This window comes from Uloborus diversus, chromosome 10, assembly GCF_026930045.1.
Source record: "Uloborus diversus isolate 005 chromosome 10, Udiv.v.3.1, whole genome shotgun sequence".
Classification (NCBI taxonomy): domain Eukaryota; kingdom Metazoa; phylum Arthropoda; class Arachnida; order Araneae; family Uloboridae; genus Uloborus; species Uloborus diversus.
In genome coordinates, this window is record NC_072740.1 from 107,790,450 (window position 1) to 107,928,569 (window position 138,120).

At 33.4% G+C, this 138,120-nt stretch overlaps 2 protein-coding genes across 2 annotated transcripts; both read right to left on the bottom strand.

Annotated features, from left to right (window-relative positions):
• Window positions 1–34,765: 34,765 nt before the first annotated feature.
• On the bottom strand, window positions 34,766–65,380 carry LOC129231318 (actin-interacting protein 1-like). The gene is made up of 16 exons (XM_054865608.1): window positions 65,318–65,380; window positions 60,216–60,337; window positions 59,744–59,834; window positions 56,096–56,243; window positions 52,779–52,959; window positions 51,585–51,662; window positions 51,432–51,506; window positions 49,942–50,033; window positions 49,716–49,857; window positions 49,554–49,635; window positions 48,682–48,835; window positions 48,063–48,147; window positions 45,634–45,744; window positions 40,915–41,082; window positions 36,057–36,207; window positions 34,766–35,362 (listed from the first exon to the last, which is right to left on the bottom strand). Exons 1-16 carry the CDS (start codon window positions 65,331–65,333, stop codon window positions 35,256–35,258), a joined length of 1,803 nt encoding a protein of 600 aa, XP_054721583.1. The 5' UTR covers window positions 65,334–65,380; the 3' UTR covers window positions 34,766–35,255.
• A 19,352-nt stretch (window positions 65,381–84,732) lies between these two features.
• Window positions 84,733–121,449, bottom strand: LOC129231236 (mitotic spindle assembly checkpoint protein MAD2B-like). Its single transcript, XM_054865507.1, has 7 exons — window positions 121,234–121,449; window positions 118,339–118,511; window positions 104,262–104,380; window positions 96,513–96,592; window positions 94,325–94,414; window positions 93,948–94,012; window positions 84,733–88,470 (listed from the first exon to the last, which is right to left on the bottom strand). Exons 1-6 carry the CDS (start codon window positions 121,351–121,353, stop codon window positions 93,986–93,988), a joined length of 609 nt encoding a protein of 202 aa, XP_054721482.1. The 5' UTR covers window positions 121,354–121,449; the 3' UTR covers window positions 84,733–88,470; window positions 93,948–93,985.
• Between the last annotated feature and the right edge of the window lie 16,671 nt (window positions 121,450–138,120).

Below are 138,120 nucleotides of genomic sequence, written 5' to 3' on the forward strand. Positions count from 1 at the left end.
ATTACCCCTCTATAGCTGACATGCCGTGAGATTGACCAGCATGACGGAAAATTCGAATTTTGAGGTATGCCAAATAATTTGGGGTTCATTTCGAAAAAAAAGTGAGTTTATGAATGAAAAGACATTTGGCAAAAGCCGAATACCGATTTGTTTGCCCTGTTTTGATGCATTTATGTGTACAACTATGCAATCTATTTTAAGTTTGATTTGAATTAAACGCAGTTGTACTAAACTGGTTTTGCATAATGATAGGAAAACGTTTTGGTGACATGTTATTTGAAATTTAGTTGTTTTTAAATTTTGAAAACATTGATTTTAAGTTTAATTGTATTTAAAACTATAAATTAATCAATTACGTAAGTTTCTAAAGCCTTTTTAAAATTATATAAAAAGTACGGTTTAAATTTTAAAAAATCTTATTTAAATCAAAAAATTCCATTTTTTTTCCAAACAAATCACTATTTTTTTACACCCTGATCATTTATATTATGTTCCAAAACTGACACTATAGGTTTATGGCAACTAAAACAGGATATAAACAATTTTGATTCGAATCAATTTAAATACAGTGGTAGTAAAATATTAAAAAAAATTCATCACCCGCGAAATCCAAATATTTTTAGCATTTATAAGTAATTATGAAATATTTAACGTTTCTTGCATCATATAACACGGATTGGCATCGGTACATGACGCAAGCTACAACGTTAGATTGCAAAAATCTTCTAACTGTATAAAAAAAACAGTTGAACGTTCGACGCATTCATTTACGATCTGCACTTATGAGTTGCAGTATGTCGAAATACGTTTAACTTACACCACAAAGGAAGAGTGTTGCCGTTGCATTGGACAAAGAAGGATTGTCGTCACGTTCCATAGCAAAAAGAATAAACTGTTCGCAATCGACTGTTGTTCGACTACTGAATAAGCTAAAGAGCACCGAAAACACATTACGAAAGAGTGGCAGTGGTCGTCCACGAATATCTAATGCAGCGCAGGACAGGTATTTGTTACGACTTAGTCTTCGGAACAGACAATCATCTTCCACAGACCTTAGAACAGCATGGAAAAACGAATCGGGTGTTAACGCATCCATGCATCCACATCTACTATACAAAAACGACTGTGTGGTGCGGGTTTGGTGGTACGTCGACCACGAAAGAAGCCATTGTTGACCAAAAAATTAGGAAACAGCGTCTATAGACTCTCACCAAGGGTGGACTGTCGATCAATGGAAATCAGTTGTGTTTTCGGACGAGTCCAAATTCAATCTGCATGGGTCCAACGGACAGCACACAGACGCAGTAAAGGAGAGGAATATCATCCCGACTGCATTCAAGACACAGTCAAGCATCCCGTATCCCAGATGATTTGGGGATGTATTTCTGATCAAGGAGTTGGTGGGCTTCACTTTGTGCAAGGAACAGTAAACACTCAGGTGTATATTGGCATTTTGGAGGAGAAATTGCTTCCTACTATCCTGGATCACTTTACTTCAGTTCCAAACGTCATTTTCCAGGATGATTCTGCTCCGTGTCATAGGGCAAAACTGGTAAGTAACAGTTTAAAAATCTTTATCCTGCTATTAGACTTAAATTGACATGGGGTTAAGTTTTTTTTTTTCCTCTAAACTCACACGCAGGTTCAGAAATGGAAAAATGAGCATGAGATCATCAGTTTGCCTTGGCCCGGAAACAGCCCCGATCTAAATCCGATCGAAAATTGTTGGAATAGAATGGGTATAGAAGTGATGAAACATAAGCAATAATTCCTGTCTGGTACCATGAACTCAGTAAAGAATACATTCAATCACTCATCCGTTCAATGCCCCGTAGATGTCAAGCTGTCATTAAAGCTAGAGGCGGACCAACAAAATATTAGGTTATATTTTATGGTGTTCAAACATTTCCATGTTAATTTTGTTTATTTTTGAACAATTTTTGAACGGAAAGAGTTACAATAAAAACCTCTACTTACTTTTTCGTCGTCCACTTGGCAACGTGGATGCAATTCACATTGTACTTATTACAGTTTTGGCCCTGTATTTCCATAAATAAAGTAAACAATTATCGGATTCCTGCTGTTAAATGTTAATTTCATAAGTTTTGCAGAATTTCACATACATTCATAGTTAATCGGTCTACCAAAACTTCTCACATATCCCATTTTTGCGAAAATGCGAGGGTGATGCAATTTTTTTTACCAGCACTGCATCTTATAAAGACTACATCAATTGTAGTTTTATTTCTCGTTGTGCTAAGATTGCGATCATTGGACATTGTTAAATTAAATTATCTGTTTAAAAATTCAATTAGTGGTTAATTTTTATCATCTGCAAAGTGTATGTTGAAGACCCCACTCAAAATCATTCGCAAATCATCTAAGGAAGTAATGTAGAAGTGTCTTTAGGATAAATAAAAACATTTTCATTCAAAAATTCTTGTATTGCGTTTATAGACTTAGTCGGTGAAATATAAACAGCAACCTTTACAATTAGCTGTCCATTTTCAGAGCGGCAACGGCAAACACATATCTCACCGATATCAGAAACATTGTTTTTTTCCAATCTCGAAAAATACCCATGGCACCTAAAGAAGTTTTCACTTCAAAAATATTATTTAAGCTGAAACATGTTATCTTCTGAAGAAGAAATGCAATGCCCCGAGTGAAGTTCAGACTCTCGATCGTCACGGTTGCCGACTCAAATTCAAATCATGAGACTGACGAGCTGCCGACTGCCCTACGGAGGCGTATTTCCCAACGAAAACAGCGCACGTAAAGGAGCTGAGCGAAGCTACGCATGCGCTGTATTCCAAATGTCGGTGAGGTGACGGTGTCGTGAAATGAATGGTTTTTCCCCACCTCGAAAATGCTCAACGCGCCTAAAGAAGTTTTCACTTAAAAAAAAAAAACACTCGTCCGTATTCGAAGACTATTGACAAATTTTTTTGTTACTTCATTATCCCGAAATGACACAGTTTTAGCAGTAAAACTGTATTTGGTGGATCCAGTTAAACCTAGTCAAAACGAAGCATTTCAAACGTTGCCAAAATTACCACCAAATAATAAATAACTTGTAGTGTACAATTCAGTAGTAAATGATCACGCATGCTATAGCGAGAGTTTCATTGTTGGTGACGTCAAAGGGTTAGTCGATTAGTGATTTTGGCTATCATTTATATATCGTCGCCTCAGAACAGCAGTAAGATATCTTAGTGTTATTTCTGGGATCAGATATCTTAAAGCTGCTCTAAGGCGACGATATATGAGGATTTGTAAAAGTGTTGTGTTTTTTTTTTTTTTTTTATGCTGAATATAAAGAATTTGAAGGCTTCCTGGGAGCTTTTCGGAAATGTTGAGTTTTGATGAAGCATTTTTTTTCTATGCATGATATCAATCTTAATGTTAGCGTAAAGCTTTTGACTAATCTTTTGAAAAATATTTCATTTTATTTTGTGTTGGCGTATTTTTCATTTCTATTCATGTTTTCGAAATTCTGCACTAATTCCGTGAAACTATGTGTTATGCTTAAGTAATACTATCCATTTATATATATATATATATATATATATATATATATATATATATATATATATATATATATATATATATATATATATATATATATATATATATATATATATATATATATATATATATATATGTTTCAAAAGAAATAGTTAAAAGCTTCACATGGAAATTTAAATCGGTTTTATGCATAAAAATTGTTATAGTAAGAAACTTGGTATCATTTCAAAAATACGTCAAAAGTCAACATGACAATAAAGCTCCCAGTAAATCTTCAAATTTATTTATATTCAATGTTTAGAAAGTTGGTTTTAAAAGCTTAGTGATCTTACATTTTCCTTTCCAGCAGGTCTACAAATGTGAAGTAACTGGTTTTAGTTTTACTTGTCGCGTGGAAGGTTACTAATGACATTAACTTATGAATTTCACCTCCTCAGCTGGTTTGATGAGCAACTTAGATGTTTCCTTCTCGCCCATAAATACTGTCCTATGGGGTGAATGAAAAAAGATTTTTTTTAAAGACTAAATTTTGATGTAAATTACACTTTTGTGTGTATTTTATGTAAATTCAAAGCATTATTTAATATTTTGTAGGGTTTTACTTTTTAATTGATTTCAGATTGTATTTGGAAGATCATGGGGGTTGCATGCGATCTCTGGGCGCAGATTGAACACTGCTAGTGTAGAACTTCTTTAATTGCTAAACTGATTAAATCTATTGCGGTTATCTACATATATCTATCTTACTTATATCAACCTGATGGGGAAATAAAAGGGGTGTTTTCTTTTACCCCCTAGTCTCTAGGCAAAAAGGAAACATGATATCAATCGCTAACAAATAGTCAAAAAGCCTTAACTTTTCACACGCAGTTACTCTGATAACGTGTACACTAAAAAAAAAAAATTACCAACGTTCCTGGAAAGTAATGGGTAGTTAATAGCCTAACTTTCTCGCAGTAATATATCTGGCAAACACAGTAACGTTTCCCGCTAAAAGTCAGTAACGTTCCTGAAATTTACCTGAAATCTTTCTGAAGAATTCAGAAACTTTCCCAATAAAAGTCAGTCACGGTTTCGGAATCAGAAATCCTTCAAAAAATAAAAATAATAATAAAAGTGCTCCTAAAGCATTTTGCCAAATATGGCCAAAGCTTATTCAGAAAACTACTTCATCAATCCCTTCATTGAAGACTGACATGTCAGCACAAACGGAGGGTGAGGTCTTGGTGCCGGTCCCAACACTTGCGCAGTTCCTCAACGACAAGCTGCAGCTGGATAAACCGGAGGCTCCATCTTTTGCATCGGTTGCTTCGCGACCCTCTCATACGACTCTGGTTTACCCTACTGGCCCACAGGAGGGTACGTCCAACCAGCTGAGGGAGCTGGTACAGTCCGAATTTGATCCGTCAAGGAACGGAGTCAAGATAACACGAGTTCGCCTCGTAGCAAAAGGCGGAATAGCCATTGACGTACCATCTCACACTGACTCGCAGGCTTTGCAACAACGCTTGACGACAGCACCTGGTCTCAGTGGAAAAATTTCAGTTCGTGAACCAAAAAGAAGGCTCCCACGAGTTATTTTGTACGGGGTTCCGTCGGAGTTGGATGGACCAGATCTCCAGGACGAACTAAATAGATCATTTGACCTGCAAGGGCAGGAAATCTGCCCCAAATTCAAACTTACTGGTAGAAAGGGCACAACCAACTGGGTCCTCCAGTGCTCTCCGGAAGCCTTTAATACAATCACATCAGCACGTAGCTTTAACATAGCGTGGAGAGTCATAGGCATAAGAGAGTTCCTGGGGGTAAGACGTTGTTATGCTTACCAGGGATTCGGTCACACTGCCGCAAATTGCAGGAGCAAATGCATTAATTGCAGCTATTGCTCAGAAGAACACGATAGCAAAGTCTGTGAGGCCACTGGTGCATACTGCATTAATTGTCATAATTCCAACAATAGAGTTGGCACGAGCTATTACACAAACCACCCGGCAAATGATGCCGGATGCCCCTGTTATTTGGATATTGTGGAAAAAATTCGATCACAGACAAACTATGAGTGATCAGCACACCTTACATTCTTCAGCATCACAAATTTCAGCAACCTATCCTGTCCCTGCATCCAACCAACAAAACCCCACAATCCTATGTTTTAATCTTAGGGACTTTTCCCTCTCTCCACCTAATTTATGTACACAGATTAAATTTTCCAAAATAAAGATCGTGCAAATTAATCTACAGAGGGCAGCAGCTGCTAACTTGCTACTTCCCAATCTGCAAGAAGAACATGGTATTCATGCTTTTATTGTCCAGGAACCCTACACAATAAATAAAGTTTCTGCTAACATTCCAACTTCATGGGGCCAGCTTACTTCTTCGAGCGGCAGAGCTGCCATTTTTATCCCATCAGACCACCTAAAAATCATATCTGCATTTAAATCTTTCGACCTCGTGGCGGTCAAGGTTTCTACGGATGCCACGCCCCTGATTTTAGTCTCCGCCTATTCCTCCCCCGCAGAACCAATAGAAGAACTACTTACAGACCTTCAAAATTTTATCACAGCAACCATCCCGGCCCCTACACTTATAGGCGGTGACTTCAACGCCCACTCCAGGGCCTTTGGGTATCCTAGGGACGAGGCGCGGGGCGAGGCGGTTCTGAACATGGCCGCTACTCTAAATTTAAATTTCCTTAATTCTCCTAACTCCCAACCTACCTTTCTCACAACGAATGGCAAGGGATGGCCATATCTTTCCTTCAGCAGGAACATCAACGTAAATATTAATTGGTCTGTGAGCGACCAAATCTCGGCAAGCGACCACCGCTATATTTTCATCACTATTGACAGCTCTTTTGGCAATTCTCGCTTTGTCAGGTATAAGACGTTTTACAACACAGCTTCATTTCAAAAATTGATTAAAGTTAAAATTCCCCCCTTTCTTTCATTGCTGCCATCCCTCGCCACCGTTGACGAGATTGATAGGTTTTACACAGCCCTAACAACAGCAATTCAAAACTGCGCGGATATCACATTTAAGAAAAAGAAATTTGCAACACCATCGCCTTCAAACTGGTGGCACGCAGGTTTAACCTCACTTAAGAACTGCGCTTATGCAGCAAGGAGAAGATTTCAAAGAAATAGAGGTTCACCCATGGAGGGCTCATATGCAACAACATATAAGAGGGCGATGGCTAAATGCAAACGTGCCATCAGAGCTTCCAAACGCAATTCATGGAGAGATTTCTGCACTCGCAGTCAAAAGGCTTTCAACAAACCATACAAAGTTTGTTTTGGAAAGACCTTTTCCCCCACATTTATTCAAGAACACGACCCTTCTGCTGAAAATGACGACACCTTCGCTCAAAAAATACTCAAACATTTCTACCCCCCGGATCAGCCGGGCCCCGCTGGGGCTCCCTCAGTGCCACCAAATAACTTTGCACATTTTACACAACATGAGGTTGACCAAGCGGTGCGAATGCTCCCCCGCAAAAAAGCCCCTGGGAAGGACGGTCTAGATGTTGTTATTTGGACTGCCTTCCACAAAATCTTCAAAAACTTCATTAGGGATTTTTTCAATATATGTGTTAAATTCGGTTATTTCTCCCCTCGGTCTAAAAGAGGGAGTCCTCATCCTGTTTCTCAAAGCGGGTAAAGACCCTGCACAACTCTCCTCATTTCACCCTATTATCCTCCTTCCGGTCCTTTCGAAAATCTTCGAGAAACTCCTGCTTTTCCGCCTTCAAAGTCACCTAGCATTAAAAAATCTCCACCATCCCTACCAATTCGGCTTCGTTCCCAGACGCTCTGTAGACCATGCTCTAGCGTCTCTTCTTTCTAAAATCAATGAAGGGATCGAGAGAGGTGACCAGATGGTACTGATCTCCTTGGACATTGTCGCAGCTTTCGACAATCTGCCATGGAATAAGATCACGTACTATCTCTCTGAATCCCAATGCGACGAGGGAACCCTCAACGCTTATCGTAGCTTCCTCTCGCAAAGGAGAGTTTTCATTCAAACAAGTACAGGGTCTTGTTCAATCCCGCAGACTAAGGGCTGTCCGCAGGGCTCCTGCAGTGGACCCGAGCTCTGGAACTTGGTGGTAGCTTCTCTCCTAAGAGTTTCATGGCCGGTCCACACTCATGTGCAGGCCTTTGCGGACGACATTGCACTCTTGGTCACTACTCGTCGCACTCACGATCTTCAAAATTTTGCCCGCCAATCGCTCGCCTTGGTTGACACATGGCTTAAAGATCACGGTCTTCAGGCATCTAAGGCAAAAACAGCTTACATGCACTTCAAGGTGCCGAGGGATCTTAAACGACCACCAACTCTCCTGATGGGAGACTTCTATCTGATTAAGAAACCCAGCATTAAATACCTCGGGGTGGTTATCGACAACCGCCTTAGATGGACCGCCCACCTCGATCATTTAAAAACTAAATCTCTTGCATTGCATAGTAAGTTCCAAAGACTAGCGGGGGGTGACTGGGGCACCAAGATCAAACATAGATGGCTACTATATAGGGCGGTTGTCGAATCCTCCCTTCTTCACGCTTCGGGCATCTGGGGGAGAAGCCTGGGGGTTCGGCAGTACCGGATGCTTCATTCTCTCCAACGGCGTTTCCTCCTAACGGTGACGGGGGCCTATTCGACAACGTCTCACTTTGCTCTTTATACCTTAGCCGGTGTACCCCCAATTGAACTAACAATCCGCCAAACGATTTGGCAATCCAAAATACACATAGACAGAAAACCAATCACATTGGACGGCGTCGAATATTCCCCCGAGCTGTTCGAGAGGGATGCTGGCAAATGGTTTTCGGCCTCCCCCCACCAAATTGACCCACTCGGAAATGCACACCCTGAGGAACTTCATCCAGACTTACTTTGCAACAGAATCTATACTGATGGATCCAAGACACCGCGGGGGGTTGGATCTGGTCTTGTTGTTTTTAAGGGAACTTCTGTTGCCTATACGTTGTCTGTACGACTTCGGGAACACAACACGGTTTTTCAAGCGGAGCTTTTGGCAATTAAGGATGCGATCCTTTACTCACAAGGTTTACCACAATGCTCCTTCCAAATTTTTTCTGATAGTCTGTCGGCAATCTTGGCCATAAAATGTATATTTCATCGAAATTCCTTGGTTCAGTCAATCCAATCTCAAATCCTAACATCTCATAAGAACTTCGAAATTTACTGGATCAAGGGTCATTCTCAAAATTATGGGAATGACGAAGCCGACAGACTCGCTAAATTGGCAGCTGACACACAAACCCTCCCGGAAAGAGCGGATGTTCCTTTTCCAAAGTCTCACCTTAAAAATCTGTTTAGGCACCAGCTCAGAATGGATTGGCAGTACCGTTGGGACAACGCGGAGACGGGCCGCGTGATACACGAGTTGTTTCCCACAATTAGGCCCTCTCCTCGAGTCTCACACCGCTGCCATACCGTTCTGGCGACTGGCCACGGGCCGTTCCCATCATATTTGCACCGGTTCAACATTATAGATTCCCCTAATTGTGCATGCGGGGAGGAGGGCACAGCTCAGCACTATGTTTTTAACTGCCCCTTAACAAGTAGTTTTCACATACGCAGACCGCCCTCAATCTCTAAAAATCAACGTCTTCTGCAAGCATTATCAATCCCACGTCTTACAGGGCTCCTTAACAGCATATTCCAAACCCTCTCTTCAGAGGGCTACCTCTATCAAAGCGCTGAATAGACTCATCTCATAGATTCATCTTAATCTTCGCTTTTCACTTGATTATAGTGCTGGTGTCAATCGCTCTCCTACCGTACCTTCCCAACCATCAACTGCCCATCACATTCCCCCTGTAGTAACCGTGTCTTTCGGTCTTTTTAATGTTTTCCCGGTATTGTTGGACTTTTCTCACTGACCGTTTTATAGCTTTATTATTATTATTGTATAATTGCATATTGTTTATTGTTCTGCATCATGCAGCATTATTCAGCACCGCTTGTAACTTTATTATACTCGTACTTACAGTCGTTTCAAATTATAGCATCTGTAACTTTTATTATGCTTCGATATTCATAGTGTCTGTGTCTACTACTACTAAACTACTTTGTAAGCTGTTCATTTTTAAAATTCCACTCCCTATTCATCATCGTAATATAAACATAAGTTTGTATGTAACGACGACGTCGTCAGCCCTGTACCCAACAATTCCCCAAACTATGTTCCAGATGCCAGTGTTGGGCATTAATCAACTAAATCCTCTATCGACTAAAGTAATCTGACTCCCATTTAGTTCAGACTAATATTTTAAAAATTTAATTCAATTGCAGACGAAGATTAACGTTAGTTTAAACTAACTCGTTAGTTGACTAAAAAAACTAATTTAGTTCAGATTGATTTAGTTCAGATTAAAGTAATCAGATTGAATTTAGTCAAACTAATTTAATCAGATTGATTTAGTCAACTAAAGTAATCAGATTAAATTTCGTCAGATTAAAATTTATACTAAATCTAATCAGATTGAAATAAATCTACACTGTTAAAACTACAGATTGCGTTTGGATTCTTTAAGGGGTTCCTTTCTCTTCTCCCCCCCCCCCAATAAATATTAAGAAGCTCCTAATGTGTTACGGGGGGGACATTGGGGGTTGGGGGGCTGCCCCCCTTACCGATTTAAGACCTTAAAAAATCAATAATTTTTAAAAACACCCCCTTTGGACTGACGCAGTTTGCGACATGACCCACACTACCCCCCCCCCCCCCATTTGGTACACAATACTGCTTTTGGTCTTATCTTTATCTTCTTTATCTTTACTAATGATAAAGCTGAAAGTCTCTCTGTCGGGAGGATGTCTGTAGGATGTCTGGATCTCTGTGACGCGCATAGCGCCTAGACCGTTCGGCCGATTTTCATGAAATTTGGCACAAAGTTAGTTTGTAGCATGGAGGTGTGCACCTCGAAGAGATTTTTCGAAAATTCGATTTTATAAATTTTCTATTAAAATGTTAAGCCCTTTACACATAATCTTTACTAATAATAAAGCTGAAATTCTCTCTGTCCGGAGGATGTCTGGATGTCTGGATCTCTGTGACGCGCATAGCGCCTAGACCGTTCGGCCGATTTTCATGAAATTTGGCACAAAGTTAGTTTGTAGCATGGAGGTGTGCACCTCGAAGCGATTTTTCGAAAATTCGATTTTATAAATTTTCTATTAAAATGTTAAGCCCTTTACACATAATCGTTACGAATAATAAAGCTGAAAGTCTCTTTGTCTGGAGGATGTCTGGATGTCTGAATCTCTGTGACGCGCATAGCGCTTAGACTGTTCGGCCGATTTTCATGAAATTTGGCAAAGTTAGTTTGTATCATGGGGGTGTGCACCTCGAAGCGATTTTTCGAAAATTCGATGTGGTTCTTTTTCTATTCCGATTTTAGGAACAAAATTATCATAAGATGGACGAGATTACCATAACGTGGAACCATAAAATGGGCATAAGTCAATTGGCGATAAAATTCATCATACATTATTTGTAAATATACAGGCGGACCAAAAGACCTTTTAATTTTCTATTACGGGCAAAGCCGTGCGGGTACCACTAGTACTGGAATAAAGGCTTGATTTTTTTCATATCCAGATAGCCGATGCCTATTCCCTATTGCAGTTACTTATATGAGGGGATGCCCCCTCTCAAAAAGAAATTCACTCCACTCAAATTATGGGGGGTGGTTAAAAACGCGAAAATTTTCCAAAAACAAACCTTAAAATTTTGAAGTCTGCGCCACCCGCCCCACTACACCCCCCCCCCCCCCGTAGGCCACACCGCTTCTGATCTTATTCGAATAAAATGCTTGATTTTTTTTATCCAGATGGCCGATGCTTGTTCTGTTTCAAAGTAACTTATTTAAGGGGATACCCCCCTTAGATTGAACCCCCCTCAAATTACGGGGGAAGGGGGCTCCCCCAAAAATAACATAAGTACAATTTTTTTTCAAAAACAAGCGCTAAAAATTTTAAGTTTGAACCAACCTCTCCACTGACCACGCCCCCCCCCCCATTGACCACACTGCTTCTGATCTTATTGGAAAAAAGTGCTTGAATTTTTTTTATCCAGACGGCTTATGCATGTTCTCTTTCAGAGTAACTTGCGTAAGGGGATACACCCTTTTAAATAGAAACCCCCGCAAATTACGGGGGGTTCCCCCCACCCCCAAAAAACTCATTAAAACACGAAAATTTTTAAAAAACAAACCTTAAAAATTCGAAGTTTGCGCACCCCGCCACACTACCCCCCCCCCCCCCCCCGGAGGTCACACTGCTTCTGATCTTATTAGAATAAAATGTTTGAATTTTTTTTATCCAGATGGCCAATGCCTGTTCTGTTTTAGAGTAACTTAAGTAAGGAGATACCTCTCTTAAATAGAAACTGCCCTCAAGTTATGGGGGGTGGGGGATTCTCCCCCCCAAAACATTGTAAACGCTAAAATTTTTCAAAAACAAGCCCTAAAAATTTTACGCCACCCACTATAGTGACCACGCCCCCCCCCCCCGGAGACCACACTGCTTCTGGTTTTATTGGAATAAAATGCTTGAATTTTTTAAATCCAGATGGCTGATGCATGGTCTGTTTCTGAGTAACTTACGTAAGGGGATACCCCTCCTTAAATAAGAAAGTCCCTCATATTCTGGGGAGCTCCCCCACCTTCAAAAACCTATTAAAAACACGAAAATTTTTCAAAAAAAAACCTTTCAAATTTGAAGTGGCGCCACGGACCCCATTAGTCTGGATCACCGGATAATCCGGCTCGATCGATTTGACCGATTTCCCTTTACATTTAAAGAGCGATCGTCAAAATTCCATAATTATTATTTATTTAACCCTCTCACGGGCAAGATCGTGTTATGTCGTTGATTGAGTTCCCTTTTCTTCGCAATGCAACTTTGAATCAATTTGTTTTACTCGATAGCGAAAAAATTGAACTGTCACAGGAGAAGATTACAGACTTTGTAGACATGTTTACTGTTTATTTGTAATTCTATGTGTTTCCTTTTAAGTTGATTTTCAGTGAGTATGTTTTATTTTGTTTTGTTTTTTTCATTCTCCGGATTTTTGATATTCCGGAATGGGTCGGATTCCAATTAATTCGAATTGTGGAGGTTCTACTGTAATGCCCCCCCCCCCCCAAAAAAAGAAAAAAAAATCAAAAAGATTATTACATTTTCTCATGGTTTCGATACTTTTTTTGTATTTTTCAAGCAAACGTTCAAAATATTCCCCGCGGTGTGGGGGGGGGAGCGGGTCCTGACCTTCATGACCCCTCTTTGTATCTGCAATTGACATACACTTGGACATAAAAAAATACATCTGTACACCAATATACTCGGGATAACAAGTTACACTTATATACTCGTATATAAGGGGGATACTTATATACTCGTATATAAACGTATTTACTTGTGTTTGCACGTACTTTGATGTACATACACATGGCAAATATAAAATTAGTGTGTAAACGTATATACTCCGATTAACACGTTTACGCAAATACTCGTATATACACGTACTTACTCGTAGATACACGCATTAACTCGTGTATGCATCATAAATATGTATTTTAACTTACAAATACAAATGTACGTCTGTATACGAGTATACTCGGGTTAAACATGTATCTACACGCATATTCTCGTCTGTACACGTACATACTCGAAAATACAAGTATTTTTTCTTATATGCACGCATGAATATATATATACACGTTTAAAAGCTAATTTACCTCTGTACACGAGTACACTTGGGGTAACACGTATCTATACGCATATTCTCGTGTGTACAAGTACACACTCGTATATACACGTATTTACTCGTGCAAAAATGCATAAATATGCATATACGCGTAGAAATACAAATGTACCATTGTACAGGAGTATACTCAGATTAAACACGTATCTATACGTCTTTTCTCGTGTGGAATCGCACTTACTCGTTTGTACACGTATTTTCTCGTATATGCATGCATAAATATGTATATAAACGTTTAAATACAAATTTACCTTTGTACGCGAGTTTAGTCGGGTTAACACGTATCCATACACAAATTCTAGTATGTACACGAACATACTCGTATATACAAGTATTTACTCGTGTTTGCACACATAAATAAGTATACAGGATGTATCAGTACAGCGTTTACATACTTTCAGGGCAGATACAGTGCACCTAGACGCGATAGTGACGACACAAAGCGTAAGACAGGGCACGATTAAGAGGAGAAAACATGTTTATTATTTTTAATACAGCAAAAATACTGGTAAGATTTGTCTGGTGCATACAACAGATGTTGCTACGTAAACCGAAGCATCAGATGACGGTGCATGCGCACACGTGGTTTTTTGTTCCACCAGGAAGTCCGGGACCCGCCCGGTATTTTTGCTAAATTTCGATATTACAGGCGGGGTCGTAATTTCGAACACCTTCTTTGATGATGATCGTTGGCCCCCTAATTTTCTTTTTCCTTAGTTTTTTGCTGTACTAAAGATTCTGAACATGTTCTCTTCTCTTATTCGTGTTTTGTCTTTTTGGTGATTGGTGTTGTCACTACCGCGCCAGGAAAGTGTTTCCGACCATGCATTGCTATGTGTTTCCCCTCGTCTAGGTGTACTCTATCTGCCCTGAAAATCTGTAAACGCTGTACTGATAAACATTGTGTACACTTAGAAGTTTGAATATAAATCCGTGCACTAATAGACTCGGGAAATACGTATTTATACGTAAAATTTCGTGTTTACACTTACGAACTCGTATATACACGTATTTACTTCTGTTTGCACGTAGAGATACAAAATTCCTGTAGACACGAATATACTCAGGTTAACACGTACAGCTCCGTATATACACGTACACACTCGTATATACACGTACTTACTCGTATATACACGTACTTACTCGTATATACACGTACTAACTCGTGTATGCACGCATAAATATGTATTTTAACCAAAAATACAAATGTACCTCTCTACTCGAGTATACTCGTGTTAAACACGTATCTATACGCATATTCTTGTGTGTGCACGTACATACTCGTATATACTTGTATTTTCTCATGTATGCACGCATAAAAATGTATATGCGATCTTAAATACAAATGTACCTCTACACACGAGTATACTCGGTGTAACATTTATCTATACGCATATTCTCGTGTAAATACAACGACCTCTACACACGAGTATACTCGGTGTAACATTTATCTATATGCATATACTCGTGTGAATACTTACATACTCGTATTCTCTTATATGCACGCATAAATATGTATATACAAAGCAAATTTCTCCGTACACGAGTATATTCGGGGTAACAAGTATCTATACACATATTCTCTCGTGTGTTCACGTACATACTCGTTTATGCACGCATTTATTTATGTATAAACGCACAAATATGCATATACACATAGAAATACAAATGTACCATTGTACACGAGTATACTCGGGCTAAAAAAAAACCTAGACATATATTCTTGCTTGTACACGAACTTACTCGAATATACACGTATTTTCTCGAATCTGCATGCATAAATATGTATATATACGTTTAAATACAAATTTACCTCTGTTCACGAGTATACTCGGATTAACACGTATCCATACGTATATTCCTTTGTGTACACGTATATACTCGTGTAAACATGTATTTACTCGTGTATGCACAAATAAATTTGTACATACACTTAGAAATTAAACATATCTCCGTGCACGAATATACTCGGGATAACACGTATTTATACGCATAAACTCGTGTTTACAAATATGTATCGTATATACACATATTTACTTGTGTTCACACGTACTTGTAGGTATATACACGTAGAAGTACAAAATTCCTGTATACAGGAATATCGTCAAGTCAACACGTATATACACGTATATGCACAAAAATCCTCGTATATACACGTACTTACTCGTATATACACGTATAACTCGTGTATGCACGCATAAATATGTATTTTAACGAAAAAATAAATTTACCTCTGTACACGAGTATACTCGGGTTAAACACGTATCTATACGCATATTCTCGTGCGTACATGAACTTACTCGTATATACTTGTCTTTTCTCGTATATGCACGCATAAAACTGCATGTACTAGATAAAATACGAATTCACCTCTGTGCACGAGTATACTCGGGTTAACGCGTATCTATATGCATATTCTCGTGTGTACTCGAACATACTTGTATATACACGTAGTTTCTCGTATATGCACGCTTAAATATGTATATAAACGTAGAAATACAAATGTACCTCTTTACACGAGTATACTCGGGGTAACACATATCTATACGCATATTCTCATGTGTACACGTATATACACGTATCTTCGCTTGTGTGCACGCATAAATATGTATATACACAATTAAAAGCAAATTTATCTCTGTACACGAGTATACTCGGGGTAACACGTAATTCTACGCATAATCGTGTGTACACGTACATGCTCGTATATACATGTATTTACTCGTTTATAAACGCATAAATATGCACATACACGTAGAAATACAAATGTGAAATGTTACACGAGTATACTCGGGTTAAACACGTATCTATAATCGTAAATATCTATATCGTAAATACAAATGTGAAATGTTACACGAGTATACTCGGGTTAAACACGTATCTATAATCCTATTATCATGTGTGCACGTTCTTACTCGTATATACACGTATTTTCTCGTATATGCCTGCATAGATATGTATATACACGTTTAAATAGAAATTTACCTCTGTACACGAGTATACTCGGGTTAACACGTATCTATATGCATATTCTCGTGTGTACTCGAACATACTTGTATATACACGTACTTTCTCGTATATGCACGCTTAAATATGTGTATAAACGTAGAAATACAAATGTACTTCTTTACACGAGTATACTCGGGGTAACACATATCTATACGCATATTCTCATGTGTACACATATATACACGTATCTTCGCTTGTGTGCACGCATAAATATGTATATACACAATTAAAAGCAAATTTACTTCTGTACACGAGTATACTCGGGGTAACACGTATCTATACGCATAATCGTGTGTACACGTACATACTCGTATATACACGTATTTACTCGTTTATAAACGCATAAATATGCACATACACGTAGAAATACAAATGAGCCATGTTACACGAGTATACTCGGGTTAAACACGTATCTATAAGCCTATTATAATGTGTGTACATACTTACTCGTATATACACGTGTTTTCTCGTATATGCCTGCATAAATATGTATATACACGTTTAAATAGAAATTTACCTTTGTACACGAGTATACTCGGGTTAACACGTATCTATATGCATATTCTCGTGTGTACTCAAACATACTTGTATATACACGTACTTTCTCGTATATGCACGCTTAAATATGTATATAAACGAAGAAATACAAATGTACCTCTTTACACGAGTATACTCGGGGTAACACATATCTATACGCATATTCTCATGTGTACACGTATATACACGTATCTTCGCTTGTGTGCACGCATAAATATGTATATACACAATTAAAAGCAAATTTACCTCTGTACACGAGTATACTCGGGGTAACACGTAAATATACGCATAATCGTGTGTACACGTACATACTCGTATATACACGTATTTACTCGTTTATAAACGCATAAATATGCACATACACGTAGAAATACAAATGAGCCATGTTACACGAGTATACTCGGGTTAAACACGTATCTATAAGCCTATTATAATGTGTGTACATACTTACTCGTATATACACGTATTTTCTCGTATATGCCTGCATAAATATGTATATACACGTTTAAATAGAAATTTACCTTTGTACACGAGTATACTCGGGTTAACACGTATCTATATGCATATTCTCGTGTGTACTCGAACATACTTGTATATACACGTACTTTCTCGTATATGCACGCTTAAATATGTGTATAAACGTAGAAATACAAATGTACCTCTTTACACGAGTATACTCGGGGTAACACATATCTATACGCATATTCTCATGTGTACACGTATATACACGTATCTTCGCTTGTGTGCACGCATAAATATGTATATACACAATTAAAAGCAAATTTACCTCTGTACACGAGTATACTCGGGGTAACACGTATCTATACGCATAATCGTGTGTACACGTACATACTCGTATATACACGTATTTACTCGTTTATAAACGCATAAATATGCACATACACGTAGAAATACAAATGTGCCATGTTACACGAGTATACTCGGGGTAACACATATCTATACGCATATTCTCATGTGTACACGTATATACACGTATCTTCGCTTGTGTGCACGCATAAATATGTATATACACAATTAAAAGCAAATTTACCTCTGTACACGAGTATACTCGGGGTAACACGTATCTCTACGCATAATCGTGTGTACACGTACATACTCGTATATACACGTTTTTACTCGTTTATAAACTCATAAATATGCACATACACGTAGAAATACAAATGTGAAATGTTACACGAGTATACTCGGGTTAAACACGTATCTATAAGCCTATTATCATGTGTGCACGTACTTACTCGTATATACACGTATTTTCACGTATATGCCTGCATAAATATGTATATACACGTTTAAATAGAAATGTACCTATTTACACGAGTAAATTCGGGGTAACACATATCTATGAGCATATTCTCGTGTGTGCACGAACATACTTGTATATACACGTACTTTCTCGTATATGCACACTTAAATATGTATATAAACGTAGAAATACAAATGTACCTCTTTACACGAGTATACTCGGGGTAACACATATCTATACGCATATTCTCATGTGTACACGTATATACACGTATCTTCGCTTGTGTGCACGCATAAATATGTATATACACAATTAAAAGCAAATTTACCTCTGTACACGAGTATACTCGGGGTAACACGTATCTCTACGCATAATCGTGTGTACACGTACATACTCGTATATACACGTATTTACTCGTTTATAAACGCATAAATATGCACATACACGTAGAAATACAAATGTGCCATCTTACACGTGTATACTCGGGTTAAACACGTATCTATAAGCCTATTCTCGTGTGTGCACGTACTTACTCGTATATACACGTATTTTCTCGTATATGCCTGCATAAATATGTATATACACGTTTAAATAGAAATGTACCTATTTACACGAGTAAATTCGGGGTAACACATATCTATGAGCATATTCTCGTGTGTGCACGAACATACTTGTATATACACGTACTTTCTCGTATACTCACGCTGGAATGTGACGTAGTAATACAAATGTACCATTTTACACGAGTATACTCGGGGTAACACGCATCTAGACGCATATTCTTATGTGTACACGTACATACTCTTATATACACGTACATACTCGTATATACACGTATTTACTGGTGTATGCACACATAAATATGTATATTTACTTAAAATTTCAAATATACCTCCGTACACGAACATACGCGGGATAACACGTTTATATACGTATATACCCGCACGTAGTCGTATGTACACGCATTAACTCGTGTATGCTTGCATAAATATATATATACACGTAGAAATACAAATGTGCCTCTGTTCATGTGATATTTATATTTTACGAATGTAATCTGAATTAAAAAAGTAATCAAATCAATTTGATTACTTTTAATGGGATTACTTTTAGTCTGACTAAATTCAATCTGATTAATTTAATCTGAACTAAATCAATCTGAACTAAATTAGTTTTTTTAGTCAACTAACGAGTTAGTTTAAACTAACGTTAATCTTCGTCTGCAATTGAATTAAATTTTTAAAATATTAGTCTGAACTAAATGGGAGTCAGATTACTTTAGTCAACTAATCAATCAATTACAAATTTAGTTGATTTTTTTAGTTGATGCCCAACACTGCCAGATGCAGTGCAGTGTGAAAGGTTCCTTAGCTAACCCACCTGTGTTACGTACATCCACAGTGTATCCCTTTCAATTCTTATACATATGCCTTTCTCTTCTCACTAACCACCACAACATAAACAAATGTACGCCTGTAACGGCGATTCGCTAGCTCGGTACAATTCTAACTATTTATATCATTATCTGTCACGATCGCCCATTTCCGGGCATTTTACTTTTTACACACGTTTGCCACGGCGCTGAAATGACAACTTCACCAGCATTCCACATCCGAAATCACTCCTTATCACATTTGAATGCTGCTTGGTGGTGGACGGCCGTGGCATTTATTGGTTTTATACTGTATTACTTTTATAACTTGTATATACTTACGCATTCACAGTTTTAGTGCATTATGTATTACTATACAACACTACTCACGACGTAATAATCAAATGTACTTTTGTAACGGCGAACTCGCCTGCTATGTACCCATCGACTACTCTACTATCCTCTCAGCATCATGTTTTATAGCATGGTTTTTTCGAATTGTTTTGTGCTTCTATGTCTGTTTGTCAATATGTACTGTAATTGTCTGTGATCTTGTTTGTTTGTATGTGTGTGCATTGTTATATGTATATGTTGAATGTTTAAAATAAAGCTCCAGGGGTCCTAAACTGGTTAAATCACTTAGTGATAGGTACAGTGGGCCCCCGGAGAGTGAAGTGAAGCTTATTCAGAACAGCATGCAAATACCGAACACAAGCAAATGCATTCAGTTCGTCCTCCTTAGAGGCTCAGTCAATCTGGACGGGCCGTAATTTAAGCTGAAGGCCAAACACTTTTTAAAATCCTTGAATATATTGTGACGCTGATAGCTAAAAATATGTTTCACAACAGTGAGAGAAATCTTCCTTAACGCAACTTGTACCAATTCAGAAAACATTTTGCAAACATACTTGATTTTCACAAGAAACTGATGGAAAGTCGTGAAATCCCGGAAGTATTCTGTGACTTTTCGGAATTTTCTTATAACACAATGTTAAAAAAAAAGAAAGAAAACATTGTGTGTAAAAGAATTTTTTTCAAAAATTTTATCTATCAATTCGTCCAAAAGAAAGAGAAGGATCTAAAGTTGAAGCACTGAAATTGTTTTCCCTTTCCCGAACTAACCTTACCTTTCTTCGAATCGTTTAAAGACATAAAAACTCAGTTTAAAATATACGAATAGCAAATTTGTGCATTATAACGTTGCTTTAATGCATTTAATCTCTGATTGCTCTACATCTTACTTCCTAGATAATTATTACAGCCTAGACTCACTTATTGACTGTGTTAAATAGTAGTCTCATGCGTTATGTTAATCGGTATACAAGTAGGGTAAATGGCAAGCTATGGGTATGGTTGTTTTTTTTTTTTTTTTTTTTTTTTTAACTTGGATAGAAGTGCTGTAGTTCTAGTTTATGGAGAAAACTAATTCATGCGCAGTTAGAACTTAGAAATTGCATTTGTATAACAGCGATATTTTCATTAATTTTCTATTATGATTTATATACATTTTTATAAATAAATTAAAACACACTCGTTTACTTATTTATGGTCCCGTACGTTTACTTTTGGTCGTACAAAAAAGTAACGGTCATATAGTTGAATTCCATTATTTTCAGAAAATACACAAAGGCCAGCAGAACATGCTCCACATCATAATACTCCCTCCAGATCATTGCAAAGCACGCATTCAAATGCAAATCTCAAACGTTTATTATTCATTGGCCAGTGTGTGTAAATTAGTTTACATACATTTGTAATATGACTTCACCAAACCACTCCTCCACGAGAAAGCATGTAAAACATTTTTTTTATTCCATGTGCCGAAGCTTCTTTGGAGCCCTCAGGCTCTTTTGCGCTTTTCCTTTTCATGTTCTCTATGTGATGCATTATCTTTTCTTTTGTTATAAATTTCCAATTATTTTGAGTAGAATGGTAAGTATTAGTAAAAGATTCCATTTTGTTCATTTCTGTACGAATATTTGCAAAAGTAAATTAATCATTTTGAGACGAAAAGCAATTTCCACACACTTGGGTAAAGCACATAGAAAACTGTGATCAAACATGGCACATGATTCTTGCACTCCTAGAAGAAGGGAAAGAATGACTTTGCCATATCTAGTGCCGATTTTCTTCTGGCTTTAACTAGGTTTGAGAGAAACGTTTTTCATGACGAAAAAGAACAAAACGTAATCTTTCACTGAAGAAACAACTTTATTCAAAATGCCTGAACAATTAACAAAATTAAAGGAATTCCATTAGAAAATATAAAAGGAAACAAACAAAGCAATGTGAGCAATGGTAAAAAATCTTAGGTGATTGAAATTCAATATTTCTAACTTCGTTCTAAAGGAGGGAGAATTGGAGTGTGTGTACATGTGTGCTGCAGGAAAAAAAATACCTTGCAAAAATTATTTGATTAATTTTGAACAACGACTGTTTTTTGAGTAGTATTTTGTAAGATTTCTTTTATAATTGATTATATAGTACCGAAAGTCGAAAAAGAAAAGCTTTGCCTCTTCTTCGGGCAAATTGTTCCGATATCGACACGAGGATGTCTAACGATGCTGATTTCGAAATGAACATCGTTTCGAGACGAGTAATTTGTTAAAAGTATAATTTGTGATTAAAAAAAATAATTGTTGATTAAAAACAAGTATATACTTAAAGACTAATAAGCAATATCATCCGAATAATCAGATGTTTTTCTCATAATTAAAACAAACTTATTTTACATTTCAGCATTGATAATTTGTATTTGGGTCATTCCATGCGAAATGAGCAAATCAGCTGTGGCTGACATGTCACAGATTTCAATGAAAATTTTTATTTAGGTAAACCATGCATATCTATGAGGGAATGCAAAGTATGGAAGTTTAAAAACTGTTTATTGCTTTGTTATTTACATTAGAAGTTGATGCTTACACTAAGCCTAAATTTTCAGAGTTCATTGCTGCCAGTTTGAGACTCAATATCTCCATAAGTTATAAACGTACACTTAAAAAATAAATATTTCCGCATTCTATAAACAAATCTCTATTGGGAAAAAGCAAAGTAAAATTTATTCGGATCTTCTTTTGAATCTGAGATATTAACAAATATTGAAATTTTGCCAATTTACTTCAGATTTCAAATCACTCTTCTAGCTCTTTTAATGAACAAATAACAGTAAAAATGATTCAGATTGAAAAACTATCTGTAACTAACTATCTGCTCTAATTTAGTTATTGTTTATGAATTTCTTGATAACGAAATCGTACTTTAAAAAATCGAAAATTTCAGTTTTTCCTCTATTTCAGATGTTTTTTTGAAGATGAGGGTATGCTCTAAATTCACTCAAGTTTTTTTATGTAATATATTGAAGTGTCTTTTAGATGATATTAAATTTTAATCATTGGTATCAGCGTATTTTTGTTACTAGAGTAACTTGAACTTAGGCAAAATTTCATTAGTTAGTTCTTTTTATTGGAAGTTTAGCAAAACTAACCATTTCTTTCGTGTTTCATTTTCTCAAAAGCATGTTTATGAAATACTTGCTAAAATGTACATTTTTTAAAAATCGAAATAAATGTTAGATATACTTGCTTTTGCATCATTGAGTCTTTTATCTAGTGTTTTGAATTCTCGTAATTTCACATAAGGGTCAAACCATACAGGTTTCATACAGTGTAAACTACTCATTCATGTTCAAATATTTCTAAGTTATAAAATTAAAATAATTATTTTGAAAATTACAATATGTTTTTTCAGTATAATGTATTATGTAGGGCACAATATATGTAATTTAAGAAGGTGCAATGAAGTTTTCACACTTTTAATTTCTGTTTTAGTGTGTGAATTGACTAGCAAAATTGCTCAATTTCAAAGACCTGTATCTTTTTTACAAACCAAATACAAAAAACAATATGTATAACATGTATAGCACTTGAATGGAATATTCAATTGGCCAAGAAATTTTATTTTTAATTCCATCCCCTTTTGGTTTACAGGGGTCTAAAAATGTCATTTTTGTCATTTTTCCGATTTTTGAGGGGCTGTAATCTATAAAGGGCGCACAAACACACAGCAACAGTTACATATTCTTTTTAACATGGTTCCAGTGATTAGTTTTTGCCGTATTTAATTTTGTGTTTCCGTCCCCTACGCGAGTTATCCCCCTTTGAAATGAGTAAAATTTTTACATTTGGTCTTGAGCTCACCTGTTGCCATTATATTAATTATTAACGTACAGCTACGTAACTCAGCATGTAAGACTATCAACTTATGCACTTTAACATCAAAGCGTTAAATTAACTGTCATAAATGTAATTCAAATAGATTTTGGCCAAAATGCAAAGGTCTAAATGTCCCATTTTTGAATACGAAAATCACTTTTGATGACCTCCAAAAAATAAAAATTGAGAGAAAAAATAAAAGAAGTTTTAAACATCTTTCATATGCAGCTTTTAGGGATATGAATTTCAAAAAAATTAAAAATGGTCGAGCGCAACCATCCGTCGAACCTGTATGGATTGACCCATAAAACAGAAAGAAAATGCTATTTTTCTGAATTTTATTTTACGTTTGGAAATCAAAAACCAATTTCGAGTTTCTTCAAGCAAATAGTAGAAACACAGCTCTATATTCTTGAAAAATTTTAAAGTTGTCTGAACTTTCCCTCATTTGAATTTTTGTGTGTACGTGAAGGGGAAAATCATCATTTTACAAAATGTCACTAAGTTTAAAACTGATTTTGAAGACAAATGAGTTAAAATACAACTTCAAAAGTAAGGTATTTCTTTTATGATACTTAGCACATTATTGGGTATTAATTTCATCAAAGCTAATGCATTCCTTAAAGATTGAGATTAAAAAATAAAATGCTTAATTATGAGAAAATTGAAATGTTTTCAGTTTTTGAGACTCGGTTAAAAGTTAACTATAATAACTTTGGAAATTTTACTGATATCAGATTGATTACCCTACTCCATAGATTGCAAACACATATAACTTTTATGTTTTCATTAAATAGTTAACAAGATACAAGCCTTCAAAAGTGCAACATTTAGCATTGATGAGAATGCTGTTCAATTTGACCAATTTTCAATCGTATGTAACTATTTAAATAAAAAATTTTAAGCAAAAATATTTCAGATATTTTTATGTAGGCATAAAAATCTGTTACCATGCGGCCACCACTTTTTTTCGAATTTTGCTCATTTCGCATGGAATGACCCATTTAAAGGTTCGATTATTATCCCTTAAGTACAAATATATATATTAAGGCGATTATAACTAGTTCATTCTGCAATCATAACAGAACTGTCTTATACTATAAATGATGCGATGCTTCGCAGACGATCCATAAAAGAGGCTAGTGCAAACGTTTACAATAAATTCCCGATTACAAGCGGGCGGATTTGTTTAAAAAATTTTTGTGTTCATAAATTACTGAATATAGAAAATACTCATTTAACAAGTGAAAGATCTATTTTCCAATTTCTTGAATCTCCCTCCATTTTATCTCTTCTCAACGGTTGAAACCGGATGTTTACAGTCACACTCCTTACGCCTGTAAACAAGTAACCGAGACAGTTTTGTTAGAAAAAATTCTCCTGCTTTACGCGTTTTTAGCCTAACTTAAATTGATTTGAGTTTACTAATCTGTTTGCATGATTTTCTGCGTCCGTTTGCAGTAACAAGCGATTCTTTTTTTGTATTTGCGTACATATTCTACATAGTATAGTTAGAGTTTTAATGTATGTCAGTGTTTTCGATTTTCTTGTGCCCTTGTGTGTACTAGTATTGTTTTTTACCTATTGTGCAACATCAACAAATCCGCGAAATGTGCTCATCCGCGGTTACCATGGCACCCTATTCAGCGGGTAACCAGGAGTTTATTGTACATGCACGATATTTTAATTGACATTTTCAGCGACTCTTGCAACTACCTTTTTCTGGATTATGAAAAGGAAGGTTAAATGCGTTTAATGTACACCTCTGATAATGAAATTCCTACACAGATTTGACCAGGCTAAACTCACAAAGGAGAAGCTGCACTCCCTGGTTAATGACAGCAAAACAGGTAAAGCCTAGACGGATCCACTTGCGTAGGATATGATTTGTCCAATGAGACACCTGCCGTGTCTGAATATTGAACTGTTTTACCTCTTTTGCTACTTTTTCAAATCACTGCAATGTGGCATAATTAAGCTCTAGAACAACAAATTTCATATTTTCATATCAAAGTATGAAAGATATTTTGATTCACATTTTGATCTTCAAAAATTTCATAGTTTTCTGTCGATAGGAGAACGACCAAATATTTTTGGTGAATTATTGGTGAGAGACGACATTCTCCAATTTCTATGTTTCATGCTAACGAATATATACACATAATATGTATTTATATGCTTTTGTTTACTGCATTGCTGATATAAATAGGGGCAAGAAGCTCTTTGGGGTTAGTTGTTCTTCGGAACAATTAGCTCCACAAGCACATGTGCTTGAAAAATTAAATTATAGGTTGAATAACGAAACGTAAATCGAAGCACTTTAGGATGCACAATCGATACTTGCATAAAACACCGAATAACTAAACACTATCATTTCAAGTTCGAGAAAAGACCAAAAAGTTCTAAACTGAAAATATTTTTAAAAGTAGATCAGGGATGCACAATGCTCAACTTTTAATATACCGGACGACACTTGCCTGGCGAAAATGGATGCCATCGGTATGCTGCAGCATTCCATTTTACCAAGTATTTACAAAATACATTTATCTTTTTTTCTTCATTGAGCTATTTCAAAAGAAACAACTTACCTGTGGAACTTTTAGCCCTGCTCTCTCCTACTACGGCGAACCATAGAATTTGAAAAACTTGATTTTTTATGCTCGTTGGTTTAGCATGGTGCCGACGACATCATCATCATCATGTGACGTACTGAAAGCCCTAAATTTAGCTACCGTTTGCAACTCGTGTATTCAATATACACACTTTGTGGTTCCACTTCCTGTTCGCTTACCCTGCAGTGGCTTTCTTACCAACTTGGTTTCTGAGGTTTACTGGCTGCGACTTGGGGATATAACTCCAAATTTGGTGACAAGGCTACCCAATTTTTTGTCAAATTTTTAAATTGATTTGACTATATGCCACAGAATGACGTCGAGCAGGGTGACAATGATGGTTGTAATGGTAGTTTTTAATTTATACATTTGGTACACTAAAGTTTAGAAAAATGAAACAGTGTGCAATGACTTTCTTTGGATGTCCTGTAACCAGCGGTACCTGTATTGACGGGTAAACAATGACAGTGCGGCGGATGTAGTGTTACAGAAAGCCAGACGTTCGCAGATTTTAACAGTATAGATTGGCTGCCAAGGACAACCAATTGCTTTGCCTCTTTATGCCAAACAACCACCTACGGCAGCTGTTTAGAAAACAATTACTACAAAATCCTTATTTTATTAAACATATATGTGGGTGCATATATAAATATATTCATGCATTTTAATGTTTACTATTACATGCTATGAAATTTAAAATATATAAATAAATCTAGAACAATAAGAATTTCAAACATTTATTAATGGATCACATTATGATTTTTGCATTATTGAAATAAATAGTTTTATCACAATGTGTGACAAGAGGATTTTTTTTTTCCAGAAACATACAAAAATAGGTCTTTAATATTTTATCAAAAGCATAATTTTGAGTGATTTACAAAACATTTTACTACAATTTTATGAACATTATGGTTATGCTTTTAAAACCTTGAAAAATATCCAAGCATCAAGCAAAAACTTTCAAAATTGTATTTTTTACATTTTTTTGGCCAAATATGTAATGATTATTCAATCTTCAATAATAAGACAGAAGTCAACAAAATCAACATTTTCAATTAAAACCATTTGCATCAACAAATGAATCTGTATATAATACATACAAATTGAATAAAATTGTCTCTGGTGGAAATAAATATTTTGCTTTGAAAAAATGAGGTATTGTCATTCAACTTTTAAGCTCGAAACTATTGTTCACGAAAAAATTTATAATTCATTTAAATAATCATGTAAATATGTAAGAACGTATTACAACCAACACATTTTTAACCAATACAATTGGTTATAGCACTTAAAGAATAAAGAAATACTGCAATTGACACAGACATCAAAAAAAATGTAACAATAAACATGTAACAAATAAGTTTATGCATCAAAACAAAGATGTTTCACCATATAATTCTGGTTAACAACAAAAACTAAAGGAATTTTTTAAAAAATGACGGGGCGGGGGAGACAACATAATTCGATTCAAAGCATTTTTTAACAAAACTTCAAAGTAATTAATTTTAACCTAAATGCAATTGCTTTAAAATAAAAAGTGTCAAAATTTCATGTCACTATTTTTTACTAATAATGTATAAATAAAGATTTTAGTGAGAATTAGGTTTGAAAATTTTAAACATTGGTCAAAATGATGAAAAAAATGCCACAAGATTTTCTCTCAATAAAAAATCCTACTTTAAATGTCACAATTGAAGTGATAGAAAAACTGAATACCAAAAATTCAGCTCAACATACCTGCCAGCTCTTAATTTACTATTTATGTAATTTCACTTCATGCTTAAATATTTATTTCATCTTCCCATGCATGAAAAAATAAAAACTATACACTGTTAAAAAAATTTGAAAGTTCACGAATTATTTCGTTGGAACGTTTCGGGATTTCACAGGTTTTCATCAAAACCATTTATTTTTGCAAAAAAGGTTCCTGAATTGCTACAAGTTGCACGAATCCAGATTTTTCAATTGGTGTAAAAAATGTTTTAACTACCAGTTTAAAGATTAACTGAGTGTATTTATTAAGTGTATCAGCTTCACTTCGATTAAGGCCCGTCCAGATTGACTAAGCTTCCAATGGGAGCAAGTAAGCCTCTCGATTCCATAGCTTTGAGAAAGTTGTAGGCTCTAACTAGATTACTGCTCAAAATTGACTAAGCTCCCAACACTTAAATTGGAAAAGGAAATATGCAAGTACCATATAAATGCAAGAAATATGAGTCAATTGAACTGCAGAAGATCCTTTAGAAGAATACTCTAAATCATACTATTTCGTAGTGATTTTAATCAGGGTCCAATTCTATTGCATATTAGGCAAATTAAAGTTGCGCAGTAAAATTATTGGAATATTGCCTTTAATTTAGAAATCTTGAAGAGAAGTCCTGAAGAGTTCAGGAAATCAAGGAATTCATGCAGATGATGCACAGTGTCGCAGTCAAAAGTCTTCCTGCACATTCACAGGTACATTTTTTGACAAAGATTCTTGGTTTCAGGATAAACATTGAAGATCATAAAATTTAGGGGGGAATTTTCCAACTCATTCATTTTGATAAGATATCCTTTTCTGGATGTTTTCCTGTTAATTACTTGTAGTAATATACTCTCTTATAATAAGTTGTTCTTAAGATAGAGATTGTATTGAGCTCCTAAAAGGAGATGACTTTAATCAGGTTTGAAGAATATATGCACATGTTCCTCTAGGGTACAACAGGAAGAGTTTGAAGACAAATCACCATCAAATACGAAGGTGACACCTCCCATAATTTTGTCTGAACGTTTTTAGCCTTTCAGGATCCTATCTACACCTTATACAGTGGCTCCCAAAAGTGTTCGTACACCTACGACTTTCAATGAAATAGGCCATTATCTATTGGTTAGAGTTAATATTTCGGAATAAGTATTTTATTACAAGATCTATGATCTATTTTTAACAAAACTACATGAAAATTTTTAATAGAACATTAAAACATAATTTTAAAAAAATCAAAAACCAAATATTGCAGGAAATTTTATCTCACAAAAGTCTTCGTACACTTTGAAAAAATGTCAAAAAATTAGTAAATAATCTAACTTTTTACAAAGTTATTATTTAGTAGAATATCATGCAGTATCAACAACAGCTTTTATACGTCTGGGAATAGATTTCATTGTTTTTTCTTTCTTTTTTTGTGCAATTTCTGAGTAAGTGTTCAGCAGCACTTCGAGTCTTACTGTTTCTAGTTCGCTTTTCGTTTCAATGGTGTATTTTCGTAATGTAGCTACCAGATATCTTCAAATATGTTCCATTAAGTTTAAATCTGGCGATTGAGGAGATATTTCTAAATTTAAGGACAATTTTTGAGGCATTAAACGCAAACGTGTGCTTCTTATCGTTATCTCGATAAAAAACAAAGTTGTTTCCGATTACCAAATTTTGGGCTAACAGTTTGAAATTGCTTTTTAAAATATTTAAATAAACAGCATGATTAATTATTTCATCAAAAAGTTCCAAATTTCCAAGTCCTGACGCTGTAATGCACCCTCACACTAAAACACCTTTACCGTTCTGATTAACTGATCCAACTAAGTTCTTCAGAGCAAATTCCTATTTTTTTCTTCCATTTACAATTATACAAAACTTTAATTCAAAATGTTGAATTTATTTTCATCTATAAGTAAGACGTTGTTCCAAAACGTTTTGAGCTTATTTATCATTGATTTTACGACGGAAAGCGTAAGTTTACTGTTTTTCGTATGAACAAGAAAATTTCTGCGGGAAGAGGTCCCCTTTAATCCAGCTAATCAGAGAACTTGGTGAACAATTTTAGGTGAAAATTAAGCGTAAAATGCTTCATTCAATTCTGCAGAAACTTTTTCAGCCCTCAAATGTGTATTTTTCATAATTTTTTTAACTGTAAACCTCCGATTACGCTTTGTTAACTTTGTCAGTTGACCTTTTCTTACCTTGTTTTCGATCCGATTCTTGTCTTTAAAGCATTTTATCAAGCCCTTCACTATAGAATGGTATAAATTAACTAATTTGGAGACATTTCAAACCAATTTATGGCTACTGTGAGGGAAAAAAATCAAATTTCGAATCGTGTTTGTTATTTTCTACGCATGCCTGCCATTTAAAAATAATAAGCAGAATATTAAAGAATAAATAAACAAAAAATTAAAGGCAAATGACTTTACAGTGTCATTACAATGCAAAAATAATAAAAAAACCACAAATGATAATTTTAATCATGAATTTATTCGAAAATATTTCAGTGTACGATGACTTTTGTGGCATATTTTTTCTCTGTCTCGTCGTTTTTTGACAAATTTCAAAAATAAAATTTGGCAATATTTTGAAAAAAACTACTGGGTTTTATTCAGAATGGCATAGGAATGGTGTGAAAAAAAATTGGAATTCATATTCGAATTCAGTTTTGATTTATTTTGGTTTTACTACAAAATTTCAAGGTGTACGAACACTTTTGGGAGCCACTGTATATATCTGAATGTGGCTCATTGAACATTTGTCTAACACTATAAGACACCCTCTTAAAGAAGTTATCCAATTGCCAGTTTTTTTTATGAAACATACAAAGTCTTTCTGAAAGAGATATTCAAAGTAGTTTAAATGTGGAATGGTCAGTGTTTTCACCATTAAGTGAAGTCCCAGAAAATCCATAAAAAAAACCTTGCAAACGGCAGTCTGATTGTTGATCAATTTTTGGCTAGTAGTAGCCGTCCAGAATGACTAAGCTCCCAATGAGAGCGAAGAAGTCCCTGGGTAGCAGCAGCTTTGCAAGGCAAGTATTGCAGGCAAGGGAGATATTTGGTTCATACTTACAATTATGTCTTAGCTTTGGCCATGGTTGCATTAATGCTTCTGGAGCTTTCTTGGTAAATCAGGAAAGTTTTAATCAATTTACTTGAACCTATTTCATTTTTCTTGAAGGTTCCGTAGACCAGACTGGCTTTAACTGGGGAAATTTGCAAATTCTTCAGAAAGTTTAAGAAATAATTTCAGAAAAGTTACAGACATTATGGGGAAAACATTCCTGTTTTTTGCAAGATATGTCACTGGCAACCACTAATCAAACATACAAGCTAAAAATTGGGCACATTAGTCGCCTAATACTTTCCAGGAATGTTTTTGAATTGTTTTTACAGTGCATATAGGAAAAATGAGCTTTAAATGGATTGTTCTTTAAATCTGTCATAGAAATCTGAGTAAATTTTAAAAATTATAGCTTTAAAGCGTAAACATGTCAGTCTTAATCTAATCACTCTAAATGATTTTATTGTATATTCCATTCTATAATTCTAAAATAAATATATTCACTCATTGCTTCGCAGATTATATATGGACAAAAGCCATGGTAAAATTTTTTTAGCTATAACTAAAATGTTTTTAAGGCAGAGAATCGGCTGTTAGTTTTGCAACAAATCCCATTATCAAAATCTATTCATTGTATAAAATTAAACAACAAGCTGCATTGAAACAAATTCACACACACAGTTAATATTTTAACATTATACTAACAGCATGCCTTACAACAAAAAGTTACAAAACCGCAATTAATATTTTTAACAAATACAAATAATTTTTCAATACACTACACAAAATTATAGTAAAAAATCACTTTTAACCAAGCTTATTCAAAAATTCAATATCATATGCTGACTGTGTGACTTTAGAATATTACATGCCTGCCAACATCTACTGAGGGAAAATCTCATAGATGCTTATGACACACAGAAACATTTTATTTTTCATTGTTATTTAGGGTAGATTAAAGATTTCTTACTCCCCTTTATAGTGTAATCAAAGCAGGTTTCTTACCCTACATACACATTCAAGAGAAGTGTTCAAAACTCAAGAATCTACCAGAAAAATCAGTAGAGTTGGCAAGAATGGAACTATTTGTTGATTATACTCAATAAACTGATCCATGAAAGCTTAAAGCAGTAAGCTACAACCCTTAAGCTAGGGCTAAGGCAGAACTACATGGACTATACCGACAGCTTATTATGACATCCAGTATAACCAAGACTGATGACAGTACAGACTGATGAATCTATAACAAGGATAAAACTGCAGCCTCTGGACAGCCTGACTATGACAACCAGTCATAACAAAGACTGATCACAGCACAGACTGATGAGTCCATAACAAGACTGATGAGAGTAAAGGATGATGAATCCAGAAGAAGGACAAGACTGAAGTCTCTGGATGTCATGACTGGGCTGTCAGTATATTGCATGCAATGAAGGTTTGATTTTCCTCCTATAGTAATTGCATAACCGCACTTGTTTTACAAGAGAGGACACAAAAGCAACTGGACTAGAGTGGACTAGTGGCGCACTGCCCATCCCAGATGTGGTATAGCGTTCTCTAGCCAGATGGCTTAAGAAGAGACCTTCACAAAACAGCTGTGCAAGGGGCCTCAGTGTAGTTGATAATGTCTGATTGTAGTGTTGGTTTTCTCAAGTTTAATGGCTTTCCGCCTGCAAACTCATAATGGAAGATTTAAAAGAACAAAGAGTAAGTTTGAAATTTTGCTTCCTGCTTGAAAAGTCGGCAACGGAATAGCTTACAAAATGCTTCAACAAGCTTTCAAGAACAATGCTATGAGCCATACATAAGTTTTACAGTGTTTTGGGTGCATTAAACATGGTGAGATGAGTGTTGAAGATCATGCTCATTCTGGGCGCCTGTCAACGTCTCGAAATGATGAAAACATTGAAAAAATCTGCCTAAAAATCTACGAAAACCGTCGTTTTATGACTGACGAAATTTCAGAAGAAACATGTGTCAGTTGGAGCTCATGTGGTTGATTTGGTGAATAGTTCCATCACCATAATAACGCTTCCGCAATCAGCCTTCTTTATTAACCGCTACTTGGCCTCTCAGGGGTGGTCAGTTGTTCCTCACCCCCAGTATTTGCCAGACCTAGGCCCCTGTGAAATTTTTCTGTTCCGGAACATAACAAAAAAATCTTAAAGGGAAGCGTTTTGATGATCTAGAAGCTGTCAAAACTGCTTTGCAAAGGGCACTGGAGTGATCAAAGTTGAAGAGTTCCAGAGGTGCTTTGAACAGTGGGAAAAAAGAATTGACAAGTGCATTGAGTCTAATAGCAAATACTTTCAAGAAAACTAAAGATATTTTGCAAATAAACTGACAAATAAATATTTTAGAACAAAAATCTGGTTTTTTTGCCCCCTCCCCCTCCACTGTACATTCAAAAAAAATAAAAGATTCATAACCGGCTACTGATTATTATGACTATATTAGACTATTGCTTGCAAATTCTTATGCTCCTAATGAGTTGATATACATGTGATTAAAAATTTCATGGGTAAAAAAATTTCAGAATTTGAAGCTACTTGTTTTATTAAACCTCGTTTGCTGTTTTTAAGAAAAATATTTTAATGATGGCAGCTTATTTTTGTGGTCTTTCGTTAGGCAGAGAGTAAATTTAAGTTATCCACATACATTTTTCTTTCTGTTTAAATTTTGATGCCTTTGGTATGTGGATATTCCATTGTATGGCTTAAAATACATCTAATCCTTGAAGCAGATACAACAACATTTGTTTACATAAGAAAAATATTATACACGAATACAGTTATTCAAAATACATGTATGTCTAATGAATAGCATAAAATCAGTTACCTTTTTCCCTATCAGATTTGTAGAACTGCTAAACCAGTACAAGTTCATTTTTTCAACCAAGCTATTTGTATAAGAAGTATAACATATATTTTTCCCCTTTAGTACAATACCTCTGTTTTAACAGGTTTTGTTTTTTTTAAAATAATACGGATGATATCTGAACATTTTGCATCATACATAAGCATAAATATATATATATATATATATATATATATATATATATATATATATATATATATATATATATATATATATATATTAATAATGTATTTTGTTCCTTAAGTGCTTGTTGAGAGAAAGGTTAAGTTTACTTTGCTAAATTAATGCTCTTTTCTATGATGAAATATGGTTTGGTTTTAAAATGAATAATTCTGCTACAACACTTCGAAAATTAACCATACATTCTAAGAAGAGCAGAAGCATAAATGTGCAAAAACATTTGGCAGGTATGCATAGATATATTTTATGTACAAACAATTGCATTTAAGCATGAGGGTGCACACTCAAACATACAAGCTTTATATAGAACTTCCCCTCAATTAATTATATGCTTCTTAAACCAATATTTTTATGACATAACTTTAAAGAATACAATTTAGATACACAATGCAAAATAACATCATTACAAATTTTTAAAAGATAAACAAATTTAATGAAGATTGTGATTTAACTTTGATTTTTTTGCATTAAAATGCAGTTATAGAAACTATAAATGAAAATTCACTCATTTCAAATGATAAATTAAACAGTTTCACAAATAAAAAAGCAGCATGAGACAACACATTAAAGAAAAATCTACAAAAGCACATCAGGCCAGCCTAATAAATAAGATAGCTACTTTTTTAAAAAAAGTAAAAATTCATGAGATTGAGCGTCAAATGTTTAATTAATAGAAAAATATTTATATATCTAAAGGCAGTCAACACTTCAATCAAAGTTTATATAAAATTCATGCAGGTCAAGTAGATCCAAACAATGATTCAAGAAATTATATAATAAAGTACATATATACATTTGGAAGAGCATTTTGAAAATTAGCATTTCAAAAAGAAAAATAAAAAACGTTTTGCAAACTTCTAATAGCCTTAATTCCAACTCATGAAGGCTGCACCCATAGAGAACTGGAGCTAAAATACTCAGTCTGATATATTTTTTTCTCTTTGGTTTCTCTTGATGCAAAATCAGAAATAAAGATGTGAGGAGTTTCCCCCATTCCAAAGCAATGTTGATTTGAGAAGCATTGAACAATAATATACCAAAGCAGAGAAAAATCACTAATATGTTTTAAAATACAATATCCCAAATTTTCACATTGCTGTCTTGGCCTGTAGACACTAACACATTATTTTCAAGCCAACCAACTCTAGTAATCTGGCTCTGAGGATGAGCTTCTGAAAAAATATATGTAATTAGTAGAATTTCCAACATAAACTAGTACAAATAACAAGTACGATTCTCCCATAAAGGAATAGAAGAAAAATTGTCATTAAATTATTAGCATTTAAAGTTTTTAAGTTTTGATAAAATTACCACTGTTTTTACAGATTTCACCGTGTGATCAAAATAGTCAAAACATACATCTTTATTTTATATTATTCATTGATTAATTTTCATTTATATACGCCTTCAAAAAATAGTTATCAAAGAATTCCTGAAAGGTTATTGAAATGCAGTAGCATGTTAAACATTTTTTACTATAATGATTGATTTTCATAGTAGAAAAGAAAATCATTAAATCTAAGAACAACATGCATAAAAATAATTTCACTTTTTTGAACTTAGGAACTACACAAATTTTTAAATTATTCTCAACATTTAAACTCCTACATAATTTCACAAAAAAAGCTGAAAAGTACTAACTACAAAAATATAATTTTAATTTTTTTGGACAGACTAACTAAGTTAGTACATTATAAATTTGAACCCTACATAGTATCCTACATAAGATAACAGAACATGCAAACAGAAATCAGTAAACAAAATGACATTCTTAAGTTCAAAAATGGACTCATGAAGACTTCGCATGTCTTATTATAATCAAGAATTCAAAATTGAAGTATAAGATTAACAGTAAGGCCAACTTACTTTTAATGATCATATGCTTGGTTGGATTTTCAACACTCCAAACAATAATATTAGTGTCCAGGCTACCACTAGCAACAAATAGGGAATTAGGAGACCATGCTAAACAATTAACCCGTGCAGTATGAAAGCACCAATCTTGTGTGTGAGCAGGCTGAAACAAAGAAAAAGCGCATATCAAAATATGAAGGTAAAATAAAAACATACATTGTATTAAGCAGAGTAATCCATGGAATTAAAGGGCCATAACACCTTATTATGGAATACAAAAGCTATGATACCACTTGGCACAACATAGTTGAGCAAACAAAATGGTTGGAACAGGGGCCCTCGCCCTTGAGGAGGTATGAAAAATATTGCAAATGTATGTCACGGAATACCAAAAGTAACATGGGCATTAGAACAAGACTACTGAATCCTAAAAATGTGAGAAAACCTCCCTGCTTTGAGGAATAAAGATCCATGCAAGAACATGCCAATAGGAGGTTAGAAGAAAAACAGAAGTAACAAGAAAAATAATGCACAAGCAGTGGGGGCGATTCGGGGGGGCAAGGGGGTCGACTGCCCCCGAAATTTTTTAATCAAAGAATTCCTCAAGGTTAAGATATTAATTTCAAACTATTCTGGATGAAATGACACACGAAACATTGTTCAAAAATTTCAGTTTTTAAACTTCAATTTTGAAACTTTTCGGGGAGAAAATCTCCGAGCGCACTTCCTCCTTCCTTTAAATTCAAAGATGAGGTAAATTTGCATTATAAAGACTACAGTTTCAGGGGGGAAAATCAGGAAAAGAACCCCCCTTGTTAGCGTAAAACTGCATTTTTAAAACTCCAACTTGGAAAAAAAATCTGGAAATTTTTTTCTGAAGTCCCCACAGGAAATTCAAAACTGAGTTCTTAGGATATCATCAGTTCAAAAAAAATACTAGGAGAACCTCCAAAACCTTTTGTTCCTCCTTAATCCCTAACTTTTTAAGAGCCAATGTTCCCAAATGGGAAAAACAAACTTAAAAAATCGTTAAAAAAGTTTCATTTGGGGGATTTAATTTTTTTTCTATTTATTACCAAAAATAGACCTGATTTTTTGAAAGAAAAATCAGTTCTAATTTACAATTACTTTTTCCTACAAAAATTCGTAAAAATGTGCTTTTTACCGATTTTCACGGAGACAGATTGAAAAATGTATACATCTTTTGAAAAATGCTTAATTGTTTAGATAGTTTAGAGTAACAATAAATAGGGATCCTTTTGATGACCAAACTTGACCAATAATAATTTCCAACAAAAATGTAGATCCCATAAGCAAACAAACCTAGTTATTCCCCATTGGGAACATTGGCATAATCCCCTATACAAAAGTAGGCAATATACGCCCCTGCGTAAGTTCTCTTATCTGATTATTGAAAGCCTAAGAATTGAAAACAATCTATTTATGCATCTAAAAGCAGGTGGGCAACATTTTGACCTTTCACTGTTCCCTGGTCTGACCCCTCCCTCCCCTTCATCTCCAGTTTTAGGGTGGGAGTGATATCGAAAAATCGCTTTGTATGTAGAAATGAAGATGTTTACAGTTTTTCTCAAGTACCCTGCTTAGGCATCAATCTGTTAGCAATAAATTCCTTTCCCTGGCCATGTGAGACTTTCCAGAGCCAGCCCCCAATCATCTTTTTCTTTTTGGCGTACTTACCAGCAAAAGTCAGACAAAGAAGCAAAAAGCATAAAGTAAGGCTCACGCACATTTAAAATATCCCGAAAAACAAAAAAAAAATCAAAAATAATTATATTTGAAAAATTAAAATGCGATTGTCGGGTATTGAGGTGTGGAAAATGTGTCTGTCGGTCTATCAGTCTGTACCCCTCAAATAACTTTTGGGTGAATAGTTCAATTCAAACATTTTTTTTTTTGTTCAAAAGATCTCGGCAAGGGGACATATCATTCCAATGTTTCTTTTTTTTTTATTTGAACAATTTTTCGTTCAATTTTGAACAGTTCAAATCCCTAAACATTAGCACTTATGGGGAAAATAAAAGTCAATCTTGATCCCGAACTAAAAGGCAAATTTAGTTCAAACAAATTTTGTTAGAAATAGCTCTTGTTGACCAACTTCCGACTACTTAAATTTTAGAGCAGTCGACTCCAACTCCTGTACCCGAAACTTAGTGGGACTCCAGCTCCCAACTCTGACTACGCAGCTTTGGAAAAAATTTAGACACAGAAAAAAATGATTAACTCCAACTCTTGGATTTCATGTAATTGGTATCAAATTTTGAATGAATTTGTTTATAAGTATGCATTATTTTTATTTTTTTATTTTTACATATTTTGAAATATTTTAAATTGAAATGAATGTGACAAATAGTATCATGTATATCAAGCATTTCTGCAAAAATACAAAACTGAAGCTATAGCGAGCGTAAAGGATAATCGACTAAAAGCCTTAATAGAAAACTTAACGTAATACGCCAATGTTCCCAAATGGAAACATTCCCAAAATATTAGATTCAAAAAAAATGTCAAAAATGTCTTCTTCCATTGGGATGCCCAAGAGCCCTATTTTCATGAAACAATTTAATATTTTACACTTGGAACATTGAGTGGCGTTTAAAGGGTCAAGTCAGTAAAAGAGAAGTATGAAATAACATTTTAAAAGACCTTTAAAAAATGTTTGTAAACTTTGCAAAATTTCTGAGAGCGAACCCTGAACATCTTGCTCTAAGTTTGCTAAAGATGGCTTTAATCTGCATCTTTAAGACATCAGTTTAAGATTTTTTTTTCCAGAAAAAGCCTTCCTTATCCTTAAGTTACTAAAGACAGTCCAAACTTCTTAGTTATTATTATTATTAGTAGCAGTAGTAATTTTTAAAAAAACATTACGTGGACAACCTTGAAAACTCCTTTCTCTTCCCCAAATGTTAACAAAACTCTGCAAAACCGGCTTTTATAAAACTACAATTCCAAAACATTTACGTGATAGAATGTCAGAAGCGCCCTCCCTCCCCGCCTCCTTGTCCCCCAGTCATTCAAAACAGCCTAAAATAGTCTTCAACTTCCTTAAAAGAATTTGACCCCCACACTTTTACGCCCCACTCGCCGCCTCTGTTCACAAGGTACCCATCCAGTTTCTTATGCAGCCTTCTAACATCTGTGACCTTACTATATATGAAAACTGAACCTCTGATATAGGTTGATTCTTATTAAATCAGCAATACTGAGGTAAAATGGATGACGAAGTGCTCCTGTACAATCTGCAGTCTCTCACATGAGACCTTTTGCCAATAACACAGGGTACTGGACTTCAAAGTCAAATAAATCTGAAATACAATGAAATCAGTCATGCAAAGATTTTATGTTCTTACACTATATTTTCAACAGTGAAAAATTATCCAGGTACATACGTATGGCTTCATAAGTGGTTCTGTGAAGTTTTCTTATGTTTCAATGTTGAATGTGCATCTGGTCCATGTTGTGGCAAATAGATGACATTCATGTTTGGTTCAAAGGGCAATACTACTGAGATAAATCCGATAAATCTATATCAGATACTCTTTAATATTGTAGAAAATATCCTCAATATTCAAACATCTGATCAAAGTGCTGATCTTAGTTTTGCCTGAACACAAGAGGAAGCTTTAAACTTTTTCATTTTATGTAAATGAACCACAGTGAATGTAACCGTTTTGTGAAATCTTGTTGGATACCTCCTTGCTTTATTGTTTGTCCTCTCAGAGTAACATTAGTTTATGTAGGGGCACTTTGGAAGCCCTTAAAGTTCTGGACTGAAAATACATTTTATAGATAGTTGCCTAGATTGTCTTCAAATATGTGAGCAAATCAAAAAATTAATAAATTAAAATAAGATTTGTTGGATGTTGGATAAAGAAAATTTTGTTCTAGCAGAAATTTTGAGCTTTGTAATTTAGCAGTTGTTTTTTTTTTCATTATCATTATTTAGTTCTGTACCTATAACAAATTAACTACAATTTCCATAAAGACTACATAGTGTACTTGTTTTTTTCATTTGATTTACGTACTCAAAAATGAAAGTTTCAAAGTTTCTTCCAAAAATCTAAACTAAACAACTGAATACAAACACACAGGATGAAGTACGGCACATTAAAAACTAGTGCTATCTAAAGTGCACTTGTAGATATAATGATAACAACCTTCTTTATATTTCATATCTGAAAGGCCTTAAATTTCTTCTGAGCACATGCATTCATTACCTGCCAATTAGCGACAGGTCTATAAAAGAGGCAGGATGTTTTTCAAAGGGTTGAAAAGAAAAAACTACTAGAGAAAAATGAAAGCATACTTTTGAGAGCTCTCACTTAATAATATCAGTTATGAGTTATTCACAAATAAAATTTGTGTTTGAAAATGCAAGGAATAAAGTTTTGAAAACTTTTAAAAGAGATAAAGTTGATATAAAAATAAAATTGACACCAATTATTTCAAAGCTCTAAATTCGCAAATTATAAAACTCTTAATTAGTTGCAATGCGAAAATGTATAAGTACTTTCAATGCAACATTAAAAATCAGTTCAATCATAAACAGGAAATTTCTTATGATAAGTATGATCAAAATACATAAAACATAAGTACGGTAAGAATTTAAAAATAACAAACAAAAGGAAATTTTAAGACACAAGGGAGAAAATTTCTAAACAAGGACTTATATTTAGTTATAAATTTTGAAATTTCATAATTTAATGCATTTATATGTTAATGAAAAAGTATAATTTGTTGATTAACTAGAACATAAATTCACAATGCACAAATGAACTACAATACAAAAAAAAACTACACTTTAATAATAAAAAATTTTATAAAAACTCATTTATCAAACACTTATACTTACTTCATATGTTAATGCATTATATAGTACAACTTTTCGGTTTGCATCGGATGCCGCTAAATACATTCCATTTGGTGAATAAGAAACATCAGTAATTGGACCTCTGTGTTCTAGTTCAGTTTTAGGACTAAAGTTACAGCCATTCAGCAAGAATATGTGCACTTTATTGTCCTTCAAAAAAAAAAAAGGAAGAAAAAGGTTATTTTACAAACTTAAACAATATTTCTCTTGCATTTGAAAAACTAATTTTAATTTCCAGCTGCAGCTATAGTAAATAACAAAACAATCTTAGTCAATTCACAAAAAAAAGAGAGAATATTCAAAATCATCTAAAAGAATTTAATTTGAAATGACAATATTATAGTGATTACTGCAAAAGTTTTTAAGAATAAACTTTTAACAAAATTAAAATAAGAATCTTTTAGGTTGAATAATATTTTTAACATTTTACACTGTTCCGTCTCGTCCTCTGTCTCCGAAATTTCCGTCAAGACGGAAGGTATGGTCGTGCACCCATTAAAGCAATAAATTGCATATAAAGAAAACCTGAAAGTTAAACCTATCTTAAATTTTACATACGCACTCATTTTTTGAAATTAAATATTAATAACTTTGCGAAAGAGAACATAGTAAATTTCTATGCTTAATTTTTAACAAAGGTAATTTCCGATAATGCACAGAATAAATTCATTTTAAAACGGCCTGATCAACGTCATCATACACCAACAATTGTACTTATTTTCCTTTAGAACATCTTTCCTGGCCACATCTTTCCTCTTAATGTCGTTTCCAACATTGACAAGTAAATGTTTTTTCTTTATAGTCAAACACTTTCTCTTCAACATTTTGAGAACAACGCACCACATTGCAGAGCAAGGTGAAAATGAGCAAAACATCCAATTGGTCACTTTAAGAGACTCCAGTGCAGTGTCAACACCATTTTCCAAGAAACTCACCCCTATAGGTATTCTACACTCCTCCTTTCAAATCTCTTCCCTTCCATCACCACAAGTGACAAAGAGAAAGGAATGTTAAAAACAAGATAAAGAAATTGTAGGATAAGTAAGCCTCGACAAAAGTACCAGAAGAAAAACCAAAAACGTAAAGTTCGCAATAGAGAAATTAGGCTGTTTGATATTCGCGAAAGAGAGACATTTGCATGCTTTTTTATTGAAACTTTCTGTTTTACTGAATGTGCTTCTAGAGAACTTTACTAAATAGAGTGTTCGTTATACGGAGACCCGACTGTATACGAAATTTAAGCAAGATGTTTAAGGTCGGCAACATCTTTGAATCACCCCAAAAAAACTAAGATATGGCTAAGTACAGATACAGACAACCATTTAGGGGGGCATGCTGAGGAATGACCCCGCCCCCTCCTCCCCTACGAACTAATGATGGGTTTTGGGTACGAAATATTTCTAAAACTGTTTGGATATCAATAAAAAGAACCAGACAGGAATAATGCTTCTTATAGAGCAAAAGTGTTACTATTTACTTTTATCAAGCAATGAAAAGAAGTAGCATTTCAAATGCTCCCTTAATTTTTTTTTCAATGAATTAAAAAGATTACTGCAATTGTTTACTTTTTTTCATAAATTGTTTGCACAGAGTTACAGATGGATGTATGATTGAGTCAACGGTTTAGGGGGGTCATGACTCCCATGATCCTTCCCTCCCCTTGTATCTGCCCTTGGATAAAGCACTGGGGGACGGTGGCAGCAAAATCCACCATATTGCTGTTCCATGGCAATTAATGAGGTTATTAGAGCCTTTGAATAGGCAGAAAATGCATTCCGATGCACTGTTTTAGGAAGTTTCATTTATGTTTTTTTATATTTTACTTTACTGGATTCAATTAGGAAAATAATCATGAAAGCACAAAATAATTACAAAAATAACAAACAGTAAAAAACATACAGGATCTCAAATAATTCTTAAGTGCTTATGCCGTAACTGACTCTGAATTTGGAACAGAACTTAAAAGACAGACATTACAAAACATTGAACAGAATTTTAAACACAGTAAACAATTTTTCTACTGCAACAGAAAATACACATGAAGAAGTAGTTAACTGCATTAAATATGTAGAGCACAAATTAAATGAAATAAAACTTTATTTGAAATCAAAACAGTCAATTTCAGGTAACTTTTTAAATACCAATGAAGATCAACAAGAAAGAGTTTGCTTAAGTTGTTCCGGTACAGATGTGATATACCCCCCCCCCCCCTTGGCGAGGATAGAATTTTTAGTCATTTCGAAAATCGCCAACGTTGGCGATAAAACTTTTTCCGGTAGCCCTAGTAACCCTGCAGAATATACCTGGGAAGTACAGATGTGAACTAATTCTTTTCGCACGTGTGTCCGTGGAGGTAGGTGCACATATGTTCCGCTCTTAGGGGGATTTTAATTTGAAGTATTTTTAAGTTGAATACTCTAAAATAAAGTTTCAATTTAAACTTTATTTTAGAGTATTCTTATTGTTACTTTTTTCTGTTAATTTAGTTGTGCTTTATAATTTAAAATGAGTTCTGTTTGCAGTGTTATTGAAAAATATCAACTGAAATTTATGAATGAGTCATCTTTTAATTTTTCGTCAGGTCGTCCAACCTTTGGACGTACCGGAGTGCTAAACAGATTTTTATTTACAAATTAATTGAAAATAAGGATGTTTTTTTAGAATTTTTGAGGGAAATTGGGTTAATTCAAAATGAAATGTTATGTTCTAGATGTAATTCCGTAATGAAAATTAAAGCAACAAAAAGATGTTCAGATGGGTTTGTGTTTGTTTGCAAAAAGGTTATCGGGGGGAAAGTTTGTGGTAAAGAAACAACAATTAGGTGGGGTTCATGGTTCAGTTTAAGTAAATTAAAATTAGAAGAGATATTTTTGTTGACATATGAAATAATAATAGGAACAAAGAGTGCAGATATTGAAAAGGAATATTTTTTTCATCTCATACTTTAGCAGATTGGAGAAATTATATAAACGAAGAAATTTTAAATTATGTAGAATTAAAATCCGAAAAAATAGGGGGGATGGGAAAATTATTGAAGTAGATGAATCAAAATTTGGAAAGCGGAAATATAATCGGGGTCACGCAGTTGAGGGACAATGGGTTTTTGGGGAGGTTGAACGGGGTTCGGGCAGAATTTTTTTGGTTGCTGTTGCGGAAAGGGGGAGGGAAACTTCATTTCAAGCCATAAAACAGTGGATATTACCAGGTACTACAGTTTACTCAGATTGTTGGAGGGCTTATGATACATTAGGGGAAGAGGGATACAATCATTTAACAGTGAATCACAAATTGCATTTTGTTGATCCTGTTACTGGCTGCCACACAAACACGATTGAATCCACATGGAGGCACGTAAAAAGTAGTCTACCAGCATATAACAGAGGGGGAGGATTTTCAATGTTATTTAGCGTATTATTTGTTTAAAAAGAATTGTGAGTATAAAAATGAGGACATGTTTATAAAATTTTTAGAAACAGTACGTGACGTTAATTGGGCAGAATATCAAATTAAGCAAAAATAAGGATTTTTTTTTGTCAAAACTAACACAGTTTAATAATTTTAACGTAATAATAATAAAAAAGAGGATAATTTCCGTAAGAGCGGGACATATGTGCACGGCTTGATGCGGGGGTGGATGGAAAATAATTTTAAGAGGTAAGTGCACTTACTTTTAAGTATTGTGTTCTTAGATAGTTAGTTTTTGATATCTTTGTTACATATATCGCGATGTTTATTGTTGTTTTATGTTCTTTTAATGATTGTCTTCTTAATGTATTTGTTGCTCAGTCCTACTCTTAAAAATGCTGAATTTTATTAATAAATCTGCACAATAATGGTGCATATTTCACACTTAAAACTGTGTCATTATTGTACACTGAACGGAAGGAGCAACCCTTGGGTGTCTCCATGAAAATATACATAACTGTGACCATACTCCGACTGTATTGTATATTAACAGTCGGAGGGATAACGGACCAAGCGGAGCGAGGTCCTGGCGAGCCAGAGGTCTCATAGTACTTTCGTAATGAGACCGAGGCAGGGCCGGCGAGCCGAGGTCTCATTACGAAAGTACTATGAGACCGAGGGCTCGTATCCCGGAGAAATGATGAAAAAAAAATTAATGCATTAATTTCGACTTGTAATTAATACAATAATTTATTTCATTGTATTTTAATATGTTTACAAAAAAACCCGGCCCTGTGCATTTTTGAAGCATATATTCGTGATGTTTTTTGTTGTGCTTTTATGTTGTTTTTATATATATTGTGTTCTGAAGTGCTTTGATCATGTTTTTTTATCTGATTTTTTCCTGTTGGCGCTAAAAAAGCATCGCTAAGAACGATGTATGACATATGTTGTCATACATCGTTTTCTTAGCGACGCTTTCTTGGCGCCAACAGGAAAAAGTCGCCAAGGGTGGGGTATATCACATCAGTTCCGTTGTTCCTTAAGTACTTTTTTTACTACTTTAATTAAAATTAAGAGAACAAATTTAACAAGCATTTTTCTCTACTCCAATTTCACTTCATTTAAGTTTCAGTTTATCACTGAAATTAATTATAAGGTTTAAAGAATCTTACTAAGCAATATCAATTATAGAATAAATAAATTAAACAAACTAAAATTCATCAGATACAAGTTTGGTTGCACCAAATTTTATTATCTGAACATGAATGAAAATAAAAATAAGTGAACACTTGCTTTTCCTCCACCAACTGCAACATCAGACTGTGTTGGATGAACTGATATGCATTGACCTTCAAAATCAATTGGAAAACTGCTAATTTTTTTCCCATCTTCAACAATGTTTATCTACAAAAAAGAAAGAAACAATAAGAAAGAAGTAAACACTAACTGTGATACATGAGTTTAAGAAGAAGCTAGCTCTTCTTCCATGGCAACAATTTTTTTTTTTTTTTTTTTTTGAAGCCTTCAATGATTAAGCAGTTTTTAATTAGATCTTTAAGACTATTATATGAAAATAAAGATTGAAGCAAAAGATAATTTTAAAATATAACAAAGAACAACTAATAAAAATATCATGATCCCCCCCCCCCCAAAAAAAAAACAAATTTTGAGCTTAAAAATGCAACACTTAATAAATATGAAAGCTAATGAAAATATCCTGAATACCATTAATATTTAGCACTTGCAATTGTAACTTCCATTATAAACTGTAAAATTCCTTCAAGCTATTCTCACCCTATTTTGTTCTGAATATAAAACAATGTTTACGTCATTATTATAATGTATTTTTATGAGCAATAATAATTACAAAAAGAAAATCAATCTAAATCATGTCCGGATTGCTTTTACGTTCATTTTTAAAGTGTAAAGAAATTATCACGTGGGTTTTGGGAAGGGGGCAGTTCAGAGCATTGAGCTGGCGTATCTAAAAGATATGATTTTACTCGGTTATAACATTAATACATATAGAGGGAAAAAGGACAATGTTAATGATTTGCAATGAATATTAATCTTTGATTCAGGGGATGAGGCACAAGAATAAATTTTTGCGTAACATTGACAATCCTATGCTGTCATGATCAAGGTAGGAAATGTGTGTAAAAATAGTTTTATAGAAACGATTTATGTATGTACAATTTAAAACACAAAGCATTTTCTGAGTTATTCAAACTTGAGAGTGTGAGGCGTAAATTAAGAAATACGTTTCAGTATTCTTCAATAGTGGGTTTTTTTTTTTTTTTTTGCATTTTCTGAGTTATCTAAACTTGAGAGTGTGAGGCGTAAATTAAGAAATACGTTCTAGTATTCAATATTTTTTTTTTCTTTTTGTAAAATTAAAGCATTTATTTTAGGAAACTTTGTGATGCAAAAGCTTCAGGTAAAAATTTAAGTATTGTACATGGATCACATTTTGTATTCCATGCACTATGTAGTTGCACACTAGTGTATGCCTCTACTTTACTACTAGAAGATTTTACTGCTGGTTCACGGTTTAACAGTATTTGAAATTTATCAATCATGTTATTTCAACAAACATTTGTTCATAACAAACTTGTTTTCCATCAACATCTCAATAATAGCCAGCCACCTTGTCTAGTGGTCACAGAAGTCTGACTGTGATGGGGAGGTCACAGGTTCCAATGCTCGCCTGGTCATGAATGTACAGTAAAATCCCTCCTAATGGACAACCCTCTTAAGCGGACAATTTTTAATTCCCCAGTTCCAATGCAATTAACATTATTAAACCTCTGTCCTGTGGACCCCCTGGCCCTCTCTATTGCAGACAGAAAAATTGTCCCGTTAGTGTCAATTAGGGATTTTACTGTACTTTCTCCTGTTCTTGTCCTTTCTTTGTGTGAATATGTAGTTGTGCTGTGAATGGTTGCCTACCCTATTAATGAGTTTCTACGGTATGTGTGTACGGTAAATGTGATATTCTATATTTCTAATGGATAAGAAAATCATATTCAAACTTAATTTTTTTTTCACAAAAATTGATGATTGAGCACTATTATTCCACTTTTTTTCTTTTTTAATATTCATATGCTGTTAGGTTTCACATGGCAATGTCTTCAATTTTAAAAAAGTCATAGATACTGAGGCTATGAATAAAAAGTGTTTACTAAATTACAGTGCCTCACCAGCCACTGGCGACTAGCTAAAAATTTGATTTTTTAGGTCCAGCAGAATCCTATTAAGAAAATGCATATTGTAAGACAACTGGCACTTGTAAATTCACAGGTCATCTCCAAGATGGTGCTCTTTGTTATAAACATTACAGCCTTGCAAAATTAATGCTTAGTGGTGCAAAATTCTTCGAAATGTTCTTTTTTGAATAGTTGTTTTCACGTTGTTTCAAACAATTACCTGTTTAAAACAATGTGAAAACAACTTCTATCCTGATGTGGCATTTAAAATCTGAATTTGAATAATGTATACATAAAATAAGTATGAAGTATATCTGTAAAAGCAACTATAGTAAAATTAGTTATCAACTTACATTTAAATAGTTGGCAATAACAAACCAAATTATGTAAGCCCAATTAACCTAAAAATATATTCTAATGCATTATCATTTTTTATATTTATCAGCAGTTTTTGACCGTACAGACATTCACAGAAATGACCTTACAGACATGTAACACATTTTAAAAAAAACATACTTCATTAAATCCTGCAACTAAAACAATCTTCCCATTTGTTGGAGCTAAGCCTCTTGGCTGTGAGTCAAACTTGATTGTGCCAGGTCTGAAAATATAAATTAAACTTGAGAATAAAATTGTTAACAAATTTTCCATTTCATTAGAATAAATTTTCTAAAAAACTAAAAATACTATCTAGATTGTATAACATTCATTAGCACTTGAATACCTGAAAATAAGTCGAAACCGTTACATAAAAGCAAGGTAGCAATATTAATTTTACGTATTCAGCATTTTGCAGTCTCTAGAATCAAAAGCTTTATAGAAACAATTGAACAATTTAAAAGAACTAAAAAAAAGACTAATTCAAGATTAAAATGTAAAAATGAATATTCAAGTTAACTGTCTGATACACATTTTATAATGTATCAAATATGAATTTCATGAATTAAAAATTACTTCAAATAATTATTTAGTGATAAGGAAAAATGCTCCTATCCAAAATTAATTTACGTGTTACTCACATATTACTTACCTAACAAACAGTTTTCATTGACAGCAAATAAATTAAGGATTGAAACACTGAAAACTCTTAAAACATGAAGAAACAAGACAAATGAAAACATATGAAATTACTTACTGATACTGAAGCTCTACAGCATCGATGGATTTAAAAGTGTCATCAAGGCTGATTGTATGTATCAAGTCTGTTTGTGCAAACATATTTTGGACTTGATTACTATGTCCAATGCCCTTTATACGATCATGATTGCCACTTGCAGCATCCCAGTGCAGTATTCAATGTTAAAGTTAATAGTAAAATTTATGATTATTAAAACTAAATTTGTTAAAGTAAGTTCAGGGTTTAAAATAGAATTTAAATTTTGAGAGATAACATCTTCCTTTAGTTACCATTTTAGAAGGATTTTTTCCGGTTAGAACAAGGGCTGGGATTTTTACAACTTTCATAATGAGTAAAAAATTTATTTAGCATCATTACAGTCATGTATCTACAGAAAAGATACTTTTAAAAAGTAGCAAAAATGTGACAAAAACACAAATTACTGATTAAACAATTTGTTTCCCGCAAAATCAAAGAAAAAAAGCTTAGTTTTTCCATTTTTTAATAAGATATTACAAGTAAATTAGTTTCCTTTTTTCCACAGTTATTGCATTAAAAAAATAGCTCTAGTGTCCAACGTTGACAGAAAATTGTCACTCCTATGAAGTTTTGTTGCATACATATAAATATACATACATACACTCACATAATGAGCAATAATAATTTTCATGTATGTACATACACAAAATAAACCATTTGAATTTTGAAGAAGAATAATAATTTATTACACAACTAATCAAAAAAATAATTCTAGACAATAAAATATGGTTTTTAAAATTTGTTTATATATATATATATATATATATATATATATATATATATATATATATATATATATATATATATATATATATATATACTGTAACTGTAGGACATAAATAAAAGGATATTCACTGCAGCATCATGGCTAGCTGTGAAAATGGTACTTTTATCAGGACTAATTGTTAATGCTGTGATGGATTTGTTATGACCCTGAAAATATATGAAACTTTTATGAGAACTGCAAAGGTATTTTTTAAAATATGAAGCTATGTTTACATGCACAAACTAACCTTAATGATTCTTTTCGGTTTTGAGGGATTTTCCATATCGAGATAATTAATGAAGCCAGATAAAGAAACTGAAAGTAAATGTGGTCCTTGCCATAGACAAGAGACTTGCTGATCCATTACATCTGGCCCCATTGAGAACTCTCTAAAAAATAGAACAAATGCATTAATACAACATTGAAAGCTACATTTCAATATGAATAAAAAATATAAAACTGGATATAATTACACTAGCTTCTCAAGTGTTGATGCATCCCAAACTTTGCATGTTTTATCACCCGATGCAGAAAGCAGTTTAGTGCCGTCAGGACTCCATGACACCTGTATTTCAATGAACCTCATAAATGGGAAAATAATTGAATTGTAGGTATGCATGCAAAAGAGAAAGAAAGTGCTAGAACTACAACTATACACAAACAACTTAACAGTAATATTCATTACAAGAGAATACAAAAAACAATATAAGAATAAAAAAATTCACTTAAGACTCATTTTTCAAAAATATAAGAATGACAAATTACTTGAATAATGCAGATAAAAATATTCTTGTTCAATGGTTATGTTTTTGTTCAGTATATAGTAAACCTTTTCCAAGTGTATCGCTAATGAACTTCATTAAAAAGTGGCTATTTTGATAGCGACTGCTAATATATGATCTTGACTGAAATTAAAAATCAGAGTTCACCTGATATTGTTTGACTCTTTGTGATATTAGCACAGGGGTAGAGAAAAAAAATTGGGCTTCAAAAATTGGTACAAAGTACTAGTTTACATACATTTCTCTTCCCTTTCAATTAGTTTCTTCTAGTGCACCAAGGCACTGGACAAATACAAATTTCCAGTATGCACTACTTATGACCTACTAATTTGAAAGTGGGGCAAACCCATTTTTGGATGAAAAAAAAATGAAAAGAATGGTAATTATGGATAAAATTTTGTATTTTTTTTTTTTTATCTGTAAAAATTTAGAGTGAAAAAAAAATCAGAATCCTAATGCTTGGGTTGAATACTTAATGCATATAAAAAAGAAAAGAAAGAAATTAATTTAAAAAATCTTAGTACTGAGGCTTGAAGACTTAAGAAGTAGCTGATACACAATTCAGGTGCTTTTTTCCAAGCTATCAGCATAATAAGCAAAATTTAGAATCAGATAACAGATGCCAGAATAAAACATGAAGATGGGAAAATATTATATTATTTTTACATGACTTAGCATGTTGCCTCGTTTGTATAAGCTTACACAGTTTGTTTGCTTGTTTTTTTTAATTTTCTTAAATTAAACCAGTGGTGGCCATCCTACAGCCTGCCGACCAGATGCCACCCATGTAGCTGACCCACATGGCCTGTTTTGTGTTCTATAACACAAAGCAAAAAATATATGAACCTTCCAAAACAAAATAGTCTTGATTCGGTATAGTGAATGTTTGTTGCAAATTTGAAAAGTCAAATAGTAAGAAATTTTTCTAAAAAAAAAGAGTTGAAAACTTTGTATGAAAAAAATTATCATGAAGATGGCAATGGTCATGTCTTGGTTCTTAATTTTCTCTTATTTTCTGCGTTTTTCCATGTTATCTATAAAAAAAAGATTGAAATATAATTTTAATTTTTTATGCGTTCAGGCCTGGGAGATTCATTTAAGCTTCAGATATGGCCCTTGGGTAAAAAAAGGATGGACACCACCAATTTAAACAGTATGACACCTAAAAAGCAACAACTTACAGCATAAATACCACCTCCGTGAGCTGGACAACCAAATTCTCCAACTTTTGTGTAATCAGCTTTGTACAAAAACATCTGAAAAATGAAATAGAAATTTACAAATATGACTAACACATTGAGATACTAATCAATACCACATTTAAAATAACATACTTTGCCATCAAATCCACCAGAACAAAAATATTCACCATCAGGTGAGAAACGCACAGACTGGACAAAACGAGTGTGATCCTATATAAAACAAATAAATTAGAAACATAAAAATAAAAGTTAAATGTTTCACATACAACATCATTTTAACATAACTGAGCATTAACAAATTATTTGTTCTCCTACAGAAATCCTGTTTCACTCAGTGTGGATTCATTGGTTGTGGCATCTAAATGAAACTGACTGGCACAACCAAGTGAGACATTCATGAGCAAATTTTTAAGGATAAATTAAAACCCACAGTTGCACATTATTTTTTTCTAATCATCCAATTGAATCAAAATAATTAAGCATTAAAATTGTTTTCACTTTTTATTGTTATTTTTTTTAATTTAATATTAAAACAGATTTTAAGATTTCATATGATTGCTTAATTGTGTTAAACATAAAATTAATTTTGAAAAGCAATTTTATGATACCCAACTAGTTTTTTCAATATCTTATTAAAATTATGCCTTTTAAAAAGTTCTTCAGTTATTAGGCTCACAAACTAGTTAAATAGTTTAACTGAACAGTGCATCTGGAACTTTCTAAATTAATAACACAAACACTTATAAATTATTGTTGTAATTAATTTATACAAAAAAAAAGCAATGGCATTTCCTGTCATCATTGTCAAAAATAACTATGGTTTTAAAGCAACATACATTAACACCAACAGAAACTGGAACTGAGGAATAAAAAAGTTATTAAATGATAGAATAATCTACTAATAATTAAAAAGTAAAGATGCATCTTATGTAAATCAACATTTTGCATGCAACTTATGAAAAATTCTATGTACAGAAATTCAAATTTCACTCATAATAACCAATGTCTGAAAACTTTTTTGAGTAGAGGTAAGGGTCAAGATGTCTGACAGTACATTTTCCACAATTAATTTGAAATCCTTGAAAATCTGTAAAATTTAAGTTTATCTTGTTTCTGAAGATTTAAGTCAATCTTATCTCATATATTTTACCATAAATGCAATGACCATCAAATTCCAATGTATCAAAATGAAAACCAGATTCTTTATACCTAATCAAAAGTAAATTAACACAAAAAAGATAACCTAAAATGAACACAGAAATTTTAAACAGTTAAAACAAGGAAAGTTGCTAGTATTTGAAAAGAAATAAAATACTTTCAAATTACGTTAATTGTAGTTTTGAATTTGAATGGAGGACCTTCGTAGATACCGACTGAGTTGTCTTCACTTCCTGTTATGATCCGAAATGGTCTTTTTGGACGAAAATCACAAGAGTTGATTAAGTTGCTATGTCCAGAAATCTCACCTACAGAGGTTCCAGTGTCAGCCATAAACACATGACCGAATCTAAAGTGAAAATATTCTTACTTAGCAATTTAAATAGCAGAAAATTTTAAATTTTAGTTCAAAACAGTTGTAGTTGAAAATTTAAAGTTGAAATTGAGATGCTATTCTTCACCATTTTTTTTTTCAACAAATTGATTGTTATGGTGGCTGTACAACAGGAGGCACTGTCTTGTTGAAACCATTAGTCCTCTAGATTATTTTTATCAACAGCAGGGGGAAGAAAAATTCATTCAATATTGTTTTGTAACGTTCTCCCTCAAAAGTTAACTCTTTGATCATTCCCTTCAAAAAAAATAGGGACCAATTACTCTACCAGCATGAACTGCACACCACACAGTAACTTTATCTGGATATAATGGTTGCTGAAGAGCTTTATGTGGATTCTCATCAATCTAAATTCTACAATGATGTTTGTTTACATAACCATTTAACCAAAAATGAGCTTCATCACTAAACATCAATGAATGATTTTTAAAAAAAAATGATGTGCATTGATTTGCTCTTAAGCAAAATCATCAAATAAACAATGTTGATAGTGGTCAGCTGGCTTTTAATTCTTAAAGTCAATTATATTTGTAAGGGTGAAAACCCTAATTTTTTCTTAAAATTCTCCATGTGGTTGTTTGAGAAAGATTGAATAGTCGAGAACGACCTGGAATCTATAAATTTGCCCTATCTCTACACTTGCTGCTACCGCATTAACATTCTCTTGTGTACATTCATTTTTTTGTCATACTGTTACTCTTGTATCGTGTAAAGAAAATTTACTTTCAAATTTCCACCATATCAAAAATCAACATCCTTTTTAAACCTATTAATGACCCTTAAACTGTACAAATAATGTGTGCAAAGTTGTAAAAAATTGTTTTGCCACTCCTTTTATAACATTTGTCACTCATAAATTTACATGTGTTCATTTTACATGACAAATTTACAAGTTTTGTTTATAAAGCTGTTATTCTATTATTTAGAATATGGGTTGTACAAATAAAAAAATACACATTTCAGTAATTGTTCTGTAGCAAATGAAGTGGATTGTTGCTTTAAATATGCATTTAATTTTCCTAATGTTTCAGTTTATGGTTATGTTTCAAAATACAAGGGTGAGTCAAATAAAAGTGAGCCAATGCGAATATATGACAAATAGAGTACTTGATTTGAAAGTCATCTCCATGAACATTGAGACATTTGTCCCTTTGAGAAACGAGCCGCGCGATTCCCATCCCATAAAACTCCTTAGGTTGCTGATTCAAAGTCTGTAACTGACTCCTTCAAGTATCTTCCTATCTGAATCAGGTACCCTTGAGATATTGTTTTAGTTTCCCGAAAATGTGAAAGTTGCATGGCGAAAAATTTGAGTTGTATGGAGAATGTTGCAGCATTTTTCACTTGAACTTTGCCAGCTGTTCAAATCAACCTGTGCACTTGTGTCAGGAGTGATTGCAAAGTGGCTTTGGCTCGGTCTTGAATCTTCTTTGCAACTTTTTTGTTCTTCTCTGAACTGTTTGCTCCAACTCTTCACAGTGGCATAACAAGATGCAATGCTCACCATACACAGTAGTCATATGGTGACTAATTTCTTGTTGGTAAACACCATCAGCTATTAAAACCCTGATCACATCATGCTGTTCCTCTTTTGAAGCATACATTATGCCATGCTATTGGCTTCAACTGAGTGTATGAGAGCCTTCAAGAACTTGAACTTCACACTTTTGAGTTACTTTTGTAAATGAAGCATGTCTCTGTGCTACATGTGTGCATCACAGATGATGGACCTCACCAGGGCTGAGGAGTTGGAGTTCAAAAGTTGGAGTCGGCCTGAATTTGGAGTAAAGGAGTCGGAGTCGTTGAAAAACATGCCAACTCCAATCTCGGGCATCTTTTCTTTAATTTTCACCGACTGTCATTACATTCTTTAAAAAGACCGACTACAAATTGGTTTGATTCATGTACAAAAACCTACTAATGAGAAAATAACTACCCTTGGCAACTAGCTGACTTCTTTACTTATCAAACTTTTTCTGTCTGCAAAAGTCACCTCCGCCGACCCTCTAGTTTGCTTGTTTTTATAATTGTCTTTTACACCTAGCAATTGTCTGCAAAAGGTTTTGTTCCCTAATATTTTGTAAATAGAAGTAGTTTTTGAATGGGAAATAATCACTTTCAAATAATAATGATATATTTTTTACTTTGATATAAGTTAAAAAATAGTAAAAAAAATATAACCTTGGGTTCAGTCAGGGCCCGTAGCTACTGAAAACTTCTGAGAGGGCGGCGAATTAAAATCGGTTTTAGCGCGAAAGCGCTAATACAAAATATCCAACAAAATGTAACACTTTTTTTTTAATTTAAAGGCTATTCTATAAAGTTTTTTCTCATTAAATGGTAGGAAATGAAATCAGTATATGATTTCTTGATTACAATGCTTGATAGAATTTAATCTTAAAATATTTTATTAAGGTTTCTTCTAAAGCAGTTGAAGTTCAAAATTGAGAGAAGAAGAAATAATGGGTATAGTTTGAAAGCTATTCATATGAAGCTGTATACCACTGCATTTTGTGTAAAATTTGCTCCAGAGGCATATGTAACCTATCCTCTCCCAGCAACATAATACCCTATTTTCATTGAAATTTCACAGAGGAAATATAATTTAAAATTTATTGCGGAAATACTTTAGAATTAAAGGATTTATATTTTTAGAAACCTTTAAATTAACTTAGAGTGTCACCCCCCCCCCCCCAGATGGGTGTCACCCGGGAGCTTTGAAAGAAAGCTTTTTTCTCTAAAGTTACAACTTTCAAAAATTGAATTAACACAATTTGATCAACATTAAATTGAAAAACACTAAAAGGAGAGCATTTAATCCTTCTCATTTTTAATGGGTTTTTTGTGATTTCACTTTAAAAACTGCATCTATTGAAAAAAAATTGAAGAAAAAAAACTGGAGTAGAACTTTTCAAAATCCAGGAGTCAAAGTCGGCCATTTTCCCTCCGAGGCCGCAGCCCTGGACCTAATGATTCTTGCGCAGGAAGAAGGGGTGGTTAGCTCACTTTTATTTGACTCACCCTTATATATTTCTATGAAGCAAACAGTTGCAATCACAATTATTAATCAAAAAATTATTTTAATACATGCCTTTCTCTGCCTTCTCCAACAGCAACGATTCGGGAGCTGTCAGGTGACCATGCTAAATCTTTCACATTACCGACGAACGGTTGAAACTCATTCTTCAAAATGTGTTCCTTTTGAGTTGTGTCCCAAATACGAATTTTCCCAGATTGATCTAATAAAATATGGCAATTCATAATGCTGTTCATTTTTCATAAATAAAAAAAACTCAGAACAATATTCACTCAGTTTAAAACATACATACTTCACTTGTATATTAAAAAGGCTAACTTTTTAGAATCTATTAATCATCATAGAGTGGAATCATGTGCATCATTTAATAGAAATGCAGGGTGGTCCAAAGTAACTTTCCCAATATACAAAACCCTAGTAGTTTATCCACTGAACCTATTCAACATAAATTTTAGATATGGTTATTTGAAGGTATCAGTCGAGATTAATTATTTCAAACTACACATGGTTGTGTTTGCAATGAATAAATTTCTAAATATTCAAATTGCAACACTGACTTTTTCTATGTGCTAATTGATCAACGTATTGCAGATCCACAAAAGGCATTAGAATAATTGGTGTGTGACAAAAATTGCTTGCTGGCAAATTCCAGCATTCAGACTGAAAAAAACGTTTTTTCCACAATGCATTTTAATGGGATTTTCTACAAGCAATGCCTTGCATGTAGTGTTTTGTGATTGATGCTTCTACAAGATTCTTCAGATCTACAAGTTGCACAAAGTGATTAGAAAATCCCCTTCTTTTGAATTAGCACTAGGCCTAAACAGTCTCACCTTTGTAAATGCTTTAAGCTGGCAATATTTATCACACGCCAATCATTCCAACACCATTTGATTTTCCAATTTGCAAACGGAAAAAAATGAGTGTTGCCATTCAGAAATTTTGAAACTTGGTCACTGTAACCGTAATCATGAGCACTGCATTGTTCAAAAACATCAAACTCAAAGGCATATTTTGAAACAACCATATCTATGAACTTCCATTAGTTCACGGGATAGGTTAAAATTTTCATACTTATGATTGAAGTAGGTGATTTTACAACAAATAACATGATCTAAAAATTGTGTCATTTTCTCTTACAAAATAAATAAAAGGATTCAATAGTTTTACTGAGTTAATACTAGATCTATTAATTTCTGAACTAATTAATTTTTATAACAAATATGATCAGAGACCTGAAATTTAATTTACTGAACACAATTTGCCTTTTCCTGCTTTCAAAATTTCTATCCCATAAACTGCTGCCACACTACTTTCAGTTTTCTCTTCATTCATGGCCATGTGACTCTACATGGAGAGCTCCAAAACAAATTGGCCTTCTTATTCATGACCCAGGGCCATCACCAAGTAACAAAATGGTGCAGAACATTGAAGACCATTTTTTTTAATGCATACATGCAGGGAAAGAGAGAGAGAGAAGCTCAAGCTTATATGATTTAAGACGGGGTCATTATTAGAATATGAGCATACAAATCAGGAGACTTTCATCATGTTACATGCAGAGAAATTAAATCCGCAATATGAACTAAACACAGGGATGTGCCGACCAAAACTCGCTTTTGCAGCAATTTTGGGAGCAAGAAAATGGTGAGCTTGGAGCAGTAAAACTGAATTTGGAGCAATCTGGAGCAGTAAAATTGCAAATTTGGAGCAGCTTGCAGCAGCAAAAACTTTAATTTTGCATCAATTTAGAGCAATTAAGTATATTTCATACACAGAAACACCTGTGACATGATAAAATAAAAGAGGAGATTGAGGATGCAAAAACACCATAACTACAACTACAAATTAAACCTGTCTTAATTCCTTTTTTTTTTTTTTTTGGTCTAATACTTTTCACAAAAGACAAGTCCTGTCCTGCTCTACTTTTTCTTACACTCCTTCTGATTTAAATTTAGTTCACACATTTACTTTGCTTAATACATCACTGCTTTAGTGCACATTTAAGTTAGAGTGCTTTGATACCTATTTTTTAAATTTGTTTGCTTTTATGTAACATATTCAAAAAGGCTTTAAAAAAAGCACAAAAGAATGGTTGAATTTAAAAACTTTACCTCAACAAGTTACAAGTCAGTTTTAAAGAATTATTAGATTTTTCTCCCTTTTTGTGTGTGTGTGTGTGTGTGTGTGTGTTTAAGTTATTCACTTATATTTGACCTTATTATTACTGTTACTATTTATTTTATTTTTATTTTTTTCCTTTTTGGCATATATGTTTATGTACTGGACCATTTGATTAACAAATCTGAAGTTCAAGCAAAAGCAACATTAAAACCTTTTATTTTTAACTGTTTGATTAATCTGTAATCACAAAATTTTAACTGTAATCACAAAATTAATAATGAAATTACAATGAAAAAAAAATGATTTTGAGAAATGATGTCACAGAAAAGGAATTTTTAACTACACATGAAAACAAAATGAAAAATTTGAAAAAAGAAAAAAATAAATAAATAAAAATTTCAAGACGGACTAAGAATATGGAAAAACTGATTGAATCTGAGAAACTTGAAATGTCTGCATATTCATTACCAGAGCATTAGAATTTCCAGATTTTTGCTATCTTAAGTGTCTCTAACCCAAACTAAAGATCAATTTTCTGTCCTAAAATCTTAAGAAACCCAGGATTAAAAACTGGTGAACAATATTAATTTTTGCATCCGCTTCCGTAACACTCCCTGATTTTTTTCTACCATGCCATTCTGCTACTTAGACCTTCATTACTTTTTGTAGACTATAATTTTCAAGCTTATAATCTTTTTAATTTATTTTAATTGACAGACATGTAAAAATGATAAATTAAAGATACTTACTCAAAGCATGACATAGTGTTTAGAGCTGTTTTATTCACTTTAAAAAAATTATTTTTATTGCTAGTGCTTAAAATGATTATCAAAGCTCAAAAACAATATCAGATAAGTGGTTTCAGTTTTTTTTTTATTGATTTTTATACAAAATACCGAGCTGCTCCGCAAAATTTCCAAATGCTCCTCAAAATCACCTCAGATGCTCCTCAATTTTTCCTTGTGTGGTTGGCAACCCTACATTCCTGACATATGAAACTATATCATATATCAGTATGTATAAACAATATCAGCTCTCAAATTCCCACACTTTCTGGACCATCTCACCAGCATCAAAATTCCATCGAAAATGCAATTATAGTTAAATATCAGTCAACTTTAATCAATTTACATGAAAACCTGATGCAAAAGCCAACAAAGAATTGAGATATTTGGTAACTTTGGGTTGGTAACCCCAACAGATAGTAAAATTAAAAACTTACCATGATGAAATAACAAGGACACGTGTCTAATAAATAAAAGACAGAAATTGGCCGACTATTCTTTTCTAAAAAGAGTCTAACATCTAAATAATTTAAGAAAAAACACCTGCAACAGGTATTGCTGCTATTTAACAGATTCCACGAAAACTGATACCATGGTAACAACTGGACATAACATCCACAAGTAAATTTTAAAGTAAGAATTTTTGTACTACCTTAGAGAAATAAAAATTTCATTTTTTTTAAATCACAGTTCTATAGAAAAATACAAAAGAACATGGCTAAGATCTATAATATGATTAACATACATAATTAAAGGGATTTCAATTTTAATTCAGAAAAAGGTTTTCAAATACCTGCTGAAGCAATGTAAAAACCACTGGGTGAATATTTTGCAACTGTTGTTTGAGTTGAATGTTCTGTATAAATGTCAGAAATTGTGGGATCCTAGAAAAGAGAGAAATTACGGGTAAAAACAACAATCAGGCCATTACACGAAAAAGTCAAACGCTTTTCCTGCACATGAAAGTTCATATATTTCATTAAAAAGTAATTATTTTAAATGTTAAAGACAAAATTTTTGCTCAAGATATCACACATAAGTTTGTAATTTGTTGCACAGAAAAAATTTGTTCATTAATATTTTAACATATTATTTTTAATGACATATATGAGGCGTCACGTGCGGGACAAATATGATCATTTTCCGTGGAATGGCCCAACATTTTATAATACCATTTTAAGAATTTGAAGAATCTATGCAAGTTGTTGGTTGAATGAATCTTTTACTAGGTTCATAACAAGAAAATTTATTTTGAAAGCACTTACATTTATGTCTCGAATAATTACAGAGTTCCCATTTGTATATAGAAAATTTTTTCCTTTGGGATCCCCTCCTAACACCAAAGGCATGCCCCTAGTTGTCCGAGGCAGAGTGGCTAAGATTGTACCTTAAAAGATTAAAAGATTATCATAAAAAGATTTTCCTATTATTACAAAATCACACAGCATTTAAACAAAGAACACATTCAAAATGCATTTAACTACCAGATTTTTCAGAAAGATAAATACTTACAAAAATGTTTTAAATGCAGCATTTAAACAAAGAGCACATTCAAAATGCATTTAACTACCAGATTTTCAGAAATATAAATGCTTACAAAAATGTTTTAAATGTATACATAATCTTAGCACACACACCATACATAATCTTTTAACATCATTTTACAAATGGATGTTTTAAATTTTTAAACTCTAAAATTCAGAAATGAAAAACAGATCCTAGCTCTATCCATCAGCAAAAGAACACATTTCCTGCAATGGGAAACCATAGGCCAGCTCCATTTTAACAGATACACCTGTAAAAAATGCTTTGCAAGCCAAAACTGAGATGCGAAAATCTGTGAAAAGAAAATTATATCTAGCAGAGAAGAAATCAGCAGTCACAAATACAAAAAAAAGGATGAAAAGGTACGTCCAAACAGGTGTTTTCAGATGAAGATGATGAAGACTGGTTCCGCCTAGAGTATGCTGAATCGTACTCAGAATCCAGAAAACCAACTACATGGCTTTGATATTGTAATTGTGACGAATGGGCTCATGACCAATGTGAAAGCTTGATAAATTATATGCCCAGCAGCAGAAACTTTCTAGCCAGTCTGCAACATTATCTTGTGTAGTTGAAAATAATCTGCAGCATTATTACTAGTTTTATTTTAAGTTTTCATAAAATACATAAGCCCCTTGTGAAGGTCAAAACTTGATAATTTTCCAACTGGCCAGTGGCCACTAGAACCGAAAAACTTAGTATCCATACTGTCGCCGAGTTTTAAAGCATTAAAGGGGGGGGGGGCAGCAGCTTTCACTACTTTCATAAAAATAAATAGAACTCTACACACTATGAAAAACAATTATTCAATGCATTATTCTTTTAAAAATGGAAAATTTGAGTTTAAATAGATTTTTTAATTTTTTAAATTAGTGAATGAGAAGTTGGCTGGAAACTGCATTTCAGGTGAAACATTTGGTTTATAGCAAAGCCTTCAAAGTTCATGAGAATCAAATTCAACTGTGCAGATAAAAATTTGCATTTTTCAAGAAAAAAAACATGATTTATTGAACACTCTATGTTATCTTCAATAGTTTGTGCTGAGGTAAACATCCAATTCTGTTTTTGGAAACTTAGACAAGTAATAGTCTCATTTCCATCTTGCGAATAATCAAACATGCCGTCTATGTAAAAATTTCATGATTATAAATAAATTTTTGAATTTGTTACATAAAAGTAAATAAATTCAAAATCCTTAAAAAACTACAATCAGGGCTGCCACAGAAGTTAAAGAATGAAATTCCCTGACAATTCCAGGTTTTCCAGTTGCTTTTAGAAAAAATTCCAAGTTAATGAAAGTTGACAGGCGTTATTAAATACCAATACAACATATTTTTATGTAAATAAACCTCTGTGAATCAAATAATGATTAAAAAAATTATCAATAGTTGTAATCAATGTTGTAAGTTAAGATAAACTAAAAAGTAAATTACATTGATTAAAATGCTTTACAAGATCAGCAATCCCAATTGGTACTTTTTTTTTTTGAAAAAAGATTGAAATCTAAAATGCACTAAGCAATTTTTTGAAAAAAGATTGAAATCTAAAATGCACTAAGCAATTTTCGGCAAGTCAGTTTCAAAGTTGGAGTGTTTCCAAAAAAATTTTTTTATAAAAGCACAAATTTTTACTTTAAATTTTTATAACCATCATTCATTTCATGAAAAAGGAAAAAAAAAAGAGAATGAAGGCTATCATGATACTAATAAGACCACAGGTGCATCATGGTAAAATTCTAGTAATTTCTAGCTAAGCATGTGTGTGTGGCTTGGATTTTTTTTTTTTTTTTTTTTCAGAAGAGGCAAAATAAAATATAATGATATTAAATCAGATCTTTATGATTTTTGTATGGACATTTCTTAGCTGTTTTAAGAATCTTTGTAGCCTTATCAGATTTAGCCTTCAAAAATGAGCTTGAATTCTCTTTCTCTCAACCATCAGGAAAATTCGCATATCCAGAATGCGATATTAACTGTACTGCAGCACCTTTGCCTGAATGGAGCAGCAGTTTCACCCATCAGACAGAAAAATTGGAAATGATCCCTGACATTTCCAGAAATTTCAACAATTTGTGATATTCCTTGACCATTTTAGGTGATTTTCATTTTCCCTGACAATTCCAGGTTTTCAATGTTTTCCCAAGTGCGTGGCAACCCTGTACAATTTAGATGAAATGGTCAATTTTTAGCACATTAGCCTCTAAAGTCATAGCTTTAGATAAGATAATATTCTAAAGATAAAATTTTGCATTTTAAAAAAACAACAATTAAGAATTATCTGGAAAAAAAATGGCACATTTTGCATAATTTTCAACTGTTTGTACATAAATATCCAATTCCATTTATGAAAACGTAGGCACTTCATGAGTCTTGCGTACCAACATCATCAATATTCTGTTTAATAACTCCTAAAAGAATGGAATATAGCTTCAAAAATCAAGACAAATGGCCACCGTAGACTTTCCCCCATCCATTTCAAAGTTACATTCTTATGAAATAAGATGCAAAAAGTTCATTTACTTGGAATATTTTTAGCTTTCACTTTCTTAAAATAAATCCATTGTATAAAAATTTATTTTTCAATCAATTACTATTTTTTGACTCTGAAAAGTGAGGGGACAAGACCCCCTTATTTTTGAAAGTATAATATATTTTCACTAATTGATGTTATTGAGAAAATTCTGACCTTTGTATCCATTTAGTTTTATGAGATAAAGATAGCATATATAATACTTTGGTGCATAATAAATTTAAATTAATGTCTTACTTACATTCTTACTAAACTTATCGTCTCCGTTATGAAAGTTAGTGTTTTCATATTGCTCGTTTGGAAAAAAAGAGTGCAACAATAGGAAGTTTTTAATTTTCTTTTTTTTTTTCACTTAAAGGCTTTCAAATTATGTTATCTTCTTTTGGAAAATGATGGCAGTTTTTATGTTCTAATATTAACCACTGGAGAGCACAACAAACTTACTTTTCTTAATGCAAATTGCCTGAAGAGTTCAACTTCAAATCTTTCTCCTATAAAATTTCATTTCTTCATATCATGGCATTCTTCTTCCAGATGAGCGCTATATGGATGCCTCAGTTGCCAAATCGATCAACTCTACTTTTTAAAAAAATCCTCATTTTTGCTTTAACAGTACTTGATCAATGCTTAGCATGTGAATTTATATTAAAATTTTGGTTCAGTACATTTCTGATCCTGTCATGGCAGAAAATGCAACATGAGGGCCCATTCACTCCTATGGATAACACTATCTTCTTAATCACTTTTCTCGACTCTGTTTTATGGAGTCACAATCGATTTGGCAAGTAAGTGAAGCATCCATGTGATACTGACCATAAAAAAATAAAATACTTAAAAAAAAAAAACATTAAAGTAAATATGTTACATTTCTGAAAACATTATTTTGTGCAAAAATTTCTAATTTTCCTTAAGCGAAAAAAAAAACCTTCCAGGGATAAACTATTTTTTTCCAAAACAACTGGGTTTCTCCTCCCAAAATGTTTGGATACACTAACTGTTTTGTGCATGCATTTACAGTGTTAATAAGAAAGTTACAAATACATAATTTTGTGCTGGAAATTTCAAAATTTTAAATTTTTCCCAAGTACAAATAAACCCCTTCGTGGGGGGAAAAAAGTTTCTTAACCCCCAAAGTTTCTAATTTTTTTTTTCCAACCTTTCCCATCTCTAGGTACAGTGAAAATTGCTGTTCTTAAATTATTTTCACCACTAATTCAATCTAATTTAAATACTAATAGCTATAAAATTGACACAACAAATTAAAGTTACATACCACATGCATAAATCTATAAGCAAAAGTAGTAAACTGTAATTTATTGAAAAATTCTTTTAACATCAGTTTCTTTCAGGTGAATCAGGTTTCTTCCATGGTTTCAGTTTCATTTTGGATGAAATTGGCTCATCTTATGAAACACATTATAAGTATAGAGAAAATAATTAAATTAAAATTATGATAAGCTTCAAGACAAAACTGGAAAGATTTTCATCAAACGTCTGTGATTTCAAACTCTGCACCAAAATTATAAAATGATTTCAGGATAACCAAAATATATTACAAAATATTCAATTTTCTTCACTCAATAACATCACTAAACAGGGAGGGTGGAATTTTTTTACTTAGTATATTTATTATCTTGATACTGCATGTGCTTTTAAAAAAAACGACATAAATATTTAAATTATAAACAAAAAAAAAACGTCATTTTCGCACAAAGTTCATTAGCAAACTAAAAAAATTACCAGTAAAATGTTGACATTTGACCATTCTTAATCAGTAAATTTTTAAGCAAAGCGAAAATCATCAATATGAAGTTACCACACCGGACATTTATTTACAAATTAACAATTCATTGAATGCGTTCCTAGCGACATAAAAAGTGCCTCATAATTTTTCAGCGAAATATGAACCCAACTGAGACTAACCGAAACGAATATTTTCTCTTCCAAACCGGAATATATGTGCTTATTATTATGCGTTTTCAAGCATGTCCGGCGATTTGCAATCAACCGGCATATACAAACACATATGTCACTTCCCATTTTGACAGAAAAATAACATTGCAATAAGATCTACTTTGGATCGAAATCTTCCGAGTGGGTCGGATTTGTTATTTAATTGTCATAAAATTATTTAAATCTGGAAATTATCCGCAGTAAATACAATTCAACATTTCAGACACATACTTGAAAACACCCACTTTCGCATTCAGAAATTCACGAAAATTATGCCTCAGGGAGAAATAAGAATGAAATTCGTTGTCCCCAATAATAAATCTATAGGATTTTAACTTACGATTTTTGTATGACATTTTTGTGCTGTCAACTTTCGCCTTATAAGCACAAGTTACAAGTTTGCCAGCCGCAGGATGTAAAAGAGAAGGACGAGACACAAATATACCGATTACGATTTTGTGGATATGCTTTCACGAAGGAGAATAAATCTGCAGGAGGTACCATTCCCACGCTAAGCAGCAGGGAGATACTTCCCCACTGAAGAAGATGAACACCCTAACATCAGCTGTTGTCTGAAAACAATTGCAAGTGGTTACGTTACTTGCGTTAGGAAGTTGGTTTTTGCTAACAAAAATTATCTTCTTTCGTGAATTAAAAATATTTGCTAGTTACTGTGAGTACAAATGTAACCATGATAACTTAAAAAGGAAATGAAAAGAGAGGAAATATTATTTCCTCTAGTAGTGGGCTGATAAATGGGGTATGGCTGTTAATGTTGGGAAATGTCAAGTGCTACATTTAGGGCATGGAAATAAGTGTACAAGTTATTATTTGCAAGGTTCAGTCATTAGTCAGGCAGACAAAGTTACTGATCTGGGGGTCCTAATAAGTCAGGATTTAAAGTTTAGCCAACAGTGCAGCATTGCTAGCAACAAAGCCAATAAGATGCTTGGGTTTATCAATAGATCTATTTCAAATAAATCTAAAGAAGTTCTTCTGCCCTTATATAGAAGTTTGGTAAGACTCCATTTGGAGTATGCTGTTCAGTTTTGGTCTCCTTATCTTAAGAAAGACATTAATGTATTGGAAAGGGTTCAAAGGCGGGCTACAAGGCTAATAAGTGGACATTCCCACTTCGATTATGATTCCAGGCTTAGAAGGCTAAAAATGTACAGTCTTGAGCAAAGAAGAGACCGAGGGGACATGATTCAGCTGTTTAAATTTATTAAAACGAAAGATGTTACGGGGCTAAAGTTTAGCACTGAAAACAGGACAAGGGGTCATTGTTTTAAGCTATTCAAATCTCAGGCTAACATGGATATTAGGAAAAATTATTATTTTAGCAGGGTAGTGGAACCTTGGAATAGCTTACCGGAAGAGGTGGTAATGAGCAAAGGAGTAGACAGTTTTAAGAGGGCCATTGATCTTCACTGGGGATTGTAAATTGACTAGGACCAGTCTAGCTGGGCCCAGAGCCTGTTGCTGGTCGTCACTTTTGTATTTTGTATTTGTATTTGTATTTCTTTACTCCAGCGTCCTGTCCAAGGGGAGGGTTTTAGGGGTTAAACCCCTCCCTTGGGGAAAAAATAAGCAAAATGAAGAAAATGTATATCTGACTTAAATTTACTTTAATGAGAAAGTTTGCGTTCAGCGTTTTTATTTTATTTTAATTTTCTCTCTGAAGTTTTTTTGCGATTTACAACTGCCAAAGCCTTACAAACTGATGTAATATTTCGAAAGAAGTATGGCGGACGAACCGCTAAATGAGCTACCAATGCAAAGAAAGAATATTGCTTATTGTAAGGAGCTTATGGTGAATTTGGCATATGTTACATGTTTGAAGATGCATTAGTGTTTGTGCTTGGCTACGTAATTTGCATCTGCAAAGAGCTCTTTCTTGTTTAGTTTATTAAGCACTAGCTGTACCCGACGCGCGTTGCTACGCCAACAAAAAAATACATCATTATACTGATTTTCATGACAATCGGTTGAACGGGGCAGAAGTTGCTACTCTGCAGTGCCACCTGGTGGCGAGTGGCTTCAATGAGCATATTATGCACCTTCTCCGTGGAAAAATACATATATATATAGCAATTTTCATAATAATCGGTCCAGGTATCAAGTGAAGCCGTGATACTCAAATTTTGTACTCACGCAGTTTGCAAGATCAATCAATCACTAAAAATATCAAATAGAAAAAGTTTTAAATCCCTCCGTTGCATGAAAAGCCATAAAACAATAAAGAAAGAATTTATTTGTTCAAACTCAAGAAAAATGGCAACAGCTAACTTCTTATCAATGAGATCTTTCACGCGAATTAATTTCTGCAGCCGATAATTTTATTCGTATTTATCCAATGGGTTGTGACTTAAATTGGAATAAAAAAGGAACTATCGATCGGATTTTTTTCGAACTGGTCTATAAACATTCCCAGTACCAAAAATAACAAACGGTGAAAGTTTCAGCCAAATCTGCCGGGTAGTTTTTGAGTTCATAGATGACATACAGACAAACATTCATTTATATATATATATATAGATTATTTCAGAACATAACAACCTGTTATACATCCTACATTATAAAAGAATGTGTGAAGAGTTTTTAACACTCATTGCAATATACTACATAGTAAACAGATTTAATTAAAAAGAAGCAAGCAAAGCTTGATTAAAGCGAATCTGTGAAACTAAGGAATACTTTGGTAACTTGTACAGCTAGAGGTATCCTTCAAGAATACAGCAGTCCTTACAGGTGAATAAATGCCATACTGGGATCGGCAATTTGTCGTAAAACTAAAAGCTGTAAGGGGGTTGAATTCTCCCCCCTACTGGTAAGATTAAAACCCCTCCCTTTATGAAAATCTGGACACGGGCCTGCTTTACTCTCTCCATGTTTGAATACTACGCTTATGAAAATGTAACTTGTCAAAGTAAAGATTAATGACTGGACGCCTTCTCAGTTGGCTTTGTTTCAATGCTACTTTTAGTGCATTCAAACTTCTACCATTGCGTTTATTTGATATAGCTCTGTATGGCGAAAAAAGGTGTCCTTCATTTCGTTTCTAGTGACTATAGGAAGGGGAATAGCAAAAGTATTTGTCCAGAAAATTTTAAAATCATTTCGCAAGAACCTACTTCGCATGCTGTCGTCACACGACACGAGCCTCGCAAGGACGAAGGATATGCCTCCCGTTGATGATCGATAACAGTGGCGTAGCAACATAAAACTGGGGGCGGGCAACTGAATTTTTTGAGGCCCCTTATTATAACTAAAATAAAAGAAATTAATATCTTATTTACTGGTACGGGAAATCCATTAATCCAGGGGTTCTCAAACTTTTCCGACTCGCGGCACGCTTTAAAGAACTATAATTTTTTCACGGCACCCCAGTCTATCTCTAGAATTAAAAATATACATATCAAAAATTCCTTTGGGTTTTGTAAGTATTTTTGAAACTCGAAACAAATATGTTACCGATAGCGCAACAGCACTGATTTTACTGGAGACTCAAACAGTACACAAATTTTTTTCCCGAAATGTACGACACAAAACTTGTAGTTCCTTTCCCCAGAACAGTCAACATTATTGCTGAAGAAGTAATATGTCTCTTTAATGAGCCTTCCACTCTCTGGGGTTCATTGCCACCCCTAATAACAAAATTTCTTGCATCAACCTTGACAGATCTTGATATTATACTGACGGCGTCAATATTGACGTGTTTCATACTGCATAAAGGTTGCATAAAGATTAAAAAGCAACATTGCAATAACAACACGTATGCAACATAGCATTCATCTTAAAATACTAATACTGATATTACCTTTCAATATCAGCATTGCATACATGTTGACGCCGGCAAGATTGATTTCATGCTGTTACCGTCAAGGTAATTATTACACAATAGAACAGGTGGACCTTCATTGATACTTGCGCATGCGCACAATTCTTTATACCCAGCGTCCCTTGCATTGCTGGCATGTTATCTTCCTCCTTTGACCATCGATACAGTCAATCCAGGACCTCCACGCTACACGTGGCGTTGCATTCTTTAGGCTTCGATAAGTTGGTTGCTTTAGTGTGGAATAGTTATTGTTTTAGGAATAACTTATGAATGACTGATAACTGCATTTGTTTATTAATATAGTACTAGACAAGCCATATCGCAGTCGATGTGCGATCAATGATAGAAAAGGGCGAGACCATACCTAGACATTGAAATAAAGGACATACAGCCCAGAATTTCGTAATTTCACTTCAATCTCACGAGTAAGATTAATTTTATTCTATGATTATTTATGTTATTCTTTAAGATAAATTCACATGTTTTGTCCAGGGGATATTTTCAATGCTGACATCCATTCGGAAAAGTACTTTATTGTATTTATTTATTTATTGCTATCTTTACTCTTTAATGTGCTATAAAAACTTTCGCAATTATTCCTAACTAGACATTTTATGTCTTTATAATACAATTAGAAGCATGAATTTAAAAAAAAATAAGTCAAGTATTACGCAAAACGAAGAAGTTTTAATTTTTTTAATTAATTTACGAGTTCTATTTATATCTTTATATGAATTTCCGATCAGATGTCAGCTTTAAGAAAATATTCTTAGGCTAGAAAACTAATCAGTCTTGAAGAATAACAGAAATAATTAAAGAATGAAATTTAATTCTTGAGTTTGAAGTGAAAATAATACAAATAAATAAATAGATAAATCACCTTGCAAATGTACTGATTTCGTACTGTCATGTCAATGTATACTGACATTTTCCTGTCATATCAGTACGTATGCAAGATTAAAAAAGCAAGATCATCTTGCCTAGACCTTGATTTTATGCTGTCATGACAACATCTTGATAATATCTTGTCATATCAATACGTATGTAAGATCACAAAAGCAAGATCATCTTGCGTAGACCTTGATTTCATGCTGTCATAACTATTGTGCGATGAGGTTTTATCAATGAAGTTATCGCACCGATGACTAATTTAATTAGTGCCTTTTTAGTTGCACAGTGTAACTGGAGTCCTTTTCAGAAAACAATACCTGTATTTGAAATTATGAATTTATTTCCTCCTTGGTGATATGATACAGTGTTATCCTGGGCGAGCTATTTACATATGAAATATGATATTGCAAAGTACGTTCTCTCGAAGCATAGATAGATTTGTAAAACAGGCGAAACCATTATTTGTAAATTTGCATTATGACAAATGAAGAATCATTTATGCAATCGAAGTTACAGTTATTTAAACTTAAGGTTTTCAGATAAAGTTTACAGTTATAAAATGCCTATTCGAGAGCATGACGGCTGGCAGCCGACTTGGCTGACTATGAAACTAAAATACGGCGCCTTAACAGAGAGAGAGCAATTGAGCTACAGAAGCAACATATATAGTCAGCCAGAGTCATTTGCATGTGAAATGCGCATTTTCCGATGTTAGAACGGCGGCCAATCAAATGGATAAGGAATTTCGTCATTTCATGACGTTAGGCACTCACGTGTCTAAGATCGGGAAATACGTTACATACATTGAAATTAGCATTTGTGACTTTGCAAGGTAAAAGAAAATTGGGATTTAATTAATGCCAAATATATCAGAATAAACGTGAATTATTGATAATATTATTTGGAATTCCCAACAGGGCCCGCCTCTTGCAAAGCACAATGTATTTAAATATTACAAACAAAATTTTTTTTTACAAATGCAATTAAACTTTTAAAAAAAATGTGAAGTCCATGGCATGACATCAGAAATAAGTTGAAGCTTCAAAAGTCCTTTTTGCTCCAAAAAGTCATGTCCGGTAGGCATACGAGAAAATGAAAGATACAATTCAAAAATACATATGAACAAGTACAAATATACCGAATTTCATTTTCAAAGACGAAATAATTACATTTGTTCAAGAAAAGCTTTGTTTGTAGTAAAATTTGCCAAGAAACACTCAAGTGCTGTTGGACTTTGAAATTTTTTAAACTAAAAAGGTTTTCAAAAAAGAAGTTAATTTTTCTTCATTTAAAGGTTGCGTGAAAAGGTCCGCAAAATTTTGTTTCGTATTAACGTAATTTAAATCAAACAAATTTTCATCAATTAAATTTCTCAAGAAATGCAATTTTATATCAATATGCTTAGTTCTACAGTTCTCTATCGAAGAATTTGAAAAGTTAATTGCAACTTGATTGTCACAGAGTAATTTGAATTTAGGTTTCAAGTTGATTAACTTTAAATTTACAATTTCATTCAAAATGCGAACAATCCAGATAAGCTCTTTCGCTGCCTCTGTTAACGACACATATTCCGCTTCCATAGTGGATAAACTGGCGCATTTTTGCTTGAATGTTTTCCAAATTATGGGAGATTTGTCGATAAAAAGAATCATACCACCGATTGAAATTCTGTCATCGCGATTTGCAGCGAAGTCAGCGTCGCTGAAACATTCAATTTTCAAATCGGAAACATTCGATAAACAGAGTTTTAACGAGCATGTATAGCTTAAATACCCGAGTAATTTAAGTAGAACATTCCAATGTATAAGTCCTGGATTCGATTGAAATTGAGACAAGATATTTACGGCGTTACTTAAATCCGGCCGTGTTCTACTCGCAACAAAAGCAATACAGCCCAAAATGTTACAAGAGGGAAATTTAGAAACCATTTCAATCTCTTCTTTTGAATCCGGACATTGGGTTTTTGATAGAACTGTGCCAACTCCTATAGGCAATGAAACAATTGGGAAATCGATGTTGGTGAATGAACAAATTACCGTTGCTTTCTTCAAATTCAACTCCTAGAAGTTTACTAGTTTTTCCTAGCATTTTTATATCAAATTTAGATTGGAGTTTTGAAGTGACAGTATTTAAATATTGTTCATTTTTACAAAACACAACAATGTCATCAGCATAAAGAATTAACACAATATTATTTTCAAATGTATATACACAATTTGCCCAAGATAATTTATGAAAACCCAAATTTAGTAGCACATTGTTAATTTCAGTAAATTTTTCTCTTGAAGGTGCATGTGAATATGTGCATTTTATCTCTAACTGATAATGCAACCATTTCATTTTACATACTAAAATTGAAAATAACAATCTGATTAATGAGAAAATGCGAGATTCTAGTCATAATTTAGATTCCGCCATGTCTGGATCAACAATTCCAGAAAAATGATTTTTACGGCTAAAATTAAAATTTTCCTTCATATACTCAATATTACGGGAATTGCAGAATTTTTCCACATCTTTGTGTGAACGTAACCTAGTTAAACCCTCAATTGAATAATAAATTTTCGTACGCAATTTATCTGGACGAAGAACGGTGTTTCTAACCCAGACAATTTTAGCGGGATCTAGAATCTGGCTCGAACTTGCAGAACTCGATTTTCCTAATTCCGGAACGGATGTAGGAATGGTATCAAGACTCTGCACTTCATTATGAATTTCATTAAATTTAACATCCGTAAAAATACTTTTAGAAACATTAGTATTTTTAATTTCACCAGATTGGCTATATTTTGAACTCTCGTTAAAATTACTGGTGTCGGAATTTAAATCTACTTTATTTTTCGGAAAAGTCTTACTTTTCCTTTTCATTACCGAAGCTTTAGATTTGCTAGCACCGTATTTAAAAGTTGAAATTTTAGTCACACGTTCATTAATTTTATCATTTTAGGAATTCTGTACGAAATTGGCAAAAGCATCAAAATGAGGATACGTAGGATTAACAATATAAAAACCCTTTTTCAGTTTAGCTGTAAGAACGATTCGACTATTACATTTAGATTTCACAATAAATTTACCACCTCTACAATAAAAAGAATTACCAGCACGGTCAATTAATGAAGCTGAAATTAAATTTCTGCGCAATTTGGGAGAATACAAAACATTATTCAAAGTCACTCTTTCTGTGTTACCTTTGTTTTTCAGGATCATGACCACTGTTCCTTTTCCCTCGATTTTGCAGGTGGATCCTTGAAGAGCGGTAGCCATACTATATTGTTTCACGGGCTGGAAATCTCGAAATACAGTCTCTTGTTGTTGCAAAAGTGATTTGAAGCTGCCGAATCCAGGGCAGCCGAATCCAGCACAATTTTAGATCCTCTTTAGCTACTGATGCAGAACATATGAAGTTATTTTCTTTTGACCTCAGCTTTTTAAAACACTTTGACTCTGTGTGCCCAATTTTATGGCAGTACTTGCACTGTTTGACTTTCGTACTATTTAAAGTCCTACGGGAGGCGGCTAATGCAGAACTTGAATATTCACTGCGGTCTCTCTGAACTTGTTGCAACCGGGATTCCTCGGCTAAAAGTTCCTTGAGAATTTTGTCGAATGTGAAATCAGCGTCTTCCCATTGGTATATAGACTGAACTACTATTCCTTCGAATTCAGCAGGTAAGTATCGGATAAGTTGAAAAGCTTCATAGTAACTCGAAACTGGTTTACCGGCATCTTGAAGTTGTTTGATTACTTTTCTCAATCTTGAAGCGTAAATATTGATTTCTTCACCTTCGTCAATTCGGCATGAAAAAAACTCGTCTGTGAGGCCGATTACTCTCGCTCTTGAATCAGGTCTAAAATGAATTTCAAATTTCTTCCAAGCTTCTTTCGGTATTTCTACATCACTGATTAGTGGTTTATACTCCGAACTTGCATTTAAATAAATCAGGCTGTACGTCTTATCGCTTCTTTTACGGAAATCTTGAAGTAAGGCAGAATCTTTTGCTGGCTCTAATTCGCTTCCGGAAATTAGTCTCCAACAGTTCTTAGACATCAGGACTGCCTTCATATCTTCAGTCCACGTGGCGTAGTTATCCCGATTCAGTTTTCTGATTTCCATTTTGAATTTTCAGGGCCCGCCGTCTGAGAAATTTTATAAATCACCAGGAAGTGCCAGTTTCATGCAAAACCGTTATTGATAAATTTGTAATTATGACTAATGAAGTGTCATTTATGTAATCGAGGTGCCATTAATTTGAACTTAAGGTTTGCAGACAAAGTTTACAATTATAAAATGCCTACTCGAGTGCATGACGGCAAACAGCCGACTCGGCAGACCTAGAAAAATACGGTGCCTTAAAAGAGAAAGGGCATCTGAGCTACCGAAGCAACATATACAGCCAGCCAGTGCCATTTGCATGGATTTCAAGACATGTATTTGAGATGCGCATTTCACGATGTTAGAACGGCGAACAATCAAATGAAAAAGGAACTTCGTCATTTCATCATGTCGTAAGGCAGGCACGTGTCTAAAATCGGGAAATACGTTACATACAAACATTGAATTAGCATTTGTGACTTTGCAAGATAAAAGAAAATTGGGATTTAATTAATGCCAAATATATCAGAATAAACGTGAATTATTGATAATATTATTTGGAATTCCCAACAATAACAACATCTTGATATTATCCTGTCATATCAATACGTATGCAGGATTACAAAAGCATCCTACCTTGATAATTTCCTGATATTATGCTGCATACACCTTATCAGTCAATATTGTGGCAGCCTGCTGACAGCATAAATGGAGTAACATAACAATATTGAGACAGCATTGATGCAAGATGATTTTTCTTGCATGTTAACCTTTATGCAATACGGAGGCAAGATATTTTGCTTACTGGGACAAAATCTGGACAAATCACGGCACCCCTCGTCAATTCTTGCGACACGCCTGGGCACCACAGCACCCAGTTTGAGAGAGCCCCTGCAGTAATCCATATCAAGTGTAATCAGCAAAAAACATTCTAATGCAAAAATTAATTCCTGAAGATCCTTTCTACATCTTATCTCTGCAGTCAATATAATTAAAAATAGTTCTTCAAAAAATGTTAAAGATAGCGTTCAAAAATATGAATTATATGTATAACATTTTATTTGGGTGTTAAACGTGCATAACTTTAAAGGAAACCTCAGTAAAATCTTATAAGTTTAATATTATTTGTAACAAAGTTATAAAAGTTTATGTTTCTATGTGGAGGGGGGCTGAGAGAATACGCATTTTGGTAATCATAGACATTCATAATATTATGTAAAAAAACTAATGACGAGAAAAACTGCGAACCAAATATTTTTTAAATCTTGAACGCCAGGGCACAAAAGCTGCTTCATAGGTTGATTTAACTGTCGTGGAAAGACGCTTAGTTGGGAGAAAAAAAACAGTAATGCGCAAATTTTATTTCTAATAATTTTATCACATAAATATAAATAATGCTCTTTTACTCTCAATCGGACATTCAGTTTACAATACTTCGAAAAATTTGACCAATTTGTAATTTTCCGAAGTACCTCTTCATCCACGCTTTGGTTGCAGGTATCTAGCTCTCACTATCTGTTTTTCACGATTATGGAATTTAAAAAAAAAGCTGTAATTTATCAAATAAGGAACTGCAGTAACATACAAAGTTTTCTGTATCTAAAGCGAGTATAAGTGGAAGTACTCAACTCTGGCTGTTTGTCAGTACAGAAATGAAAAATTTTCTGCTTTTTGTTTTATCTTTCGCGCATGCGCCGAGAAAAATTAGTTGCTTTAAACGTTCACACTTCATCAAAATTTTTAACATTTTAACTTCAAATAGTATTATACTTCTCTTATGCAGTCAAGTTTTCAAAAAGTTTTGCACGCTTTGATGCAGTGTGTTATTAGCCAAAAACCTTCAAATAAAATTTATACTTGTAAAAGAAATGCTTTTTAGCCGAAGTTTCGTCTTGGGAGGAAAGCGGTTTCGTGGCGTAGCGAGACACAGTCGGAAAGTTCCCTAGGTATTCCGCCGGAACTTACACTGGGGTTCTAGGCAGAGAGCCGGATGTTACATCTGTTGATCATAGACAGATTTAGGCCAAAAATTTTGGGGATGCAGTGCAACAATAACAGGGACCTTGGGGGACGGGAGGGGGGTATTCCCGGAGCAACAGAACAGTGGTGAAACCAGAAAATAATTTTAGGTTGGGGGAGCACTTTTAAAACTGTTTTCCCCATCAAATAACGGGCTCCTAGGGAAAATTCATCCAGCAAAATTTAGATATTGTGATCCTGAAAACGCAGTTTTATGCTGTTTCGGAAGAAAAGTTCGGAGAGACTTCCACGAAAATTTTAAGAATTGAAGTCTTAAAAACGCGATTATAGGCCATATTTGTTGACGTTAGGGTAACTTAAGAAATATCCCCGATCGATTTTTTGAAAAATAGAGCAAAATCGATCCCTCTCAACGCACTCCTCTGAAATTGAAGTTCCAAAAACGCAAATATAGACAAACTTTGATGTTACGGGAAGAGAGGTTCTGGGTCTCTCTTCAAAAGGAACATCTCGAAATAGAAGTTCTGAAAAACGATGTTTTACAACAGAATTCAGTGATGTTAGGGGAAAAGATTTCAAAACTCTCCATCTTAAATTTTTAGATTTTATTTATTTTTTTTTTTTTTTCAGTTTCAGATTTTATATGGAAGCGTCCGCTCGCTTAATTTAAAGAGGAAGGTGTGGTAAGCGTCTCATTCAATTGTCGTTTTTAAAATTATAGTTTTTGACAATCTTAGATAATATTAGAGGAAAGGTTATATTAAGACTCTTTCCTGAAAATTTTCCGAAATTTAAGTCTTAAAAACACGATGTAGACCATGTTTAGTAACATTAGGAGCTTGGCAGTTCTTAACATTTGAAATTGCAAAAAAAAGTCTTAAACTATTTTCGATGTTGTTAGAAGCAAGGGCGGATCCAGCTTCAGGTTTGGAAGGGGCGGCCTGGAGAGGAGTTCACCCACCAGAAGAAAATCTGAAGTAGTAGTTTTGAAAACGTAGTTTTTAGAGTTCTTGGTGATGGTAGGTGGAAGAAACGTACAAGGGGCTTCAAGGCTATTTTTAGAATTTAAGTCTTATTAATGTGATTACAGTCCATATTTATAGTTTTGGTAAGGAATGAGACTCAGAGACAGTCCCCAATCTATTTTTTGAAAAACAGATACAAATATGTCCCCCCCCCCCCCAATACCTCTTTAATTGTTCATACTTGGAGTTCCAAAAACGCAATGGTAGACCATTTTTGGTGCTGTTACCGGAAAAGGGGTTCTGGAGCTTTCCCCTGGAATATTTTCGAAATTGAAGCGTTAAAAAGGAAGTTCTTATGCAAATATCCCACGGTATCAGGAAGAGGATTTCAAAGGCTGATGTCCCAAAAGGTTCTCCAATTTAATATTTCGAAATTTTAGTTTTGAAAACCAAAATATTATCAATATTTGCCAATATTAGAGAAAGGGGGTTGGAGACACTTGTTCGAATATTTTCTAAAATTAAAGTCTTAAACACATGAGTGTAAGCCTATATATGGTAACGTTAGGGACTCAGCAGTTTTTCAAAACTGAAGCTCCAAAAACGCAATTTTAAACGGCTTTTGATGTTTTAGGCGATTGGAGGATGTTCCTTGGAAATTTTCCGAAATTAAAGCCCAGGAAACGAAATTTGAGATACTCCGCAATAACTGTGGCTTCGTGTGGAAATACACTGGATTTGTTTCAAGTAAATTTATTTGCATTGTAGCTATGAAAAGAAACGAGCTGATGTGTGCATCACATGACTTCCTTTTACTCCAATTTAATGTCATTTCCCCATTATTCGCTATTTTAATGTGATTCAATATTTATTCTCTAAATATCACCAACAATGGCCAAATTGAAACCAAAAAAAAAAAAAAAAACTCCGCCAAATTTGTCGCCAAGTTGGCGACAAAACTTGGCGACCAAAAGACTGGCGATATATCGCCAAGTGTCCGACAAATTATAACGCCACTTGAGTTTACATCGAAATTAACAATGATTTCCCCCCAAAAAGGTGCAAAAGACCCCCTTAGGAACATCCGAAAGCAACCAAAAGGGGAGGTGCACAACTAGACCCCACTACGAGTCTATGTACCAAATTTCAACTTTCTAGGACATACCATTTTTGAGTTATGCGAGATACATACGCACATACGCACATACGCACATACGCACATACATACAGACGTCACGAGAAAAGTCGTTGTAATTACCTCGGTGATGGTCAAAATGGATATTTCGCGTGTCTATACATTCTTAGGCACTTTTCCGCATGTGGTCGAATCGAAAAAAAAACTCAACATTCATTTGGGGGTGAGCAAAATGGAAATTAAGGGCGATTTTTGAGTGAAAATTTTTTCGCGAATACAATACTTCCTTTTTTGTAAAAGGAAGTAAAAAAGAATCCAACCTGGGTGAAATACAGTATAACTCGTTTATAACGAGCCCGGATTTAACGAGGAAATCAGAATTACTTGTTTGGTACAATGTTAAATCTACGGGAGCATAACTTGCTTTAACGAGCAAACCCCGTTTAAAGCAAGCAATACTTTCTTATTCATAAAATTTCTATTGACTTCTAGCTCAGTCTATATTTTCTTGGAAAAACTTCTTTAACTTTTTGAAGCAAACCAGTTATGAGTAAGAAATCCTGAGAACAAGTGATGACTGCACTTGTTTCTTTTTTTTTTTTTAATTTGTGGAGTAGAGGAGCATTTGAAAAATTTCTGCCAACGTTATCACTTCCGGGATACTTCCGAGGTTATTGTAGCTCTAATTCATACTAAAGTAGATGATAAAAAATATGAAAGCGACAACGATAACGACAAATGTGAAGAAATTTAATCTGAACCACGCTCAACAATGTCAATGGCTTTTGATATGTAGAAAAGCTTCTAACTATTTTGGAAGTCTGGGGTGATAATGACGATGTTTTTCGAGCCATGAGCATATCTCCAAAAACAGTAAAAAAAAAAGAAAGAGAGAATAAGACAGTTCAAAGCATGTTATTTCATAATTTATTTTATACTGCATAACTAGTGAATTAAATATTAAAAATTAATAACCAAATATTGATTTAAATAATCAGCTAAGATTTATTAACATCAACAAAGAGCATTTTATTTAAAAAAAAAAAAAAAAAGCAAATAATAATTTTTTTTAAATCGTTGTGGCAGCAGGATGTGTTCAAGATACAATTGGTACATGGAGGCCATGGTAGCCTGATCGGTAGGGCATTGGACTCGGGGCCGGAGGGGCTCGGGTTCGATCCCCGCTGGTCGAAGACCCACCGTCGTCATTAAAGGGGACTGGGCGACGTTAAATATGCTCGTGGTCTCAATGTCCTCCAAGTGAAACGATACCTCTGGGGGTGCTAGTACCAGGTAGCTATTAGCTCTTGGACTAGTTCTAAATTCTCATTAACTGTTCGATCCGGTGATGGTGCTGCCATCTATCGGTATATAAAATAATGGAGGCAAGGCACTAGTATGCAGACCTCGACATAAATACAGTTGAAGTCAGTTGTGACTCTTGAATAGAAATAGAAATTGGTACATGGTGCAACCAGAAATAAGTCTTTTTTTGGAGGGGGGGAGAGCATATTGAAAGAAATCTGATCCGAAATTTTTTTTTATCTGACAGGAGAAGGGGGTCCGGGGGCTCTCCCCCTGAAAAATTTTAAAATTTGTAGACATAAAAACGCAGTTTTAGATTTTCTTAGCTGACACTAGGGGGAGGAGGTACGGCGATCTCAGCGAAAATTTCTAGAGATTAAAGCCTTAAAAACACGATTATAGCCCATATTTATTAACGTTAGGGTAAGTGATGGAGCTCAAGGACTGCCCCGATCGATTTCTTTTTAATAGATCGAAATCAATTCCTCTTCTCCCTGCAAGTTTTCGAAATTGAAGTTTAAACATTTCAATTGTAGACAATCTTTGAAGATTTTACGGGAAGACGGTTCTGGTGCTCTGCCCAGGAAAATTTTCAAAATTTCGGTCCTAAAAACTTAAGCAATGATTTATATTCAGGAGCTGTTCCACTTCATTTTTTGTGAGTATGGTTTAAAAAACCTAATTGTGTATGATATTAGAGATAGGCTGTATAGGTACCTTTGCCCCAATGTTTTCTAAAATTCAAGTCTTAAAATCACGATGTAAGACCATATTTTGTAATAGTAGTAGGGCCAGTAATTTTCGAAGATTAAAGCTCCAAAAACGCAATTTTAAGCAATTTTCAATGTCGCTGAATGTTTGAGGGTTTCACCTGGAAATTTTGTGAAATTTAAGAACTGGAAATGAAATTTCAGAATTTCCATTAGTCTCATAGCAGTGAGAAACAGACAATAAAATTATCTGGACTGGTTTTGTTTCTTCTCTTTGTCTTATGTATGATCTTCGAAACCCAATTAACTACTAACTACAAATATTTATACACCCTAATGGCGCGTTTGGGAAGCCCTATAGTATAGAGCAAATAATGAGAAAAACTTTCGTACTACTAATTTTCATAGCGGTTTATTGCTATTTCAAAGTAAAAATATAATGAATGATAATATAGTAAAACGATCAGTGATAAATTCGTTCGTATGAAAATAAAGTTAAAAAGTAGCTTAATATGTGAAAAATTGCTACATTTACTTACAATATTAATGATTTCTAGGAAGTAAAGGGGGAGAAAAGGGTCAGCACATTAAACAATAAGGAGAGATTTCAACAGAGTATTTTTTCTTGCTAAGTTATTTAAAATTTCATCAAAATTTGGGTTTTCCATCGAAATTCGTTTCCTCTAATTTTATCAAAGATCGCCTATAAGGCGGTTTTAAGACTACAAGTTCAATACATTTCCGTAAGTGGGCCACGAATTTTTCCTCTTCTAACGTCACAAAGTTCTTCTAAATCTGCGTTTTTAAAGCTACAATTTCGAACATTTCCGGAGAAGAACCTCCTAACTCAATAATATAATCAGACACTTTAGTATTTGTAACCTAGGCAATTCAAACGAATTGAACATCACAACTCAGTTCAATAGGTGCCATAGGCAGCTCTTTGATATTGGTAGACGATAAATTTATTTGCAAGATAAAATTTAACAAGAACGAACGAAAATTTGAAAAAATCCCAAAATTTTCAAATGTTTCCTGCCGCTACTAGAATGCAAATATCCCGAAAAACTGTAGCCAGACGCTTGAATGCAATAAGACTATACGCCCGTCAGCTTGTTTTGTACATCCTATTGTTTACAAGTCAGTGTTTTGCTCGTTTGTAGTGATGTCTTCAGCATCACATTTGGAGAGGCGTCGACTGGGCTTGTGTACTATTCTCAGATGAAAGCAGGTTCAGTCTGTCGTTTAATTGTGGACAACAACTAACCAGGCATGAGAATGGTACAGCATACAAGCCGGGAAACATAAAAGAAAAGGATTAGTATCCTACAATTTATGTCATGGTATGAGCAGGATTATGATTAATGGCAGAATGTCGCTTGTGTGCTTCCGAACAAGACTATGACAGTTAGTGATACATTAATGTTGTTCTACTGTCACATGTTCACATGTTCTGTGGGCGATAAATTCGTTTTCATGGACGGCAATGTAACATGCCATTAACAATCACCGCCCAGGAGTGTCTAGCTTTCGGATGGCCAGCACGTTCTATAGATCTGAATCATATTGAAAATGGTTGGGATGCTTTGGGGAGCAGTCTTGCTGATTGACAACGTTCTCCAATAAGCAAGGACACCCTTATCCGTGACTGACTGAAGAATGGGATAAATTACCCCAACAGCTGCTGGATAATGTTGTGTAAAGCATCTCTCTCCATGGTAGACATATCCCATAGTGACATCTTATGCCGGAACGCCTGGGGGCGGTAATTACATTTATTCACTTTTACGTATGCAGCCTAAAATGATCGCACTTATTGAATGATCGCATTGAATCACACTTACTTTTTTACCTGCTACATAGCCTATTGGAATCCGTCCTTAGCAATTGTCCACCAGTGTATAAGTAATTCTCGAAAATACAAAATTTAACTAGGTTTATCCAAGAGTGTTTATCTAGATTGATGTATTTTTCACATTTGTAAATAATCCTATCAGAAACGTCAATCATGAGATTGTGGGGAATGTTAGTGAAAAGATTTTCGAAATCAAAAGTATAATACTATGAATTTCGTACATGCCACTGTTTAAGAAATCTATAACTTTTAGGTTGTTCAAAATTATGAAACATTTTTCTTCTGCAATGAAAGATATTTTTAAATTTTCCGAAAAACATGTAACCCGCTTGATTATTGTAGGGGTATGTTCCACTAGTAACGAATGAATTTCATTGGACTTTTATGAAACTTAACAGTTATAAAAAAAAGAAAAGAAAATTAAAATTGAGATGTTGCGTATTTAGAATTTTGTTAAAGGCAGTATTCTTCTCTTTAAACTAGACTCAGCTCCAGTGACTTTTATGTATGTGTTAATATTTGTATATTCCTTCTGTAGCATAAGTTTATAATACACTCTGTCGCAAAAAATATATGCACCCAGAAGAAATTGAGCTACACTCACGAAACTTGGCAGGCATGTAGTGTATAAGGAGGTAAGAAAATGATTAAAAATTCAGAATAAAAGATAATTTTATTAAGCAGTTATAGCATGCAAAAGGTTACAAATCAGTAAGAAGTAAAGCCACCTCTGGCAGTATACAAGCCGAAACACGACGTGGCATCGAATCAATTAGGTCACTTATGACCCCCTGCAGAAGATCATGCTATACTCTATGCAACTGGGTTGTTAATTCCCCAGTATCCCGGGATGGCTGCAGTTTCCTTCCCAGCACGTCCCAGACATGCTCTATTGGCGAAAGGTCTGGTGACCTAGCAGGCCATAGAAGTACGTCATATCCCTGAAGACAATGTTGAGAGAGTCGCGTAGTATGTGGACGAGCATTGTCCTGCTGATAAATGGCATCTGGGCGATTTGATAGCATCTGCAGAACAATCGGCGTTAAAATGCTGTCTCCATATCTGTGAGCTGTCAAAGTGCCTCGGAGAACAACTAGAGGTGATCGTGTGTCCCAAGAAATCGCTCCCCACACTGTCACACCTTATGAAATGGCTGTATGCCGCTCGACAACAAATGCCGGATCGGAGCGCTGGCCGGTGCGCCTCCACACACGTGTTCGATGATCATCAGCACCAAGACTTAATCGGGATTCATCGCTGAAGATCAAACGCCTCCAGTCTGTTACACTCTAAGCTGCCCGAGGTCGGCAAAAATCCAGTCGACACTGCCTGTGATGTGGGGTCAGTGGCAAGCGTCTTAATGGATGTCGGCTCCTTACGCCAACTTCGGCCACTCGTCTCCTAATGGTTTCCCTTGATACCACCGGATGCCTGGAAGGAGGTAAGTGGCGTTGAATCGATGCTAGCGACGTTGTCGGTGCCGACGTGGCCGTTCTTCCGATTGCGCGATCCTCGCGTTTTGTTTTGTTCCTGGGACGCCCTGACCCTCTGCGACGGTAGACTCTCCCTTCCGTAATCCACTGTTGCCAACACCGAGCAACTACCATATCACTTCGACCGAGGTGGCGGCCGATACTTCCTGTGCTACTTACATGCTCATAGTGCACTTAGCCTTTTTCCATTGGTGCTGAAATTTTAATCATTTGCATATCGGCTACCAAACTGCATTTGTGCCGAGTTTCATGATTGTGGCTCTAATTCTTCTAGGTATATATTTTTTTTGCGACCTTTAATAAGATAAATTTCCTTTGAAAGCTTTTGGAAGAGAAGCGGTAGGTTATTTTGTTTGTTCCATGGATTTGTTATTTCTCTTGCTATTGAGTTCAGTTGTGATTTTTTTCTCTTGTAGTTCGAATTAGTTGTAGTGTTCTAATTTAATTTCTGCAATGCATATATTTTGGTTTGTAAATGTTCAAATGAATTACTTTCTGTCATGCTTATATTTGGACTTTTGGTAACCCCTTGCTTGATTTGTGGAGATGTCGGGGTACTAGTGCTCCTTTTTTAGGCAATTTCAGCAGCAGCACTCACAAAACATCTCATGGTTTCTTCCCTACCCTTGGGGAGTAATCCCCTGATGAAGTCCCACGGTCTTTCGGATTTTTTCAAATTTTCGTTCTTTCTTGTTCAATTTTATCTTGCTAATATATATATATATGTGTGTGTGTGTGTGCATGGCACAAATATAATAATGGACAAATATGTGGAAACATTTTACCATTACCAGAATTGTAAAGTTACAATGACAATGCACATTGAATTGATTTTTTTTTTGACTGTTGAAAGTGATGTTTGAAGCTTAGCATTATTTGTTAAAATATTAAAACTGTAAAACAGGAACAGATTTTTGATGAAAAAATTTAAATATTGTTCTGCGAAATGAATTAATAACTGCAATTTTTTTTTTTGCAAAGATGAGACATTGGGAGGAATGTATATTACAACACATTTACCTACAATAGGAAGGGAAAATAAGGAATAAACTAGACAAAAATTTTCAATTCTAGGCTGCCCCTTTTTTTTTTTATACTATCATAAAGAGTTGGAATGAATTATTATAAAGTAAAAATATAACAATGTATTTTTTTTAGCAAAAACACTCAAAACGCCTGCACACAAATAATAATAAAGAATTTGCAATAAGGAATGGTTGGAAGGGTTGCATCAAGATTTCTCTTTTCCCCCTTTTTTAGGAGGGGGGGGGGCAGACTGGGTTTGAAAGAGGCAAGGTCAATGCAAAGAAAACTATGTCTTAACATAATTTTTATAAACTAAGTCTTGTTGATAGAAATTTATAAAGACATGTTAGAACAACAAATATCCAGTATTTCAAACTGGATTTTAAAAAAAAGTACCTATTTAAGTAGACATTTTAGATACAAAATATGTAAACATCTTTACAAAAAAATGAGAATACTTAAGAAACACCATTTATTTTTCAAATGAATGATACAAATCTTTAAAATACAAACAATCCAATAATAGAAACTATGATAACAATTGTTTAACAACAACAACTATATTTTAGAGTATAAAAATACAAATACAATACAAATATTTTTATGTGTGTGTGAGAACACATGTGTATACATTACATATTAAATAAAAAGTTTGGTTTGTGGCATGTGCACTGGGGAAAATGTTTAGACCTTGGAATATAAAATTTGGTAAACAAATGCAGTTTTTTGCTAAAGCTGCATTGGCCAAGCCCACATTTTTGAAACAATAATAACAATAAACGAAACAAAGTACAGTCGAACTTGCTTATAACAAGTCATGATTTTACAAGAACCTGGATTTAGCAAAGAAATGGGAAATATTAGTTTAGTTTAAAGGTAATTCTATTGGAACACTACTCGTTTTCAACAAGCTAACCCCGTTTGAGCGAGCAATATTTTTGTAATTCATACAATTTCTATGGACTTGAGCTTGGCTTATCCTTGTTGGGTCAAATTCCATTCAACATTTGGAACGAAAGTAAGTTATCACTCAAAGTCCGAGAATAAGTGAGATAACGCCATCTCTCTCTCCCCCTTTTTTTTAAAAAAAAATTTTGAGAAGACTTTGCATTTGAAAATTATATATTTGTTGACACTAATGGTGTCATTTCTGAGATATACTTTTGAAGTTATTGTAACTCAAACTAATGTGGATGAAAAATGTAATGAATGAACAAGGATGAAAATTGAAGCTGAACACCCTTCGAAGTATTCAACAGCTTTTGATGGGTAGAAAAACTTCCAACTTTTTTTTTAGCCACGGGAGCAAATGATGTTTTTTGGACCATGAGTATTTCTTGAAAACAATCACTCAAGCAAGAAACAATAAGACATTTCAAAGCAAATTAACCATCTTTGTTGGTACAGTGCAGAAATACTATTAATAAAAAAAATAAAGCAAGTATATAAAAATTTATGATTTTTGCACATACTAGATTTTTTCCACACAGTCGGTAAATTTAACATTTTACGAGATTTATAAAAAGCAAATATTGTGGTCCCTTCATGCTTGTTCTAAGCAAGTTTAACTGTATTTGTTTATGCAACTTTTAACTCTTTTTACACCACAAACTAATTGTGTCTGAGAATTTTTTCAACATAATTGCAGAAAATTTATCTTGAAACTAGATGAGGAAATTTCTCTTAACAAACAGAGGAATTTATGAAATTCCGAAACCGATTTGCATTTAGTTGAGCAAAATATCTCAAAATCTATTGCCAAATGACAAACATTCATCTAAGGGGGCCTATAGTGCAGCTCTGGTTAGTTGAGCTGTGATCTTGACTTCTTTTTACCTGTTTTAAGGAAGCTTAGTGAAAAATAGATGCGTTATTCGCTTGGATTTTAGTTGAAATATTTTTGAAAAACTACTAAGAAAGTTTCTCAACTCAACACCAATTACTCCTCCTTATTTTCCGAAACAGATGTAAACATTGTCACAGTCGGAGCTCAACTTCTCAGAGCCTCACAATAACGCGCAGTCTGCTAATAATAAAGAGAGATATTTATTTACGGCACCCATACCTTTAAAACAGTAAAAAGATAAGCAAAGAGCAGCTGTTTGTTTTTTGCCAATTTGAGCTGCCCGGGGCTGGATTTCTTATAAAAGAATCTCAAAAACCTCATTTTACGTGATTTCAAGCACTTATTACCCCACAGATCCAACTTGGACAAATTGTAGAGAATCAAATATTTAAGATGATGTGAATAGGCCTAGTAAAACAGTCTAGCATCAAAATAACAAGAAATTTCAATTAGAACTAAAAGAGTAACTTTCTCCTACAGTAACATCAGTTTTCTATCATCAGATAACTGTCTCTTTTTGAATTGGTTCAGGTTGCAAATTATGAAAAGCATACCTTTTTAATTTTTAAAACTGATTTTTTAAAATGCAGTTTTTATGTAAAAGGAAAACTATAAGTCAATATAAAATTAATTTTGGGGCCTTTATGGCCTAGTAGTTGCCTGTACATGAGCAATACAGGAGCTCAAGGATTCAATCCCCACCATCGCCCTGGGTGTTATTTCCGTGATTTATGCAATAAATCTTTCATGCGCTGTTTTGTCTGTAAATAAAAACTTGGAAACTTGTAATTGCTACTATTGAGATATAAGTCACCTCTAGAAGGTCAAGCAGAAATCTTAAAAGAGCTTTTAATTTAATCAACAATTTACAAATCCAGTCTCTTTAAACTGTAATGCATTATTACAGAAATCTCACTGCATTTGAAATGGTAAAATAAAATAAAATAAATAGGCAAATGAGCAAGAATTTTTTTAATGCAATATTGAGGCAACTAGTTTTACTGCTTTCCTATAAGCATTTTCTAAAAAATTGTAGTAAAAAAAAAACCTTTGAAAAAAAAAAGATATTCATGATAAAAATAAAACCTTTTTGCAAGCTTTCTTTTAGGAGAAAAATAAAGTTCCTCGAAATTCAATTGTTCGCTCTCAAAAACATATTTTATTTAAAATCTGTTATGAAAATAAAAAATTTTCATCTCAAAATTCATTTATGCCAACAATAAAACCAAACGCACTGTGAATCTTATTTCACTTTGATTCAATCAATCACTAACATACTTCAATGTTATGTCTGTAGGGAAAGGCTTTCTTGTTTTCATTAATAACTGTTTCTTTATATTTAAGGAACCAAAAAATATATACAGAGGCCTTGTTTTTTTTTTAAAAATCATTACCAATTCTAATATAGTAGCTTATAAACATGTAAGGTCATTTTTGAACCCCCCCCCCCTAGAGGCAGGATTGCCACTCCAATCTGGGGAAAAAATTCCCTGCATTTTCCCTATATGAATCTGAAACATTATAAACAAGTGAACCCTGATATTTAAAAAAGAACATTAATATCATGATAGTTTATTACAAGGGGAAAAAACAAATTAAAATAACAGGAAATAAAGAAGAATTTATTTTAACTGAAATAATATCATGATGAAGGAACTTATTAAACTTTTTATACAAAGAAAAAAGACCTCTCTTTACCATTCATTACTGGGACTTTATAAGAGAAAAAATGTGAAAGTAACCAGAACAATAAATATTGATCACTAATTTAATGCTCTCTAAATTAAATCAGCATAATATTCAAGCCTCATGTCAAATGAAACAATTAAAGTTTTTTGCTTTCATGATAGACATTTTAATATTTACTTAAACAAAAAAAAACCCACTAAAACTACCATTTTTTATTTTGTTTATGATTATTTAAAAAATATCATTATTATTATTCTGTAGTTTGGGCATTGATTTTTACAACTTCAATAAAAAAATACATATATATTATTATAGGTTTTATAAAATTCCCTGGATTCCCCCCCCCCCTTTTTTTTTTTTTTTGATTTTTGAATTTCTTGTTTCTTCAGGTTTTTTTGTGGTGCGGCAACCCTGGGGTAAATTCTGGTTGCTCTAACGTTGATATCTCTGCATTAAAACAAATTTATGAGTTGCAGTGAGCAATTTTTTTGCACTTACATTTCAGCTGGATTAGTTTGATTTACAGTTCTTGAATTCATTTACAATTTTTAAAAATTTAATATATATTTTTTGCAGGAAAACCATTAGTAACTTGCTAACAAAGAAATTTTTTGCCCCATTTATGCACTTTTGTTTTTCAGTGTTCATCTTTAATTCCTCATCACTGAAATAAATAAATAAAATAAATTATATTATTACTGCAGTTAATCTAGCTTTAGTACAGTTATACTTACAGTAGAAATAAAAAAGCATTATGTTAGAAATCATGCTCCAACATGGACACCAGGAAGTAAAATTAGAAATGATTTTTAAATAATGCATATGGTTAATTCCATGAATATGTGGACATAGTTGCTAATTTTTAAATTTCATCAAAACTTTTAGTTTTGGATCATAATGTGTAGGAAATAAAACAAATTTTTTGAAATTAATAAAATTCACTGCTATTATTATATCTTAATATTTTTTATGAAGTATTTTTTAGAGTGAATTCTCTGACCGAAACTACAAGCTTTATTTTCACAACTTTGATTTTCCTTTAAATTAAAAATTTGAAATGGATCCCTTTCAAAAGTTTTATTAGTCAAGAAAAATGATTCATGAGCACTTGAAAAACATCAAAGTTATTGATAAAAAAATGTTTTTGAATTTTTTAAAGGTTTTAGAATAATCTCTCTGAAACCTGTAATGTCTGTCACAAAAAACATAATTTTTTTAAGTTTTAACAATTATATGTTTATATCTTATACTTTTATTTATATTTCCTCTTATTCTGTGTTATAAGAAACATGTCCATGTAGTTAATTTTAAAAATCCTAAAAGATTGAATTATATAGAGAGTTTTTAAATTTGTAATGTCTGTTACAAATGTAATGTCTGTCACATGTGTAATGTCTGTCGCAATAGTTTATTTAAATATGCAAGCATCAAATTGTAACAATTTCTAAGTTGATTTTGGCAGCAAAAAGGGTTTGTCCTGGAATGTATTGTTCAGGTCAGAAAAACATTCAAGCAATGAAAGCAGATTGGGATAATTTGTGGAGAATAGATGATGAAGAAATCAAGGAATTCCAAATACCAGGAAAGCACAGTTGCCGTTCTTGCTCTGAAGGGAAAATATTTTATAGTTCAATATCAGACAGCAAAAAGGGAATAATTTTTAATTTTAAAACTGGAGAATGCGTGGAAAGCTCTTTAATACCATTACCTCCAAGTAATGTTATTAAAGAATTTCCTGAAGAATTTCAATGCGGTCAGTGGGTCACTGCAACATATGACAATGAAAAGTTTAATGGTATAATAATTAAAACAGAGGAAGAACAGTACCAAATAAAGTGTCTTGGGCCAGCCAAAATAAAAGGACTATTTAAATTTGAGTCAGAAGACCATGCTGTTTGGTATAATAAAACACAAATAGTAGCGACCACAGTTGCTCCAACTTTGGTCAACTCTCGTGGGTTTTACAAACTTTAATAACGTAGTTTAACTATTTTTCATCTTCCAAATCATTTAAGTATTCAATTTGTAACATTTAATGTCATAAGAAATAAATATTTTTCATTTACTGATAGAAATTTAAATAAAAATTTTGCACGTGTAATGTCTGTCACAAAATCTTGTAATGTCTGTCACACAGTTGAAATATTTTTAAAAAAACCCTTTTTTGAAATTTTTACTTTTTTCACTTAAATATTGTAGAAAGCATTCTTTGTTTACTAACAACTTTTTTTTGAACCCATAACATAAATCAATTCAGAGCAATTGGTTAACAACGAGGCATCGGCTCATTTCCATGTCCATTTTTCGTAATGTCTGTCACGGTGTTTTATTACTTTATAACTCAAACATTTAATTCAACAAAATATTTTTTTTTATTTGTATGTAATAAGGGCATAAAAATGTCTTAGTACACCAAAATTTATAAACATATTTTAATATTTGGTACCTGAAACTAAGAAAAATAGTTGTCTGATGTAATGTCTGTCACATATGGAATTAACCATATACAATAACTTACTGCAAAAATGGTGCTCCTACTTAAAATACTCAAATTTGTGGCAACATTAAAAACACTGGGATGATCTTGATTATATGTATAAAAAAGGAAAGAAAGATAATACTACCCAAAACAAAGAATGTAACCAGGCAAAAAATCTTGCTTGCTATTAAGGATATATTTATTGCAAAAATCTCGCACTAAAATTGCATTCAAATTAGTTGCAACATTATTAATAGGGTGAGATTTTGAGAATCTTAATCATATCTTTAAAGGGAAAACGAAAGAAAAAAGGAGAGAGGGGGGAAAAGGTGTGCAAATTAGAGGATGAAGCCACATTAAAAAATCCTGCTTACTGTAAAATCTACTTTGGGTTTAAAACATGCATATTGAAATTCCTACTGAAATATTCGTTTAAAAGTTAAAAAATCAAAAGTGCATTTAAAAATCTACAATAGGTAGTTGTTCCTAGGCTTGCTGAATACTAGTGTTTCTAGATTTACTACATTTCAGTACATTATTTCAATTTTTGTAAAAATAGAAACACATTTTACCTTTTTTTTTTAACTTGAAATAAAAGGAAGACCTTATTTACAAAATATTAATTTTCCAGATGTCATAACTATATAGATCAATTTATCCTTACTACAAGAAAAGTTAATTTTTATAACAAAAGCAATGATGAACTAAAATACAATGTATGATGTCATTCAAATCATAACCTACAACTCATAATTATAAAAATCCAGAAATTGGTACAATGAGTTAAACATATTGAACTAAGAAATCCTTTTACTTCATTGAAAATTTGGTAGATATTAAGAGTAGGGGAGATTGGGGTTAGTTCGCATAAAGGGTTAGTTAGCATTGTGATTTTAAAAAACTCCACGGTTGATTCAGAGCACCACTGAGCCACTGACGTGATCATCATTGACATGTCCATCTTTCATGAGAACGCCACCTGGATCCAGCCATTGCTTTGAGTGGAAAGATTGAAAACGTGATTTTCGTATCAGTAAGTAAATTTTAATTATTCAGTAATTGTTGTTTGTATAGTAGCGTATTCACACAGAGGTAACATTCACAAATTTTTAGTATCTTTGGACATTTAGCTAAGAGGTTATAAGTTCATTTCTGCTGTAGTTGATGAACATTTGTTTTGGTTGCCATGTTTATTTACTTGCCGTGTTGGGGTTAGTTGGCATACATATCAGAGGCTAGTTGACATAAGCTGACTGAGTATGCCAACTAACCCCACAACAACGGATAAGTTAAGGTATGCTAACATTCATACCGACATAATTTTAGTTTAGTATTAAGTACTTCATAATAATAAATTAATTTATTATAATTGATCCTGATCAGCCTGGGACATGCAATGAAACGAAAACTGGATTTCTTGCTATACCAGGACCTTCATATAAGTCAGGCACTTCAAGGGATATCTTTCAGAGCTTATTTCCTGAAGATATTAGGCTGTTCCCTGAAGCAGGGTCACCAGTAGTAATATCCATCCGTGATCACAAAAAAAAAAACCTCTGCTATCTTGACAAATACACTGGAAAAAAGGCTGCTGGAAGATGAACAGAAGAAAGAAAATCTAAAGCGGAGTACGAAAAAAAGAGTTTAGACCACGGTTAAAAAATATGAAACCGGCAAAAAAAGGCAAAGAAAATGAAATGTGTACTTTGCTCCACCGATGAAGAGGAGGGTATAGAGATGAAATATGTATGTATAGAGTAATAACAGTTTAGGTGGACTTGGATTGAGTTCAAGCAGTGATAATGATGAAGAAGATGGAATTTTGCCTTTGCAAAGTGAGGTTAGTGTGAAAAACTCAAACGCGAAAAAGGTCGTAGGGACTCAGAGTCATAAGATTGATGTTGGGGGTCTCATTGTGGGGGACTATGTAACTATGAAATAAATTTGCAGGGTGTTAACTGGAAAAATTACAGAAACTTGGAATGGTGAATTTAAAGTATCTATAATGGAGAAATATAAGGGAAACTGGTGTTGGCTAGAAAACATGAACATAACGTGGTACAAATCTAATAAAATCATCAAAAAAATTGAGTCACCCATTATGATAACCAGTGACCCTGCACTTTATTCAGTTGCCATGTGGCTTAACTGGATGATATGATTTTGACTTCTTATGATTTGCATATTTTTGTCAATATACTTTTTGTGTTCTTAAAAATGTGTGAGTGGTTTCTTTTTTTGTTTTGACACATACAATGTTCAATTTCAAGCACATTAACAGTATTTCTAACTGCACCTTACATAAAGACAAGTAGAAATGCTTGCCTCACATCATATGCCAACTTACCCCACTACCTATGCCAACTAACCCGGACTCAGGGGTTAGTTGGCACTGTTAAGGCATCTTCGGAAAATATTTTTTACGAGTTTCCCAGTAAATTTTAGATGATGCTCTCAGTGCTTTTTTGTAGGCAAGATGTTACCCTATCAGAGGCATAAATCATGTTTACCGTAAATACTACAGAAAAAATAGAAAAATCAGAAAGTGAAAACTGTGCTAACTAGCCGTGGTCTCCCCTATATTTGCTATCTCTCTACCAACGGCAATTACAAAAATACTTTGTTCACATACACATTAAGAGCATTCACAAAACAACAATAACTGTTCCTACATAATACATCGCTCTTGTTTATGCTTCAGGTTAGTATGACAGTAGGATATGAGTTTGAATATATAAGAAAATATAGTTATATTTAATGGGGCTCAAAGCATGCATGATAATTTTACCTATCAAATAGTTTAGTAACCTTCTTGCTAATAGGTCACGTTTGTTTGAAGTTTCAAATTTCAATTGTCATAAATGAAGATGTAGTTTAAAAAATCAAGGACCATTTTATTGAAATGACGTGTTGATTCAAAAAAATACAAAAGTTGCAATACAGATGTCCTAACTGTCTAGAGAATTCAGAGAAAATGAAGATGAAACAAGTTTGTAAGTCTAATGAACTTTGGGGAGGGTTGGAGACTTTTTAAGGCTGTAAACATTTTAAGTCCAACTTTTTTGAATAAAAAAAGGGGGGATTAAGGCTGAGTATTTGAGGGTGTTATGTTGGCACTAATATAAATCTAACAAGATTACAACCTATCTCTATGCCGAGCTGATTGAAAAAGGGCATTTTAGGGCTATGTTTTCCTACTTCCTAACACAGCAATGGCAAGAGTATGCTTTTGGTTGGTGACATAGTTGCCTTTGTTTGAAAATTAATTCAAAGTTCTAGCAAAACATAAAACAAAAATTTGCAAAAAAAAATTACATCATATCAAATCAATGTAAAAAACTACGTCTCTATCATACATGTTCAATTATTTTCAGCAGAAATTTATAACTAAAAGTCAACAAGGGAAATTTTAAAGTAGGAGACACAAATGAAATATTGGTGATGAAATGTTTTTAAGGAGGGGGGAAATACAAAAATTTGTACTACTAATAATAATTAGTGTATAGTGCATTTAGAACTATTCTCACTTTCATTACAAACAATGTAGAGAAATAACTCGGTACTTTCTGGGATTTAACACAAAAGAAATCTATTTTGACAAAAATTAAAAATGGTAAAAGGAAATAAAAATGGATGCGAAAGAAATGGATTGAGTTTCATACTTTCAGCTTCAGCTGCAACATCAATTTCTTCTCGTCTATCATTTCCTCTTCCTATAGATATGCATCTGAAACATACACATATATACAGCATAAATGCAACACTCATTTATATGCACATATAATTATGCATTAATTATTATATTAATGCATTAATTATTATATTAATGCATTAATCTAGAAAATACATTTAGTGGAAGGGAAAAATAACAATTTACATTATGCTTCTGCTAATAACCTTATTCCGAAAATGCAGTAACGATTTAATGATGCAGTACAGAGTTACTGCCAAATAGAAACAAAGCAGACCGGAATCCTGGCAACGCCCATGCAGCCATTCAAATGATATCCTTTTAAGATATAATAATTTTAAAAATTACCATATAGTCTTCATTCTCAACAGTCTTTACTGGCATAATTCTAGTCCATAGTTCAAATTTTGTTTTCTTTAGCACATTCCAGGGAAACTCCTATTAAATGAGAAAAGTAAAAATTATAGACACATAATATATCATCATTGTTACAATTACACATTTCATTGATGAAAATGTGTCACATGAGGGAAGTGGGGTTGAAGTATTTTTTTTTTTTTACACAAAACTGAAATTCATGAAATAGAACATTTTTATGCATCTTACAGACAATGCATTATTAGGTTAATTATAAAGCAGAACCATTTAATATTATTGGATTGTTTACTATCAGTGATACATTTAAAATAGTGTTTTGATACCCAAATGCACAATATATATATATATATATATATATATATATATATATATATATATATATATATATATATATATATATATATATATATATAATCATTTAATTAAAGAAATAGTGTCAACAGTTAACCACTAAACATCAATTAAATGGGAAAACATTAGAATATTTTAGAAAAATTTATGATGACCTATATTTGGTATGAAAAGTAGCTACGCTTGATAACATTTGACAATTTCTCTCCAAATTTGGCATCAAAAATGCATCATCGTAAACAATGTTAACTTGCAAATATCAAGGGAAGCAACTTCCATGTTAAACTGACTGAAAAGCAAGGAAAGCAACAAACAAGTAAAGCTTCAATTCCGATTTTGTAGTTTTACATGTTAACATGTGCAAAACTACAAAATCAGTTTTCATTTTATAACCCCTAAACCAGTGGTAGGCAACCCGTGGATTGCAATCGACTGGTCGATCTTGAACCCATTTTCAGTCAATCCTCACAACATTCTGGACCATGTTAGCATGTTGTCTTTTTTTGGCAGAGTACTATTAATAAACATTATTTTATGGAAAAAACATTAGGGCCTAATATTCTAAAATTTGATTTTTTTTTTCAAAGCTCTTTATAATAGTTGGAAGTAAAACAATTTTAAATTTTCAAGGAAAGAGTCTTCTTGCCTCTTGATCTTGAAAAATGTCCACAAAAATTACAATAGATTTAGAAATAAAACTTGTTATGAATGTTTAACAAATTTTTAAAGTAGGAGAACATTGTTTTGAACGGGCTGTTACTAGTGGCACAGTGTAGCAAGGATCATCCCCCTCACCCCCAAGTCTATCATAGTGTTCGCTAATTTTGGAAAGTCAATCGGCAGTTAATTTAGGTTGCCTATTGCTGCCCTAAACTATGAATTTTTTTATACTAATTGTTATTTGCGATTTTAAAACACATTAAATTTGCAACTATTTAAGTCAACTAGAATGGTGTATAATCAATAGTTTTTGAGATATCACTCTTCAAAGATTGGTGAGCACAGGTTTTTTGAAACTGCAGACTTGGGTTCACACTAACCTAACTGATCCAAACATATTAAAAAATTAGAACTACATCGCATTTTGCAAATTTAGCCCTTTTATATATACATTATGACTGAACTATGGACCCCTTTAGATTTCAAAAAGTGTTCCTAAAATGAATAAAATCAACACATTTATTCATTATTTCCGAGTTCAGCATTTTTAATTTAGAAAAAGTCAATGTACTGAAAATAAGTCGAAAAAATGATATTTTGTGAAGATCAGTTTTTCCACGTTTTTAAAAACCCAGCCAACGATGACTACAGGACTGACAGCGTAATTTAAGCACATTTTTAAAAGCTTGCAGTGCCTCACTGTTGTTAGTATGGAATACTTCAATGGAACATTATTACTTTGGTGCAATTTTATGTGAATGATTATACATATTATTTTCGAATGGGAAATTTTGAATATAAACATGCCTACTCAAACAACATTAAAGAAGAAAGTGGGGCGTCTTCCTATAGAAATGAAATTTTACTATTGTAATGGTAATGTGGGGGGAAAAACTACTTGTGGACAAGTATGGGCAGTTTTGTTGGAAAATATACCATCTTATTCTCTCAAGAGTGTGATTAATGTGTGAAAGAATTCTTTTTTTTTAACTACAACAACTATTTAAACTGAGTGAAAGTGACACAAAATCAATTTAGTTGGAGCTTTTTTTTATTTTTTATTGATTCTGCTCAGTCACTAAAACCATTCTTGAGTTTCCAAATTAATCCTAGTAAGTTAGTATAAAAGTAAGAAAGCAAATATTACCTTTTTGCTCAGATCAGCTTTCATATCATCAGTAGATACAGCTTTTGAACTTGTTAACATTTTTAACTCAAAAGATTCTCCTAAAATTAGTAAAAATCATAATTCAGAAGAATAAATATAGTTTGAAATTATTAAAATTTACCTGAAAAGAATTATTCTATTGCCATCAAGAGTTTAAAAATATCTGAATAAATCTTTTATAATGCAATTAAAAAATCAAATGAAAACAACATTTCTAATCACTATATAGAACAGCTTTTGATATTAAATAATCTACTTTTTCAGCCAATGTTTTAATGCAGAAAAAAAGAAAATCTTGTATTTTCATCACCTACATGTACCTGCTTCTCTTCCTTGCTATATACAGTGAAACTTCTATGAGCAACCACCTCCATTAATGACTGATTTTCTGAGGTACCGATTTTCTCCCCTATCTACTCAATGTTAAAAATCCTCTAAGAGTGGCCATCAAAACCTCTAACAGCAACCAGCAAATCACAAAACTCTTAGTCTTTTCTTACTTACAAAAGTGGAAAGAATCTAGAATATCAGGGTAAAATCCATTCTTCTAAAGGCTTCAAAGAGATTTTTTTTTTAAAAAAAAGGTGATAAATGGGCTACAAAAAGAAAGGCACAGTTTTTGCATCCGTGGAAAGATGCCACATCTTATCTTAAAGCAGATCAGGCATGAAGTGTTGGTAGTTGGTAGATTGATAGTTGCAATAGTTTCCAAAATGTTGTTTCTTGAAATTTTATTGATTGTTTGTGAAGGGAACAGACAATCCTTGGCCATTTGAGTGGTGAAAAACTATTTTCAGCTCATTTGAACAATTAATAAATAGTCCCATAATTGCACTCGATTGTAATAATGATCAGAACAATAAATTAATTTTGCTGCCAAAATCTAAACTAGAAACAATAGTAGTTTCGAAAAAAAAAACCCTAAGAATCTAGAGCTAGCAAATATCTCATCATATTTAAAAGCAAATTAGTTTCTAAATGGAAAAATTATGCAAGCAGTAATTTGTATTAAAAATTAAATAACAAAATTTCAAGTTTCTCCATTTGAATAAATTCTTAACTTACATTTTTAAAGCAGAATATAACTGATTTCTATTGGTGCCATTATTGTTCCTTGCAACTTCAAAAACCACCTCTAAGAGCGACCAACCTACATTAACAACCACATCTTTCAGGAACCTCAAGTGGTAGCTTCAGTGAAGTTTCACTGTAGTTTTTCCAATCAACCTCTGGATGATATATAAAATTTTTTGGTATGATAGTTTGTAACTTTTGATTTCCTGTTAAGTTCTTCAGTTCCTCAAGCCATCTTGTTAGAAGAAGCCTTTATACCATTTAGGGAAAAAGAGTGGGGGGGGGGGCCAAGACTCCCTTTGGTTTTGAGAACCAAAATGCAATTATGAATTTCAGTTGGCATTTTGTTGTTTTTTAGAAAAAATGCTTTGAGTGTACACCCTTTGATCGTTCTGAATAAAATTAGATAAGATCAGAATGCTTTTCACCACAAGCCCAACCGCCATAAAGTGCAGTAAAGTATGAGGTACTTCTATTGCTATTTCTTTGAACTACATGACCAATTCTTTCTACTAAATCACACCTGTTTAGCTTGTTATACCCAGTAGTGTACTAAGGGGTTGGCAGGAATGACTCTCCCCAGGGGCGCAGCAGAAAGGGGGGTGCATTTTGGCTGATTAAAAAAAATATTAATAATAATTTGGAATTTTTTTGAATTGATCATATAAGTAAAAAAATGCTTTTATAAAAAAAAAAATAAAAATAAATAAAAAAAAACTCCCAAGAAAAAAGCTAGAAGAGAAAATGAAACAATCCATAATTCACAAAAAAAAGAGAATTTTACTCGAGGCAGGAAATTCTATTCCGATTCATTGAGTCAGCTCAAGGCTTATACAAACAATTTATATACCAGGGAGCCGTGGTGGAGGGCGTTCTATACCAGATGATTCCATTTTTTGAGGGGGGGGGGAGGTGGTGACAATTTGTCGATAATAGTTTGAAGTAGAAAGTTTTTCTTAGGCTAAGTGTTTATATTTTTTATAATAAATAATGTAAGCATAAGAAGTCTTATTTGAACAAAATATTGGAAGGCCTTAAGGAGGTTTTTTAGTCTAGAAATTCAAAAAATTGATTTTTTTTTCATATTTTCAAAGTTTAGACCTTTAAGAATAAGCTTCCAAGAGGATTTACAGAACTTCGAATCATTTTAGGAGTTATAGTTAATTTTGTTAAGATAAATTCTTTTTTTCTCGATTCATACCCGACACACAACCATCAAGCCACGTATATGTACGTTCCCCATGTGCTGTGTATTTTTTTAGTGTTAAATTCAGATTTCAGGGTGGCGACAGAAACTGAAAAAGAAAGTTCCCCGACTTATCCCTGATTAAGTTCATCAAATTTCATTGATTGACGTTACCAACGATAATGGTTTCCTTTTTTTGCCTACCTGAAAAGCATTGCATATTAAACAAAATGCAGTACTTAAAACAGTTTAAGCTGTTAATTAAAAATATATTTTGAAAAGATGCTTCTTTTTTTTTTGGGGGGGGGGTAAAATAGTATATTAAATTATCGACAGAGAAATATTGTAGGAAAGCTAAAACAAATACTTGACTTAATGAAAGCAGTTAACATAAGAATTCTAAGAAATTATTAAAACCACTCTTAAAGACATATCTAATCATGATAAAACTAAAATATTTAAATGGAAATAATCTTGAACTGAATTTTCAAGCAGTATAATTGTTGCTGCAAGAATAACAAGTGATAGTTAAAGTATAGAAGTAATGTAGTTTTACTTTCGTAAATGATACTGCCATGTGCAAGTAAACGGCAGTATTTGCAGAATTTATTAGTTTTCGAAATATTTGAAGAAATGTGTGCTCGATTGAGTATTAACAATAGGAAAAATGTTGGAATTAGATGTTTCTTTCACGCCTCTTTTTCAGCGGGAACCAAACAAGCAAGTATGTACAATAAAGTACAACAAATGACAAAAATGCAAAAAAAAGAAAGAAAAAAAAAGAAAAATGTGCAGTAACTGCCCTTTACTTACACTCGGCAGAATAGACATATTTATGTAAAACAAATTGAAATCTTTCAACAACCAGCCATATTGAGCTATCTCTAATCAAGAACTTAGGTTTTAATGAATGAATACAGCATTTTAACTATTGAAAAATAATAAAAATATTTACTTATGTACACAACTCAATTTCAAAATCTTAGATTACTTTAGAAACAAACAGCATTGAAATTCAAAAATAATTATTAACTTCAAAATGTATATGTATATGGTTTTAAAATAAAAGAGTTTTAAAGTCTGAAAAGAAACCCTTCGTGTAATCTGAAGTGACAGCCAATAATACCATGGCAAAGAAACAAATTTGATTTTAAGTCAAAATTCAGTTTTAGCAATTAAATTAAAAACGTCAAGTGATAACTTTTAAGATTTTTTCAACATTAATTTCAAAAACAAAGATTTTTCTTGAAACCCTGATTACAGTATGCTAATTACTTCAAGACAATAAGCAAAGGCAAGAGAGCAAAGTCATTAATGATGGCTTCCTCTTTGCCTTGGGCTGTTTATTTTACGTAGCTTGGAATGCGTGGAAGGAAAGTTCAAGCAAGGTAAAATTAACAACTTTACAGACACAGAAGTAATCTTACAAAGTTCATCCTAAGATTCAATACTTTGACCTTAAGGAAAAACGATGCATAAATATGCGGCACTGTGTAATCTCACCTCAGTAATTTTATTTTTTTAAAACAAATAATTGATGAAAAACTCGTAGGAAATCAAAGTACTTCATTTTGAAAGAAAAAAAAAATTTTTTTCTTCTTTGATCAATTTTCCCTAAATTTTTGTTATTTTTTCAAAATCCCGTGATATTTCCCCGATTTTTCCCTGAGTGATTAAGTTGTCTGACTTTTCCCTGATCTGTCGCCACCATGGATTTTAAGTATAAAACAGATAAAATAAAAAGTCCAAGTAATATTCATCTAGATAGACAAAGAAAAAGTCAGCAAACGAGATCAACAGCGTAACAAATGCTCCAAGGTACAAGCTTCCGAATCTTCAAAAGAAGGCAGAACTGTTCTTATGGCTGAAAGATCTGCCAAAAATGTAGCTTTTGAGGTATAGGAAGGAACAATGTATAAGGCAGGGATGACTGTTCAAAAAAATATAGGTATAGCATACCATTAAAGAACTCAGACTATCCAATATGCGACTGCAAAATTTAAACGCATTTCTCTAAACTACTTTTTTTCAATACGGTTGACAAGATATCTCAAGTTATAATGCACTTATTTATTTGAAATTTGGTACAGACTTTCTTAATATTATCAAAATTGTCTCCATGTAGGGGTTTCTGTAATTTTTGTTTTTTACAATTTTTAAAAAATTACCAAAGTTGAAAAAAGGTGCCAAAAATAACCTTTTTTTGTCAAAAAGACACCATTCTGTGTTTTTTTTTCTGCTCCAAATCTGGCTACGTCCAGACAATTCTACATCCTTGTTTAACAAGGATCAACCTTAATTTTATGTTTCAGAACACCAGGAGGATTGGAATCTTGTCAACCAGTAAGCACCTTTTTTTCTGAGTCCCCACTTTGCCGGCCTCTACTGATTTCAATTCCCCCCCCCCCAACCACTATTATACATTTTTATACCTGTCAAGTACCAATAAAAAGAAAAATGGTAACAGTTTTTTTTTATTAAGATCGCAAAATCGCCTTGAAATCGAGCCTCTAGACTAGAATACCCCCTTAATTAGAGAATATATTAAGGGAACGTGGGGTAGAGTAAAATAGTTAAGATAACTTACTTTTTTAAAAATTAAATAATAAGCAATTGTTTTGAAAATTACAGTGCAAGAAGAAAGAACAATATATTTTATAATAAAACTTGCATTGAAGCATTATTTTACATTTTTGACACTAAATTTGTACCTTTCAAAAAAAAAGGTGGAAATTTTTCACTTTTTTTTTCATGGGGCAGAGTGAAAAATTAAATATTCTTCTAATAAAGTATCTTCTATGCAGTAATTGTTGGTATAATGGATGAGAAAATTTAAGAACAAATGAAAATATTAATAGATGGTGAAAAGAATAAATGAATAAAATAGTTAATGCATGAGAAAAAAAATAAATGAGTGAATAAAACAGTGAATGAAGAAGAAAATAAGTGAATTATCAAATGAAGGAATGCAAATAAATTGATAAATGAATATGTAAGTAAAAATCAACTATTTCACTTTGCCCAACATGCACTTGAATAATTGTACAAAATGTTTAAATTAAAAATAAGCTTAAATATTAATCAAGTAACTACAGCAATGAACATTAGTAGGTTCCATTTCACATTTAAAATGTTTATAAAAAGAATTTTGTCAATTAATAGTAAGTAAAATGATGTTTGACTAACCGCGAAATATTACAAAATGAGTATTATTTCTTGAAAATCGCTTGTATTATCACTTGCTTTGATCTTCAGAGTAAATATTTTATCATTTCACTTTCTCTCGCTATTTCACTTTGCCCCACAATCTCCTACTTTTATTTTGTCTGTATGTAAATGGTCCTGTTTTATTTGTCAGTTTCAGATTAGCAAAGTGTTTTGTATTTGCTTTGCCTTCCTGATAATAGATTTTTTTTAAAATACTTTGATTTGTATTTAAAAGAGAATTTAAGAGTTCTTTCTTTCTTTTAGCAAATATGTAAATTATGTTTATTGTACATTCCCCAAGTTGTTTGAAACAAATTATTTTAAAAATTAAAGCTTTTTTTTTTTAAGTAATAAATACATTGTGTGCTATAAACAGAACTGAAAAGTGTTTATTTTCATTTGGTTCAAGAATGCACATTATTTATATTGTTTAACAAATTGCAAATATTATTGAATTTATGTGAAATGGTGTACTACACCCTACAGTAGGGAGAACTAAAATTTTTCGGAAGGGAAAATTCTCAATTTGCCGAATGAAATCCCAATACGGAAGTTGCAACCTATTAAATGTTCATATTTTGACTATTGGATATTGTTAATTGACCCTCAAAACTAAAAAATTCACCATCGCGGAATTTTAAAACATCGTGATTGATTTTTAATGAATTTTTAAAAATCCATGCGCAAAAGTGCACTTTTCTGAAACGTCACGAGCTTACGTCACAGGGCACTAATCGGCAGCCTTCCGCCGAAGATCCCTTGTTTTAGCTACAGACATTTTGAGTGCGCTGATATTTTTATTTTTTAGAAATTCAATAATCCTTTTGAACACACTATGGAGGCCGGATTCGTTAAAGCACAATATAATAATCTTCCTCCAGTAAGATCAATAATGGTATTCGAATATTTCCGAGAGGACAAGAGGTTTAATGTTCCAGAAACGCGAGGAGGTAAGCCTTACATTTCGTCTTCGAAGCCAACTGCACATCCTTCAGCTTCTCCCGCGGCGGAAGAGCACATGACGTCACTTCCTGTGCCATTTGACGTCACAATCGCTTGAACTTTAATAATTAATTTTAAAAAAAATACTTATCATATGGCAAAAATTTTTTCACCAATGATGTTCATACATGTTAATCTATTATATAAAAATAAAATTGAAAAATCGAATACTTCCCGCTTCTAGCGAATGATAAAATTCGAGCATGCACACATACACATAGATAACATCTACTGCGACGAAACATTGGGCATTATTGAAAACAATTTTCAAAAAGAAAATAAGTATTAAAGCTGCAATACTGTCTCCTAATTTGTTGAATTAATTAGTCAAATGTTCCCTTCAAAAAAATTTAGGAGGTCACAGTGACTTCCCATCAAGATGACCAGGGTGGGGGGAATTTTGAAATTCAGCTACAGGCGCCAGAGACCCAACTCTCTTTCAATTAGTCCTTGATATTTCTAGAAAACAGCTTTCCATACATCATTACAGTGTTTTAGTGGTTTGCTGCTGTTTCAATGCTCTCATTATAGTTCTTTGCTGGTATGGATCCGCAATCCACATTTCGGATTAATTCTGGGACATAAAAGCAACATTCAGAGATGAGTGCCTTTTTTATAAATACAGTCGAACTCAATTATAACGAGCCCTGATTCAATGTGAACCCGGAAATACTTGGTTGGTACAATGCTAAATCTATGGGAGTACAACTCGCTTTTAACGAGCAAACCCGGCTCAAAAGGAGCAATATATTTGTGATTCATAAAATTTCTATTATTTCCAGCTCAGCTTGTTTTTTTTTTTTTTTATTTGGTAAATTTTGTTCAACAAAGTCAAAAGAAAGTGATAAGTCATAAATCCTGAAAACAAGTGATGACAGCACTTCTTTTAATTCGTGGAATAAGAAAGCCTTTATTATATAAATGTGTATTAATTAAAAACAATGACACAAGAAGCACATTCAGACAGTTAGCAAACTATGATGATTTTTTTTTTCATGCACTTGTTTTTTACGAGCACTCGGTTATTACGAGCAAATACCGCAGTCCTTTTGTGCTCGTTATAAGAGAGTTTGACTGTATATCATTTTTCATTCTACAATCAATACTATTACTACAGAAAAAAAGGGCAAACTATATTTCAAGTAAGTAATTTTTATGAATGAGTTACAAAAAGTGACTTACTAACAATTCTAATATCAATATTTAGAAATAGTATTTTCTAAATTTAAAACATTAGAACTTAAGTAAGAAATGTTTACCAATAATTTTGCTCAAATCTTTGCACATAATTTCCTTCTCTGATGGATCAGTGGTATTAACAGATACACATAAACTATTGAGCATATCTTCAATGTTCCATTTGGGCTTGTAAGTTTCACTAAAATAAATATTAAATCAATAATACATCAACTGAAAAAAGTAATTACGATACAAAAAAATATGAGAATAAATTTCAATGTAATTTAATTAAAACTAAAATAAAAAAATATTTTGGGAAAGCAATACATCATTGACTCAGAGCAACAGAAGGATATCTTAGTGCTTTTTCTGGGATCAGAAAATCTCATATTTTGCCTTTAAAGTGCTAGAGTTGAAACATTAATTGAATCGATGAGTTTGAAAACCAGTTATCTTCACCAAAACTAATTTTACAGAAAACAAAAAACTAAATCATTCAATAATTCTTTTGACATTTAAATTTCTTTCTTTCTAATTTTGGCCAGAGAATATGGCTGTTTACTGAAGATTTTATCACTTCTATAGAGTTATAACAATTATCAGAGGCGGGGATTGAGACTGAAAAGTGTGGGGGGCAGGAGGAGGACAAAAAAAAAAAAAAAAAAAACTAAAAGTCAGGGAACTAGGATTATTGGTGGCAGCAAAAAAAATGAAGAAAAAAAGGACAAAATTTTGCGCGGGCTAGTTTTGACTTAACTTCCCCACTTAACTCACGTTTGATGAATTATGTTCACAATAACTTTCCTGGAAGAAACACTTAAACATGCATTAGACTTACATTATTTACCTCGAAGTATTTTGATATTTCATAAACACTTGGTAATAATTTCAATAAACAAGAATAGCTTGTTTAAATAAAATAATTGATTTACTAATACCTAAACAATGAATACATAAACTAAAAGTTACTGTTTGGGCTAAATGATATTTTGTAAACAGATATACTAAATAAAAACAAATATTTCTGTTCTGAAATTTTTGACATTTCTGCTTTTTTTATAATTTCTAGTTTTTGTTCCTACATTGGAAAATAAAATGAATAAATGAATCATAAAAAGTGGGGGGGGGAGGCGCTTCCCCCCCCCTCAAATCGCCGCCACTGATACTTACTGTTTCATTTTTAAAAAATCAAAAATTGGAGATGATTTGTTTTCAAAGCCATAACTAGAGTGCTAAGAAGGCTAATCACGGCCTTAACGGTTTACAATCTACTTTTCTTGGTTATTAAATCACAGGAGGAAAAAATGGTGGCACCCTGCAACATTAGAACAACCCAATAAGAAGCCTGTAGATGTTTACATTGATTTTCAAAAAGCTTTCAATAAGGTACCGCATGTTGCTCTACTTAGCAAATTAGCTGATATAGGAATAGGAGGGAAAACTTTCATTTGAGTAAAAAACTGGCTGACTGGAAGGAAACAAAGGGTAGTTGTAAGGGGAAATTATTCTAAATGGAGTGAGGTTTTAACCTTCCAAGCGGCGGCCATGTTTTTCTAGAATTTCTGATTCGTGTCACCACCGAAATACCAGGTGGAGACCATAAAGAGTCAGTCTTTTCTCAAACGAATTTCACCCCCCTTGTAATCCGCAGTGGGTGGGGAGTTCCTTCTGCTTCATTAGGGACGCATGACACTGAGCGACAGCCTACCTGCTCATCAAAGCTAGTACAAAAGAGATTCTGTGGAATGTAGTTTCCTGCCTAGTTGCAACTTAAAACCTGTTAGTTCAACAAAAAAGGGGACATAATATGGATCTTATTTGAAAGCACAAGGATAGTTCGTTTTTCTTCTAAATTAGAATGTATATCATTAAAGTGAAAAAACAACGTTATCATATTGTAGCACAAAGCTTATACGATAATTTTTCATATAGAATGTATATCGCTTAAATAATGAGACAAAGGAACACATAATTTGACGCAACATTTTATTGAACTGATCGTGCGTATATTTATCTATTGAGAACGAATATGACTTTAATTTAAGTCCATTAGGTTTATTTATACGATATAAGTGACTTTTTTTTAGCTTTAATATCTTTAACTAGACTTAAACTGGCTTAAATTAAAAACATTTGATGACTAACTTCTCTGAAATACCTTAAACAAATGACAAAAGAATAATATTCAATAGTTATTTTTAATAAATCAAGTTTTTTTTTTTTTTGTTCCATTCAGAAAGTTTCCAATGATTGACTGTTTTGAGTAACCTTTCGTCTAATAGTCTCTTTAAAAAGATCAGAAATGTCTATACTGTCCTGTCCTGGATAATGCTCTTATCCTAATACCGGCACTTTTTTAACTTTGTTCCATACACCATACACTTCACTAATATCTTCAAAATGATCAGAAAATTGGTCTAAAAAATTGTGTGAGTAACCACACTTCATCATACTCACATAATATGTAATGTCTCGACAGCTTATGTTATGAGCTAGCGCGATTAATTTTTAAGGCCTTCAAATGCCTTTTTATACCATACGTTTTTAAAAATTTAATTTTGACAACAAAAAATAAATAGAATGTAAAAAGGGGTATATAACCATATATATATATATATATATATATATATATATATATATATATATATAGCCTTAATGTATAACCTTAAATTCAAACGTTGTGAAACTTCACGTTTTTTTACGCAGCTAGAAGTTTTTGGAAAATATTCATGTTAGTTTTCGCTCGAAAAAAACTAAATTACAGAAAACAAAAACCATTACATTATAAATAAAATGTTTTCATTCGTGCGATAAGTGAAATAATAATGCGACAAGTGATATTAAAAATGAAAAAATAGTAATAAGAGCAGCAGACACGTGTTTCGGCATTCAAAAGAGGCTTTACTTTAATCAAGTAAACAGAGCCTGATTACTGCAGGGGCATGCGGGGCACAGGTCCCTTCTCTTACATATCAGGGGAGTGTGGCAAAATATCCTTAATTTATCATGTTAAATAAAAATAAATACTGATTTCACTCAGAATCTAGAGTACAATGTTATCATTGATATTTTCGCAAATACCAAGACGGGGAAAAAATCTCTTTATTTGTTGATAGAAATCCCCTTAAAAAATTGATCTATTTGCAAATCTCAAAACCACTCCAAGTTTAGTCTGTATTTACTATTAAAAGTTATATCATAATACCTTTGATATTTATTTTAAACTGACAAAGTTTAACCTCATATTATATAATTATCGTATACTAAAACTTTTCTACTTTTTGAACGTTGTGATTAAAAGTTTACCACCAAATTTAGCATGGTTGTGTTAATACGCAAGTATCGAAATATTTTATAGCTTCAGAATAAGCTGAAATATAGGAATGCGGGGGGCGGGGAGCAGAATGAATTTCATGCCCAGTGTCTTTAAAAATCTTAGTCGGGCCTTAGGGGGCACTGAAATACAAATGAGCCCTATGCCCACTATCAGAATAATCGGACTCTGCAAGTAAATTAAAAAATATATATTATGGATAAAAAGGCAGCTGCGGAATGGCACAATTGTGATAAATCTAACTTAATGTAAACGCTAGTTTGAATATAAGAATATCAGAGGGTGATTATGATTTAATGTCAGTTTTCATTCGATTTAATGATGTTATATATTTTTCACCAGACGTTAGAAATCCTACTTTTTAAATATTTCATTTTTTAAACGCCTTTGGCACTAATTATAGTTGATTTGAACGGCTATTTCCAGCTGTTCAAAATTGGAATGAAAAGTCGAACTTGATTTTGAAGAAACAGCTTATGTTCTCAAATGAAAGCAGCCAGCTGTGCACTTTTAATAAAAATGCTTTAAGAATTATATGTTAAAGAACACTTTTGTGTGTGTTCCAAAGCTCTTGGATAATAAACCGTATGGGCTGAAAAGACCATACGTCGAACGCAAAATTACTGTGTGTTTTTTTTCATTTTGTAATGGCCTCACTTAGATATTTTTTATTTTTAGATCCTTTTTCTTTTTTTGAGTACGTTTTGAAGCTTGAGTCCTCCCTTCGTTTAGGATACGTTTTTTCTTTAATCCAAGCTATTTTTTTATGTATGTAATTAATTTATTTGCAGAAAGTTAAACTATTGCCTTTTTATGAGTTTTTTTTTTTGATGTTTTGTCATTTTTGATCTAAGTCGAGCATTTAAAATTGTTATTGAAATATTATCTCAAAATCTCTTATCGTTCATATTCAAATATAATTATGAATACTTTAATAAATAATGCTAAGATTAAAATTGTTGCTTAATGATAAGTATTTCATTTTATTTTAAAGCCATTTTTCATATGTATGTTTCTTTAAGTGTATGTTTTGCAAATGCTCACTTTTATGAATATTTTTGATAATCAAAGCCAGAGATCGAATAATGCGTATGAAAATTTTAGTGCTTTATAATCAAACATCGGTTTAATGACAGATAAGGGATAATTGTTTGATTTTGTTTTCAAAGTATGGTTTCTTCCAAGCATGCCTTCTTTCTACACAGAGGATGTCTTCATTCAATACTTTAGTTAGACCATTTCAAATTTAAATGAATGCTTCTGCTACAATGAAATGGATACTTGACAAAAGTTGTTCAGTCTCAACTTCATGTAAGCAAATCAATAAGTGACAGAGCAGGTCCTTGTGATTCTTTTAAATGCACCAGAATAAAGGAAAGAAACAGACAGGAAACGGGGCATTGTTGTTCAATAGAAAATGCGCATGTGGTTTAGGCTTACAACTTGAATGCTGATAAATTACTATTGATGGATTAGTTTATGCATCTACTATTGTCATGTATTGTAGAAACATTCACAGATAACAAACTATACATTTAGGAGAGGAGGCAAGATTCCATTTCATTCACTGATTATCACGGTTAACAAAGTTTTTTTCTGCCCTTTCTTCTGAGATACCTTTCGATATTTTTTCAAAAAAAAAAAAAAGGCTTTTTCAAGACTAAGTGCTTCTTAGTTGCACTTTATTAGTGGAATATACTGCTCATAATATTCCACTCTGCTGATTTGAGCAAACAACTCTGCTGCGTTCCTTTTGAAGAAATGGATTCGGACGAATGTTCAGATAATGAATATTCAGATTCATCGTCTTCTGGATCGCTCTCTGATAGTGAAACGGAGGAAGATACATCACTAAATGACGCAAGAGACTGGGTCAGATTAGACAGCGAATATTTGGCTCCCCCTCCACCACGCTACCCATTCACAGGAAATCCGGGGATTAAAATATTACTGTATCATTCTTTACCGGTTGAATTTCTTTGCGAATTTTTGGATGACAACATTATCAACTATATATCAACCGAAACAAATCGATATGCACGGGACTTCATTGAAAATAATGAACTGACGCCGCGTTCTAGAATACAGAACTGGAAGGAAACCGACTCGATTGAAATTAGAGTGTTTCTAGCATTATTACAAGACATCATGCGACAGCCGTTACAAAAATGGTATTGGACACAAAAACAAATGATAAAAACTGCCTTTTTTGGAGAAGTTAAGTCTGAAAGACGGTTCAGTGTGATTATGAATTTTTTTCATTTCACGGACAATAATACAATTGATTTAAGAAATCATCCCCAGCCAAGACGTAAAAAAATGTATGAAGTGTATGAATATATTAACAATAAATTTAAATCTGTATATGTATCCGAAAAAGATGTAGCTGTCGATGAATCCTTACCACTTTATAAAGGGAGACTTGTTTTCAAACAATATTTTAATTCAAATGAATGTTGAATGCTGTATGGTTTTAAATATTTTATTTTTACTGTCGCTCATTCTTTGCTGCATATAAATAATTTATTTCTTGATGCTAATATAATACGGTGTAACGTTTTACGATTCAATAGTGTTCTTTTTCATTAATAAATGGAAATTCGAAAAACATAGATTGAAATATAAAATAAAATAATAATTTTATTTTATACAAAACGCAGAATTTTTCAAACACCCTTACTTCAATCATTGATTAGGAAAATATTACTTTAACAGAAACGAGTTCTAGCTCATTTTTAGCTCTCTGTTTTGTCGCTAAAATTGTGATACTTGACATGTAAAGTAATATACGTCCCTCGTAAAAATTTCGATTTTTGAGTTAATAACATTTTTAATTTTTTTCTAAACATCATTTTTTCACGTCTGATCCATGCTGGTGAAAAAAATAAGCTGGTTCGCATCGAAAAGAAATAATTAGTCGTTTAGTTACCAATTAGGTTCAGAAATCATTCTAAAATGATCAAGAAAATTTCGTTCAAATCTTTAACTACATGATGTTTTTATTACATACAGAAGATACGTATTTTTCGCATACTTATAAGTAAGGCTTTTGTTTTTCCTCTGTTTAGTTTCCAGTTTTAGTTTCTCATTATTATTAATATTGTTATTATTTCAGAACTACTAGTTATAGAATTTGAATCTACGTTTAGATTAAAAATTTAAGTTGTATATCACAAAATGATACATAGCCAAGACCAGTTACCCCCAAAACTTCGGTTAAAAGAGAGAAACTGAGAAAATATTATGTATGACGGAAGAATTGTACCTGTCACCTAAAATTTTATAATTGTGTATGTACATATAGTCCTCCCCCTCCCCCTACCCCTTTAATACACATTCAAGTTTTATGATGCCTATTTTCCTAATTAAATGACGTTGTATTTAAACACACGTGCGTATGTTTCAAATGAAGTAACAAATAACGTTAAAAGTACTTAAAAGCGCCATTCATTGTAGTGATATTTGGAGAGAAGCTATATTGGGTCACGGTGGGTCCCGTCAACGCCAGACAGCAACACGCCTCCCATTCAAATTGAAGGAGAGTCTACCACACCTCCTATTACACGCTAGAGTGACCGAAGGGGGAAGCGAAAAATGCCGCTACGAATATATTCGTAGCTTGCCGTTTTCAGTACGAAAAAGTTAGCCGCCAGGAGGGTTAAGCGGGGTTCCTCAAAGATCAGTGTTAGGGCCTGTTTTGTTCATTGTTTTTATGAACGATATTCATAAAAATATTTCTGGGAACATGAATTGTTTTGCTGATGATGTCAAAGTTATGGGGATTGTAGATAATGAAGAACAAGCAAACCAGCTGAGAGGATATGATAAATGGGGTATGGCTGTTAATGTTGGGAAATGCCAAGTGCTACATTTAGGGCATGGAAATAAGCGTACAAGTTATTATTTGCAAGGTTCAGTCATTAGTCAGGCAGAAAAAGTTACTGATCTGGGGGCTTATTACCAGCTCTTCGGAAGGGAGTGAGATCGGGAAAAACAGACGATTTCCCGACGCGTGCACTGTTGGCTTATTACGAGCTGTACAGAATCGGGAAAAAAGAACCCGTTTTCGGGTTTTTTACTCATTCGCTTCAGAGGTGGTGAGATCGTGGTGAGATACAGCGAGATGGAACTTTTTCAATATGGCGGACATGTTAGTGTTAGCACGATTTTTGTATTTTGCCATTGCAATCAATTAAAACGTTTTGCATCTAACTGAAGAGTCTTACGTGTTGAACCCTTTAAAAAAGCAACTTTTTTTATACACATAAAATGAAACACAGCGCTCTGAAAATAGTTTATAGAACTAACATTATTAACGTAACTAAACCAATGGATTCCCCAGGTCGAACTACATACAATTTTGCTTTTTATGTTACCCTACTTTTCCGTAAAAGTAACTTAAAGATAAAAAAAAAAAGAAAGAAAGAAAAAGATTTAAAACATTCAGAACCCTTGAACTAAAACAACTGATTCCTGCAGCCAAAAATCATCAACGTTATTCGAATATATATGCTCTCAGTTTTAAGCTTCAAGAATTCACAAAAACATAACAATAAAAATGGAAATAACTTTCTACATTTACTTAATATCAACTGACGTGCAAACTGAATGATTTAGTAAACTTAAACAGCTCATTTAATGCATACACATCTTAGATAGCTGTAGTAGCGTATGATTCAAAGGGTTTAACTTGTATTTGGGCGGCAAGCTTGTGTTCCGGTGTGGCGCGGTTGTATAAGCACGCGCGTTGTATTAACGCGATCGACGGTTCGAATCCCACCGTTGGCATGTTTTTCAAAAACTCAAATAATTTTTTTTTAAAATTTTTTAGTATTAATGTTGGCAGTTTTTTTTTTTTCTTTCTCTTTTTATCAACAATCAGATCATAAAATATTTTCTTCCGAATTGAGAATTCGTTTTTGTAATGCGATTTGTTCACAATAAGATAACCTTTGAAAATAATTAAATTTTGCACTAAATTTCTTTTTAACGTAATGATTTTTAACTATGTGAGGAAAGATTGTTGGTGCAATTCGGTTCTGTGACTTTCTTCCTCATACGATATTAAAAACAAATGTGCTTGAATTACATAACGCCTAACAGAGAGCACAAACATGATATCGAGCAAAACATGTTTTTCCTTCTTCTTTTCTTTTTTTCCTTTCTTTTTTTTCTTTTTTGTTTTTGAAAAATAGATTTTGTTTTAAGAAAACTACTTCAACTCTAGAAGGATGCTTCTCTCCTTACCGAATGGAAAACAAAGGAATACATAAATAACTTGAATTAGTCTTGATTTAGAGACAGTCAAACTGTATTTTTCGTAATCAAATTTGAAATAGGATAGGAATACAAAAATAAAAATAAAAAAAAACCTTTCGAGGCATAATAAAAATACGCAAATGTTTTTGTCTATAAAATAAAAGTAATTAAAAACGCATAACATTTCTAAAGTAAATAAAATAACTTTAATTAGAATAAGGACAACAACCATCGAAAAACAAATTAGAAAATGACGTTTGCAAAAGACAAAAATAATAGAAGTCTATTTACAAGAGAAATACTGACAAATGATAGATTTATCGTGTCAAAAAATTAAATAAATAAAACGAAGAAAAGAATTTATAAGCTACGAAAAGATTTATCGCATGCAAAAAAAAAAGTTAAATTAATGAATGGGGTCCCGAATTTCGCTATTTACGTTCAGTAACACGACGAACCGATGGTTGATTTTTGCAATGATATTAAATCACCGTGACTAGCTATCTGCCAGTCACAAGGACAATAAATTGAAAACATTAAGCCCTAGCAAAGGGAAATCAGCAAGCGATCTTTATTTTTAAAAAAAATCAAACAGTGTATGCAAGAGGGGAGGGAAAATTCATCAAAATTACTGGCTATTCCATCGAGCAGAAACAGAATACGGAAACATATTGCAAAATATATTACATTTTAGTGTAGATATCAATGTGGTTTCGACATTTTTTAAAACTACTGTATGCTAAATTTAAAATGAAATGAATTTAAAGTCTTGTTCATTAAATTTCAAAACAAAGCCGTAACTTTCACGTGAAGTAAATTAAATCATGAGAGATATTTTACTAAATAAATCCCTATATATTAATGCAACTTTATAAGCATATCCTAAGTTCATTTTTAATCATATTTATATCTGGGAATGCAAGTTGAATAATACAGGAAGGTTATTTACTGAAGATCTTCGATGCGACTCTGAAAAAAAATGCGATGCTTCCTTTTTTTTTTTCTTTTTGTTTAATTTTTTGACTTCGTAAAAATTTTTTCGGACATGGAGCTTACAGGAGTAAGCTCTACACTCTAGTTTAAGATCGCAAAATAAGTGAAAAAATTGTAAAAAAAAAAAAAACCTATACAAAAAATATGGGTTCTGATGATTTTTAAAATATTTTAGGGGGAGTACCACTGTGAGTCTCTTGACTTAGTCTAAATGTTCATACTTTGGAACCTTGCACCTCTCTAGACCTTCAGAAGAGTATCAATGGCTATTTTTATGCTTCCTTTCCCTCCAAATAAAAATAATGGCTATTAAACTGTCGAAAACGGGGAAAAAATGGGGAGAGGGAGGGGGTCACCATTTCTAAAAAAATGCGACATGTAGGGAGAAAACGGTGGTCATATTTGAATTCCGGGGCTCATTTTACATAAGAAGTAGCGAGAATTATGTCAGAAGCATTTTGATTTTTTTTTTTTTTTGTTACACTGTAATTTGGAAAATCTCTGATACTTAGAACAAAGAAAGCTAGTGGCGAATTTAGTTTAATAGCAAAAGTTTTATGAATATATCTGTTTGAAAGAAAAAAATACCATGGATTGCATACACCTTCTAATATTGAAAATTTTAAACGCTTTCTAATAAAATATATCAATTAATATATTTTAAATTTAAAAAAATTAATTTTTTCATTTTAATTCAAACGTTTTTTTTTCCTACCGCCGCAAAATTTCCGGAAATTTTGTATCGCTAATTAATTTTTGAAATTTCATTAGTTATAAAAATAATGTTTAACATGTAGTGAAAAAAAACAAACAAACAAAAAACAAAGCCACTATTAAAATTCACAAAATCCACATGAAACGAGAACGCATAGAAACAACACCATTTCAAATTTTCACGCTGCAACCTCTTATTGGTTCGGTACAGATGTGATATACCCCCCCCCCCCCCATTTGGCGACATCCGATTTTTTGCACAAAATTGAAATATTTTTCTCGCCAATGAGGCGATAAATTTTTAAGCATGGCATCCCTGGTGAAACTAACCTGTGGTTGGCAACGCGAAGGCGAACTTGTTTACTTGGGTTCTTGGTTTTACGCAGGAGAGATACGTGTTGTTTTGTGCAATATACCTTACAGGAATGCTTATTTTGTGTTAGTTTAGATTCAGTAGTTGTGTTTTGAAGTAAAAACATTAGAAAATGCCAGTTTCTTCAAACTTGAAGGTTAATTAAAAGTTAACTCCAACGTGGTGTGTATCTATAACGCGCCATTGTCAGATGATGTTTTGTTTTGGACTGAGTGTGAGGATTTATACCATAAAAAGGTAAGTTCTTTATTTTAGAATTCACATAAAAATTCTCACTTCGGAAATTCTTTGTTTTTTACAAATCCTTGAGGGGTTCTTGTAGCTTTTAACTTTATTTTTACTGTATGTTAATTAATTTTACAAAAATAGTTTGGTTATTTTGTTCTAAAAGTTAATCCTTATCGATGCCACGAATTATTTAGACATTAACGTGCCTCCTTTAGGTACTGAATTTTAAGTTAACAATTGAAAGTTCTTTCGGTTGTACTCTTAAAAATGCTGAATTTTATTAATAAATCTGCACAATAATGGTGCATATTTCACACTTAAAACTGTCATTATTGTACACTGAATGGAAGGAGCCACCCTTGGGTGTACATACACATGAATATGCATAATATACATAAATATACATAATTGTGACCATACTCCGACTGTAATGTATATTAACAGTCGGAGGGATAACGGACCGAGCGAAGCGAGGTCCTGGCGAGCCCGAGGTCTCATAGTACTTTCGTAATGAGACCGAGGCAGGGCCGGCGAGCCGAGGTCTCATTACGAAAGTACTATGAGACCGAGGGCTCGTATCCCGGAGAAATGATGAAAAAAAATTAATGCATTAATTTCGACTTGTAATTAATACAATAATTTATTTCATTGTATTTTAATATGTTTACAAAAAACCCCGGCCCTGTACATTTTTGAAGCATATATTCGTGATATTTTTTGTTGTGCTTTTATGTTGTTTTTATATATATTGTGTTCTGAAGTGCTTTGATCATGTTTTTTTATCTGATTTTTTCCTGTTGGCGCTAAAAAAGCATTGCTAAGAACAATGTATGACGTATGTCGTCATACATCGTTTTCTTGGCGACGCTTTCTTGGCGCCAACAGGAAAAAGTCGCCAAGGGTGGGGTATATCACATCAGTTCCATTGGTTCATCTTACACCACGCCTACAAAATGACGTCATGTTTTTTTCCCGAACGGTAAGTCTTTCTCACTGTGAGTATGCTTCTCACTTGCAGTTCGTAATACGCCTAACGACTTCGTTCGGAATGAGAAAGGTGAGATTTCTAGCTTCCCGAAGTCGAAGCCGAAGAGCTCGTAATAAGCCCCCTGGGCGTCTTAATAAGTCAGGATTTAAAGTTTAGTCAACAGTGCAGCATAGCTAGTAACAAAGTCAATAAGATGCTTGGGTTTATCAATAGATCTATTTCAAACAAATCAAAAGAAGTTCTTCTGCTCTTATATAGAAGTTTCGTAAGACCTCATTTGGAGTATGCTGTTCAGTTTTGGTCTCCTTATCTTAAGAAAGATATTAATGTATTGGAAAGGGTTCAAAGGCGGGCTACAAGGCTAATAAATGGACCTTCTCATTTAGACTACGATTCCAGACTTAGAATGCTAAAAATGTACAATCTTGAGCAAAGAGGAGACCGGGGGACATGATTCGGTTGTTTAAATTTATTAAAAGGAAACATGTTACTAGGCTAAAGTTTAGCATTGAAAACAGGACAAGGGGTCATTGTTTTAAGCTATTTAAATCTTACGCAAACATATGGATATTAGGGGATTTATTATTTTAGCAGGGTAGTGGAACCTTGGAACAGCTTATCGAAAGAGGTGGTAATGAGCAAAGGAGTAGATAGTTTTAAGAGGGCCACTGATCTTCACTGGGGATTGTAAATTGACTAGGACCAACCTAGCTGGGCCCAGAGCTTGTTGCTGGTCGTCACTTTTGTATTTGTATTTATCTTTGAGAATTCATGAACTATATAAATTAGGCTACTAGAACAATAAGCAACATTTTTTTCTACAGTAAGGGGTCATTCATTAATTACGTAAGGATGATTTTGGCAATTTTTGATCCCCCTCCCCCTATGTAAGGGTATGTAAGATTTTTCAAGCCCCTTCCCCCTACTCTTACGCAAGATTCCTTTTCGTTTTTCAAGATAATAAAATAACGAATCTTACATCATTGAAATCGAAATTAAATTCACTATTATTAAATTAAACCTTTTTGTGTAAAGAAATATTTTCTAAAAAGCTGGAATCTAGACTGAATGTTTGATCAACATGTTTTCTGTATTTGATGCGATGCTAATCAAAAATAAAACATCCCATACATAGTGCGATTCTTTTATTATATTTCACACTATTCATTCTTTGTAAAACAAATAAAAAACAGCTCATCCTAATACTTTTTTACCCTTCCAGACGCAAGTGAAATATAATCCCTGTCAATCCACTTGACCACGCAATTTCTAATGTAAAATATCGGTTTGGAAAATATTACGTAAGAATGGGTTTGACTCCTCCCCCCCCCCCCCCCAAAGTAAGGGTGTGTAGAGATTTTTCTAACCCCCCAACCCCTCGGGACCCTTATGTAATTAATGAATGGCCCCTAACCTACAGTGAACCATGTAGAAGTAAAACTTGCAGCAAAATATGATCAGTTAGTTTTTCATCTCTCCTCTGTAATAACTTTTGCTACAATCTTGCCAAGTCTTTCTTTTTGATCATGTTTTTATCACCAGTTAGGCTTCCTAATGAAGATGAAGTCACAAGCTAGGCATTATTATTGGTCTATATGACCTTATTTGGCACACCCACCTCACATATATACTATATATTGATAACATGCACACTTCGCAGCAGCCCTCGCCTCTCCCTATGGCACCCAGTTTGAGAACCCCTGGTATATTGTGTTTTTAAATATTTTATAACGACATTGTACATCAATTTCTTCCCGACGCTTTTTTGACACCAACAGAAATTAGTCGCGAGAGGGGGGGGGGGGGTTGGTATATTACTAGTTATTCATTGAAAATTTAAAATAAAATTTATTATCTGTACTTGCAATTGAATATAATGGCACTGAAACAGTATTAACAGCTGAGGAAATGAATTTAAAAGTTAAACAATTTATAAACACAGAAATCTTCTACTGGACCATTACAATAAGTGCTGGAACACAAAGAAACATCTTCATAAAAATCTATAAAAAAAAAAATCACTTGGAATGTATTTTAACACTTTCTTAATTTTTACAATTTTCTTATTGTCTAATTTTTTTCAGAATATGCTTCCTTTGCTGACTATGGGGTTATTTTAAGAAGGGTACTTTTTTTTGACAAAGCAAACAATTTGCTTAAACCACTAACAGCTGATACTTCAACTTGCCACGTGTCAAACTTCATATAATTAAAGCAATAGTCATTTTTATCAATTAGGACTTTTTGAAACTATATTTAAAATATTACCTTTCCACCTCATTTGCATTTAGATGTATTTTAAATACGAACTCTTCTATTTTAACACCATCTTTTCCTGTAATTGTAAGAATTAAACTCAATTTCTTTTGCGACTCCAGGATCTTTTTTGCAAGATTAATGAAGTTTTGAATGTATCTGCACACACCAGGATGTCTTGATTTCTAAAAGAGAACAAAAAAAAATTATATCTTTGAAATGTGTATTAAGGGGGAGGGGGAATAAATAATTATAATAACAACTAGTCGACCCGTGCGGAACTTCGCACTGTGCTTCGAATCATTTCATAAGGCATTTCGCTCTTTAAAAATTTCAAAGGAAGAACATTATGAAGAAGAACCGAAAAAAAGTAAGCGCAGAAGAGAAGGCATGTAATTTAAAGACATCAGTAACAAAACCTCGTTAAATACAACGTTTTGATAATTTGATCATCGCTCACCTTTTGGTCGTACACATTTTCAATGCAAACATAAATATCATTAAAAGTGGCTGAGTAGTGACTCGTGAAAAAGCAATAATTGTGCATGTGAAAAAACAGGTTGTGGCAAATACAGTCCTGCCCATGTGAGCATCTGATGGAAAGAAAAAGAAACATTAAAGAGATATTTATTGGCACAGATTCGAATTGGTGCCATTCTAATTAACAGCCCGACACCCCAACAAACCTAGCAATTGCGCCTTCCTTTTCGAAAGCTATTCATTGAAGGAATGCGTAGTAAAAAACAGCAAAAAAGCTTTTTGCTAAAAAATAATAATAATAATAATAATAAGATCATGCTTCTATATTTTGTCATTAACCAGCATGAAACGATTTAAAATTATTCGTAAAGCATGGAGTTTGATTAAAGAATGACGAAGATCTCACGTAGCGATTGAAATAAGCATTCTAGAGAAGTAATAATTTAGATTGAAAATAAGTGTTTTTATCTTTGAATATTGAACTATTTCACATAGAAGATTGCTTTAACCGTTACGGCTTAAATGCCTGCACATGTTTCTCTTTTAATCGAACACTTAAAATTCAAAACCAAAACCAGTTGAACTGAGTCCGTTTCTTAAGTGTAATTTTTTGAACGTAGACAAAATGTTTTTTTTTCAGCAGAAAGCAGAGGAGTAGAAAATGATTTCTTGCTAATGAAGTTGATAATAATTTTAATGCTTTATATCGTATTTGCGCGAATAAAAAATTAAAGGTTTACTGGGTGAAACTCTTAGTTTTAATTTGGCGTAGTATTTTTTCATTTGTACAAAAGGTTGAACACTGCTATTAGAAACATCTACATTTCAGCATACAATGAAAATGTTTTTCTACACAAAAAGGATTTCCTTTAGGTAAATCTAATACTTTTTTATGCTTATATTATGCTGAGTGATCTGGATGTAGTCAGAGCTTAAAAAAAAGGGAAGAACACCCTTCGATTAACAGTCAACTTATCATTGTTTTAAATCTGAATTTTTCCTGTTATCGCTAAAAAACCATCGCTGAGAATGATGTATGACATATGTCGTCATAGGTAGGTACATCATTTTCTTGGCTACGCTTTCTTAGTGCCAACAGGAAAAAGTCATCAAGGGGGTATATGACATTAGTTCTGGGGCAGTTGCCCCCCCCCCCCCCCCGAATCACCGCCGACCCTCATCTTAGTATCTATGCATATTGCTTAAAAACTTCAGATTTTTTGAACTTCAATTTCAAAATGTTTTTCGGGGAGAGCCACAGGGCCCCCTTTCCCGTAATCAGCGGTAACTGTGTTTTGGAATTCAATGTCGAAAAATTGGTGTGAGAGTTATCACTCCATTTTCAACAAAAAAAAAAAATCGATCGAAGACAGTGCCCAAGTCTCATCCCTTACTCTAAAGTCTAAATAGTCTAAAACTGTGTTCTTGAAAAATTTCTCCGGACACCTTGCCTCCCCCCCCCCCCCCAAAAAAAAAAATCTGGTTCTGCCTCTATCGGACTGTGTAGGAGGCAGTTGCCATACTTAGGACCGATGAACTGAAGATTAAGCAAAGATAAAGATGAAACAACTGCTTCCAATCATCCCCTTTGCCCCACCTCTAGCAGCTCCAACCAAGGGTGGCATCACCCTCAAAGGCTCCCTGTTCATACCACTTTAGTCACTAACCAGATGAGAGACCCTTGGGAAACCAAGGATGGCACGTGGTGGGTTGACAAGTATTAAAAATTTACGCCAGACATTAGTAATTGCTTCTCTTTTTTTTTCTTTCTATGAATGACATTTTTTTCAAATTTAACTTGACTGCAGTTGATGCAATTGTTGAATTTTTATTATCAAATAAGATAAGTGCTTACAACTCCCATTTAGCTTGAAAAACAGATAGTTACAAAATATACCCATTTCTGCTCTTACCTCCTTTTTGCAAAATGACATCGATTTTACATCGCGTTTTCAGATATATTGCGCTTTTTTGTACTGGGCTGCATGATTTGAATTCGTGTTCAAGATTCAAATTGAAGTTAGCAGAATTTTGGTGTAAGCATTTCAAACAATATAAGTACTGAGTTACGGTGCTTGTTCTTCTGCGGCAGAAATAAGCTCCAGAGTTCTCCATGTGGGGCATTAACACCTTATGCTCCAGGTGGAAACCATCCCAAAAATGCACATGAAAAAGCTGCTTTTTTTTTAAATAAAGCTTTATTTTTAAAAATATATATAAACTTTTTTTTTTTTCTTTTTTTGCTTTTTAGAAACTGTGCGCCCTTGGGTTGCTCGTCCACCGCCCTTTTACGGGTCCCAGCCCGTCCCTACTAACGCAAAATTTAACTTCAAACTGCTTGTAACAAAATAAAACACCATACAGATAAAAATCAAGTTAAAAAAATTAATTTGACAGAAAAATAATTGGAAAATTAATATTCATTACCCATGTTGGTATGTTGTACATCTGTTTCTTTTGAAATGAAATCTCTGGATATACATTTTTGACAAACAAAATATGATGAAAAACTATTTCCAAGAAATCACATATTAAATGTATTAACATTCCATTAGTTAGGGGTATCCCTCTTCCGCGTTTAACGAATTAGCTTTTCAATTTCAATTTCAACTGTGTGCTCGTTTATATTTATGTTTTATTTACAGCTAAATATGATGCCAAAGCAGTCGGGCTTCCCTAAATGAGTTTGACTCAAGTGAATGCGGTTGGGCTACATTCGCGTAGAGCAACCGGTCAACCACAGTAACCGATATCTAAATAGGACCCAGTTGGCGAGTTTGTCCTACACGGCAGCATTTACTTGTTTCTCAAATGGGTGAAGGGGATGATTGACAGCCACTGATGACGTACAGCTCTCAAGCAATGCGATTGGTTACTGGATAAGCGCTTCTTAATAAAATGAAAATAAATATCTAGTGTGAACTAGATGGCGCCATTAGTTTCTTTACTTTATTTGCCTCTCGTGATTGAATTATTGGAAATTAGTATTAATTAATTGCTGTAAGATTATTATTAATTGCAATTGCAGCAGTAAAATTCCGCGTATTTTCACTTATTCATTACAGTTTGCTTTTATTTTTTCATTTCTGTGTTTGCAAACACAGAACTAATAAATTAAATAATTAAAACTAGTCGACCCGTGCGGAATTCCGCACTGTGCTTCGAATCGTTTCATAAGGCGCTCTTTAAAAATTTCAAAGGAAGAACATTATGAAGAAGAACCAGAAAAAGTAAGCGCAGAAGAGAAGGCATGTAATTTAAAGACATCATCAACAACACCTCGTTAAATACAACGTTATAATAATTTGATCATCGCTCACCTTTTGGTTGTACGTATTTTCAATGCAAACATAAATATCATTAAAAGTGTGGCTGAGTGACTTGTGAAAAAGCAGTAATTTTGCATGTGAAAAACAGGTTGTAGCACATGGCACGGATTAGAATTGGCGCCATTCTGATTAACAGCCTGACACCCCAACAAACCTAGCAACTGCGCCTTCTTTTTCGAAAGCTATTCATTGAAGGAATGCGTAGTAAAAAACCGCAAAAAAGCTTTTTGCGGTAAAAAAAAATAAGATCATGCTTCTTGTTTTGTCATTAACCAGCATGATACGATTTAAAATTATTCGCAAAGCATGAAATTTGATAAAGAATGACGAAGATCTCACGTAGCGATTGAAACAAACATTCTAGAGAAGTAATAAATTAGATTGAAAATAAGTGTTTTTATCTTTGAATATTGAACTATTTCACATAAGGTTGCTTTAACCGTAACGGCTTAAAATTCAAAACCAAAACCAGTTGAACTGAGTCCATTTTTTAAGTGTAATTTTTCGAACGTAGACAAAATGGTTTTTTTTTTTCAGCAGAAAGCAGAGGAGTAGAAAATGATTTCTTACTAATGAAGTTGATAACAATTTTAATGTTTTATATTGAATTCGCGCGAATAAAAAAAATAAAGGTTTACTGGGTGAAACTCGTAGTTTTAATTTGGCGTAGTATTTTTTCATTTGTACAAAAGGTCGAACACTGCTATTAGAAACATCTACATTTGAGCATACAATGAAAATGTTTTTCTGCAGAAAAATACTTCCTTGAGGTAAATCTAATATTTTTTTATGCTTACATTATGCTGAGTGGTCTGGATGTAGTTAAAGCTTTAAAAAAAGGAAGATCACCCTTCGATTAACAGTCAACTTATCCGAATGATAACTGTAGCCTGCATAATGGAGTCGAAACACCAAGTAGCATTCCCACTGCATTTATTTTATTACGTGTGTATGTTATGAGTACATATAATGCGTAATATTAATGTAAATTTGATATTATGTCGGATAACCCAAGCTTGCTCGAAGTTCAGATAGTTTATAGCCAAACGCTCTACCGAAAAAACTTATCAATTTAACCGAAGAACTAAGTTTTGTGCTTTTAAGCTTTGTTAAAATATAAACACACACACAAACACACACACGTACAGGCTATTATTTTGATTTTTTTGCCAAAAGCGACGTAAAAAAATGGAAAATTATATATATATATATATATATATATATATATATATATATATATATATATATATATATATATATATATATATATATATATATATATATATATATATATATATATATATATATATATATATATATATATATATATATATATATACTAGCTGACCCAGCCACGCGTTGCTGTGGCAAAGTAGATGGATTAATATATTCTTTTGCTCTATATTTTGATAGAATCTAATTAATATTTTTAGTATAGCTTAAAATAGTCTAGCAAAGGTTAAAATATATGAGATTGATAATGGGCGTGTTAGAATGAATTAAGTACTTATTGAAATTAGTAAGTACTAACTAAATTTTCAATGCTAAAAGCACTATACTTACAGTAAGTAAATTTTGCAAGTGCGACATCGGCAAAAAATTTAAAAAAAAGCTAAATAACTTGAAAGTGATAGTAAATATCGAAACAAATTGTAAAATATCGGAATGTAGAAACTAAGCGTAACCACAATACACTTTTTGATTCTACACTACATTTTATTCATCTCAGCTTTCTCTATAGTTTGTAATCAATAACTTCTTTACAAAATACACTCTAACTAAATTAAAAACATCTAAAAATTTAATTTTATCAATAAGGGTAGATAACATTGACTTCGATCTATTGTTTCTATTATTTGAAAACTGAAAATTATCTAAGCACTTAGTTGTGCACAATATTCTTGCTTAACTTGTCTATTGCTAACACGAATAGGTATGATAACTTTCTCCCTTGTGAGTACACGATACATAGTTGCCCATTAGAGAAACATGTATGTTTCCAGTCCAACACTGAAAAAACGATTCAGAAACGTTCCTGGAAAATAATAGGCAGCAGATGTGCCCAATTTCAACCAGTAACATATCTTACAAAAACCAGGAACGTTTTCCGATAAAAGTCAGTAACCTTTCTGAAATATTGCGAAATCACCTCTGATAAAGCCAGTTGTGAACCTTATAGATATACTAGCTGACCCAGCCACGCGTTGCTGTGGCTGAGAATGGAAATTATTTTTGTACGATCAAATTAATATTTTTAACAAAGCTGGAAAAAGTTGCGTTGATTTTAAATCACTGGGAAATGAGAATGGTCGTGTTTGCCCGAAGTAGGAACTAACTAAATTTTCTATAGTAAAACCATTACTATCTATACTTACGTTCATTAAATTTAGTAAGTACACTGTATAAACGATTCAGAAACGTTCCTGGAAAATAATGTGCAGCTGATATGCACCATTAAGATACCTTATAAAAACCAGGAATGTTTTCCGCCAAAATTAAGTAGCATTCCTGAAATTATTCCGGAAGCCTCGTAAAAAATTCAGACATGTTCCCGTTTAAAGCCAGTCATGTTTCTGGAAAATCAGAGAAATCTTTGGTGGGTATAATCGTTCGGCACCTTCCTGATTTAATTTGAAAGTTCCATCAGCATTATTGCAAACATGGCCGAAGTCAAGAAAGAGTTGCAAGTAATTATCGCGCACTGCACTCGACTGCAATTCTTGCAAAACAACGTCGTCCCTGCCTATTTGCTCCCCTAGCAGTACTTAATCAGCATGGACGGACCATACTCGACCTGAAGCCCATACACTTTATAAATACGATCAGTTAATCTTTGAACTGGGAGCTAGAAATATTTTTCACAACAGTGAGAAAACTGCATTCTTGCAACATGTAGCAATTCAGAGAACTTTTTGACAATAATACTGATATTTCTAGAAAGTGTATAAAAACCACTGAAATCCTGAAACGTTACACGGAAATACTCAGAAACGTTTCGGAAATCTTCTGCAGTGTACTTATTACCTGCAGTGTACTTATTACCTGCAGTGTACATCGTGCAAAGGTGCAAAATAACTAAAGTGGTAAGTAAAGTATCAGAATGTTGAAATTAAGCATTAATCAATATACAGATTTTGTATGCACAGTTTATACATAAACTGATAAGCTATAAAAGTGGAATTTTATGAATAAGGTAGATAACATTTATTTCGAACTATTGTTTCGATTATTTTAAATTATTAAAATTGAAAATTATCTTTGTACTAATTTGTTCACAATATTTTTGGTTAATCTGTCTTTTGCTAAGACGAACAGATTTGATGGTTTTTCCACACATGAGCAAGTTACATGTAGGTTTACCCATGGGAGAAACACCTATTTTCCTAGTCCACACCGCCATTGCTTGGCATTGAGATCTATTTATGGTTATCGCGAAGGCTAAGCAAAGCGAAATATGAAGCCTTCAAAGCTGTATTGGAGATTCTGACGATATTAATGGAATGCATGGTAGCGCAGGATAATTCCTCCTTTAAACTTTTCCAATAAAATTGCTGCTTCAAGAACATTTCCAGTGACACTTTTGACAACTATACGTGTATATTTGTAAAAACCTAGGTGGGTTTAAATTATGGAGAAGATTAATTCGTGAATTAATTTTACACTGGAAATTGTGTAGTGTCATTCCTGGTATATCCAGATAATTTAAAATTCAGTTGGAGACTTTACTGATTTGTTCTAATCAGCAATTGTATCGATTGATTTAATTTTTTTTCAAATTACCGGGCAACAGCTGTTGTATTTAAAAGTTAATTGGGTCTACATTAACTTTTTTGCTGCCAAAATAGCGTGATTACAGAGGCAGTCATAATAAAAAAAAATATTTTATTCGGGAATACACTCTTAATTAGTACATTTTTCGTCTCAATTGCAGTGCAGAACTTGTCGGGATAATTGATGTACTGTGTATTTTGATATATTTCAGTTTCAATGTTTGCAACACCCAGAAATTGCTTAGAAAATACTTGAGCGAATACATCATTTTGCGTTTGTACTCGCATGTTCGTGGTCAATCGCATCATCTCGACATTACGCTATAAAAACGATTGTTTTAAGTAAGTTTTGTTGTAAGTAAGTTTTGTACTAAAAGTTTATCGTTGCCTTTCAAATCTTACATAATCCTTTGATGTGCTTCGAATGAATGCTTTTTGCTCATGAGCCATAGTACACTTATCCCAAACTATAAGTGCACTCTTTTGCAACACTACAGTCATTCCGCGTTTTTTTCTTTAATGTTACACATTGCGTTTGGTTTGTTATAAATATCTAATAGGCAACTTTAAAGCTGAATGTGCTGTTCGTCTACCACCTAAATAAAAGTAGCAGCAATGCCTGACGATGCAATTGTCACTGCAATTTTCTGTTGCGAAAGTATATTTGCAAGAGTTAATGTTATTAAAAATCTCCTGGCGGAAAAAAGTAAGAAAATTTATGTTTTCCGCTTAAATTCAGTAACCTTTCAGAAATTATCCTGGAATATTTTTGAAGAATTCAGTAGTCTTCTTCGTTAAAGCCAGCTATGATTCTGGCATCTTCAGAGAAGCCGAACGTAGATTTAATATAATAATCTGGAACCCTTCCTGCTTTCCCAACTAAGATCTCGACGCATTAATGCAATCATTGCTACGCCAGATTCTAAAGCAAGTAGCTCGAATGCTACTCATGCGCAACTTTGTGATCCAGGTATCTTTTCGCTCTCATTGGAAGCTGAGTCAACCTCAACTGATCGTCATCGAGCTGAAACCGATACACCAAATAAATACGTTCAGTTAATCTTGATACCGGTGGACAAAAATATTTTTCACAACGGTGTGAAATCTTTAATTTGTAGCATTTCAGGAAACTTTTTGACAAAGATTATTGACTACCTCAGAAAGTGAATAAAAACCTGTAAAATCCCGAAACGTTATATGGAAACAATAAGCAACGTTTCGGAGGTTTTTTTTTATTATAGTGTTTTTAGCAGTAGGTCAAACGATGTTAGATTTATATCGATTAATTAACTTACACCGCCATCTATTAAGAATTTACAGAACTAAACAATTAATACACACTATTAATGTGTAATTAACATTTTATTTGCAATTAAAAATTATAAAAACTATCCTATCTTTTAAGTTGGACCAAATTACAGATAGGTATGAAATTTGATAAAAATCGGTTCAGTAGTTTCGGAGCTTACCCCGAACAAACATCGTGACACGAGATTTTTATATATATAGATGAAACAGGGTTTAAGTATTTGATTAGACCCTTCCAAATTTCCCAAGAAAGCTCCAGAAGCATTCGAGCAATCTTCGCCGAAACTACGCGAAAATCGCAAGCAAAGACCAAGCATTTCCTTGCCTGCAATTCCTGCTCGCAAAACCGCAGTTATCCAGCGACTTTTTTTTTGTTTGCTCCCACTGGGAGTTTTATCAACCTGGGCGTGCCGTGGTCAAAATGAAGCCGATACACTTAATAAACACCGTCAGTCAATCTTATAACTGGTAGCAAAAAATATTTTTCACAGCAGTGAAAAGTCTGCATTCGTGCATCTTTTAGCAATTCAGAAAACTTTTTTCCGAAGATACTTGATTTTGCGGGGAAATAGGTGAAAACCTCTTAAATCACGAAACGTTCCACGAAATTAACCAGTAACGTTTCGAAATTTTTTACGGTGAAACCGAAAGTAGACATTGTTTGGTTTTAAGATCTATTTATGGTCTTTTCAAAATCTAAACAAATCGGAATTGAAGCCATCCAAATGTGTTCGAAAATTATGACTCTATTAATGGATTACGTGGCAACACAAAAGTTCTCCTTTAAACCTTTAAAATCGTTTAAATTTTGATGAAAAAACGTGTACCGTTGCATAATTTGGGTGGGTTTAAACCGTCAAAAAGAATGATTGGTGAACCAATTTTCAACCGGAAATCGTCAAGTGGCATTCCTGGTATATCCAGAGAATTTAAAAATTCAATTGGAATGTTAACGGCTTTTTTTTCATCGACAACTGTATAGCCTTGTTCAGGATTAATGTTCAGCACAATATAATTTTGATTTTTTTCAGCTGTCAGTAATGGCTCCTTATTTACAATAATTGTAGCTAAGACGGCGTCATTACACTCTTTTTTCTCATTGTAAGTCAGTGTTAACTAAGTCGGTGACCAATCGATCAGGAAATATCATACCATAATGACTAAACAACAAAATTGAAATTGGAATGCATAAATCTTAAACCAACACTAAAGCTTCATTATATATATTTGGTGTAAAATCTAGATTTGGACATCGGTGTGTTTGTTTAACTCTATGGAGTACATCTTCAAGCATAAAACTTATATAGTTTCCCCACAGAAATGATGATTGTGTTGGATATTATATCGTCAAAATCATCTTAAACAGTTGACGAATACTGTTTCTCCTTATGCAAAACCTGCATTAGAAAATGCAACTCCCAATGATTGCCTGCTACCAATAATTACAGTTCGCGAAATGCATCTTGATATGTATTAAATCCTCGAATAGTAACGGTCCGCAAATATTCCCGTCTTTTCGGGAATGTTTAACGAAAACAAATGCAAAAACAACATTCACTTTGTTTTAAATGCACAGTTTTGTTTTGGATGGAGTTTTGGCAAACCCGTGTCCAGATTTTCATAAAGGGAGGGGTTTTAATCTTACCAGTAGGGGGAAGAATTCAACCCCCTTACAGCCTTTAGTTTTACGACAAATTGCCGATCCCAGTATGGCGTTTATTCAAATGTAAGGACTGCTGTATTCTTGAAGGATACCTCTAGCTGTAGAAGTTACCAAAGTATTCCTTCCCCATATAGCACACTTCGTCTGAGCGATGTTCCAGCGACGTCGCAATGTCCCATTCACGTCACATCACACTGCGCTATTAACAGTACGTCGCTGCGATGTTACAAGCAAACGTAGCTGCAACATCTTGATGCGACATGCTTGAGACGTTTCCCCCTCTCTCGGAACTAGTACACGCATGCGCAAAATGAAGAACATTGCTAGCGAGTGCTGATTAACTGTGACTGTAAATTTTTTAACTGATTGATTCCAATGTGTTTGTTTTTCTGCGGTTTTCCGCTATGATTACTGATTAAACGGGAAAGTTCGTAAACTAATAGTACTATTCTCTTATTGAGTGCAAAAAAAATTTTTGAATAATACTTAAAAAATCCGAATTTATAGCTTTGTTATGGAAGGATATTATTTTTTTCTATGCCTTGTGTTTTAATGTTGTCACACGTGTGCTGGTTTATTTTAAACTTAAGCGGTTAAGCTTCTCTTCAAACATTTGATTTTAAAATTTTGAGTTTTAGTAGGTGATGGATCGTCTTCGATCCATAAAAAAGTTAGCTAATAGAATTATGTGTGAATAGAATGAGTTATGTTAAATTTTATATTCATTACTTTATTTGCATAACGTATGATGAAAACAATTACTCTCCAATGTGTATTTGCTTAGTCTTCAGTATTTCAGCACACATTAAATATTAACTTTTCTGCGCAATACAATTCAATTCAGAAATGGATAGCGAAAGAGGGTAGTAGTGTATTTTCTTACTCTCTCTGCCGTTGTATCTTTTTCTGTCTTCTTAAGCAGTCCCATTCCTTTTGTCAGCAGTTAACTAATTATAGTTGGTACAATAAACTTAGAATGATAAAGCATTCATTATAAATGTCATGAATGCAGACTAAGTAAGTATGAATAGTATTGATGTATATCTCTGTATTGTGCTGTGATTCCATCTATTGCTAGATCCTCTACCAAGTCATGCTGACTTGCAGATATTAAATTTAAAATAAACCCTAATATCTTTAAAATTCTCTTATTTTCATGTATCTCTGTTTAAAAAAAGCTTATATGATTGTGTCAAATATAGTTTTAAAAAATCTTCAAGTTACTCGAGATAATTTCAGTGTAATGACTGACATATAAGATGTGTGAAGTCCTAATAATTGCACAAAATTGTACATAACTTTAAAAATAATCAGGCTCACGCAAGATTACATAATCCAAAAAGTTATTTTCATTCAGAAAAATAAAGATTTAAACCATATTTTTAAAACATAGTTGAGGTTTCCCCAATTTGTCTATTGTGAACGGCATTAACTTTTCAAATTAAAGATTCAAAATAGTAAAATTATTGCTCAAAATAGGTAGCTTTGAATTAATTTCTTGTTTAATATTTACTGTACTTAATAAACATTTTGCTCATTTATAAGACTTATTTTATTCATAGTCTACCTTTCTTATTTGTTGTGATTTTAAATAAAATATGCATATACTTTCAAGATTTTGAAACAATGCACAGAAAAATGCTCTACTACACACAGGGTAGGCTTTCTGCTGGCAGAAACCAGTTTTTGCCATGCCATTGGCAGATTTTAATGATTCTTAAGATTTTAATGATTTTTGTACACAATAACTATTCAAAAGTTAAGATAAAAAAGGGGAAACTGGGTGCTTTTTCTAACTGGGGCTCTTGGGAGATGCAATTGAACAGACTGGCGCCGGTAGTAGTCAGCTTTATGGCGCCGTGGTTTCGTTGGGTTATTTAATTTTTAGACATGAAAAAGATTTGCCCATATTCAAGGTCATATTGCCAACTGTTAATAATGCAATAGTGATACTCCAGATAAAATAAATTAGCCATATAAAGTAGAGAATTTTCGGAAGCACTGAAATACAGTAAGGAATTGAAAAACTTTCCTGAGCAAAGGGGACACTGAAAGACTTGCTAAGGTAAATGATTTAAATATTTATGTTGAGAAACAGGCTTGTAATGCAAAAAGGAGATGTCAAACTGTTTTAACTGATTACTTTAATTGATTAAATGCTTTTTGAGACAAGTGTGTGCTGTCAGTATACCTTTATTAAGAAAAAACAGATTAATTACTCTTGACGTAAAATGTAGTAAACCTTTCGCAATCATTTCGATTGTGTTCCACAAAGGAAACAACAGCCCATTTTGAAAAAAGTAAATTAAGTAGTTCCTCCTAATAGCGGACACCTCCCAATAACGGACAAAACTTCTTGTCCCTTGACTGTCCGCTATTCGGAGGTTTCACTGTACTATGTATCAATAAAGCCATGTTTGTCAGCAAGAATATTTTTTACCTTTGGTTGTCCCTCTCTATAGCCTTTTAGCGGTTTGGCCGCGATTTTTGATATCCACTACACTTGTGCCTCTTAACTCCTCATATAATCGGGAGTTTACTGTACAGTTGAACTTAGTTAATGTGAAATGCCAGAAACTCCACAATTTGTTCGATTAGCTGTTATTTATAACAGTTGCATAAATAAGTGAAATAGTGAAAAAAACAAATGAGTGTTGTCTTAAAAAAATGAATTACTACTATTCATTATTACGGTATGAACGTATCTGTTAGTTATTAAGATTTTCCATTTTTTGAAAAGAAGGATGCTAAACAGTGGAGGAACAAGTGATAATCCGCATTGACACATAGAAAGTTCCGAGAAATGTCCACATACAACAGGTATAAGGGCTTAATGCTCCATACAAAAATATTTAACGTATGGTTGACTTTTTAGTCGTACAAAATGATGTATAATTTCGACAAAAAAATGGCGCTCATCACCAAAAGTTTTCAGAGAAGGGGTCAAAAATTTTTGTTTGTTTTAGCCTAAACTTTCATTTGAATGCACCTATTGTGCATAAGATTTTAATTTAATTATGTACAGTGATGGTCCTATCATTTTTTCTGAGAGTATACTCCCAGTAATCAATTATGCACAATATGTGTATGCGATCATATGCATAATATGAAAATTTTTGAAGCTTGAGGGTATAGGATATATGTTGTACTATATGGAGTATACCCTAGGGGGGCACCACTGATTATATATAGTGGACCCTATCTGAACACTCGCTAAAGTGGGCAGTGACCTGAAACATAAATTTTTGGGAGGGCGGAACACTAGATAGTCTCAGAATACATATGCATTATCCAATTTTCTCCTATAAAGAACACGTCCATAATCCAAACATTTTTGCTTGGTTCCATGATTGTTTCAAACCAACTTAACTAAGAAAATATTCGTTTTAACCGAGATTTTGTATCAACCGTGAATATTGGGAATTTAACAATATTTTTGCATTAATATTTTATTATTGGGTCTAAATGCTACTAAAATATATATATCGTCACCTCAGAGCAACAGTAGGATATCTTAGTATTATTCCTGGGATTAGATTTCTTACTGTTACCCTGAGGCGACAATATTCTCTTGCTATATTATTTTCTGGGACATTCCAAGGTATTTTTGACATTATGTAGAGTCTGTAACATGACCTTTTTTTGCCATAACTTTTTAATTTTCAGTTTGATTTGCAAATTATTTTAATTTGAGCTGGTGTGTTGGTAGGAAAATATCAAAATAAAATAATATGCTAATCAAACAGAAAATAAAAAAGTTATGGCAAAAAAGGTCACGTTACGGACTCTACATAAATGTCAAAAATACCGTGGAATGCTCCTTCTACTTTTTAAATTGAACAATCACTATTCGAATTCAACAACCAGGGGCATGCACAAAAATTTTGGGGCCCCATCACAAATGTCTTTCCCGTTACCCTTTATGTTGTTTATCCCTATTTTCATCCCTAGTTTAAAAAATATTTTGTCAACAGGTGTCCTCCCCCCCTTTGCACGCCCCTGGCAATAACTAATCTGAGTTTTTTTTTCTTTTGTACTTCTTAACTTAGTGTGTACTAACTTGTACAAATTGTTTGTGTTATGTGGGAATTTAAATATTTTGTTTGAATGGTTAGCTATACAATTTTAGCAAACATTTAGAATTATTGTGAATGTTACTTGATGAAAAATACAAAATTTTTGTTTTTTCCCAATAAATAAGAAAAGATTTCAGAAATTTTTAGCTGCGAGCTGTCACATTTCCTCAGCAATATCACAAGCCCAATGAATGTGCATGTAACTGAAGTTGGACAATTCCACGTGTCCAGAACATCTCTGGACTGTCGCATTGGGATGAAAACATCACACTGCGACAAACCATACATGTTGCATTGCGACGTAGCTGAAGTTGGACAATTCCACATCTCCAGAACGTCTCTGGGCTGTCGCATTGCGACAACCCATACATGTCGCATTGCGACGTAACTGAAGTTGGACAATTCCACGTCTCCAGAATGTCTCTGGGCTGTCACATTACGACAACCCATACATGTCGCATTGCGATGTAACTGAAGTTGGACAATTCCACGTCTCCAGAACGTCTCTGGGCTGTCGCAATGCGACGACAACATCACATTGCGACGAACCATACACGTCGCATTGCGACGTAACTGAAGTCGGACAATTCCACGTTGCCAGAACATCTCTGGGACGTTTCTGGAATGTGCCGTGATGTGCCCGAGACGTTACAGACGTCGCAGTGCGACGTATTTGCTACGTTGCCGAGATGTGACTGTGCTATGTGGGTCGTTTCACAGATTCGCTTTAATCAAACTTTGCTTGCTTCTTTTTAATTAAATGTGTTTACTATGTAGGATATTGCAATGAGTATTAAAAACTCTTCACAAATTCTTTTATAATGTAGAATGTATATCAGGTTGTTATGTTCTGAAAATGCTTAATAAACTAAACAAGAAAGAGCTCTTTGCAGATGCAAATTACATAGCCAAGCACAATCACTAATGCATCTTCATAGATGTAACATATGTCAAATTCACCATAAGCACCTTACAATAAGCAATATTCTTTCTTTACATTGGTAGATCATTCAACGGTTTGTCCGTCATACTTTTTCCGAAATATTACATCAGTTTGTAAGGCTTTAGCAGTTGTAAATCGCAAAAAACTTCAGAGAGAAAATTAAAATAAAAAAAAAAAACGCTGAACGCAAACTTTCTCATTAAAGTAAATTTAAGTCAAATATACATTTTCTTCATTTTGCTTATTTTTTCCCCAAGGGAGGGGTTTAACCCCTAAAACCCTCCCCTTGGACACGGCGCTGAGTTTTGGTTCAAATGTCTTGGCTTTAATTTTTAATTATGCTCGAGATTGATGAATGTTGCGTTCTTTGTTTGCGTGACTTCCATGATATTTTTGATTTTATTCAACACTGTAAAAACAATTAAGAAACGTCCTGAAAAATAATGGATAGCTAACAGGCCCAATATCTGCCGTAACATATCTTGCAAAAAAGTAGGAACGTATCCCACTAAAACTCGGAAACTTTCCTAAAATTATCCTGAAGTCTTTCTGAAGAATTCCGAAACCTTTCCGATTCGAAACAATCATTTCTCTGAAACCTTTAGAGAGAACCGAAGTAAGATTAAAAGTAATAGCTTGGCACATTTTTCGACTTACCAAGAAAGTACCAAAAGCATTATCGCAACCGCAGCCACTGCTAAGAAAGACTTTCAATCATGCACAAAGAATTCTACTTGCTCGTTAATCTTGATAAGTTACGACATCCAGAGACTCACTTGCTCCCATTCGGAGTTACGTCAAGTCTAGACGGGTCACGACAAAGGTAGTTAAGTCAATCCATTACTGAAATTCATTCTCCTTCCTGAAATTGTCCTGGAATCCATTGGAAGAGTTCAGTATTATCCCTGGCTAAAAGCCAGTTGCGTCGCCTGACCCCCCCCCCCCCTTCAGAGAAAACTTAGGTAATTTAAATACAAAGATTAACACCTTTCTACTTTTCCCAAGAAAGCTGCAAGGATTGCGGAGGGTAAGACCGACTTGCAAGCAAGTTCCGTGAGTCCAACTGCCCTGTGACTTCTGCAAAGCTACGGAATCCAGAAGCTCATTCATTCGCATTGCGAGCTTAGTCAATGTAGACGGAGCGTAATTGTCCTGATATTCACTCATCGCGTTATTTCGTCCCTATCTCGTACCTCAAATGAGACCAAATAAGGACCTTTAATAACGTCTTTGACACAGTCCGTAATGGAACTTATAACTCGACATTTATATGAGCCTCATACGCTTTAAAATCCAGTGGTGAGTATGTAACTACCCGCTTCTCATCAATTTCAACTTGATTTGTAGAATTTGACCTTTACATTCAAAAGTGTGGCCTATATACTCCTCCTTTTTACGGAGATATTGTTGATAAATATTAATATCCGTAACCTATCATCATTTGTAAATTTTAATTAACTTAAGAATAAAGAACTTACAGCGCCATCTATTAAGAATTTATAAATCTAAACAATTAATACACACTATTAATGTGTAATAAACTTTTTATTTGCAATTAAAAATTATAAAAACCATCCTATCTTTTAAGTTGGACCAAATTACAGATAGGTATGAAATTTGATAAAAATCGGTTCAGTAGTTTCGGAGTTTACCCCGAACAAACATCGTGACACGAGATTTTTATATATATAGATATGAAAGCCTACTTAGGAAGTTATCTTTAAACGCGTTTTACTCAAAACTTGAAAATGTCCACTTACATCCTTTTGCTTCTCACTGCCTCATATAATAACAAAGCATGTTAAAATGAAAGTTAATTCTGCTGCATGATCCCAGTCACAATCTAATTTTGGTGTACTCCCAACTGCCACTAATGTGGTAAACCTCCCCTAAATATGACAAACCTAGAGCCATTATGTTGATCCCCGGAAAGACCACCCGTCGAGTAATCCTTTGCTTTCAAAATTCGAAAAGCAAGACCAGTTGTCCTCCATTAATGACCACCGTCGTAGGAAAAATTTTTGCTTTACGCCAAGTAAGTGATAAAAGCCATTTGATGGAACGAACCCACAGACTTCTACTTAGAACTGGACAAACCACCTCCGCTTCCACCATTATCACCCCTCAGTGAGCTTACGCGCATGTTATAATGGGCAACAATGTTAGGTTAAATACGATTTTTGAATTGCATTTTACTTTTAATGCTTGGTTTCTTTTTAGATAATTGCAGAAATTTAAGTAATACATTACTCTTCAATAGTTATTTTTATTCAAAACTTTAATTTCAGGAAGAATATGATACAATACAAAACTGTTTGCAAACCTACTTTTATAGCTTATAGCACTTTTTATAGCTGCGTGAAATAAGGAAATTCAATATTTATTTTCGTCGTAGAGTTTATATTAAATAATTCAAAAAGTGAAACAAACTTCGTACTACGATGAAATACTTCCGTCAAACATTAGTTATTGATACATCTTTTGTTTTTCAAAGAAATATATTCAAGAAATAAACAAATTCAAGCGATTATTGTCCGCTTTTGAATTCTTCTAAATTGTTGTGCATGGTTTGTTGAAAGATTGAAATTGCAATTTTTAATAAAATATTTTAAAATCAAATGTTATTATAATTAAGAAACAGCAAGATAATTATGGGCTTCTCCTAAAAAATTGGAGATAATTTAAAAATTACTTTGAAGGATACGAATTTTTTTTTTTTTTTTAAAGTTATAATAATAGCGTCTTGTGTCAGATTCATTGTAACTAAGCATTAAGTTAACGCCCGTTAGCCAGGGCTATGAGAGAACTACATGTGATATACCCTTGGGTGCCCACCTCCTTCAAGAGCAAGGGCGCAACCTCCCCCTACCCTAAAAAAATGAAAATTACCCCTTGAAACAACTCCCCCCCTAAAAATTTTAATGGCGTAATCTGTGTCCTGACCCCCCTAAGGGGGGGGGGGGCCCATCTGATATATCGACAGCCCAGTTATTCCATCCAAAGACTGCAGTTTCGTTCTTATGAACTCATCAGTCTGGAATAGGGAATAACCGAGCTGAAGGCAGATGATATACTGAGTATACAATATATATTCACCTTTCCCCTCACTCCAGACGAAAAATTCAAAATTACGAGCTTGCTTTGATAATATTTAAAGTAAACCAATATCACTGAGAGGCAAAAAAAAAAACCCCTTCAAAATGCTTTTGCACTATTCCGGCTGATTCTTATGTAATTTGCCCCCTGCATCCGAATATGCCCATCATTTCCCCCCTACACGTACCAATTTTGTAGAAAGCCCCCCCCCCAGGGCTTTTTTTTTTTTTTTTTTTCAGTTTTGATCGGTTTCAGAGTTTTATTTTTCAAAAGTGAACTTAAAAATCTCATTTTTTAAAAAAAATGAAAGGGATTAATTTGCTCTTTTTTAATGTTTAACAAATAGATGTTGATCGAATTCTGTGCTTTCAATTTTTCAAAACTGTGTCTTGAGAGAGAAAACAAAACTTTTTTACCAAATCAAAAAAACTTTTCTTGAGAAGGGGTGGTTCCTCCCTCCCCCCCCCTCCCGGGTAAAACCCATCATTTCAGAGTATATAAAAATTGAAATACCTTAATTCTAAAAATTTCCCCAATAATGAATCTTAAAATTTCAACGAAAAAATTGTACTATATTGCGGAGAGAGGTTGGTGTTGGGTACATGTATACGTCTGGAGCAATTTTTACACAAAATGTGGCGGTATACATCTTTGCAAAAATAGCTTTTAGTATACCTACATTTCTTGGCTTAATTTTATTGGCAGCTTTAGAATTAACCTTAATATGAAGATTTTAGGAATAACTACAATTATTGAGTGTTGTAACCAATAAATCATGTACTGATTTTATTCTGTACATTTTAGTGATAATCGAGCTTTCTTCGATACAGTCTTTAGATTAAGAAAAAACATTTATATTTTATCGGATCTTTTGGATTTGCGCTTTCATGCCAACATTTATTTGAATTTACCAAGACCGTCAGAAGTTTCCCGACTTACTCTAGCGATACATTCCTTTTACTATTTTATAACTGAGATTGAGGTAAAAAAATATATTATTATTTTTTTTATGTGAAAGTGATTACTCAGAAAATGTTAAGCAACAATCTCAGTTACTATCAGTTAAATAAAGTTGAAAAATAAGCAAACTAGGAGACTGCGGCGTAGGTAGCTGTTACAGAAAGTTCGA

Excerpts from the sequence above, each read along its gene's own strand:
- LOC129231236 (XM_054865507.1), bottom strand. The coding sequence starts at position 121,353 with ATGTTAATACATTTAATATGTGATTTCTTGGAAATAGTTTTTCATCAT. Across the intron at positions 118,512-121,233 it reads TGTACAACATACCAACATGG|AAATCAAGACATCCTGGTGT; the intron begins GTAATGAATATT and ends GTTCTCTTTTAG. Across the intron at positions 94,415-96,512 it reads AAGCTGATCTGAGCAAAAAG|GAGTTTCCCTGGAATGTGCT; the intron begins GTAATATTTGCT and ends CTCATTTAATAG.
- LOC129231318 (XM_054865608.1), bottom strand. Across the intron at positions 41,083-45,633 it reads TTGCAGTTGGTGGAGGAAAA|GACAATAAAGTGCACATATT; the intron begins GCAAGTGTTCAC and ends TTTTTTTTGAAG. Across the intron at positions 35,363-36,056 it reads CAAGCATATGATCATTAAAA|AAGCTCATCCTCAGAGCCAG; the intron begins GTAAGTTGGCCT and ends ATATTTTTTCAG.